Source organism: Pleurodeles waltl, chromosome 3_1 (genome assembly GCF_031143425.1).
Source record: "Pleurodeles waltl isolate 20211129_DDA chromosome 3_1, aPleWal1.hap1.20221129, whole genome shotgun sequence".
NCBI classification, from domain to species: Eukaryota; Metazoa; Chordata; class Amphibia; order Caudata; family Salamandridae; genus Pleurodeles; species Pleurodeles waltl.
In genome coordinates, this window is record NC_090440.1 from 968,162,234 (window position 1) to 968,306,412 (window position 144,179).

The 144,179-nt window shown below is 45.2% G+C and overlaps 1 protein-coding gene across 1 annotated transcript; it reads left to right on the forward strand.

Annotated features, from left to right (window-relative positions):
* Window positions 1-23,750: 23,750 nt before the first annotated feature.
* Window positions 23,751-92,070, forward strand: LOC138284834 (uromodulin-like). The gene is made up of 8 exons (XM_069224022.1): window positions 23,751-23,907; window positions 26,239-26,319; window positions 35,413-35,502; window positions 41,964-42,166; window positions 46,942-47,102; window positions 63,059-63,307; window positions 67,054-67,207; window positions 91,941-92,070. The coding sequence occupies exons 2-8, from the start codon at window positions 26,265-26,267 to the stop codon at window positions 91,950-91,952; spliced, it is 924 nt and encodes a 307-aa protein (XP_069080123.1). The 5' UTR covers window positions 23,751-23,907; window positions 26,239-26,264; the 3' UTR covers window positions 91,953-92,070.
* The last annotated feature ends 52,109 nt before the right edge of the window (window positions 92,071-144,179 follow it).

Here is a 144,179-nt window from a genome sequence, read left to right on the forward strand (position 1 = left end):
GAAATATTAGAATTCATAGATTGGTATAGAAATATTATTGGGTAGAGTATAAACGTACGATTAACTGACCAATAGGAAATTAGAGGATAGATTAGGTGACTTTGATATAACAACTCGAAAGAGGAGAATTATTCAGACTAGAGACTAGAGATTTGAGATTTAGCCAGGAGAGTTACTGTAATTCTGAGAAGAAGAAGAGACTTTTAGAAGAGATTTGAGATTCGTTCTGTCATTGGGCTCATACTCTCTGACTGAGAGCCTGATGCTTTGCTGATCGATGGATGACCTGAGGACGAAGACTGATTCTGCTTGCTGACCCATATCGTGGAAAGGTAGATATGACGAAATGTGACTGTTATGCATTTTATGCCTTTTTCTTTCTAGGTACCAACTGCGCTGTTTTGATAGATCTATAGCTAGATGATTTCCTAAATTTGTGTTCTAAATTTGTTTGCATGAGGCCCAACATGCTGATGCTAATCTGATGTTAGTTGAGGGCACTCAAATTGACTGATGAATTACAGGGACTAATGATTGATGAGTTATCTTGCTGAAATTCTATCTATGTTATAACTTTGTTGCAACTAACTTTGTTATTGATTTGCATTGTAGCACTAGAATGTGTCGTGATTCAAGCTTTGATTAGATTGTGTTTCCTCTGCTGCTTTGGACAACAAGTACTGTTCATACATGTGTTTCATTTGATTTTGAGATTAATCTACATGACTTTAGTATTGTTAACATAAGGGAAATAAATGTACTAAACTTTTACTAAAGGTGTAGTTATTCATGACTGAAAGGTGATGGTGCGTGACATTTACTGACTTCATTATTGATGTTATTGATTACTAATGATTAACGATTTTTGTGCATTGTTTATTGGTTCATGTACTGTAGTTATGGTAATAACTTCTTAATACGAGTCAAAAGGTTCATCACCCTATTCGCGTCCCCTTGTAAGTTTGCTTATCAAGGTCTGATGCGCTAACAGGGTTGCGTCACTTTTTTGGCACCACCCTGACGCAAATTCTCATTTGGTAAGTATTGTAATGTGCTCAAATGTACTCATGTTAGACCTGAAAAACATATGTGTAAGGTCTTAAGATCCGATGTCCCTTCTTGTGATGTCAGTTTTTGTGAGGTCATAGGTTGTGATGCCACTCCATGTGATTCCATGTGCAATGTCACGTGCTGTGATGTCACATGCTGTGGTGTCAGTCACCATGATGTCACTCGCATGCCGCCAAACGTGGTTAGTCCCTCCACTTCTTTTTAGGGTCGAGCCTGTGAGTGCATGCACTAGCGCATGTGTCTTTCATACGAGACACTGTTGTGTTCAGTAAAGGGCTTGGAGCTCGCCTGTCGCTCATCATTTGTTGGATTGCGTGGCACTCTTCTTTACAGCCTTGTAATTCATCAAGGCATGTCTGGCGTCATTTCCATTCCTCTGTATGGAGCAGGGAGCAAGCACTAATTGATTTCAACCTAATTAGCGCCCCTCCTCTTCTCCCCAGCTGATCAAAGTACTATTTTGTTCTAACTTCCAGTTCCCCTTAAACAGAAAGCTTGTGACTGGCAAAAACGTGCCCAGCAGGACAAACAAAATAGCAAAGTTTTATTTTTTAAAGCTAACTTCATTTTATTTTGTTAAGTCGTCTTTTCTCAATTTCCACTCACTTTTTGTATTTATTTTTTTTGCTCTTGGGCGCTGTTGTCAAAAGATGCCAATTAATATGGGAGACCTATTGAATTGCGAATGCTTGTGGAAACTGGCTGAGGAATCCATGTTATTATCCCCCCAGGCCTGACCTCATCCTGTGATACTCAATGATGTACAGGCCTGAAAAACATAAGCAGGAGGTTGGATGACCTTTAGTACATTAACCCTGACAGGCAGCTTGTAAAGCAAGGCTTGTTTAAAAGAGAAAGCTCATGCGACATGCGTTGCTTCATTCGCCCAGCAAAAGATAGACATCTTGATGTCCACATAGGTCTGAGGAGAGGTTATGAGGAAGCTAGATTGGTGACGCCTTGGAAAGTCCCAAACGTCTGAGAAATGTGAAGGTCACGCTTGTGGTCATCTTGTATCACGCTGCCACCATGCAATATTATTCTACTGTGATTGGATAGATGCCTAATATATGTGTTATACCATGTATCTACTGATGAACATCACGCCATGTACTTGATGAAAAAATTATCTTTCAGTAGATGATGTATTTTCACCCTTTTGTGGTTTTCATGCATAAAAGATTGTATTGGAGTTCTGCAATTCAGACTGCTTGGCCTTAGCATTTCAAGCCACAGTCTCCATGTACATATCTTTCTATTTCTAATAAAGTCTTTATGTTTACCCAGAAGAGCTGGCTAACGGTCGTTTGTATCCTGGATGGGTGCTGAATAATTTAACTTCTACATTTGGTGAAGAATTGCAGTCTCCTTCAGGGGATGACTCCCTTCAGCCCAGCTCCTGTTTCGGTTGGGGCGACAGCTGACCCATTGGACAGGGCCCCTCCTGCAGCGGAGGCTGGGGCTGTCGTGAGTATCTATTGCTTCGTGGTCCTGCTCTTGCTGTTTGCTCTACAGTATTTTCGGTGTAAATATTGCGAAACAGGGAGGTAACTGGGGTGTTTCGTTAATATGTTTCCTGCATAGAGTGGTTATGCATTTATGGTTAATATTTCTATTTGCCGTACCCCTTAGCCTGATCTTCTTTATAATAGCATTTTTTCTCTGTCTCCGGTGGCCTGCCAAGGGCATTTCTTCCTCTGTTGCGGGCTCCTCTAATGTACCTCGGGAGAACGTTCCGATGGTTACCTATAGCTGTTCGCCGGCTGCTGGCATTCTGTGTTAATTTAGTCCTCTCCATTGTATTACACCATTTTCTTCCTCCCCGCGCTGCAACTGCATAATTAGATTAGCTTCCTGTGTTTCATGTACCTTGTTATTGCTAAAAACGAAGTACGAGGAATAGAGGCAAATAGCGGTGTTGCTTCAGAACACAGCGCGAGTCGCTGTCTGTAGTCTCCAGCCGGAGGGGCTGGAGCGGATAACTCTGGCCAGAGGGGGTGGTAGGTGTCCACCCCAAGTTAAAGGGCAGGTGATGCCCAGGTGTGGAATGGTAGTGGTCCATTCCAGAAGAACTGGCAGGTGGTGCCAGGGTCCATGTGTATGGGAATGGTAGTGGTCCATTCAAGAAGAACTGGCAGGTGATGCCGAGGTCTATGTGTATGGGAATGGTAGTGGTCCATTCCAGTGGAGCAGGCAGGTGGTGCCAGGCTCTGTTTGTCATATTATCCGTTTGTCATGTGATTTGATTGTCCTGTTATCTGTTTCCGGTGATATTGCAGCTCTGAGAACTATGCCTATTACATATTGAACTATCTGATTTTCCTGTACAAATACTGTAAAAGAGGGTAAAATATAGATGCTGATTGCGTGTGTGTGAAAGTGGTTTTTGATTCCTGAGTGAAGGGTTCACCACAAGGTGGCGTAGTGTGATTTATGTTGACTGCATGTATTTGCGCTTTATAAAGTGAAGCTTTAGAAAATAGAAGACTAGCTGGGTGGATTCCTGGTTGACATTATACCGACACGTATGACAATTGACTGACTTAAACTGCCAACAGACCCAAACTCCGATACCACCCTGCACTCGCCACATATCGACACAAGGGGTGGGAACAAGATGATTCCATAGGGCAAGTTGTACTGTGACCCTTGTCTATGGTTGTACCGTTACATGTGGATGCCTGAGTTGTTCACCGCTATTGCATTATCTGTGTGTCACTGGCCACAGATCTGGTCCAGTTTCCAATATCATACAGCAGCACCCTGCCCCAGGACAGGAAAGCAAGGGTGTGATATTCTTATCTTTCCCTCCTGACTGTTCTGTCATCTCTTGTTTGCCCCACAGGACGCCAGTGTGGACGCCGTCACTAGCACCTGGGGAACTGTCTGTTTTCAAACATTGTCTGCGCTTCAGGTGGTCAGGGCTGGCTGAGTTGTGGTATAATTGCAGACCGGCTTTTTGCTTTTACTAATAACTGATTGCTACAGTCAAAATGGGGAGCACCCTGTCTTCCATTCCAGCATTTGTGACCCCAAGGCATCATGGTAAATGCAGTCATTAGCACAAATTTGAACAGAGTTTTAAAAGTTTTTCACCATAAGTTGGTGCGGCGAGTGCCGTATCTTCGGACACGTGTTTCTGGCTATTTGGCCGTCGTCAGCGAAGAGCAACGTGTAGCTGGCGGGGTTGCTTGAAATGCCGCCTTGAAAGTATTCACAGGTTTAAGTACCACTCAAGAAGGCGCACAGGTGCTTCACCCGAGCTCGTCAGCTCAGAGGCTCACGGGAGCCTTAATTACAACAGTCAAAATGGGGAGCACCCTGTCTTCCATTCCAGCATTTGTGACCCCAAGGCATCATGGTAAATGCAGTCATTAGCACAAATTTGAACAGAGTTTTAAAAGTTTTTCACCATAAGTTGGTGCGGCGAGTGCCGTATCTTCGGACACGTGTTTCTGGCTATTTGGCCGTCGTCAGCGAAGAGCAACGTGTAGCTGGCGGGGTTGCTTGAAATGCCGCCTTGACTGTTGTAATAACTGATTGCTGTTGGCAGTGAGAAGCTGTGTGCATAAATGTTCCCACTGGTTTCCCCTCTGTGTGAAAAGGGTATGAGCGGTGTAAAGAACACACCAACACCCTAGTGTTACAAGAGTGGTTGTAATTGTATTTATATTGCGTCACAAGTCAGAAACAGGGTAAGACAGCCATGGGGAACCCTCTCAGTAAAGACAAACTAGAGAAACATCAACCTAGCTCCCCCTAAGGACTTTCTCTCTTCACTTGTCAATTCCTTACCCCTTTCTTTCTGGGCTAATACTGGTGTTTGTTTCTTCTACTCCGAGGATGCGAGCAGTTGTCATGTTTTTATGAATGTGTGTAGACAGTGGGGCTGCAGTGTGGTTTTCTGGACAGCTCGAGGGCTTGTCCAGGGTCGCAGCCTGAGGGGCTGTAACAGTGGAGCGGTCAGCCGGTGGGGCTGAGGCGCATGTTTTCCGGGACGCCCAGTGGGGTGGTCTCTGGTCACGGCCGGAGGGCTTGTGACTGTTGTGTACCCAGCCGGAGGGGCTGTGGGGGAAACCTTCCCCGGGGGCAGTAGTGGTCTGCCCTGGTACAGCAGGCAGGGAATGTGCTGCTTATTTGTCTGTCACCTCCTCGGTTTGGTTCTTCTGTGAACCACTCTTCTGGATGCCTGGTGCCCGGGGGACCTTCGGATTGTCCCCAGGGACTTTTTTTTTTTGCCCTGGGTACAAGAGGTGGGTGGTGGGAGGGGTATTTAGATAGTTTTATAGTACCCCTGTTTTGCATGTTGCCATTTATCACATTGTAGTATTGTGTTGTTTTCCATACTGTTCAGTTTTGAGCGTCTGCTCTATTGTGGTGAGGGCCTCTTTTTGACTTTGCAAGGAAACTGACAGTATTGTTTCTGTGGCTTTGCGGACATGTGTTGTGCTTTACAATGCCGCCTACATACTAGTAGCATATGGGATGTCCCTTGAATGTGGGGCTGTCCTGTATGTGGAGGATAATCTAAAAATAAAAAATGCCTGAACTGAAGAATGGTTTCCTCCACATGGTGGGGGGCTGACAAGGGCAGGGAAGATTGGAGGACGAAACAATGAGAGATAATAGGGGCTTGCCAAGCTCTCTTCCTGTGGCGAGTGCACAGTCATGGGAACAAAACATTGATTTTGCTTGAGGATATTTAGGACATACACTACAGCCTGAGGCACCACAACAGGGACCATACACTCTGAGCTGCCTCTACAACAACAGGCAGAGACGGAACGTGAAAGCCGCACCCTAGCATGGCGTTTGATGGATGAGGAAGTGAAAAATAAAAGAAAAACGTAAGAGACCTTGTGAAAGAATTAGACAGTTATTCCATAGCCAGGGTAAAGAGGAAGTGGCTAACGCCATTAGAAAACATGAACAGAAGTACGAACAGATATCAAATGAAATGGAAGGGTGTATTGGCAAGGGGAGTGAGGGATCACACAATTTACTATGGGATATGTCCACGTATGCACATCACACAATCCATACCATCAAGATGTGGAAGGAGGTGCTCAGCAATACAAACACACAGCTGGAGCTCACAAGACACAGTCTCTCGACGTACATAAAAATTTACAGAGTTAAACAGAATAATAGCCATGGGAAGGGCTGCTTTGGAAGGATCTGGATACATTGTTTAGCGTTAATGTACCATGAGATTTGTGGGAGGATTGTAAGAAAGCGTGTATCACTGGCCTGAAATATGTGACCACTACTCCAATTACTACACTATCATTTAGCTCTAGACTAAGTATGGGAAAGGTTTGCAAGTAGACAAGGGATGGCTGTAACATGCTTACACACTGTAGAAAATGTAAGTTCAATTGTTAAGTTTTCACACGTAAGAAAACACAAGCTTCTGACTTTATTACTTGTTAGTGGCTTTAGGTTAAGATCCTCAGGGGGGCATTTCACTGTACAGCTGTGGATAGTGTACAACAGTGGTTCCCAACCTATAGTCCGTGGACCCACTGGGGTCCGTGACACATTCCCAGGGGGTCCGCAGGCCTGGCTGGGAGGAAGTCACTTCTCCAGCTGGTGCCTCTACAGAAACATGCGTGTGCATGTTTTTATATTTATTACTTCCTTTCTTCAGCAGATTTAAAAGCAGCGCAAAGCTGCTTGTACAGCGAAAACAAAAGCGTCAAGATAACTATAGTGATTAATGTACCTGCTGGGGAGGAATGAGAGTTTTGGACAGTGGCAGTTTTGACTGAAAAGTAGTGCAGATGGTTAATATGCCGGCTGCAAAGGATGTGTATCATGCAAAGAACAGTATTTTATGTGGGTGGCACAGTGGGTTACTGCTTTTGTCACAGATATTCTTTAGTTACTGTACAGTTCATAATCGTAATCTAGCACAGTGAGCTATGAACTGTAATTAAGGAGCTGCATGCCAACTGCATAGCACAAATTAGAAAGCTGTTTTTTCCCAGTCTTTCATTTTGCTTATGCTGCTCAAAAGAACAAAAAAAACAGGTTTGCCTGTGGAGAAATACATTCTTATTATTAAAGACAACGCTAACGACTGTGTAGTGTTCTGAATGCTGAGTTTGTGCTTCTCCAGACCATGCACTCTTAGCAAAATGCCTACCAGTGTGGATGCCATGTGAATCCTACACCTTGTACTCCCCTGTAACACCTACACTGGTATGAGAGATGCTATAATAAAAAGTAATTACATGTGACAAAGAGGATAGGGAGAGATGAGAGGCACTTATGGTTTACTTCCTTTCCCCACCACATATTTATGTATAAAAGCTTTCTTAGATCTTATGTACCTAAAAATAATAACAGAAATAGCCCCGGAAATAATTAAAGAAATTGCCCGAAGGATTAACCTTTCCTAAATAAAACCAAAAATTTAAAAGTTAGTCGCCGAGATGCAGCAGCAACATTCCCAATAAAATGTTTTGATTTTTGCATATTTTTTCAGTATAAAAGAATTATTTCATGTTTGAAATTTAAATTGTACAAATTGCTTGGGGGTCCCTGGCTTCCAGTAATGTTTCACTGGTGGTCCCCAGGAGTAAAAAGGTTAGGAACCACTAGGTGTACAACAAATAAGAACTTTCTTATGTAGGGATTCCATTTAAAAATATTTGACCCATGCAAAGGTTGCCAAATTTCTTGCAGTGAACAAATTTAGTCTTGGGGGAACAGAGGATTCATTTGCAGCAGTTAACAATATGTTGTCAGGAGTGTGGAATTTTATAAAATGTCTACTTGTCCATGGGACAGTTTGTGTCATCAGTCTACTTGTCCTGTAAAAACACATGCATATTTTCTCCTGCTAAAATGATGTTTACAAATATTGTCTAGGAGTCCGATTTCCTGGTCTGCTTTGTTAAATGCTAGCTCATGCATAAAAGCTGTAAATCTGCACTAATGCAAGAACAGATACTATGGGTGCACTTTGTGATTTTCTTTAAGAATTCTGCCACAAATTGGTTATCACAGACCTTTTGTTATTTGAATTCTGTCTCTCTGTTTATTGACTGGCTTCATTTGTAGTGACATCATTCTGCTCTTCCATACAAAGCATATTGGCACAAAGTAGTTTTGTTCATGCCAGGAACTACTGTGGCAATGTGTAACTTTGCTGAAAAGGTTACATTGATTTTTCCGTTATGAATATAAATTTTGGAAATACCACCATGCATCCGCACATTTTACTAAATGATGCTTCAAAGAAATGACACCTAAAATATCATGGTAGTTTAGCAAAATGTTTCTTTCCTAGTTGCATTGGTTGTGAAGATATTTTGAAAGCAAAGAATAGCAAATTTTGCTTTCTAGCTTCTGCAAATATTTGCATCTGATGAGAGAGCATTCTGGAAGAATTGTGCTGGGCATTTTGTTTACGGCAATTCCATACCCCTGGTTGTGTATTTCTTAACAGCTCTATAGAGTACATACAAATAATTTAGTCATGTTCAATGATGGAAGAGATCTAGACATTAACAGAAGAGTTATTATGTGATAAATTGTAAATAATATAAGGCAATAATAGATATATAAACATTTGGGTTCTTGTTGGGATGAAGAGTGAGTTTGTTATGTGACAACATACTTCTACTAAGGTGTATTGATATTTATAATAAACATATTAGTGCAGTAATAATAATAACACATGACGTGTTAGTGACTGATCGATTTCACTTAATAAGAGGCTAAAAGAAAATAACACAAGTGGATGTTTAAACATCTGCAGTACATGTAGTATGTTGAAGTCATGTGAGTGCAACTAAAGTATCAAAAGGGCAATGAATAAATAAAAATACAACACATTTGCCACAAATGTATTTTATTTTATAGCAGTAATGGCAATACTGCTTATATTGTATCAGGACAGTAGATCTTGTGTAAATATTAATGGATTATTTAATGGATCCACCTAATTAATGTGCATTGCACTTTGTATAATGTCTCTAGCTATAGTAATATGTTTTGAACAAAAAAAGTGAATGTGATGTTTTAGGGTAAAACATTCTGGTTACACATATCTTATGAGATACACAGGGTGAATTCTGCACTCATAGTTAAAAAAAATATGAATATGAAAGGAAAAAAATATCTGGGTGCAGTTATGCAATGTTACAGGTTATGTCTCCTCCACAGGTAAAAGAAGAGTGTATGGTTTTTTTATCCCACATGTATCCACTGACTGGATGGTATCGATCCAATGTTTTTACTGTAATTTTATCTGTGGCATTAACTGATAAGCTCTGGTCCCAAATTTACCATTTATCTGCGAGGTCCCTGCAGTAGTTGTGGCAGTTAAGATTCCCTTCCCCATTTCTGAAAACCACAGACTCTCGGCATGGCTCCAAGGTCAAAGCCACGGATTGTTGCGATATGTCACCATGACGGACAAAGTAGAAGTGTGGTGCACGCGATGATGGGATAGTGTGCTGGATTTAGCATGATTCTTTGAAGTGCGGAATAAAGAATAAATGTACAGCTGAATGTTGATGCCTAATAAATATTTGGATACAGTTCATTTTAAAGTTTATAGGATTTTCTTATACACCCTGGACGCAGGGATGTATCTATTTACGCATATATGTATGTGTAAATATCCATGACATATAATTGGCTGCAGGAAGAGTATTTTTCTATCCATGTTTTTTCCTAGGTTTCAGAACATGGACGAGAAGATGTGGTTTCTGTATCCGTCTGTCTATGTTCCGTTTTATGTTTTCCTAATAAATGGGAGTCTTCCGGGGTACATCTTAATGTGCACAGTGACATGGATTGCCTTCATGTGTTGGTAGATTGCAACTAAATATTCTCTGTACTGGTTTTGGGTACTGAACATACCTATATTAGGATAGAGTTATTACTACCTTAGGATGTGCTATGTAGTACTGCAATACAGCTATTAGTAATATACTTATGATGATGAAGGTGCCAAATATAAATAAATAAAATAAATAAAATGGGGGTCATTACAACATTGGCGGTATAAGGTGCTTACCGCGGTGCAGAAGACCGCCAATACACCGTTGCGGCCGCGGTAGACCGCCACAGTTATTATGACACACATCACGTAATCCGCCGAAATTCAGACACCCACACAATACCGCCACACCAAAGGTCAGCAATAAACTGGCGGAAACACATCCTCCACCTCCACGCCAACAGAAACACGCCCATGCTATTATGACCCACGAATCCATGCGGCGGTCTTTCAACCGCGGTATTCCATTGGCGGTACACACCGCCGCGCTCAAAATACACACACATCTACAAAACATCGCCACATTGGACATTTCAAAATACACACACCTGATACACATACAAACAACACTCCCACACACCCAACACAATATAAAACACACACCCACATCACCCACAAACTCCTACGACCAAACATTATTGACGAAGGCCAGAGAGACAGCACAGCTATTGACAACCACATCACACAGAGGCACACAACACCATCACCCACACTACATCCACGCACTAAACACCACATACCATTACACTCACCACACTCATCACCACATACACCACCCCACACCTCACACACACCACCCCATGTCACGCCAAAGACACCCCCGCTTCTCCGAGGAGGAGCTCAGGGTAATGGTGGAGGAAATCGTACGGGTAGAGCCACAGCTATTTGGCTCACAGGTACAGCACACATCAATAGCCGGGAAGATGGAGCTATGGCGAAGAATAGTGGACAGGGTCAACGCAGTGGGACAGCACCCAAGAAACAGGGAGGACATCAGGAAGAGGTGAAACGACCTATGGGGGAAGGTGCGTTCCACGGTCCCCAGGCACAACATCGCAGTGCAGCGGACTGGCGGCGGACCCCCACCTCCTCCCCCACAACTAACAACATGGGAGGAGCAAGTCCTGACCATCTTGCATCCTGAGGGCCTCGGAGGAGTCGGTGGAGGAACGGACACTGGTAAGTCAAATCTTAACTATCACATCCCCCACCCTACCTGCATGCCATCACACACCCCCACCCTCACACCCTCCCCTATCACCCCAAATCCTCACTAATCTACCCATGACACCAACCACCCATCCCAACACCAAGCCCTGCATGACACAACTAAGCATGGGCACCCCTCACTAAAGCATGCCCACTGCACATACCCAGAACACCCCCCCAACCATCACCACACAAGCCCCCACACAGAAATGCTAGCACTGGGGTACACAAACACCCACACATTGCACACCATGACACAAACACACATGCAATAATCATGTTCTTATACCCATGCAGGAACCCGAAGGAACGTCACCACACCAGAGGGTTCAGACAACACCACTCCACCCCCAGAAGAGGCCTACAGTGATGACAGCAGCTCTGCCCTACTGGATCCTGATGACCAGCCCGGGCCATTGTGGGCCTCAGGACAGTCGGTTCCCCTTGCCCAGCCACAGCCCAACACCGAGCTGCCACCCTCTGGTAACACCAGCACAGCACCCACCCAGCGGGCCCAAACCTCCCTACCCAGGACAGGTCAATCAGCGGTGTGTCCACCACTACAGGGCACCCAGGCTAACCCACCACCCCAACAACAACAGGGACCTGGGGGCAGTGGTATTGGGCACACAGTCCAGGAGACGGAGGCAGAGGAACACCGGGGAACTGGGAGGGCTGCTGTGTGACAGAGGGAGGACAGGCGAAGGGAACCAACTCTCCACGAGGCCCTCTCCTCCATCATGGGAGCATACCACCACTCCCAGGAGACGATGGCCACGGTTCTGGACAAGTTGCAGGAGACCCTGCGTCTGCAGGACGAACTGTATTTGGGGTTCAGGGAGGAGCTCAGGACCATCAGCTCCGCCCTGGGCACCATCGTAGGGGTGCTGACGGACATTCAAAAGACCTTGAGGGCCACCGTGGCACTCCAAGGGGCCCCTGACACTAGCCAGGACGACGAACTGCCCACCACCTCCGCCGGCGCTAGTGGACAGGATGCCCTGCCACAGGACCAACACACCAGCACCCCATCCCCTGCAGACGGACAACCACCACGCAAGCGGGCCCTGAGATCCAGGAACAGGACAGAGCAAGATGGCAAGACCACCGCCAGGAAATAAGACCACCCTGATTGTCCCCCCACTGTCCCACTTTGTCACCCTGTCCAGATTGGAACTGCCCCAGCTCCACTTCCAATGCCCAGATGGGCAGTGCACCTGTGAGACTAATAGACTGGACTCTGCCATGGACATTCCTCCACCATCACCCATCCCCAGTTTACAACCTTCCTTGATTTTTTCATCACTTAAATAAACACCCTTGAAAGCCAAAGAAATCTGGAGTCAGTCTATGATTTGGAACTTTGTATTATCAATTACAGTGTCATAATGGGTTACCCATTGTAAGGCTAACATACCAATGTCACACATCACAAGCCCTTCAAGGATGCAAGCAGTTGACACGTAGGTAACCACACCTGTGAAACCGAAATGGAAGGGTACAACTCAATTAACAAATAGTGAGTGAAATGTAGGTACAGGATAGAGGTAGACGTGTGAAAGTTAATGTAATGTTAAACCAGAAAATTTTCTCACCTGTGTGTCACTGGAAATATTTCTGTATGACTGACTCCCTGTTGTCGTTTTCTTCATCCTCAGCTTCATCCTCATCACTGTCCACTCGCTCCACAGGCTCCACAGCTTCCACAACACCGTCATCTGGATCATCCTCCTGCAGAAAAGGCACCTGGTGTCGCAATGCTAAATTATGGAGCATGGAGCAGGCGATGATGATGTCGCACACCTTCTTCGGTGAGTAGAATAGGGATCCACCTGTCATATGGAGGCACCTGAACCTGGCCTTAAGAAGGCCGAAGGTGCGTTCGATAACCCTCCTAGTCCGCCCATGGGCATCATTGTACCGTTCCTCTGCCCTGGTCCTGGGATTCCTCACTGGGGTCAATAGCCAGGAAAGGTTGGGGTAACAAGAGTCCCCCAATAGCCATACATGGTGCCTCTGGAGTTGACCCATCATATCAGGGATGCTGCTATTCCGCAGGAAGTAGGCGTCATGCACTGAGCCAGGGAACATTGCATTTACCTGCAAGATGTACTGGTCTGCCAAACAGACCATCTGGACATTCATCGAATGATAATTCTTCCGGTTCCTGTACACCTGTTCACTCCTGTGGTGGGGGAACCAGAGCTACATGGGTCCCATCAATAGCACCTATGACGTTCGGGATATGTCCAAGGGCATAGAAGTCACTTTTCACTGTAGGCAAATCCTCCACTTCAGGGAAAATGATGTATCTCCTTACGTGTTTCAGCAGGGCAGGCAACACTCTGTACAACACGTTATAAAACATAGGCTGGGACATCCCTGATGCCATGGCCACTGTTGTCTGAAAAGACCCACTTGCAAGGAAATGGAGCACTGACAGCACCTGCACGTCAGGGGGGATTCCAGTCAGATGGCGGATCGGTGACATCAGGTCAGGCTCCAACTGGGTACATAGTTCCTGGATTGTGGCACGGTCAAACCTGTAGGTGACGATGACATGTCTTCCTTCCATTGTCAACAGGTCCACCAGCGGTCGGTACACTGGAGGATTCCGCCATCTTCTCATATGTCCCAGCTGACGGTGCCTAAGAAGGACAACAGCGAAGAACCAGTCAGTATTCCTCCAGGTATGTACCCACAGTTACACACAAGACTACACCAGACAAAACCCCTTCCTGTATGTGTGTTGAGTATAGGCCTAGCTATGTGTGACGCAGTAGTAAATGAAGCCATGTGGACCCCTGAAATGGCGGCTGCCTGACCTCTAAACTGGGACAATGGGATTGTGGGGTAACTGCGCTGGCGTTGCACACTGTTGCGGTAGGCGGTCGTAGACCGCGGCGCAATGCTGCATTGGTTAACATTGGACCCGTTGGGTCCCAGGAGCCAATGAACAGGTGTGCTGGCGGTGATGATGCGCACCGCCGCGGACGTCACCGCCATTTTCTTTCTCTTCAATCACTAGATACCTGACCTTCGACAGGAGAGGACCCACACTGCTAGTATTGCTGTGAACTCGGTCTGGAAGCGACGATGGCTGCTGCGTCTGGGGAAAGGGCCCCTGCCTTCACTGCACAGGAGTTGGAGAAACTTGTGGATGGGGTCCTCCCCCAGTACACGCTACTCTACGGTCCTCCAGACCAACAGGTTAGTACACAGGGAGCACGTTGTATGGGCTAGGCCTGGGTGGAGACGGCTGGGTGGAAGAGGGAAGGGGGAAGAGTTCATAGAACATTAATGCATGGGAATGAATGGGCCACATGACCAGAGTAGGGAGGGGGCCACTCACATTGACGGTGCAGTTGGTAATGACTGTTCCTCTTTCCTTGTGCATGTCATGTAGGTCAGCGCCCACCAGAAGAGGGACATTTGGCGTGACATCGCCAAGGAAGTCCGGACCCTGGGGGCCCAGCAGAGAAGGGGCACCCACTGCCGTAAGAGATGGGAGGACATTTGCCGCTGCAGCAAGAAGACGGCGGAGGCTCAGCTGGGGATGGCCTCCCAACGTGGGAGGGGTGCCCGTCGCACCATGAGCCCCCTGATGTTCCGGATCCTGGCGGTGGCCTTCCCGGAGTTGGATGGTCGCTTGAGGACATCACAGCAGACACAAGGGGGTGAGTACAACCTCATTCTGCTGACTTTGCGCGCATTAGAGGGATCTGGGTGGGGGAGGAGGCCTGTGGGTATACCTAGGCCAGGGCAAGTTAGGTAGACAAGGCCCCTCCGTAATGTAGGCCATGTGGCACTCAACCCCACCTCAGCAGAGTGCCAAGCTGAGGTATAGTTGCCCCTGTGGCATCCATGTGCGCAGATTTCCACCATTGCCATGTAGGCCATGTCCCAGAAATTGCATGTGCAGAGGTCAGGAGCAAGGCGTAATGCAGGGGGCTGCTGCGTCTGTCTTCTCCGCCAACGGTAGCGGAATGCCATGCACTAAAACTCTCTTTCTTCTGTCTCCCCCCCTTTTCCTGCTCTCCCTGTCCTTTTGTACATCAGCATCATCAGGTGGAGGTACAGAGGCACCGGAGCACGAGGGAGCTGCATCCCACATGGCCATGGAGGGCCACACCACAGACTCTGAATGCACCAGTTGGACGGAGGGCGAGGGGAGCTTCACGTCGGCCACCAGATCAACAACCAGCGACACCGACTCGACCGAGCTCCCATCGGCGGACTCGTCCGCCAATGGGAGCTCCCCTGTGGTAGCGGGACCATCTGTGCGCCCCACTTCTACAGGTACAGCTGCCACCCCCCCTACCAGCACTGCCCTCCCAGCAGCCCCTCAGCGTTCGCCCCGTGCCCGCTCACCCAGGAGGGTGGGCATCACCTTCGCCCCAGGCACCTCAGGCCCTGCCCCAGTCACCCCTGCTGCCCTCAGTGAGGAGCCCATTGACCTCCTCAGGTCACTCACTGTTGGGCAGTCTACCATTGTGAATGCCATCCAGGGTGTAGAAAGGGAGTTGCAACACGGTAATGCATTCCTGGAGAGCATTCATTCTGGTCAGGCTGTCCTTCAGCGAACCCTGCAATCTCTGGCCTCAGCACTGATGGCAGCCATTGTCCCTGTGTCTAGCCTCCCCCCTCCAACTTCCTCCACCCAGACCCAATCTCCTGTACCCCAGCCCATCCCAAGCACACCTACAGACCAGCATACACACAAGTCAACACACACAAGTAGTTCAAGCAAACATAGGCACCACACACACCACAGGCACTCACGCAAGCCTCACCCACATACAGACACAGCAACATCCACTGTCTCCACTGTGTCCCCCTCCTCCTCTTCTCCCTCCTCCCTCCCAGTGTCGTCTACACACACACCTGCATGCACCACATCTACAGGCACTAGGACTCGCACCAGGACACCCAGCACCACAAGCCGCTCACCTGCACTCACCACCTCCACTACCATTTACACGTCCCCTGTGTCCTCTCCCAGTGTGTTTGTAACGCCCCCTCCCAAAGTACACAAACGCCGGCAATCACTCACCCAACATCCATCCACCTCACAACAGCCTCCAGTACCTGCACCTGCACCCAAAACAGCTAAAGTTACACCTCCTACAACCACCTCCTCTTCCTCCACTCCCAGACCCCCTCCAGCTACCCATCCCAGTGCTCGTCAGAAACTGTCCCTCTGTAAAATTGACCTTTTTGCCCCCACCCCCCCCCAATTCATCAGTCCCGTCGTAGCGCCTCAGCCAAAAAGCCTCCAGTACCAGTGGTGCGTGTTCCAGGTTTTTGGAGTGCACCGTCCACCAGGGCAAGCAGTAGGACCCGGAGCCAAGGCACTGGCAGCCCACCCCCTGTAAAGGCTCTTAAAATGGAGAGTGGATGACGGGACCGTCTTAAGACCCCTGGTGGGACAACAAGTGACATGGGATCGAAGGGGATTGGTGAGTCATCTGTAACTCCAACAAAGGTGGGGAAGGTCCAGAGGAAGTCTGCCCAGCCTGTTGTGAGTGTCACGGTGGAGAAGTGCGCCATCATGTCCGGCGGTCCAGACACAACCACCAGCACCGTCGTCAGTGGTCAGGAGACCACCGCCGGAGTCACAGCCCAGGGGGGCCCAAGTATCGTCACTGGTCAGGAGACCACCGCTGGAGTCACAGCCCAGGAGGGCCCAAGTATCGTCACTGGTCCAGAGACCACCGCCGGAGTCACAGCCCAGGACGGCCCAAGTATTGTCACTGGTCCAGAGACCACCGCCGGAGTCACAGCCCAGGAGGGCCCAAGTATCGTCACTGGTCAGGAGACCACCGCCGGAGTCACAGCCCAGGAGGGCACAAGTATCGTCATTGGTCCAGAGACCACCGCCGGAGTCACAGCCCAGGAGGGCCCAAGTATCGTCACTGGTCAGGAGACCACCGCCGGAGTCACAGCACAGGAGGGCACAAGTATCCTCACTGGTCCAGAAACCACCGCAGGAGTCACAGCCCAGGAGGGGCCAGGATGTCACAGCCCCGTTGGGCAATGATGGAACGTCATGCCACACACCAATGCACAGTGTAGAGATCGTCATGCCACCCACCAATGTCCAGTGTCGAGATCGTCATGCCACACACCAATGTCCAGTGTGGAGATTGTCATGAAACACACCAATGTCCAGTGTGGAGATCGTCATGCCACACACCAATGTCCAGTGTGGAGATCGTCATGCCACACCCCAATGTCCGTATCAGAACCGCCATGGCAAAGCACCGCTAAACAGTCCTGAACTGCCATGCCAAAGCACCGCTGAACTGTCCAGAACCGCCATGTCAAAGCACCGCTGAACAGGGCAAAGACCGCCATGTCAAAGCACCGCTGAACAGGGCAAAGACCGCCATGTCAAAGCACCGCTGAGCAGGGCAAAGACCGCCATGTCAAAGCACCGCTGAACTGTCCAGAACCGCCATGTCAAAGCACCGCTGAACAGGGCAAAGACCGCCATGGCAAAGCACCGCTGAACAGGGCAAAGACCGCCATGGCAAAGCACCGCTGAACTGTCCAGAACCGCCATGTCAAAGCACCGCTGAACAGGGCAAAAACCGCCATGGCAAAGCACCGCTGAACAGGGCATGCACCGTGTAGGAATGAAAAGGCAGCCACATCAGGCATCCTTATCCCATGTGCAGCTGGGACAGTGACAGGACAGGTACTTTCACGTGGAGACTCATCCAGTCTGGGCACCAGTCCCCCTCCAGAACCAGTGGAGACCTGCATGTACTTGAGAGACTGTGGCTTTGCACTCCTCAGGATTGAACAGTGGGCAAACCACCCACTGTAGAGACTTGAGAGACTGTGGCTTTGCACTTCCCAGGATGGTACAGTGGGCAACCCACCCACTGTAGAGACTTGAGAGACTGTGGCTTTGCACTCCCCAGGATTGAACAGTGGGCAAGCCACCTACTATAGAGACTTGAGAGACTGTGGCTTTGCACTCCCCAGGATTGAACAGTGGGCAAGCCACCCACTGTAGAAACTTGAGAGACTGTGGCTTTGCACTCCCCAGGATTGAACAGTGGGCAAGCCACCCACTGTAGAGACTTGAGAGACTGTGGCTTTGCACTCCCCAGGATGGAACAGTGGGCAAACCACCCACTGTAGAGACTTGAAAGACTGTGGCTTTGCACTCCCCAGGATACATCAATGGGCATGGAGCCCCGTCGTGGATCTGGCTTCGCATTCATCTGGCTGAGGTGCCCCCCCTTCCCTTCCCCCTGAGGTGCCTGTTTTATTTCCATCTGATGCCACGGCAGTGTTCTCTCCGATTTTGGTCAGGTATCTATTGTGGGCCTCGCCCATGCATTTTTGGACTGTTGGTGCACGGACATTGTTGTGTACATATCTGCACTACTTCTCGGATTGTATGTGTAAATAAGAGTGATTTTGAGATATATTTATCTGTATATTTTTTTATGACATGTATATTGGCACATTACAATGTTTGCCCGAATTTGGCTTTGTGTTTTAATTCTTCCGGGGGGATTGTGGGTTGTTATTGTAATTTTTGATAATGCATTGGTGTGTATGTTGTAACATGCGAGGGTGGGGGTGGGGTTGTTTGGTGGGTGTCCCCCTAACTTTTGCCTCACCCCTCCCCTGTGTCGTAGGTGCAGTACTCACCGGTATCTTCTGCGCCTACGTAGCTGTTGGTCGTAAAGGAGCAGAAAAACTAGTGCAGGGAGTATTTGGAGTTCGGGCTCCATGGTGTCCTCGTTCCTCGTGGGATGTGTTGAGGTGAGCATTTTCCCATTGCAAAAGCTGTTTCCACCGTGTTTTTATCCGCGGTGCTTCCGCCCCGGAAAAGGTGGCGGATTGGCGGGTTGTAATAGTGTGGGCGGTACATTGTCTCCCGCCTGTCTGTTGGCGGTAACCGCCGCGCTGCTTGTCTGTACTGCCGTGGCGGGCGGTGTGTTAAAGTGGCTGTCTTTGTTGGCGGTTTCCGCCAGGGTCATAATTCCCTTTTATTGTCCGCCGGCCTGTTTGCGGTATTACCGCCGCTTTAACACTCTCCACCAGGGTTCTAATGACCCCCAATATCTTAAAGGAACATCTGCATTTCGCAACATCATACTTGTACGAGAAAGGGGAAGTAACTTCTGATGGCGGTGATGCCTGCAAAGTCCCAACCCTTCCAGCATTGATGCAGATATTCTGTGTGTTGAAATAGAATAATAGGATACAATGCTGTGTTCCAAAAATACTGGCTTTATACCAGTGTATCATGTGTTTTCTCCTGACCTTTGGATCACCATTTGTTTGGTGAAATAGTTTGTGTGAATATTTCACTGTTACTGAGTGTAATTGTTATTTATTTTTTTAGTTTTGATTTCCGTTTAAGAGTGTACTGGTATATGTGATTAGAAGGGCTTTCCTATAGCATCTATTTGTTCATACTTATTAAATGTCTCAGAATGGGACTTTAGATACAGGGACAGTAACAAAATATTAATATAATGTTATCAGTAGATCTACAATGTCACTTCCGAATGTATGTCCTGTGTTACACTTACACTATTTGAGAAGGACTTGATGCATTGATTATACACATGACTATAGAATGATGGTTGGCTATTACTATTAACATGTGTTTTCCAAATTTATTACTGCATATTATTTTTGAAAGTATAATTAGAGAAGTTTATGTTGCAAGTGTGATGCAGGGATGAGAGGGAGAGAAATTTTAGTTCTGTGTACCGATTTATGTCATGTTTCAATATACCTTTCTTCTTTCAGAAGCATGCGGTTACACACAGAGTAGAGAGCCTTTCCCCCCACGTACCTCAATTGGGTTTTCCTTTCCTGATTAAAAAAATGTAAACAAGATTAAAAAAAAAATAGATAATAAGGAAACAAAAACATTTTTAGATGCATATTATCCCTAGCTCCACTTTAGCCTCACCTAGTTGAGTTACAGGTTTCCGATGTAGCACATATATGGTTTGCAGTGATAACGATTGTGCCTTTGATATGTGAATATTTCTGTGCTGCCTACATTAGTAGAATGGAATGGTGCTACTAACAGTGATGTTGTATGTTACATGTGTTATGATGATCTAGTTTTTGATATGAGTAACAGCTGACAGGTGGTACAATAGACTGTGGGATTAGGTGTGCGCAAAGAGGAGGGGGTGAAATAATTTATTTAATTTAGTTACCCCATAAACTAGTCAGATATGTCCCTTTATAAGATTTTGTGCATCTGCTGAGCGGTTCTAGATTGATGCACTACCACTTGCTTTATTGGTCAAGAGAGGCACACTTGACAAAGTTGTGAAACTGAGCACCGACTGAAATACTGTTTGACTGGCCTATGAACAAGTCTGGTGCTGAGAAGTTATTATCTGATAAGACATTTTGACAGCAGTTTGCATTGCCTTCAGCTTTAGGTGCTGCAGGCCCTTCCTGGCTAGACAACACTACCTGGACATGATCTCCAATAGGGAGATTGGGCTTGGGTCACCTGTAAAGTAGGAGGGACTGACCTCCTGGATCCACAGCTCTTACACCAAGAAGGTAGCGGAACATGGACATCCGCAGCAGCAGAAACGAGTGGAACAACTGGTGGACCCACCATCACGGTAGAGTCTCCGCTCAACAAGGGCTGCTCGTGCTGCACGCCTCCAAGAGGCCAAGGGTGTAAGCGGGCCCTGTTTGGTTCTAATACAAAGTAATCAAGTTATCCTTTGATGCCACACTGAGGGGGTACCACCGACTGTGGCACAGCTGATTGCCATTCCATGGTACTGTAACTGCAGGCTGTTGGCTCCGGGAATAGGAGCCCTCTACCACTGCAATATTTAAGGATCTCTTCGTCTCCTCCAAAGAGTATAACTGCAAGGACTATGGGCACCGTCAACCTCACCAACTGTTAACTTCAGCATCACAACCTTCAACTCCTGCAGTTCTGGCTGAAAGACCTCAGTAAACCCTCAGTTCTAGACTACCTGGCCTCCATTCTACAATACCTTTTGCCTCAAGTACTGGTGACCTCTGGGGCAAAATATAAGGTGTATGAAATTGATAATTTTGAAATTCTCTTTTGAAATTCAATAAGGCAACAATGTCCGACACCCCTTCAAGGCCCACCAAGAAATAGCCATGGGCACTAGATTTTTTTGTTATTGTTGTGCTACTTCTCATGGAGTCTGCTGATTTCCAACGGATCACCCTTACTTCGAATAGGAGCATCAAATGACAATGAGACTTTGAACATTAAAACTTTGAACTTCTTTCCCAAATTATCAGTAGAAGTAAGCACCACAGAGATGAGCAAAGATGCTTTGAGGGACAAAGAAGAATGTTAGAAGAATGTTAAATTGAAAGTGAAGTATGATGCAAAGCTAAATATATTGTGTCATTTGAAGTTTGCGCACACCTGCTCCAACAGTGCTTAGTAAAAAAAAAAAAAGAATAGAGTAGTACCGTACATCACCTTTACCAACTATAGCTGTGAAAGACATAGAACAGCATCAACATTCCATTTCCTGTCAAATAAGAGTTGTCATTGATAATAATGCAAAATATCAAGTACAGGTGTAGTGATCTTAATAGGAGGAATGGGTTGTTATTAGGTTAAGACTAGATTAGTAAGTAGTGGCCCAACTTTGCTTCCCAGATTCCAGGTAGAGGAAACAAATATTTGTTCCTAATTACACACACACACACATCAGATAACAACTAAGGTTAATGTCCCATGTGCAACATTGCTTACACAAAAAAACACACATATAGTAATATGTCAGGTATCCTCTGAAGTTTGAACAAGAGGTACAAAAGATGTCAAAAGACAGCCATAGTAATGATTCCCAAGATAGCAACAGCATGCACCAGACACAATATCTAGACCTAAACACTGATGGGTGGGAGACAGTTCCAGGAGGATTGGGAAAACCATTCCATCATTGATTATCAGAGGAGGGAATGTGGAAACTGGCTAAGGAATCCATGTTATTATCCCCCCAGGCCTGACCTCATCCTGTGATACTCAATGATGTACAGGCCTGAAAAACATAAGCAGAAGGTTGGATGACCTTTAGTACATTAACCCTGACACGCAGCTTGTAAAGCAAGGCTTGCTTAAAAGAGAAAGCTCATGCGACATGCATTGCTTCATTCGCCCAGCAAAATACAGACATCTCGATGTCCACATAGGTCGGAGGAGAGGTTATGAGGAATCAGGATTGGTGACGCCTTGGAAAGTCCCAAACGTCTGAGAAATGTGAAGGTCACGCTTGTGCTCATCTTGTATCACGCTGCCACCATGAAATGTTGTTCTACTGTGATTGGATAGTGCCTAATATATGTGTAATACCATGCATCTCCTGATCAATATCACGCCATGTACTTGATGAAGAAATTATCTTTCAGTTGTTCTGATTGGATGATGTATTTTCACCCTTTTGTAGTTTTCATGCATAAAAGATTGTATTGGAGTTCTGCAATTCAGACTGCTTGGCATTAGCATTTCAAGCCACAGTCTCCATGTACATGTCTTTCTATTTCTAATAAATTCTTTATGTTTACCCAGAAGAGCTGGCTAACGGTCGTTTGTATCCTGGATGGGTGCTGAATAATTTAGCTTCTACAGTTAGTCCCTCCACTTCTTTTTAGGGTCGAGCCTGTGAATGCATGCACTAGCGCATGTGTCTTTCATACGAGACACTTGTGTTCAGTAAAGGGCTTGGAGCCTGCCTGTCGCTCACCATTTGTTGGATTGCGTGGAACTCTTCTTTACAGCCTTGTAATTCATCAAGGCATGTCTGGCGTCATTTCCATTCCTCTGTATGGAGCAGGGAGCAAGCAATAATTGATTTCAACCTAATTAGCGCCCCTCCGCTACTCCCCAGCTGATCAAAGTACTATTTTGTTCTAACTTCCAGTTCCCCTTAAACAGAAAGCTTGTGACTGGCAAAAACGTGCCCAGCAGGACAAACAAAATTGCAAAGTTTTATTTTTTAAAGCTAACTTTATTTTATTTTATTTTGTTAAGTAGTCTTTTCTCAGTTTCCACTCACTTTTTTTTTTTTTTTTTCGTGGGCGCCGTTGTCAAAAGATGCCAATTAATATGGGAGACCTCTTGCATTGCGAATGCTTGTTTTAGGACTTGTGCCCTGGTCACATTCCTCCACGCCTTTGATCATGTTCATAAAAATAATGATACTAGCTACTACCTCCATTTTGTGCAGTGGTACGTCATTTCCCCCTGCCCAACAGTTTGTGTTTTCTCTTCCTAAAATAATATTACTGCCAAAAGCTGAAAGAAAACATAAAGTAGAGGGAGAGTAAAGTGATAACGACAAAACCTTATTTCTGCGAGTAGAAACATTCGTGGACTTGTTCAGTAGTTATAGTAAAATGGAGGGTGACCAACGCTGGTCACGGTCGGGCATTGTCAGGCGTTTTCACGTTGCAGGACAGAAGTTATGCTCTACCATTCACGCATCAATGCTGACCACCACCCGCTGAGTAACTGCCACCTCATGCACTTGTGCTCGCTGCAGCTCCTATGACCAACTACGACGGACGCCACCAGTGCGTTACCTATAGGCCTGGGGGGATTTACGTCAAGTTCCGAAGAAATTCCTCTGCGACTTCCTAAAGCCTGTAATTAGACACACGCCCTCAAATACTTAAACATCTTCTACTCCTTCTTCGAGCTCACAACAGGTCTTTCTAGAGCACTCTGTAAAGTTAGAGTTTCCTGGGCAACTCCGAAGAAAGAGTCCCGCTGAGACAGCACCAGAAATCACTAGACGACGACGACTGGGGTGTATTGTTCGGTGGGTAGCAACTCTCTTTATTTCCTCTAATACATTATTAGATAGGTTGCATTATCCGATAGGCTGCATTAGCTGCCAAATTATCTGATAGGATTAGGATACATTATTTTTAAAATGGCTAATCTGGTGGTAAAATACGTTATCGGATGAAATGTTCTGGGTTGGAAGGGGTTTTTCCTGTTTAATGATTTGTCTGTTTAAATTGCGATGTGACGAAATAGGTATCCAAATATCCTTGTTGATCTCAGGGCGTACATTGGTTAGTAAAATTGGGGAGGTGTGAGCTTCAGGACTTCTAACAATCACGCTGGGCACACAACGCTGAAATGCATAACACGACAAGCGGGATAGGTGAGAGGGCTTAAGGGGCAGTGGAAAGGGAGAGGAATGCGATTGATAGGGGCACTGACAGAGAAAACACATTATTTTGTGAAATAACCAACAATTTTGAAGTCTTTCCAAACAGAGAGAGGGAGAGTGTGTGTGTGCGTTTTCTGTCTGTGTGGTAAAAATTCATGGTGAAATCCAACAGGAACCGCACCATACCCGAGTAACCCGACTGAAAACGCCTGTACCCAATTATGTATCACAAAATACATTAGGGAAGTGTAGCACCCCTAACCCCCCTGAAGCTACGCCCCTGGGTAATCTGGTACTTATGATCTCATGCCCTCCCACTCGTGTGTATGTGATAGCAAAATGCTGCACTTATGTGTGCCTCACAGTTTTGTCATAAGGTTTGATGCACATCCCCTGGTGCAATTTGCAGAAAGATAACAGGTAGAGCAGGGACATTTATACTGCACGTACTTCCATTGTAAAGGGGCACTCCATTAGTGCTTCATTGTGGTCGTCCTACATAGGATTTATGATGTACACAAGTTGCGGCAAACCGACCCGTAAGAGACGAATTTACGTGCACAGTGCAGTTCCCTGATACGCGCGTGCACTCGATACGGACGTGTGCACGGTGTTATTTCTTAGCTTTTGAGCCTTGATATTGAGCCACAACCTCAGCCTGTCTTTCTCAGAGAAAGAAGCACTTCTCCCATAAGAAATGCATGGACCACCGAGAAGAGCTATGTAAATCACATTTAAAAATAAGCAGAGAAGAAAGTCTGTCTGCTGTCAAATGCTAAACGTTTGTAGTCTTGTTGGGTAAGATCCTAGCACCACATGGATTTCCCAGAATAGTTTGTGTCGGTAGCAACCTATGAGCCGCTGGGCCTCAAACAAGGCCATTATTTCATCTAATAATGTATTTATTTGTTTGTGTTTGAACCTATTATTTACGTATTTTTATATGCATTCAATCATATATTTACATAATCTTTATTTGTGTATTTACTTGTTTTATTTATTCATGCATGTTTACTGATTTCATTTGTCGATGTATATATTTATCAATGCTTTTTTGTGCATTTTAATTTGTATTTTATTTACTTATTTATACATTTTCACTCATATATTTATTAATGTAATATTTTTATTTTAGCACTTATTTTTTACGATTTATATTTGTGGGGTTGTGCTTAGTTTACCCATCGTCTTGCACCCATGTTACTGCACTAGGTGGTTGAGAAGGACACAGATATACAACTGTGTCACAGTTTGACATGTTCCTCCATGGTGAGTTCAATCTTTTCAAAGTACACCCCTGTAGAGCTTGAAAAGGTTACGCGTGAAATTTGTGAATTACAGGGGGAAATAGTTCGTCTTGAAAGGGAAAAATGCCACAGTCTTGGTTTGAGGAGTGTTGAGTTCTGAGGCAAGTTCCATTCCAGAGCCCCAAGGCTTCAGTGTGTAAGTTCTAACATATATTCCTAAATCCTCATTGAAGAGGGTCGTTTTCAATACATTTCAGACCCTGTGTAAAGTTGTCAGATCTCATTGCTGGGCACAATTTGTTCCATGGCTAGTAATCCTTGAGGGTTTGTCATGTAGGCTTCTCCTGCTTCGACTTGCCATGGTGCATTTGACCACTGTATTTGGATCTGATGATCTTGGCGGGCACTCAGGGAGATGACAAATTATGAAAGAATAAGGGGGCTTTATCCCACAAAGCCTTGCTCTTCAAGTAGAGAAGAACTGGGTCTTAGTGCATAGTATGCACCAATCACGTGACTGCAGAGTCAGGTCCACTGCTGCTTAGAAAATTCAGTAATATTAGCAGATTAGGTCCCCAGCTTTTAGAAATGACTCAATTTTGTGTCCCCAGATTCCAATAATGATTCAGTGGGGGTCCCCAGGTTTCAGTATTGATAGAGGGAGGGTCCACAGAAGTCAAACGGTTGGGAACCACTGCCCTAACACAAAACTGTTATCTTTTAGAGGCTGCAACAACAGAAGATTGGAAGATGATGATATGGATTGGATTAGGATTGGCCCTCAGCCTCTGTCTCTTACCCACAGGTGAGGATTTCGTATACTCTGACTTTGCATAGCTTCTCTTTCTCCATCTATGTGTCCTCCTTCTGCGATCCCCTACAACCTTTGGGTGGAGGGGACATGTCTTTCCTAATATGCTCACACTTTCTCCTTGGTCCAAAGGAAAACTGTTTGTTCTGCTTTTTTGATCCAGTCTACCACTAGACCTTCCTTTAATACAATATTTATCATGCAGTATTTGATGTCTCTTCCCACCAGAACATAAAGCTTTAATACCTTTAATGCTCTGGGCCAAGTATTTTAAATCAATGAAATAACCTGTGTATACGGCCCTAATAGTAGCACAGAAGTATGTGGTAAGAGCTCCCTATTTAAAAAGGTGATTCACTGTTCTTTAGGCAGCGTACACATATTTCTGAACGTGTTTCTCATTTGCCCACACTAAAAGCGTCATCATTCTAACTTAAGTATACAGGTAAATAAAATTATTCCTCTTTGAACTGCAAAATCTTCATTTTCAGTTTCAGCAGAGGCTGGCATGTTTACCTCCTAAGGGCTTCAACGCCTAGTCAGGGATAGAAGAGTAGTAAGCGCTCTGTACATACAGTTACAATATTACACGACGCAATATCCTCATGTACAGGAGTACCTAAGGTATGTACACCTAATCACTCCATTCCACAACAGTAATACCTAAAGGCTGCGATTCATGCTTCTTGAAAGCACGGAATAAATTAAATATTACACCCTTGTTTTGAATTGTAGTTGCAATAACACCGGTTATGCCCCGGCACTTATTCTTCTGCAAATTAAGCTCTGTAGGAGAAGCAATGTTTTTATGGAGGGGTTAGAGTTAATGGTATCCAGCAGTCTAAATGTTTAAGGGTTTGCTGTGATGACAAAGGCGGTTGCGGGAATATAACACGTCTTATTTGTCTCAATGAATGAGTACAGACCCGACCTGTTGTTGGTGAGGAGGGTGATAAAGAAACAAGCATTTGCAAATGCCATAGGTTTCATCGTTGTGATTGATTATTTTTTTGGTGAGTTTTAGCCTGGTGACCAGTTGTGCAATATAAGTTAAAGAATCTCCGTAAAAGTGTTATGACTTTTTTTTCTGAGAAAAACAATATATTGTGCAGTGACTGGTGGTAATATAAAGTGCTCCTGTACCTTTGGGATGTTGGCGCTATATAAAACTGGCCCTAATACAAAATTGTGAAGAACAGCTTTGAATGTGGAGGAGATTTGCGGGGTGTAGGGGATCTATGCAACAGTGTAAGTGATTTTCTCTTCCGTGTTCTGTTTGAGCAAGGCAAATGATAAGTAGATTTTGAAAGGTGGTGTGTAAAAAGTATTTTTGGGTGGAAGGTACTTTTTAGAAGCTGATTATGAAAATGTGTTGGATATGTGATGCGAGGACTGTCTGTCGTACACTACCGGGGTGAGTGGTGGATTTAGGTGATGTTTTAGAACACATAGTCCATTGTAAGGCAAATTATATGTGTCTGGATCACTGGGCAGGTAGGTATTTGTATGTTTATGAGTGAGTGTGAGTGATATCTTCTATTTTATAATGTCACAAACTGTACTAAAATCAGAATAAATTGTTACGCAGTTTTCCGCGCCCTTTATTTTCTGATTATATGCGGAGGAGGACGCACAGCGTGATGTCATCTGGGGCAGCGCAGTTGGAGACGAGGTTATTACTGCAACTCTCAAAGGCTAATAATGACTATACAGAAACGTAGTGCACCACAATCAAAGCAATCATCTTTTCGCTGTTCCCTGAAGCGCCCCTTTCCCTACAGCTGTGGTGGTGTTGTTGCGGAAGAATGTCTGGCCCCAGCCACGAAGTTCTATTTTTTGCTTGTGTGCCATGAATTTAAGCTTTATTTTGCCATCCCGTGGTTGAAATCTTCGTTTGCTCACAAACTGCATATTAATATTTAAAAAAAAACAGTGTCGGTATTATTAAATGCATGTTTAGGTCCTTTTTTGTTTGGCAGACATTCACTCACATTTTGGCAAGCGTGCATGGTGCTCTTGTGGTCACAATAGCCCATGCTATTTCCAATCTCACTTAGAACCTAAGGTATTGCTAGGGCCACTCGAATTATGCTGCAGGAGTGGGACAAATTATGAGGCAAGGTTGAGTAAAATATGTTGTGAGAAAAGGCAAATTATGCATCATAATGAAGCACATCTTGTAATAATATTACTTCAATATTTTGTCGTTTTTAAACTTGATAATACTGTCTGGGCATTGGTTGCACCTCATTAGCACCAGTTTAATACCTAAATATAGCAATAAGCAACAGAAAGAAAACCAGTCCAGCTTAACAAAGGGCATTCTCTGCAGGGCAACACGTCACTGCATCACTGCATTTGTGGTAACTTTTGAACCATTTGGGCTAGAAACATTTTTTTTTTTTTAAATATGCAGATCGCCTATATCAAATCTATGTGCCTTTGACAATGTTTTTATCCATGGTGGACAGTAATATATAAACTGAATTAGTTACTCAAGTGTTTGTGATTATGGCCTGACTTGAAGATACTTTCCCTCATTTGGAGCCAGGGGTTTCAGATATTTGTGTATTAGGAATAGAGTAGTTTAAACACCCATCCATTAAACATGCAATCAACATAGATTCAGTCAACCCACCCGCATTCAACACAGGTATCCATCATCTATCCATTTACCATCTACTCATAACACAGTAGGTAAAGCTTCTTGCTGTTCAAGTAGCCTCGCAGTGAGAGAAAGCACAACATGGGTATTTCACAAAATCTCTGTAGTGTTCCATATATTGCAGTTATGGATGCCTGTAATGTTAATGATAACCCATCTATTTGTGCAATAGTTTATAGACAAATTCTACATCCGAGCCTAAGGTCCATAATAGTCACAAATTGAAGCACTACCACAATCCTACATCACAAGGACCAATTACAAAGAAAAATGAAGCGGTGAGATGGGCATTATTCACTTGCACTCACTTGTTCGAGAACAAACGTTGCCCCTCACATTTACATAATGTAAATTTGTTATCAGATGTAGCTCATGTCAAAAGGAGAATGGCATATTGCATATTAGATCATACAACAAAAATAGGAATATTATTCCCTGTTTGCTTGCCAAATGACCGGAGGGAAAGCTAATAAGATGTGCCTCTGTTCTCGCCTGGCAGGGGGATTCGTGTAAAAATTCCATGATCTAATTCGGTAGTGCCCAAAGCATCTTATGGCTGTAAGATACAAGAATATACACAGGCAGTGATCTGTTTTTTTTTGTAAATGAAGATATATTTTACAGCATTGCCAATGTGTCCTCGGTGAGATAATTCAACATTTTTCAACTCCTGAAGAATACTTATTATGTACAGATTAAGCTCAGTAGCAGATGGTAACATTCTGTCTGTGCAGCAGCTTCACAAATCCTAATTATTAATGCCGGGACAACCTCGCATTATTTACTTTCGGCTGAACCCCACTGCTTTGGTGATATCTATAGAGATAATAGGGAGCAGAATGTGCCGAATAGAGCTCTTTAGACACAAGTGGAGAGCCTGTGAAAACATACTAATAATCCAAGCACTAGGTTTTGAATTTCTGTTTTTTTCCCAAAAATACATCATTGTGTAAATCTCATGTGCAGACATAAAAATACATGTTTTGTCTGACAACTAGTTAGTCCATATTTTGAAAATGCGGTCCAAAAATGTCAAGCATATTTAACAACATACTGCTATCTGTGGCAAAGGTGTATTTCCAAATGGATCAACAGTTTATAGTTTATAGGTCTTTTTGGGTTTTGGCACAGTCACAGCCCTTCTGGAAATTCCTGGTGACAAGAGATCTGGTGGAAACAATGGAGGAAGGATGATTCAATCTCCATTGAAGCAAATGGAAGAGAGGTGAGACTGGGACAGGGGAAAGACAACGTTGTAACCAGGATTTAAAGTTGCTGGCACTTCTAAGAAGTGCTTGATGTGACTAACAAGTCATCAGAGATAGAATCGAATATTATTGAAAATGTGTTGGAGAATCCCCGAAAATCAGACAGCTGTTAAGGACTTTGGAAATGCGTGCTGACACAAATTGATAAAGCAACAACATGTAGCCAACAAACATCATAAAATGTGTGCTGCCATAGAATTCTTATCAAACACATATTTAATGCTTGCAGCCAGGGGAAGATAGGTAAAGGTAAACCGTAAATGCTGTCCAACCTTTCCCTCATAAAATAAATTCCACCGATTGAGGTGGATGAGAATGAGTACTTGGGCCGCGGTACCTGATAAGAGAAACAACAAGGGAGACAAGCTTTGGTAAAATGCAGGAAATATGCTGCAACCAATAGAAACAGAGGAGACCTAAGTGACAAGCTCAGGAACCAATAAATAGCAAGGGGCACGACCCTTTTTATGGGCGAGCGCAAAGCGCTCTGTACATTCTGTAATCTCTCTTTGGGCTTCAAACCACACCCATGTCACCTCAGTCACTTACATTGGTTTGTGGGCTTGCCTTTTCAAATGCGCTTGCTTTCAATTGTGAAAGGCATGCACACGTCATGCCTTTTCCGGTGTTTAGCCCACCTACACAGCACCTGTAAACTACTAAAAACATGCAAGGCTCGATGTTTTCAGTCTGAGGTCGGACTACTTTATCTGTTTATCTTCCATGCTGCGTGATCGTGCTGTATTTTACATAGCGCGATCCCGCTGCGTTTTTTTTCTTTACAATGCTAAAAGCTCTAACTCGAGCAAATGCAAGACCCGTTGCATTGAAAATTCTTGTTAATATATATATTACCAATAGAGTTCACAAGCTCAGCACAAACGCTGTGCAGGCGAAACCTAAAAAGACACTTTTTGCATTTTGTGTAAATCAGAAGGCAAGCATGGTGGAACTTCTGTATATTTTTTCGTGTCTGTCTGCACTCTTTAGGAAGGGCAGTATGGATTTTAGGATCAAGAGTTAACAGGGTTAGTTAAAAGATGGAGCTAGTGATTCAAAGGCATTTCATTTACCGACCCTAGAAAGATTAAGGCCCGCATTTATACTTTTTCAGCACCGCATTTGCGCCGCTTTTTGACGCAAAAACAGCGCAAACTTACAAAATACAATTGTATTTTGTAAGTTTGCGCCGATTGTGCGTCAAAAAAAACGACGCAAATGCGGCGCTAAAAAAGTATAAATATGGGCCTAAATGCTCAGTTAATTCTGCTGGGATTTCAAAATAAGATCTGTATTGCAGTAGTTACACACGATGTGTGTAGCAGAGGCTCAACCCTTTGAGCTAACTTAAGACATTGGATATTGTGATACAAGCCTCAGAAAGGAATAAAACATCCACATTCAAGCTCCTTTCAGACAATCCTCGATGTTTCACGGGGACTATGTTTTTAAAGTCCACTGTATGTGGTGCTGTATATAAGCACTTGGAGTATGTAGATAACATATCGTGGAGTACATTTAAAGTGATTTATTCAGAGGTGTTTAATGAGAGAGACTCTCATTTCTCAAGCTAGTGTCACTAAGTTTACGATCCCCAGAATGGTGTGGTGGGTTGACCCGTTCAGAGGGCAAACTTGTAGGTGATGCAGGTCTCGGCATTAGCTGTGCTCATTCTTAAATTGTTTGACTAGAAAGAATGAAGGGTTTCTGGTTTCCTGTGTCAGGTCGATTGTGTTCAGCTAAATGTCTGTTTACGTGCTGGGAGTGTCTCGGCGCTAGGATACCAGAGCACGTTATAGTTTAGAATAGAGGAGCCTGAAATTCTAGTGCTTGTTAGGAGCAGCAAGGTCAGAGCCTTGTGATAGTCATGAAGTTTCTGGAAAGACTTTAAAATGCACTCTTCGTAGCTTTTTTGTAAATGTGAAATAGATATTTTGTGATTCGCTTTTCTGTTACATGTGAAATAGATATTTTGTGATTCGCAAAAGCCCCATGTTCTGTTACTGCCCCATTGCTACCTAGTTCAGGCACCGGTTATATGACATCTTCGTCACATTGCAATGTGCTGTGTTTTTCTACATTATCTGTGGTAAATCTCCTTAAGTTTTGTTATGCCATTGATGCTTAGGAGCCTATCTCAGGGGTGTGGTGTGAAAATACTTCTGCCATGAGACCAGGGCAGTATCTATAAACCACAGACATAAACTGCTACATTACAAGTTTGTCTGCCGAGCTTACCACACACCAACTAAACAGCACAGCAGGGCTGGCTCTAGGATGGTGCGACCGGTGCCATTGCACCGGGTGCTGACTTCGGTGGTGGTGATGTGCTTGCAAGCGTATTATGATTTTAAAAGCAGCTGCTGCTGGCATTCCAAGCTTCCAGCTATTTTCAGCCAACTATAAAAATGTCGAGGTAAAACTGTAATAATGTTCTTTCTGGAGATAGATCGGAGTTCTGTCTAGTGGAAGTTTTGACTCATCTTAAGGTAATGCCAAGGCTTACTATGTCTGCTGCTAAGAAAGTGCACTATGCAGATCACAAAGTGAATATAATGTAAAAAAGGTCAGTGTGTTATTGCTTTTATCACAGATATCCTCTTGTTACGTGCAGTTTATACGTTAAAATCCTAACATAGAACAGTAAGCTATTAACTGTCATCAAAGAGCTGCATGCAAACAGCAAGGTATAGATTAGAGCGTTATGATTTTGTCCCCAATTCTTCTTATTAAAGAGAACCCTCAACCATGGTGTTACATTTTAAATTTTGAGGTTGTGCTTCTCTAGAGAAAGCACTCAAACTATACTGCCTACCAATATACATGCTGTGACTCCTATACCTTGTACTCATCTGTCTTATATAACATTTCCTATATGCTGATATACAAATGTAAGATTGATTGTCTGTGTGCTCTGACACCGTACCCTAAACTGGTATGAGTGATGTTATAAAACGAATTAAATGCATCTGAGAGAGAGTGGTTTTGGGGGCTTAGGTGGCTCTGTTTAAGGGTGGTAGTGAGGGAATCCATGGCAGAGTTGATCACTGGGGGCTGCCAACGAACACTGTCGCACCGGGGACAACCAATACTAAAGCCAGCCCTGCAGCACAGAATAGGCCCAAGTTGCTGCATCAATGTCCACTCTGTTGCGCAGACAATGCAGGCATGGTCCACATGGCCTGGTTTTATGCACCTGTATTCCAATTTTGGGGAAAGGTTTTCGATCATAAACCCCAAATGACACAGGATAACTCTGCATGCACTACCTGCACTGCTTCGTCTTATCAGAATAATTCCGGCAACCACGAGGAGATTCACGGCACTGGTCGTATTGCTCACCAAACATAGAACAGCTCTACATTGGCATGGAGACACAATACAGATGATAACAAACTGGCTGTGAACACATCACAGTAAGCAACACAATAGCAGAGGACTATGCTGCTCTATAGCCCCAGACATAGAGACAAATAGAGTCCACTCTGATTTTTCCGGAGAAGCCCTACTGGATATAAAACTAAACCAAGACACATATTAGAGTTAGGCCCACCCACTTAAAGGAGACAGAGTGACCACACAGAAGTTACTGGCCTTTATGCAGAGCATTATAGGATATTTGTTGATAAGTATTGTGTATGACAAGATTTAATTGATGTGCGCAGTGTTACAAGGTGCCATTCCATCACAAACGTATCCCTCTAAAAAAATCACTGCCTTTAGATGTTATAATTGTGTCGTGTTCTATGAGCGGTTACCAGCATGGTGCTGAATGAATGTGGATATCATGCTCTATGTCCTGCACTGTAATAACATCTTGACAATTTTAAATTGACTCGTTGTATTGTTTTTTTCCTTAAAATAAAACAAAAGAATTAAAAAGAGTATGAGCGAGAATGACAGTGAGTGAGTGTATTAGTGAGTCAGAGTGAATGAGAATATGTGAGAATGAGAGAGTCTAAGAGTCACTGGGAGCGAGAAAGTGAGAGTGAGTGGGAATAAGTGAGTCAGAGTAAGAGTGTGCGTGAGTTAAAATAAATGTGTGCAAGTGAGAGAACGAACGAGCGAGAGTATGAGTGTAAGTGAATGTAAATGACGTGAGTGAGAATGTATTATTATGCTTGCAAGTTTACCGTTGGATCTGACATACTTCTTGGCTTATAGAGGCATCTATAACAAACTGGTTTACTGTGGTCAGTAGCTGCTTATTGGCGACCCACAGCAAAGTGATGGTGCTGGCACATCGCAGCTAAATGCTGGCATGGGGTGCCTGGCACCGGCTATTGGAGGAAATTCTCTGCATAAGGGAGGACGACCATGTCATATGTCAGCGACATCCATAACTAAATTACCCACAGTGCATGCACGACCAGTAACTGCAAAATAATGGTACTGGTATATTGTAGGTAATGAATGAGCTAAACGGACATCCATGACAAAATTGTGATGCTGTCAATAAAGGTAATCTTTTTAGACATGGAGGCATTTAAAAAAGGGTGGTCAATTAATTGAGACTGTTAGAGTGCATTGGCTTGACACATCATAGAAGGACTTGAATATTTAATGAGTGTCTTTTCAGAGCGTATGGCCCTTTTTTGTAACTTTATCGGAAAAGTGTTTTTTAAAATGCTCTATTAGAGCACATTTTTTCCCAAAATGTTTTCAAAGGGAAGAACCCTTCACCCCGTCCCATTTCCTGATATCCTCTAGAAGAGGTCAGACTCGCATGCTTTGCTCACTCAATACAGTTTAAGTAAATGTTCCCTTGGCATATCGTGTTGGCACCTTAAAATACATGATATCTATAGCAGACATTTTTCTGTGTTGAGTTGTTTTTATTAATCAGGCAGTTTTTTGTGTGGAATTTTAGCAATGTTAATTATTGTGATGTCTTCGGGATTAAGGTCACATGACAGCACTTCATGGAATGATTAAGGGTCAAAGATCATATGATGCCACTTCCTGTGCAGTAATTAAGGCCAAAGCATGTGTGATGCCACCACCTCTGGCACTTTGGTGATTCCACATCCATGTTGTATGCCACCACGCTTGCGTGCTTGTGTGTGCCACACCTCCTACTGTCAAGGCTAAACACTAGGTCATTGTGGGGTCTGCCTACCTGAATTAACTCACACTTTTTCTCTGTCTCTGCAGCCTCTGCCCAGAATATTTGCTCCTCAGATGAGATATACGATGAAGCCAATGACACCTGCAACTGCAACCTGACCATGTACAATTCAACAGGTAACACGAAAAGCTGAATCAAACTCCCATGAGCACCTGCTGCTAACACCAGTTGGGCCTTCGGTTTTGTACACGTTTGCCAGAGCTGTAACTTCACTCTCCTTTCGTTGTTTTCATCACCTCAAGATGAATTCACCCAATGTGATCATGAGGTCATGCACACTTCTGTGGTTATGTGCAGCGCGGTGGGTGAAACGCTACAGAAATTCCAATTAGCTCGCTGCATCCCACCCTCTCCATCCATGCTCACACAGAGAGATGTGCGACCGTGTTTGAATCAAATCTTTATGACTCATCGAGGATTCATCATATCTGACACATACTATTAGTCACACGCGGGCAAGGTAGAGTCTGTCTCCAGTCCCGCACATCTCGCATCTGGCATTCCGCGGAATCCTGAAAGTTTTATTCCAAGGCATACTTAAAAAAGTACCGTCCAAGGAATTGCAACCGAGGCATTCCCACGCTGCGCACATATGTTGTTTATCGAATTACCGTCGATCCTTAATTTGACATATAAAGGCATCCTGAACACGACATTCCAACTTCATAATAGTGACATTCCGAGAAGTACGATAGAAGCAATGCTAATATTTCTATGTTGTACGGCCCTCAAATTACTGCCTGTGTTGCGAGTTTTGAAGTAGAATTTAAGTGGTTCAGGACATTAAATATGTTCCTGCTTGATCTCTTTCTAGCATTCTCGAGGATCCGAGCACCTAGCACAATCCCAAAAACCCCTAATTTGTTTGCTCATTTTGGAACCGTGCCTTTAAATACATACATTGTGACATAAAGAATAATTTGCCATGGTGCACTCATAATACCTAGACAATTGAAAGCAGACTGCTTTCTCCCACCTACCTGGGATTTTCTCTTTGTCCTGTCTGGCCAGGCCAGCTCTGAAAGAGGCTAATTTCTGGTTTACTATAATCACAAAGACTTAAGTTGCTGTGCCTTTTTAAATTTACATTGACTAGAAATGCTGTTGAATAACATTCTGCTGATTTAAGAGAGTGTCACGAAATGTAAAAAAGTTACTTTAAGACTGCAGTTTTTAAGCTTATTTTACTGCTTACCTTTGCACTTATTTACATAGTTTCTTCAGTATAGTTGAATTATGATGTTCCTTCAGTTTAAACCTTATCCGAATTGCTAAAATATGAGAAATTATCGAACATCAAGAAAAAAATGGAGGTGAGGAATAAGCACTTAGCAACAATCACTGACGCTGTCAGAAAGAAGGTAGTCAAACTTCACTTTCTGCCTGCAAGTATCTTCACTAGACCCATCTCTTTGCAGGTTGCCGAATTTCTAAGGCCACCTTGAATTTGGCCTTAAAAATTTCAATGTAAAATGCAAATACAACTTCTAAAGGGAGTAATCTGTATAGTGTCAATATTAACAATATGAAATATACATTTCTGCAGAAGTGGTCAAAATTGTTCACTTTTTGCACTGGTGTGTGAGAAAATGTGTTCCTCCGGCTGTTCTGTGATTTGAAGAGATTTCTGGGTAATTTCTGACATAGCCAAACGCTGGAAAGTATAGAGGACCTTATGTAAGCGAGAAATTAAGGTATGTAGCTGTCAAGTGGCTTTTACGGTGTTTCCTCAAAGCCACCAAGGGTTGAAATGGTGTGTCTTCATTTGACGGAATGGATTTAGGCAAATTCAGAAAACTGAGGGGCATATTTACAAGAAAGTGGCGCAGCGCAGCACTGTGGCAAAATTGATAGTGCCACGCTGTTTCACTTCAGAAACGCAGGGATGCGCCATATTTACAAACACATGACACACCCCTGTGCTGGTGCTAAAATTAGCTGCCTAGTGCCAACTCCGGCACCTTTGCACCACAGGGCAAGAGTGCCTGCACTGCAGGGAGTGATTGTTTAGGTGTCCCTTCCTGCACATAAACAATCGTTCATGGCATTTTGCTCTTCCTATGTGTGCTGCAGAATTCTGCACACATAGGAAAGGAAAAAGAAAAAACAAGGAGAAATAAAGTATTTCTCCTCGTTGCGCAACTCTTATGCCACCCCGGAGGTGGTGGTAGTTTTTGACGCTGACTCAGATTTATGTTTCGTTGTAAATCTGGGGCAGTGTCAAAAAGCAATGGGTGTTGTGGTGGAGCACCCACAGCAACACCGATTGCATGCCCCTGTCTCCAGATATCTGCATGGAGGGCCCATATTTAAGGCGGCTTTAAGCCACAAAAAATGGCTTAACGCTGCCTTGTAAATATGACGCAGGGCACAGCACCACGGGAGCATCACAAAAAGTGGCACTCCGGTGGCACTAGGGGCTTGAAAATATGATTGTGTGTATCTGCAACATTTCCCTTTCACCCTCCCATTTGCAGAAAGAGCCTCATTTTCCATGTCCCTTCTTATTGGGATTTCTGAACTCCACATAACAACACTGTTTACAAATCATCACCTGCGACCAAAACGTCATACAATAGAATTGTTATAACTTTTTCCAACAAAAAAATTGTAACAGGATACAACCCCTAAAAGTGGTAGCTGTTTCCCGCAAAACCGATTTTTCCAGAATTTTCTTGCAGCTACATTTTTCTTGAAATTTCTCAACCTTCGTGAGAACAAAATGGAAAAAAGTTTTCAAAGAGCTAGTGGCGCAATAACCTCATAACTTGGTACATTCCTAAGTTAAACCTTTCTGATACCCCTGAATAAGAGCCAAACAATAGAAATCAAGCAGGGCAGTAAAATGTGACACTCGGAATGCTGATGGTTGTCAAGAACCTGTGGTATTTGCTCGTACTGCAAGGTATTCCTCAAACACACCTGAACTCAAGAATGAGGATCATTCTGTCAGTCGACCTGTTCAAAAAAGTGGCCCAACTGGAAGATACTAATCCCGAGGCAGAAACATAATTATTTTTCAGCCTGGTAAAAAGCTATCTGACATACCACTATCTAAAAAGCATCTGTCTTCACTGTGGTTTCTTTCCGTGAAACTAACCTGGCCACGATTCTAGGAAGGCTGCCCCACCAGAAAGCCAAAGGCAAGAAGAACATTTGTAAAATGGAAGAACCAAGACGACAGCGCCCTCTGAATTCTTGTACGCCTTGACGTCAGTTGATAATAACCAGCTACCCTGCCTTTATCCTTGGTAACCAGGGCTCTGCCTTTGTTGTCCCTCCTCTCAGGGCTCATGGAAATAGCAACAGTAAGAGAATGTAAACACAGCTATATAAGTTATGTTTACTTTTGGGAATTTCGATTCCTTCCTTTCTCCTAGCTGCTCTTTAGCATACAAGAGGCTCTTGAAGGGTTACAGGTGGAAAAATGCGTAAACCTTATTGTTAGACCTGGCATCCTTGGAGTGGTCTCCTCTGACTTTTTTGCATTCTGACCACCTGTTTGCAGACTTAATTTTTGTTGGCTTTAGGTCTCTGGGCACTTTACCACTTCCAACCAATGCGTAAGTGCCTGTGCTCTCTGCTTAAAACATGGTAACATTGGTTACCCACAATTGGTATATTTAATTTACTTATAAAGTGCACTACCTGTGCCCAAGGCCTGTAAATTAAATGCTACTGGTAGGCCTACAGCACTGATTGTGCCACCCACTTCAGTAGCCCTTTACACAGAACTCAGACCTGCCATTGCAGAACCTGTGGATGTGTTTTAAACTGCCATGTCGACCTTGCAAGGCAACCCACTTGCCAGGCCCAATCCTTCCTTATTAATACGTATAAGTCAGCCTAAGGTAGGCCTTGGACAGCCCCAAGGGCAGGATGTAGTGTATTTAAAAAGTTGGATATCTACTTTTTAGTTTTACATGTTCAGGTAGTGAAAAATTCTCAGATTCGTTTTTCACTGCTGCAAGGCCTATCTAGCCCACAGGTTAACATTGGGGGGAGTGCCTTATTACATTTTATAAGTTCAATTTACAATTGGAAAGGGATGGGAATCCCCATGTTTTTTGTCTATGGAATCACAATTTAAAATAACAACTTAAGGTGAAGACGGATTTTAAATTGTAATTCTGGAAATGCCACTTTCAGAAAGTTGCCATTTCTTACTTTAACCATCTAGTGCCTTTTGCCTGTTTCCGAATACACATCTTGATGGGTGACAACTGGGCACTTCTGGCCATCTGCATGTTGATGAGCCATCCTCAGCAGGATGGGAGGGAGGAGCTGACACACCTGAATGGGCTGTATCTGGATTCCACACAAACAGCTGCAAAAACTTCTGTAGTGAGCCAGGGCAAGAAGGGCAAGGACTCTGTGCATTTTAAAGGACCCTCTTTAAAGTCTGCCCCCACTTCAAAGGCACCCCTGGGTATAGAAACTGGTCTTCTGACCCCACCAAATCAGTACTCTTCTGGACCTGAGGACATTTTACCAGGAAGAAGGACTGCTGCTCACAGTCACTCTGCTGGATTCTGCTGGACTTTGCTGGATTCCTGCTCTGTTGTGCCTGCCCTACAGCCTTCTGGCCTCCTTGCCCGGGAGTAAGAAGGACTGGACCTGCATCTCTACATCCCCAGAACCAAAGTGACTCTGAGGGCTTGCTGGCTTGTGTTCTGTTCTGAAGTCTAAGGGACATCAAAGACTTCACCTCATCCTGCAACAGCACCTGAACTTTATCTGCTGCAAGTCTTGCCCTGCTAAGTCATGCCAATCCAGTCCTGGGACCTTAGAAGTGGGTATAAAGTGCTGCAACTACAAAATCCATGCATCGCTGTTGATACGCTGGTCAGAACAACCACATCTTTCCTTGATGCTGATGCATGGCTGCTGAGGACAAAAACATTACATCACTGGCTGCATTGCTCGATGATGATGTGTCCCCTACATAGCTAAAGAACAGCCAATGACGCATGTCAGTTTACACGGCTCAAAACCAACACATTGCCTCCATCCAGCCGGGTTGGTGCCGATGCATCACCTTCGCTGCTCCGCGCATTGGGCTCTGTCAACGACGCAACAAGGTACTATTTCAGCTGGATAAGGTTGGTCCCTGTATCCGACCCACGCTTCATCCCGGTCAGTCTGACTTTTTAGATCACACCCAGCCTAGCACGACCAGATAGCTCCATTTGGCACTTCATGCTTTTAAGCATTATATGTGCAAATTTTTTTAAAAGTCATCGCTCGACTTCTACTTATTGATGTTTGTCATTTTGGTCTTCGGTCTTTTTCTGTTCATTAAATTAAGCTCTATTTTTCTAACCAGGTGTGGTATCTTTTTGTGCGGTATTTTCACTGTTTTGTTGTTTTACATGTTGCACAAATATTTTACACATTGCCTCCTAAGTTGCGCCTGCCTGCTCTGTGCCAAGCTGCCAGAGGGTGAGCACAGGTTAATTTATGGTGTGTAATTGATTTACCCTCTCTAGGATTTTGGTTCATGCTTGGACAGGGTGCATACTTCTTCCAACCAGGAACCCAATTCCTAACACTGGTAATATCATTGGGGTCAAAGGAGACTTAGGCCCTCATTATGAACTTGGCGGGCAAGACTGCCATGTTGATGGCGGCAGAATTTACTTCTAGAATCTACCACCGACAGGAAGCCTGGCGATGGCGCAATTCTTCATCCGACAGATAAAGAACCCTTGTTCCGCCAGCCATTCCCTGGTGGGTTAACCAACCAGGGAAAGGCTGGTGGAAGAGGTGCTCCGGGGCCCTCCTGGGGGCCCCTGCACTGCCCATGCACTTGCATGGGCAGTGCAGGAGCCCCCGTGCAGTGCCCCGTCGAGCAGTGATCTGCGCGACGGGTGCTGCTGCACCCACCGCACATCGGGTTTGATGGCGGCTCCACGTGGAGCCATCGGCAATGTCCCGCCCAGCAGAATGTAAACTATTCAGCCGGCGGCGTCTCAAGGGGGCTGGCAGTCTGAGATAAGACCGCTAGCATGAACACGACGGGGATTCCTGCCATGTTCATAATAACCCCCTTAATGTCACATCTGCTCCTCCTATGCTTGCATAGTTTTATGTGTTGTCATTCTCTGCTCTTTTCTCAATGTCTCTGGGTTGAGATTGTGCTCTACCAATATTTTGTAGTTGAAATATCTACTACAAATTTTTGTAGCCAATATATTGCCCTTCCCACACCATCACCCATTAAGTCCATCCATTATGTTGACCTTTCTACAACATTGCAAAGCAATTCCATCCACTACAATGACATTTTCACAGCATCGCAAAGTATAGCAACTTTATCGACCTTAACACAACATCATGCAGCAAGTTGATCCACTATATCAACTTCACCATAACATCGCACGGTATAACTAGATAAGTAGATGTGGAGTTAAGAATAGGGCATATATACTAACCCCATATTGTTAGGTGATGCAATGGATATATTATTTTGGTAGTTTTGTTATTTCAACTGTGATACAGTTGCATGTAACCTCAGAGATGTTCTGGCTGATGTTTCTTCTAGTGATTCTGACATGCTGCCCTTGTCTCCCTATAGGTATGCCTCCTACCCCGAGTCTGCAGTGCTTGTCAGGCCAGATAAAGATCAGCGTGAGCAAATGCCAACTAGAGAGGAGTGGGTATGACTCATCTAACCTGCACCTTTTAGACCCAAGCTGTGTCGGGGTCCGGATGAATGAAAGCATATCTCAGATTGTTCTCATCTTCAACACATCAGTATCCTGTGGAACCACCATGATGGTGAGAGTGGACTCTGCGGGTAACCTGTTCTGACTATAGCAGGATATACAAATAGGACCCAGGATGGGTGATAGAAAGTGTAATTCCAGCGGTTGTAATGGCTACCATCATTAATCACTGCAGGACAAAAAAATGAAAGGAGTAGGAGTGTGCAAAGTTGGCTATGTTTCCTTCCACCCACCTCGTGAAGTGTTTCTTTTAAAACTTTGCCAAAGTCATAGATTTATAGGAGAAAAATCTTATAAATCCTAAATTCAACCTATGGTGTTCTTAAACATGACACCAGCCTTTCATAGCAGGCCTGTATGTGCACACTTGCAACTATGGTGTTCTTAAGCATGTGTCTAGCCTGCCATTGCAGGTGTGTAGGTGTGCAAGGGCACGTATGCCCAGGGAGTGAAGAAAGCCTATGTGTGTTTTCACTACCCATGAGAGCCGCTCTGCCCATAGGTTAACATGTGGGAAGTTTACATTACTCCTAGCTGCAATAGTGGATTGCAGTGGAGCAGCATTATATTGTTTCATATCATTTGATTCACCTTGACAAACACCTTCCTATGGTAAAGGTGATTTTGTCAAAAATAACTTAGAAACGGCACTTCTAGTGTGTGCCTTTTAATTTGACTTTAGTCCACACTGGAGGCTGGGGGAGAACATCGGTGCATTCCCCAGTGACAGCTATAAACCTTGGGCACACAACCAAAATGACAGACCTCTGCCATTTGAGGGCCTGGCTTGATAGAGTGGAGGGAGAGGTTTTGGTACTTGGCCTCTCAAAGGCAGATCATGTCCCTAACTAAAGATTAAGATTAGCATTCCAAGGCCTCATGGCAGACAGGACTGAAATTTAGGGGACACTTCTGTGGTTCAAAGTGAGACCCTTTGAACCTCAAAGGCACAGTTCAGTATAACTACTGGTGCCATACTGCAGCAAACTAGAGATACACATGTGAATGTGAGGATGAATGACAGGAGTTACTGTATTGCGTGGTGCACACTGCCAGAGGAATCTGCTGTGCATGAGGAGGAATTACTGCCATTGAAAACGACTGCTCACCTTCCCTGAATAGTGGCAGGCCCAGCTGACTGCCTGCTGCTGTGTGGCCCCTGAAGTGTGCTCTCCAAGGGCTTGTTGTCTTGCCCCTTATTCTTTTGTTCTTGTTGTCTGTGCTTGTGAATTGTCTGGTGTGACTCAAGTCATTCCAGACCAGACATTGTGCCTCATTTCAGGTAGGTACAGAATTGGTAACTCTTCTTGTATGGCCAGAATTGTCTGTTCGACTCAAGTCATTGCACACCAGACGTGCCTCATTCCACGGAGGTACGGAGTAGAAAACTGGAAAATTAGAGTCACAATTGGATGACTAATTGGAACTGTATTCATGTGAAGTTCCTGCATTGATCAGTTTCAAATTCCACATAATCCCCTTCTCAATTTGTGTATGTTCGGAAGTGTCTGGTGCAACTCAAATCATTGCACACCAGATGTTATACCCCATTTATAGGGGGACGTGGAGTAGCAGATTTGTATACGGGGTGGCCAGCACTATTGTGAATGGCGTGTGTCTTACGGTGACCCTCTGCCTGTACTTTGCAGAACCGGGCCTGTGCAGAAGGCACAGTGTGGAGACCTTTGAGTGAACTTCTAGAATGGTGGCCACACTTCCATTTTTCGACTGCTGCCTGGTCAGCCTGTTATCTATTTTATCCTCCCCGATCCTTCAGCCAGGACCCAGAATAACTCTGACTCTGGCCGTGATAGGTTTAGCAGCCGGGGGAAATTCTCTTTTATCTCTGGCCCCTGGGGGCAGGGTAGAAGGGGATGGTTGAAGGGTGGAGGAGGGTTTGGGTCCACTGGGTCTGCAAGTACAGCAAAAAAATGACCTGCTGGATACAAGTGCACCACATTAGGGTGTTGGGAGAGAGTGTGAGCGAGTGTGTGCTATACGACCCTGCCTGATATCTGTGGCACCACATAGCGATGTGGAGTGAGTGTGTGGGAGAGACTGCCTGTGAGTTACTGCACCGCACGGTGGTGTGGCCCTACACATTGTTTCCTTGCCAAAACATTATCACGTTTGACATTGTTTTTTACCTGTGCAGCCAAGGCCTCTGGGCTATTTAAAAGTGAAGTAATTATCTTTGTGTACACATTGCTGTTATCATTGTGAACTGGGGTGCATCCTATAACTGTGTGGTATTGAAAGGGAATCACTGCTACGGTGGGTCACGTGCGGACAATGTTTTGCATCTCATGAGGGTGTTTGAAGGGAAGGGAGGATTTTTCCCAAGTCTACATATTGCTGATGTCATTTTAACATGGTTGGGCCCTGTACAGCTAGTGATAAATCCTAATGTAATTTATGCCCAGAATTACATGATGTACATGTTGTGTTAGCTAATGTATGTGTTGAATACAAATCTTCTTTACATACACATGTGAAGTCTCTTTTGTGATGCTGAGTGTAATTGTTGTGTAAGAGTGCTGTGCCAATGCTTTACACATTGTCCCAGTGATAAGCCTGACTACTCAGTGCCGAGCTACTCAAGGGTGAGAGCAGGTTTTACAGTTAGTGTTATCACCCACTCCTGACGGGAGTGGTAGGTTCTGCCTGGCGAGGGCCTCGCCTCAGTTAAACTTGCCATTTCCAACACCACTTAAATGGATTGTGTCTCATTGAGCAACGTCAGTCTTGTAACGATCCTTGGGAATAGGATTAGGTCTAGGTGCCTGGCTAGAAAATTGGAAAATTAGAGTCACAATTGGATCACTAATTGGAACTGTGTTCATGTGAAGTAAACTGATCCTGCATTGATCAGTTTCGAGTTCCACATAATCCCCTTCTCAATTTTCGAGCAATCCCACAACTACAGTGGAATTGGGTGGAGTGGAGTTTGATGGCCACATACTCTGCATTCCCCTCCTTCATTAGAAAATTCTGCCAGGTGCCTTTGAACTTTAGGAAAAGGCAAAGTGAAAAGTATTTTGACTAAGCTCCATCCATGGGCTGTGTAGTTGGTGTTTGTTGCCATATGCACCTGGAGGTGGATCTGTCATAAAGGTGTAAAGACCGATTTTATTTTTGAAAATTTAAAAAAAGATGACCCACCCCTCAACATGGGGGTCATTTTACAGTTTTCACTGTCCCTTACTGCTAAGGTTTACCAGGCGATGATGGACAGTGGAAACAGGCCATTTGTCAGCCCACTCTACATAGCGAATAAATAGCCAACCCTCTGACGGCCCTTATTCTGTCAGGCCGCTGGAAGTGTATGTCAGCGGCAGAGACCAAGTGGTCTATGTCATCGACATACTGAAGATCTGCCTGACATTAAAAAGTGCAGACAAACCTTCAGTTTGGCGAAGAGGGTACTCCGTCGCCATTATTGTGACAGAATACCTTCTCTTCCAAACTATAAATTGGACCCTAAATCCAGAAAAATGAGTTAATTTTGATTTGTTGGCTTCACTTTAAAGAGCTTTGCCAATGTTACTCTATCTCTAACCAAATCAATGAAATATTGAGGTTTATGGATTCACCCCACTTATCCCTGATAGCATATACTGAACTCACAACCAAGAAAGTTAAAACCATGAAAAATTAAATGTGTGTTGATTCAAATGGATTTCACAATGTAGTACAATTTGTTCCAACATCTCTTGACCATGAGAACCTTGTTCTGGCAAGATACTTCCAAACCCACTACCTCCTTTAAAAGCAATCCTCCATTTGATAGTGCTATTCTCAACAGGGGCACCAGAAAATATGACTATTCAATACCTGTCCTTAAAAGTTTGCTCCCTATCAGTCAGGATAAAATTTAGTTTGGCCTGCCTCACGTACAAAGTAGTTCACTTATAACAATAGGATGAGCTCAGATGCCATTCAGACCCCATGTTAAAATGTAAAACTAAGGAGTCTTGGAAATTTCGAGCATGACACTAAAATATTCAGAACAAGTAAAGCTGCATCTAGCTTTCTTTAGGGCAGCTCCCAAGAATGCTTGAGTCACAGCTTTACTTTAAACTCTTTGACACCCTTTGCCTGTCCTTCTGCAAAATTCTTAACACCTGATGAGCTTCCAAAAGAGTCTCAAAACCCACTGAACCAAATCAACGTATCAACTAATCGAATCTCTTAATCCAGTAAAAAAAAGTGTTTTTCTGCTTTTTCCTAATCTTAATTATAGCTATATATATCCCTTTTCCCGATTTAATTTTTTCTGTCCTTTCATTGCTCTCTTCTCAATCTATCATCCCTGATGCCTTACCACATCTTATGAGATACTCACTTCTCTTAGTTTTTATATCTGTACCTTGTTCCCCTACAGATCCTTAGCTTTCCTACAACATCTTCCACCCACCTTGTGAATGTTCTCTTGGATCCTCCTGTACCTATTGTTACCTTGTGTTCTATTCTCATTGATCAGCTGTGCTCTTCTTCTTTCTATTGTTTATTGTTCTACACTGTTTGTAATTCCTGTGATTTAAATAAGTGTTCCATATAAATGTGGTTGCTTGTGCAGTATGCTGTTGCCCTCGGGTCTGTTTGCTATGTGAAAATGAAATAAATGTCTTGGACCATATTTGTTATATTCAAGGAAGGGAACTAATGAGATTTTCCAGGGTTATAGTTAGTGAAGGCTCACGATAGGTCTCTATCAAACACTCACTTATATGCTGAGTACAAATAGGGTACAAGGCAGTGCAAATTCTCACTGAAAGCATTATGTTTGATGTCTGATGCATGCTGTTTCGTTTTCTTCCCTTACAGATGAATGATTCCTTTCTGATATATACCAATAATGTCACCATCCCGGGGAGGATTTATTCCAATGGAATTCTTGCAAGGAATGATGTCAGCTTTAATTTTTCCTGCTCTTATCATCTTCAAAGGAAGGCTGCTTTAGAATTAGGAATATATACATTTCTGAAGTGAGTACCAGTCTGGATTTGTCAGAGTGATCACTCAGTGAAGTGAATGTAATTTTGAGAATATATCTCTAGGTGGTCACTGAATGGGTCTGAAAGAGTGAGTTACTTTCGAAATATCAATTAGCGCATATGATAAGGTGAGTACTCCTCTGTGCAGCCACTCAGTGAGTGTGATATCTTGAGTAACTCTCTTGTTGGTAGCTTGAGCCAATCCCTTGAATGTCTCTCTGGCCAGCCACTCCATAAATGTAAGACTGAGGACCACACTTGGTGGCCAAGAGAATCGAGTAGTCACTCAGTGCATGCAATGGAGTGCCTCACAAAAAAGTTCTCAGTAATATGTCTGATATAAGTGATCATTGTTGGCTTTATTGATAGCCTTGGCCTTTGTACTAGCTTGTGCTCAAAGTGATAGCCATAACTTTAGTTACAGCCCTGAAAACAGCAATAGATAATGTTGTTAGTCATATTCCTTGTCTTGCAAATTAACCTGGACTTAGTAATAGCTGCGGGTTCAGTGACAGTTTCCGATTTGTACTAATTTCCTGGGTCTCACGAATGCTGGAGTTCTTAATATTTGCTGGTCTCTGTGATAGTCTCAGTGAGCATTCCTTTGTCTAACCCATAACTATGATCTCATCGATAATCTATGCCTTGGTGAGGGTCGGAGACTCAATGATAACTCTAGTCACTGTGTTGTACATGGCCTGAGTGATAGATTCAGTGAGAGTCATGTTCTCTTTATGGCAAGATTTTGTCACAGCATAGCCCTGTTTGTGACGCAGAGATGCTGTAGCACATTATTAAGCAACATGACAATTCAACAGTGTTGATTAGCATTTTCGTGTAATCATGTGTTTCTTCTGCAAATGTTGTTCTTGAACATTCTGTATCTTTTTCAACTATGGTAGAGAAAAAAGGGAGATATATAGATTCTGATTGTGATGCACATTGAAACAGCAAAGTGGATTTATGTCATGTGAAAAAAGAAATTAAATGTAGACAAACTTTGTAGTTGTGATATGGGTAGATCCATTTTCAGATTAACTGTTGGTGGAAGAACTGGAATATGGTTCCACTGCTAAAATTTGAATTCCTAACAACTGATTTAAAAGGTTCCTGAATTAGGCAGTAAATTAAGACCCTTAGTCTGTTTTGATCTTAATATTTAACGGTGATATTGCTACAGTACTATGTGTGGGCTGTTAATGTTGCAGCAAAAAGGCCTTCAGTCTGACTATAATGTGCTATCTTTTTGTATAATCCACAACACGTGATCATCATATAGCAAAGGAATTTAAATAATGAAGGTTGTTAGCCTCTATCGCAACTGCAATGGTGTACCCTCTCTGTGAAACTCTGGGACTGCCTGCTTTACAGGCAGTTGGACTGTCAGCATCACAAAGACGGAGCCTGCACCGGCTCAGTTTTCACTTAGTGCTCCTACAGCCCAAAGGAGTACGAGACGCCAGAGTTTTGGCAGTCAGACATCTCGTTTGATTTAGAGTCAGTGGTTGATTGGCCAGTTTCACTGAATGTTATCACCAGGTAAAACCCAGCAGTAGGGGACAGTCAAAAATTTTTAATGACCCCCACACCATGGAAGGCAACTCCCATGATGTGGGGAGGGGTCATTCATTTTTAGTTTTCCTCTTCGGAAGTTTGTTTTTGCAAAACAAAAAACATGTTAAAAGTCTGACAAAAATCTGTCATTTTGACAGCTTCGTCAGTCAAACTTTTAACACATTGACAGCAACAGCAACCATTGTGGAGGTTGTTCCTGCCAGTGACTAAAGATGTACTCACGGCCGGCTGACATCCCTAAATAGGACTCTGTCAAAGGTAACAGAGTATTTTACGTCATCACTGGGATGGAGGACAAACCATACACTGCACGGCAAAACAGGCCCTTAGGGGCATATTTATGCTCTGTTTGCACCAAATTAGTGTCATTTATTTTTACTCTCATTCAGTGCAAAACTAACTCCATATTTATACTTTGGTCCTAGACCCCTCTAGTGCCAAATTTATGGAGATAAAGTAATTTTTTTAAAGTGGAGACCTACCTTGCCTTAACGAGATGCAAGCTAGGCGTTCCCGTGCAAAAAATGGCTCTATGGCCTAAACGCCATATTTAGGGGCATATTTATACTCTGCGGCATATTTATACTCTGTTTGCACCGAAGTAGTGTCATTTCTTTAACTCTAATTCAGTGCAAATCTAATTCCATATTTATACTTTGGTGCTAGAGGCCCTGATTTATACTTTTTTTGCGCCGCATTAACATAATTATTTGACACAAAAATGGCACAAATGTACAAAATATTGGCCCTTATTTATAGTTTTTGCTAAAAAATGCACTAACTCAGTTTTGCACCAAAAAGTTTAGCACCGGCTTGCACCATTTCTCTGCACCAGCCGGGCACCATATTTATGGAATGGTAGAACTCAGCAGCATCACTCTGAGTTTTTATGTAGCTCCACATAATTCCACAGAACGAAATTGAACGAGTTCCGCCCAGACCTACTGGGCATATTTCAAACAGGAGGAAACTAATAGAGTGATTAGTGCCTTTTCCCTGGGATCTAGCAAAGTTACTGCATTAAATACTACTGAAGTGCTATCACAACACCAACACAATAAACTTCCTACTTGTGTATTCAGGACAACATTCCTTTGTTGGTCTAAAAAATATGCAATCTTGAGCTTCAGTACATATGGGATCTATTCTCATTTATGCTGGTAAGCAAAGATTTTTCTATAGGTTCTCCTTTAACGTTTTAGAGTTAATAGAAGAATAGAGGGAGACACAATTGCACTTTACCCAGGAGTAGAGAATTAGATGGTGCCATTATGCTGTGGATAGTGGAACTATTCAGCAATCTAGAAGGGGTGTCTGTCCAAGTATTCATTTTGCCTCATTAAAAGTAAATCCCAAAACAATAAAATGCTTCAATTTCTTATGATCATCTAGGAGTTGTTTGTGCTTGTTAGATTCTTCCAAAAGTTGCCTCTGGTCACAAAAGGAAATTGTAATAAGGAGTAATTATTTTTTAGATTCTTGTTAGACCTGACGGCCTTAGGGTAGTCATCCCCCAACATTTTGCCTGGCTCCCTCCATTTTTCCGTCACTGTTTTTTCTGGTTTTTGGACTCTGTGCACTTTACCACTGCTGACCAGTGCTAAAGTGCATGTGCTGTCTCCCCTAAACATGGTAACATTGGCTCCTACCCAATTAGCATATTTAATTTTCCTGTATGTCCCTAGTAAAGTGCACTACATGTGTCCAGGGCCTGTAAATGAAATGCTACTAGTGGGCCTGCAGCACTGATTGTGTCAACCACATACGTAGCCCCTTAACCATGTCTTAACCATGTCTTAGGCCAGCCATTGCAAGGCCTTTGTGTGCAGTTTCAATGCCACCTTGACTTGGCATTTAAAACTACTTGCCAAGCCTTAAACTCCCGTTTTTCTACATATGTCACCCCTAAGGTATGCCCTAGGTAACTCATAGAGCAGGGTGATCTGTAAATAAAGGGCAGGACAGGTGCTTATGTGTTAGTGAAAAACTCACAAATTAGTTTTACACTACTGTGAGGACTGCTCCTCTCATAGACTAGAATTAGAACTGCCCTCATATACTTTTAAGTGGAAGATTCTGATCTGGAAGGAGCAGCCGTGTCATATTTAGTATGGCCTGAATGGTAATAGCATATCCTGCTTACTGATGAAGATGATTTTAATATTACTAATTTATAAATGCCACTTTTAGAAAGTGGGCATTCCTCTGCACTTACTGCCATCCGTGCCGTACATCCCGTCTCCAATCCATGTCTAGTGACAGCTCCCCTTGTGCATTCCACCTAGACAACCATAAACATAGGACACTCAGTCACATCTGCATTCATCTGCATAATGAATGGGTCTCCCTGTACAGGAAGAGGGGAGGGTCTCTCTCTTACACTTCAAAAGACTGATACCACCCCTAGGGATCCTGGCAGACAGAACAGGGCTGAAAGGGGAACTTGTGTACTTTAAAACCACTCTTTGAGGTTTCCACCACTTCAAATACATTTTGGGTATATATACTCAGTCTCTGATCCCACCAAATCAGACACTTCTGGATCTACACCTGGACTGCCTGGCTGTCCAAATAACTCATCTGGACTGCTTTGCTGAGAAGGACTGCTGCCCTGATTGTTGTCTTGCTGCCTGCTGGCCTCTGACTATGCTGGAAGGACTCTGCCTTCTCCACAAGTGCTCTCCAAGGGCTTGGATTGAGCTTGCCTCCTATTCGGAAGTCTCAGGGCCACAAAGACTTCACCCAAGAGAAAATAAATCCCTGTGCATCAGAAAATCAACGCAAAGCCTGCTCCTTCTTACCACTGTATCACAGATTTTCAATGCGTTGTCCCTGGGCATCAAAATATCCCTGCATCGCAGTGAGTAACCAAGGCTGCATTCCTGGATATCGAGACATCAAAATGGGATCCATACCACCCCATTTTGATCCATTTCCAAGTTCCTCGTGAACAAGGAAGGGAGTTCTCGTCTTTGTATAAAATGGAACATTGTATTGCTAGGGCTGCTGTTGCCCTGACAGCTAGACCTCTAGAAGTGAGCTTACATTACCTGATAGCCTAACAATTTTCCAGTGTGGCAATAGCCATGGGAGAGCTTGGGACTGCCAGCAAGTGAGCTAAAAGCATGTGGAAGGGGTTCTAGGGTCTCCTTATACAGTTCTCATTTTGAACCGCACCAAGCCTCTACAAAAATTAAACATTGCCATGTGGCAGGAAGTAATGCCAATGCTCTTCTACCACTCTCCATGAAACATGAAGAGTAGGGAGAAGATTAAGAATTTCCAACCTACTAATTCACAAAAGTGAAAAATGGAAATTGGGAAAGACTGAAAAAAACACGTTGGAGTAGATTTCATGTCTCCCACTAGTTTTAAATGTTTTAAAACTCGGACTTGCACGCTGTCTCTGGGAAGTCTTAAAGGAGGCACGCATTTTACTCTCACAGCAAGTCTGATGATGACAACAAAGGCAAATGGCAATAAATAGTAGTGGTCCCAATATACTAAAATGTAACAATCCCCAACTAATTTTCTCTTACCTGATCACCATGAGGGAAAACCGATAACAAACCCAGGAAGCACTGAGTTACCTTCCCAGTGCTTGAGAGCTCTAGGAGATGCTAAGAGATGGTAGTAATGTTGACTATTACACAGCTTGTATAAGGTAATGGGTGTAGGTTTTCGGAGGCATACAAAGGAACAATAAAAGGAAATATGAGGGAAAAAGGTAAAACTCTGACTGAAGTAAGCAAGCAGGATCAATGCAACTAAGAAGTGACAAGGTAAATTGCTACTACCACCCACCTACTCAAGTTACCAGGGATGTGGTCCTACTGCAGTCTAATTGACCTGGAAAACCCGACTATTGTCCCTCAGCCCCATTCTCTTAAGAACAGGTCTCTGCAATCTCAGCCCCAATCTCCAATGAGCAGGTCTCTACAAATCTCCATGTTTTCAGAGTTCACCTTTTGCCCTCTTACCCAATTCTAAGCCTTTGGGTAAGCAAGGGGTCAGCCTGTGTTTCTTCCCACAGCATCTACAAGATCTAGTGTCTGCATATCCAATTGCAACTGGTGGAATTTCACTTGGAGTAAGTACGTCAAATGAAATTCCGCCATTTGTAATGAGAACCCAATGATAGCTCTGGTTTTATCAATAGCAGATATTTTAGTCTTTTAAATTTATTTTAGTTGTTAGTCTTGCTTCAGAAATTCTTTTATATCTCTAGTTGTTTTAAGTCATTGTTTTTTAGGTTGAGGTTAGACAGCGCTTGCGCTGTCAGGATGATCTGTTGTATCTACTTAGTGGGCTTTCACTCCTCCCATTGCTTTTAATTTCTCTAGTAGGTTGTCTTGTAAAATGTCCGGCTTCCCAGTGGGTAATTTGTCTTTCTGGTCCCTCGTTTTTGCAAATTGCTCACTCCCCTGGAGTCTCGCCCCAGGACTTGTCGACTTCTGCTATTTTCTATTTTACTTTCTGCTTATGAACTAATGTTTTAATTCTGAACAGCACTTCACACAGCATGATGGTCGATTCACCAGCCGCCCCAGTTCCTCTGCCCTGTTCTGGAACTGCTTGCTCTCCTTTCTCTGCTCTCCCTGGCACCCCTGGTACTGCTGTTCGCTCCCTCTCCATGGATTGTAGCTGCCTCTTCCTCTCTCCGGCTTTAAATCCTGTTTTTTATCAGATCTGCCCTATCATTGCCTAAAATTGCTTGACAAAAAGCCAGCAGCCCTCAATGCATGTGCAGTTTGAGCTAACTTAAAACACACATACACAGAGTGCTTGGAATGGATGACTCCTTTGTTTGGGGGCAGGGCTTTTGTTTCGTAGATGTTTATTAATGGACGTAGGCTGCGGGGTGTAACCATTAGCATGATTCTGTGTCACCTGGAGGTAGGTGTGCATTTTTACTCATAGGACCTTAGGATCGGAGCTTCCACTTTGTAAAAGCAAAGGAGTAAAGCAATTGACAGACATGGGTAAAGCCATTTTAATCTGTGCCCGCACAACTTGCCCTTGGCTGTGATTGTTCACCCATTACTGAGGTCGGAGGGGTTCCAGTCTTGGTGTAGGCTTGTTTATCTTTTTAGTGTCCCATTTCTTCCTGTTGTACTGCATATTTCCCCTTTTGCCCAATTGCTTTTTTTGCCTGTGCTGTGTGCACAGTCTGTGAGGCTGCAACTTGGACCATGAACTGCAGACCGGGGCTCTGCCTGCTGCTGCTCTCTACCTGCCACATAGGGACCGCAGCTGGGCTGCTTTTGCCTTCCATGTCCTCCAAAGGACCCCAGCAGCTCCAGTGTGTTGCTCCACCTCTGCATGCATAGAGTGCAATCCCCGGCAGTGCTGTGTGCTGCCCGCACCGCTGACCCCGTTAGCCTCTTTCTGGTGCCCCCAGTAGTGACACAGGCAGCCTCACACACCAAACAGGGGCAGCCACTGTGTGGTGTCCCTAGCACTGACAGAGGCAGCCACTGTGTGCTGCTCCGTGACACATGCAGGCCCTGTGTACTGCCCTACACCTCTCTTCGAGGCAGCCACTGTTTGCTATCCCCCAAGACATGCAGGCCCCAGGTGCTGTCCTACACCACTCCTGGAGGCAGCCACTGCTTGCTACCCCACATCTGGGACAAGAAGCCCGTGCCTGAACAGAGCCCAAGCTCCAGTTCCTCCTGTGTACTGCTCCACATCTTTTACCCCAGCATCCCCTGTTTTCTGCCCCACAATTCTAAAACAGGCAGTCGGTGTGTTCCAGTCTCTGACAAGACAGCCCCCGTTTGTTCCCCCCATGGAACTGATCTTGCCATCCACTGTATTCCAACCCCCCCCCCAACAGGTATCTATTTTATCCTGCCCCATACTCTGTATTCTATTTTACCTACACTGATAACTCACTGGGAGCCATGTCTGCACAGAGCTCAGACAGACCGCAGGAACCCCCGTGTGTGCTCCTTCGCACTCTCAGGCCCGTATTTATACTATAGTTTTTTGACGCAAAAACGGTGCAAACTTTCAAAATGCCATTGTATTTTGTAGGTTTGCGCCGTTTTGCGTCAAAAAGCGGCACAAATGCGGCGCTAAAAAAAGTATAAATACGGGCCTCAGTGTTTACAGTCCCCAGACATCGGTATTCCCTGCGTGCTGGCCTCTGGCGTGAAGCTGCATGCTGCCCCATGTGTACTGCTCTCCCCTTGCAATCAGTGGCAATAGCACCCCCCTAATCCCCCCCCACCTCCACTCCGAGGAAGGCATCACAAGGCCTCAAGAGTTGGGCTTCTAGGTCAAAACCTACCAGCAAGAGTCCCATATGTACCACAAACCAAATGTTAAGGACACCTTTAATGCACGCCTCCAAGTGCATTTACCCACCGAACGCCTGCAAGTACTCCACCGCTAGTTATGTCTGCATACACTTATTTCACAGTGAACAGCACTTTTATCGTACTTGCAGATTCAATTACTCATGTCCCAGACTTCGTTCAGTTCACTTCTGTGTGACAACTCACTGTATTACAGCACTAAAGTCAGTGTGAGTATCCACAGATCAGCTTTGAATAACCTACATTGACCACAAATCTCCATGTCTCACACGGTCACTATGAGACCTCATTGACCCCTGTATTACATTGTCACTGAGCAGCAATCTCAGATCACAGCCTCTGTATGCTGCTTTAAATTACCATCACACAGTCTCTTGTGCATCCACACAGTGACTGTACATAGTCATTGCAGCAGCCTCAGGTTCACTATGCATCACAAAGCCACTGTGCAGCAGCTTTAGATTACCCCTTCATGACACAGTCACTGTGCAGCAGCCTCCGATTCACCAAGCATCACTGTCACTGTGCAGCAGTCTTAGAAGTGTTCCTTGGCATACACTCCACACCTGCTTATGCAGGATGTGTGGACACTATTTTAGCTGACCTACTCTAGTTGGTAGTAGCGACTTAATTTCTAGCGGCATGAACTTTCTGGAGACCTGAAATTGGTCGGGTCCCTTTTTTTATCTAACTTATCCCTATCCCCCCCCCCTTCCAGTTTGTTTTCATCCTGTCCCTCGTTCTTCTTCCCCTTATGCCCCATCTTTTCAATCTCAACCTAAAAAGTGCTATAAAGTGCCCAGCGCTCCGCTCACCACTTTATAGCGTTTTTCAAATCATCCCATTATCCACGTAGCCCCGCCCCCCCAACACACCCCCACCAGATTGACAAAGGCAATAGCTCACACATGGGCGAGGCAGATTGGCTTTGCCAATGTTTGTCTTTATTCTTGTTTTTCATTTATAAGTTTATCACATTTGAAAATAACCTTTAAATAAACTCGTTTGTTAACTTCTCAGGAACAGGATAAAGAGCAACACAGATAGTACTATTGAAGATATAATAGACCCCGCCTGATGGAGAATACATGTCTTATAGTATCCAAAGAATGATTCCTTGTTTTTCCCAAATCGTTTCCATTAATGCAATGATGTGTCAAAGGCACCAGTCACTATTAAATTTGGTTTTCCTTCTTTACATTTTTGGGAAGCTTACTAAATGACTGGGAAATTCCTCTGTCAGCTATTTGAACAGTTTCAAATTTTAACACGTGTGTGGTTAGTAAAACATCTTTTGATGTCTAGTGATACTGTATGCAGCACCTTATCCTCCCATTCTTAGTGAAAAAGATATGAGAAATTGGTTAAAAAAATGAATGCAAAATAAACATACGCTGTCACTCAAAACGATATTCATAAAGAAAAAAAAAGTGGAAATAATACCTCAAAATCCAAAACAATTATATAAATCGAATGTGGAATAAAAAAATCACAACTGCCCCTTCACTCCAAGTTGCCCATTTTCATTGAGTAGTAATCAAACACTTCGTTGCACCATTTGATTAAGCTGAGCACAATAAAATCAATCTATTGTCTAGCAATGATGAATTTGCCTATAACTAGGTATTTAAATGAGTAGTAATACCTGATGATACCCTAGAGTCTGTACGAAAGATGATTCAGTTAAGTGACTTTTTAAAATCATAGGAAAATACTTCTGATAAGTTAGAAAAAATTAAGTTCAATGAACCTTCTAGGCATGGATAAGGACAAAGGACATGGACAAAAGACAGATTTGTGACCACATGTCTTAACTTGGTGTAAGCTGAACACTCCCTCATGTTCCCATTGAAAGACTTGACAGACTTTGGGTAGCGACAACAGATAGCACCGTAAGGTTTAAGTCTTAAGTTAGTGTTGATATAACTACTAAGGCCCTCATTACTAGCTAAGGACTAAATTTCGATCCATGTGCAAACACGTTTGAAGAGGGATGAGAATTAGAGTTGTGAGATAATTATCACAATCTCACAGTTTTCTCCTGATAAATCACAGCAGCTCAACCATGCGGAAATTTACAGTGGTAAAAAGGCCCTGAAAAAGCTAAACATGGGGAATATATGTGATAAACAAGAATCAGCATATTATATCCCATTTTCTTTTAAAACTCGGGACAGGATGTATTTACCACACGTAGTCCATACTTCACCCTGGGGTTAGTGGTGTTTACCATGTATGGTTAATACTGCATCCTATTCCGACAAACTGGTAATGAAGGCCCTTGTGATCAGTAGACCAGTCCAAAACAAATAGCAAAACCTAGGTTTTATCTCCATTTTCTGAAATTTTGTTGACATCACTCTTAAAGAGATTAATCACGTAGCTGTAATAGCTTGTTAATTTTGTCTTCCCAAATACCACTTCTATTCATTCAGTGTGGTGGAAGAGGGTATAAATGAATGAGTTCCTATATTATGAAGCGAGTTGTAAATATGTAAACGTGCTTATTAGTATATCATCTATATATGAAATGCAGAGAACCTGCTTTAGGATGGTGCGACCAGTGCCACTGCACCGGGCGCTAACTTCTGGGGGAGGGGCACCGTGTTTGCAAGTACATTATGGTTTTAATAGCACCTGCTGCCTCGTTCCTTGCCCCCAGCAATTATCAGGAAACAATTCAAATGTAATGGTAACTTGATGATCAGTGTTCTTCCTGGAGAGATCAGAGTTTTGTCTAGTGGAAGTTTTGACTCATCATTAAGTAGCACAGAGGGCAGTCCCGGCTCGCAGCGCACCCAAGGGGTGGGGCGGGCGGGTGCGGCACACAGGGGGTGGAGGGGTACATTAAATACATAGAAAATAAATAAAAACATACGTGATCTGCCGTCCTGCACCGACCTGCTCTGTTCCTCTTTCCATCATTGCTGCAGGCACAGGCTCCTAGCCTGCCCTGCGGCCAATCCTGACACTGCTCAGAGCAGCATCAGGATTGGCTGGGAGCACCCAGCCAGGGCACTCACAGGCAGACTGGGAGCCTGTGCATGCTCTCTAGCACACTGCACATGTGTGTTTGGCTGCCCCCAAGCCGGCTGGCCAAACACACGTGCTCTGAGTGGGAGTGCACAACTGTGCACTCCCTCTCACTGCTTGTCACCTCCATGGCCCGCCCCTTTCACAACTAAAAGGATAATAATCATTGTTTATTATCCTTTCATTCTGAAATATTTGCAGTTTCTGCTACTGGCGGGGTGGTAACGCAGAGGGTTAATATGCCTGCTACAAAGAACGTGTATGTGCATATCACAAAGTGCAAATAATGTAAATAGGTCAGTGGGTTACTGCTTTAATTAGAGAGTTCTTTTGTTACCTGCAGTTTCTAAGTTAAAATCCTAATATAGAACAGTAAGCTATTAACTGTCATCACAAAGCTGCATTCAAACTGCAGGGTATAGATTAGAGCATTATGATTTTTCCCCGTCTTTCTTTTTCCTAATGCTGCCAAAAGGGTTCATTTGGGTAAGAAATCCATAAATCCATTCTTATTATGAAAGAGAACCCCTAACAATAGTGTCAGGTTTTAACTTCTGAGTTTGCTTTTCCAAACCAAGCACTCTTAATTTATACTACCTACAAGTATGGATGACAAGTGACTGCTACACCTTGTAGGCCTCTGTGTTATGTAACATTTACTATACACTGATTTACACACATATGATTGATTGTGGTTGTGTAATGTGTGTGTGATGTAAAGTGCTCTGACACCTTACACTGGTATGAGTGACTCTATAAAACTCAATAAATGTATCTGAGAGAGAGTAGCTATGAGGACTTGGGCACTGTTAAAGAGTGCTATGGAGGGAATCCTGGCAAGGGTTTTCATTAGGAGGCGCCAACAAACATTATCTCACCAGGCACCACCAGCACTAAAGCCAGCCCTGAAAATGCACCTCATGTTAAAATATTCTTGCCACTCAGGTCAGTTTCTCAATGCCGAATCATATGGATGGCAGTTTTTTTTAAGCCTAAGTCTTTTTTAAATTTATTGTGTCTAGTCGCTTCTCCCTCTGAACCCGCAAAAAGGTCTTCATCTGGATTTGTATGGCCCTACTGTTAGATGCAGTGTACAGTTTTCTGCGCTTTTCATTGATTTTTTTTTCTTTTATGACTTTTCCCTCAAAGGCTTGCTGGAAACTCAGTGCTTATTTAGTAAAAAAAAAAAAGTGCCAAGGCCCTTATCAGGAGGCCACTACTGCTTGCACCACGCATTGCCAGTGCCAGAGCTGCAAATGACAGTACCAACACCACTAACCATCACACTGCTACCAGTATGACAGTTCAGACTATTTGAGGCCCCCAAAGCTATTAGAACATCTTGGGTGTCAGGGCTTAGCTGGTTTTAATGTATATTGAAGTAATAATTAACTGTTGTTCTTCTCATCCTAAAACTACACAAACAGCGTCACCATGTGGCAGTTGTCATGAGTGCTAGTGTTGATTGGAAACTGCAGACTCATGTTAGGCACTGTGGAACATGAATTATTGAGTAGAGAGTGACATTACAAGAATCTAAGAAAGGGAGAGATTTCAATTTAAGGTCAAATACAATTAGTGTTTAAACAATGTTTTTAAACACAGGCCACCCCCATTTGATGGGGCCAAAAGCATGAACTCTGAATGGTGCATTTCGTCTACAAGAACGATAAACAAGTCTTAACAAGCATTTACAATGCAATGGGTCTCACATTTGCTTGAGTTAGAGCTATTGGTGATGTAAATTCAAAACTGGACTTTTCATGCCACATAAATTGGTCAACCCTGCTGCATAATCTCGTCCTCTCTGCCACATAATTCCATTGGCCCTGCATATAACTAAAGCAATTCCATTTACCTTCTCCCTCTATCTGCAGCAAAGACTTGCACTCACTACTGCCAGTTCCACAACAAATACTGGACAAAGGGACGGAAAGCTGACTGGTTAACAAAGGGCCTTCCATGTGTGCGAACCCACTTTGCTGCGTTTTTAGTAACTTTGATCTGTTTGAGTGAGAAACAATTGTTTTTGTAAAAATCTACAGATTATTGAGCAGATGATTGATTATGTGGCAGATCTGTAACTATGAGGAAAAAAGTCCGCTGAATCGCATAAATGCAGTGACTTCTAGTATGACATTGATTTGTGGTTTCAGCAATTACTCAGCCTTTAGGAATGGACAGAACGTAATGGACAATACTTAAACGAAATCAGGTTTGACGTTTCGCTCAAATATTTTGCCCACCAAGCATTTGTAAGGTTCATTGCCAACGTGGGATGTCTTCCTGCTCCTCAATATAGGCTATTGGCAGTTTTGTGTATCTTTCCGCTTCCATTGCAGTGCATTAGGGACTACCTTACATCTAAAAGTACCCAAAATCACCGCACTTTAATGTATCAACCTCACATATTCATTGTATACAGAAAACAGCAGCTGTTGTTTTGTTTTTACACTCTTGTAGCTTTTTTTAATGTTTTACCCAGGGCTCAAAACGTCAGCCGCCTCTATTGGCTTTGCCAAAGCTTGATATTACATTGTTACTGCAGTTCGCTGAAGTTGGGTGCTGTGCATAGGAACTTGGGGCCCGATCGATAGGAAAATGGCAATTTTTTAAAGCAGAGGCATACATGCCTGCCATGAAGCTGGAAGCAGTCAGCCAGTCAGGATGTCTCTCAGGACCCGTTTTAACCATCAGAGGCGCCAGAGCCACTCATTGGCCTGGAAAGGTAGCTCAGCGAGATGTGCACCTGCTGCAGAGATCCGCGAGCAGCCTGAAGAGCAGCAGGGTCTACTCAGCCTTTCATCTCTCGGAGGCCGATTAAATCAGTGTGACTGACTCGCCTGATAGTAAATGTATACATTTTTGCAATTGGGGAAATACAAAAAGCTGTGGTAACACCAGACCTAAAAAAAATCAACTGCCTCAACATTTTTGTAAAGGAAGTTATAAAATGAATGCAGCAGATCCAATAAATGGATGAGACAGCCACACAGAAACCCAATCATTTGACACTGCAGTTCACCCAAACTGCTCCATCCTCCCTGCACTGCGGTAATGCACGGATTCGGGGCAGCGGCTGCTCGGCTTTATACTTACGGGGGATATCAGAATATTTCTCTTTCTCTTCCAAGCTCAGAAGCTTTGAATACGAGTCACATTCCCAGTTGTTTTCCTTTCTACACAAGAACAAGAGCACTCCAAGAACACAATTCACCCTCGATGTTATTCAGTACCAAGCACATGACAGACACACTTTCAGGGTTCCTTCTCCCAACTATCTGAGCTTGGTTTGCACCAATAGATCATTTAATGCATTGTCCTTAGTTAAAAAAGCTAAAATAAGCATTTTCAGTGCAACGGTTTTTGCATTTGCTCGAGTTAAAGCTGTTAGCGTTGTAAACTCCTAACCGGACTTTTCATGCCACACAAATTAAAAGAAAAAAAAAACGCAGCGCAATCGAGCTGCTGGAAAATAAACAGATAAAGTAGTCCGGACACCATGCTGAAAATATCGATCCTCACATGTTTTTAGCAATTTACGGTGCTGTGTAGGTGGGCTTCACATCATTCCTTTCACAAATGAAAGCAAGCCCAGGAGCCAATGTAAGTGACTGACCTGACATGGGCGTGGTTTGAAGCCCAAACAGAGGTTACAGAATGTACAGAGCGCTTTGTGCTCCCCATAAAAAGGACCCTTTATGGGCATATGGGCTGACACACACAGACATGATGCTTGAAAAATAATCATTGAATTGCTTAGGAGACGAGAAACTTAGAAGCAGATTAAAATGAATACCTCCTTTGAAAGGAGAACACTTACTTCTGGATTTTATGAAATGATTTGCAAGATTAGCTATGTCAACAATATACATGCTAAAAACTATACACAGCAAGAACTACCCAAACAGGGGTAATGTAGTAGTTTTCTAAAAAAAAAAAAAAAAGAAAATGAATGGTCATTTAGATTATTTATGTCCCTGTTTGTATCCACTCTATTAAGGTTTGTGAAATATGCTATCATACATCAGATCACTATAGATCACACAATGTTTCACCTCTACACAGTGGGGTAACAAAGGCTCCCGCACCCGCCGCTGTGGAGTGGGGGGGGGGGGGGCGCCAGAGCTCCAGGGGGGCCACCTCAGCGCAGCACACGGTGAACGAGCAGCAGGACCCTGACTGTGTTCCGGGGGATGCCCCTCCCCCCCATACAGGTCCTTTGCATGGGAGCACCTCTAAGTTTCGTTATGCCATTCCCTCCACATTGAAATATATTTTAAAAGCTGTCACTGTTGACATTGCTATGTATTTCTATAACTTTATATTAAGCTTTCCAAAAATCGGAAAAGAAAGAAAGGCAAATTAAATAGTTATTGCTGCCTTGGAACTGTCAGTGCCTCTATGCAAACAGCATGGAAAATGTAAGCGATCATCAATATCGTTTGAAGGTTTGTTTCCCGCCAGAGTGGATTTTTTTTATTCTTCTCGTTAACATAATGTATTATTTATACAAAAGTGTCTTTCCTCAAAGGAATGTCTACTCTAGATATCTTTCCAACGGATTCTATTTATGAGGGCACTAGCCCTTGGAGCATCTATCAGCTCTCATCTGGGTAAAGATGCAAATGCCCTTCCAGACCACACAATCACTATGGTGGAGTTGCTTATGAAATTGACAACAATGCACCACCTAGCGATGAAAAGTGCCCTCGTGTCCTTGCCTGCCCCCCTGACAGAAAGCTTTCATACTTGGCAAATAGCATTAGATGTCGATGTCCCAAGGTTACTGGTCCGTCTGTTTCCCGAGTAGTGACACGTATATAGTGTAGAGTTTGACTACTTTACTGGGTGTAGCACGTGGGTTGTTATGTTAGACCCTTTAAGTTCAATCTAAAGCTGACACTACCGTTTTAGACAAATACCATGACTTTGGGGGTGGGAGGGGGCTGATCTATGGGAATCAGGGGACAGAGAAAAAAGTAAACCTAATTCTTGTTTTTTTTTCACTTTCAGGCCCATTGATACTAATATTGGAGATGTTGTTGGCACCATGACTGTGGAAATGGCTGCATACACAGATTTCGACTTCACAGTGGCTTACACCGAGTCCACACCATTTTTGAACATTGACGATCCCCTGTATATTTCTGTGAAATATCCTGACCTTGATGCAACAGCACTGTCAGCAAAAGTGACACACCTATATGCCACTACAGTGAATGACCCCTACTATTCTCAGCAATACCATATTATATTTAATGGGTAAGTAAGAGAGGTTGTCCCCGAAGGCTCCTAAAAGAAAACAAATACCGATCCATTGCGGGTAAGAGATGACCATTAACACAAATACTATCCAGATGTCTTTAGAAAGGTCTTCTTTTTTAAATGTTAAACTATCTCAATGCATCATAATAATTGGATACAAATATATTATGTTCTTGACGAAACAGGGTTGACAAATTAAGGCAAACGTTCCAATGCTCAAACCCCTTTCTTCGAATGCTGATCTTTTTTTTCTTGCATCTTCTCCTACTGTGTACTTGTGATTAAGGGAAAATACTATTGGTCAAATAAGAACAAATTAGTGTTTTGTGGGCTGCAAATATTTGGTCTGACAACGGCCCTGATTACAAGATCCCCCTGTCACATTAGCTAATTATCACTCCAACAACACTGAGGTGTTTGGAATTTATCGGATGCGACGATAATCACCTACGTCGACTTTTTGGGGCACAACATGCTGATTTCGGTGCTTTCTGAATAAAAAACACACATGTCCCTCTAGAACTGGGCATGTCCCAATGTTCAATTTAGGGAAGTTTGAACTGCCGAAATTAAAAGAATGGGGTGAACTTTATTGCACCCGCTAATTAACGGGTGCAATAGACATCACACCATTTATCACTCAGAGACATTTGCAAATAGGTGCGTTTACAGTGATCTCTGTCAGACAGAAGAAAGAGTGAAAACTGCGTGCTTCATCCATGAGCTAGAACGGAAGTAAGGCCCTCCCCCGAGATGAAATATGGGTATGGCTGGCCTTTTTTTGTTTCTACTGCATAATTGTCAGTGATATGGACCGGTTGTGTTGGTGCGTTTGGCATTCGTATGTTGTTTCTAGTCTCTGGTGTATAACCTCGTGCCCCTTCACTAGGTCGCTCATTTGGTGTGATGGTCTGGGTGGGGGTAGGCTGGGCACGAGTGTGTATTTATTTTCCTGCGGGAGCAGTGGTATAGCCTGGGTGTCATGGGCTCTGATGTAAGCAAGGAAAACAGGAGTACACATATAAAATGCAGAATTAATTGGGATGCAGAAGGCCCCTCCCACCCCTGTGCCGGGTCCCACTGCACCTGCTGTACTACTGATAGTTGAGCTCTTGCGTATGACAGAGGATAGATGAGGAGGCGTTCCACTTAAGTTTAACTGGATATTTTTGTCTTGAATGGAGCAGAGAGTGAAGGTTTTGGTTTCTTTCCACACCATATCGGTCTAAAAAACGCTTGACGTTATCTAACAGTAAAAAGACATATGTTGACTACAGGAAATGTTCTTAAGATCAGTGTTTCAAAGAGACTATGGGTAGGTTAAAAAACATTTTAATCCGTACAGCCCTATTTCAACTGTTAGTAGATATGTGTAGACTGTTACATTCTTAATAATTCAAAGGGACAGTGTGTATCTCACTTAGCAATTAGGTAACAGAGGCTATTGCTACTTCCTGTGCCAGAGAACCGAGTGCCAACCTGAAGAAAAGATGATGAGTTAGAGTTGCTAATTGCCTACAATACCTAGACCCAGGGTCCGAATGGCCTGTAGGTCAACCAGGCAGTGCCCGGGGGGCTGGTCTCACAGGTCAGTGTGTGGGCCGGTTTTGTGGCTGTTTGTGGGCTTGCTTTCTGGTCTGCTGGAAAAGTTATTACTGTTGATTTCCTTGATTCTGATACATAAATTGCCTGCAGCAAACTCAAAACAAATCCATGCAGTCTTACATGCTTGTACACTTATAGAGTGGCTTTACAAGTTCCAAACTGTTCCAGTTTGCAAACATAGGTTTTTAGACATCTATTTTACTACTGGTGCCTATAGTCTATTTTACTGATTCCATCACCTGCAGTTGTTCTAGGCACTCTATGTTCAATGCGCTATAAAGCAGCTTCTGTCATTCAAAAAATTCCTGTTTGGTGCCCAAGAAGCTGTGATCACTTAAAATTGTTAGGCTGAACCTAAGAGATTTGTGAGACTGAAAAGTTTACTAGATTCGCCATCTCCTGGTTCTAGATTATTCATGATATAACTTCGATGGTACACAGTTACACCCACTCCCAGAATCCCCCACAGGTCTCTTAGAAAACCTAGGACACAGTAAGTGGTTGAGTTTACATTGTGATAAATTAGGGTACTCATCTTCTGCGGCTCAACTTGCTGTCATCAAATGCCAACATAGATTATAGGAATACCATCCGTTGCAGTTATGCTTTGGTGTCTTTTTTTTCAACAGAAATTGAATCATTATACCACACTATAGAATTGTTAAGCTAAATTATCTTCAAAGTATTGGGATCTGATAGAACTACAAAGCCACAAATGTACCCTATATGGAAAATAAAATCAACACAGAAGTTTGCCTATGCCGCAGTAAATAATGTTTTTTAATAAGAAAAAGTGCTAAAATGTACTAATATCATTTCTCTTAGCTAGATGCCACAGAGGCTGTCTCACCAGCTAATTCTCTTAGAATGCACTAGCTAATTCAACCAATAGGATATTACCACGTATGCTATACAAATAAAGAAATACTAAATCCAAGCAGTACTTTTCCCTAGACAATATTTTTCAAATTAATTTTGAAATATTGGCAAGAGTATACATATATTTTTCTGTATTTTAAATCTATTCGTACAAATGAGCATTAAGAATATTATGGCATAGTTTAAACAGTGTACCCCCTATCTGAGCCCAAAAACCACCCTTGAGTGCCACTAACATCATGCTCAGGAAATCCCATTCGCACAAATTGCAGAAACCCGAAAATAAGGGGAAACTATTACCAACATAGATGAAAGCATAATTTATTTTACCCTCACTTCTTTTATACATTTCTGTGACCAGCTGCTATACTATGAAAGGCAATGCTGTCAGCAATATTCTTGTTGATAACTAGAAACATTTTCACCGATCCACTTTTTTGTGGGCTCAAGTCTTCTTTAAGTCAGAAATATTTGCATTAAAATATAAAACAGTGTACACTCTTTGCACACAATATTTGATATGTTAAGTTGTCTGGGCTATTCATGTATGCCCTTAGACCAACCTTCCCAGCTGTAAGATTCGAAACTGACAACTGTACTGCAGATCTCGGGGGGAGTCGAAATCCACTTGAAGACAAAAATATGAGATTGCAGAGCTAGAATAGTGTGCAGTGACCTTACAAATTTTGACTGCGGAAACATGATTTAATACTAGCTGATTACAGAGTCACAATTCTTGGCGCAGAGTGCAGCAGTTGCGAACCTTGCACTCTTTTGACTTTAGATTGAATTTACTTTAAATAGTCTTTAGGATAGGCTTCTCACACAAAACATATTCAGTAAAATGTATGTTTTGCAATCCATTTCTCATAAGGAACCTTTTAATGTAGTTGTATTACACACTCACTTCATTTAAAAGTTTAAAATTTCTTTACGTTTCTGATCTTTACAAAGTTTCAATGTTCACAGACTTTTCTAAAGTTCAGTTACACAGTGTTTGCACAACTCTAATAAAATGTAGCCATGGAACAAATTTGAAATGCTAGCCATATAAGCTAGTGCCTGGAACAGGGTGGTAAATGAAGTTCTTTTTTATGCATTTCTGAGACAGAGGAATAATACCACAGCGAACGTTATGGCCTCAAAGGGTTTGATACAACGTAAAGCCACCAATGATTCCTCACTACCTGTTGCTGATCAAACGATTGTTGGATTCTTAGTAATTCACTGTTGAGATGTGTCACCCTTCTCCCATACAGGTGCCCCTCGGTAGACTTCAAGGACTTAATGATCGTTAAAAATAATGGGAACACAACTGAGGCTCAATTTGTTCTCCAAGTTTTCCATATTAATGGTACAGACACCCTCTTCCTGTTCGCTGATGTTGAGATCTGCACGGGCACCTGCATTCAGGTAAGGAAGAGTAACGTTGTCTGATAAGTAGCCTAGTACTCGTATGTTGCTTTTTTCTTCTAATTCGTCAGTTCCAAATACTCTGCACATCCAATTGCAAATAAGTTGTGTATTCAATTTTTTTAACATGCTGATTTTGGAGACCTTCAAAACGTCACGTCCTTCATTCCTCATGCAGTGTCACTTGTATTGTAAATAATCACTTTAATAACCACATATCCCTTCTAGCCAGGCCTTGACAAGCAATAACCTCTGTTGTGTATAGGCTGTGAAGACACAGATATTCCCTATCTCCGCACTTCTAATATGAGTTGTTACTATTAGCCAAGTCAGCTGTAACATTTGTAATTGACTTTAGAAGCATGCAGGGCTTAACCAGACGTACTGGGATTTGAACCGGTGCAGAGAAGTTTTAAGACATGGGCAAAGTGGGCTTTGGCCCAAGGCCCCAGCCTTTCAGTGAACTCAGCGACAGATCTTTTCTGCAGAGAGTCTTGCCCTGATGACCTTGAATATTTCTTAAAAATACAATTTCCCTTAAATTTATTTTCAATGTGGGTGATGTGTGAGAGTCTATTACAGGCATTTTACAGAGAAATGTTGTGTTTATGTTTCATATAACATCCATAAAAACGTTTCTTTTAGATTACAATAGGACCTCACATGTGAGAATTGGGAGGATGCAATGGAGATTATTTGCAGTAATATTAGTGAGCTGCTCGCTGTTTCCCTATTGAAAACACACTTTGCTATCCCTGAATGTTAGATACAAACACTTTTAAAATTTGGACCCGTCCTGGTCAAAGAGGGCATGAAAGAGCTGAAACTGAATCATAAATTCAAAGCTGTTCTGAACAGGGGCACCCTAAATACATTTAGCCCAGGGCCCCCAAAAGTCTTAAGATGTCCCTGAAACTGTGATCGGTACGCTACACACAGACCAATGGAACTGGGAAGATTAATCGACAAAGTCATTGTACTAGCTCCAAAATTAAAAGGCTGAATAAATATTGGATTTCTACATTGACTTCCTCCAACCATAACCACTCACCTCCACCATCAGGCAGCAAGCTTTACAAAGCGGAGCCCTTTCTAGGTGAAGCTTTTATTTAGGCATTTCTGTTCATAGCTGTCGGAAGCTGGAATGTAATGGAGGACAGAGGTTCACAAAGCCAAATCATTCAAACTCCTAATAACACTTTTCTATGAGGAATCCCAGCCTTACCCTTGAAAGATTGGCATAAGCAGCAAGGCCTTGCTTAGAGAAATGGGCATACAAAATGTAATATCAAAACAATATTTCAGTCAGGAAAATACATTCATTCTGATGTAGGGATCAGAAGCTATAAGACATTGAAATAGTGTTCCATACAAAGCAAAAGGGACATAGTTTTGGGGAGTGGGGAGTAGTTATAAACAGCTTAGAAGCTATATGAAATTCCAACCGTTTTAAAAATAGCTAAAGGGCATTAATTAAAAAGAGTGTAAGGGCTGTAAACAGGGTTAAGCATAGAGGTAGATGAAGAAGCAATGGTGATGATAGATGTAGGTTTAGAGGTAGGTGTACAAATAACAGTAGATGAATTTGTAAAGATGGGTGTAGCTGTAGTGACAGAGGTACTGCTAGAGGTAGGTGTAAATATAGTAGTAGAGGGCTTTATAGAAGTAGACAGAGAGGTAGCGGCAAGTAAAAAGGAAGTTGTAGGTGTATATCAGAGGGAGAGGGAGATGTAAAAGAGATCAATGTGTGGATAAATATAAGTGCAATTATAGAGGCGGAGGTATCCAAATACAAATAAATGTATTTGTAGAGAATGACCTAGAATAAGAAGTTGAGCTAGTTATAGAGTTAGAGGGAAAGATCTGTCGAAAGGAGGGGACAAATGTGTAACGTGTAGGGAAAGGATAGGGATCCAGATAGCTCTAATTAGGGTCAAGGTAAATGCCATATTTTCCCATTTACAGCATTTTTATTACCGGTTTTACTTTTATGTCAACTGGACATAAAATGACAAATTTATCATTGGGAATTGTTTGCTTGTTATTCCTCGCTTTCCCTTTTTCATTACAACGTTGTTAATTTTGGTATATTTATACTTGTTTAATCAATGCCTTTTTTACCATAAAGAAAAGGAGCTTAAACCTTATACATTCGTAGTGTTAATAATGTCAGCTGCTGACCAATCCTTCAAGGGACTGATTTTGGCTTATCACATGAATCAGTGAGCCTTCAAATACGCCACTGGGCCTGTAATCCAGCAGTCAGTCAATTGAGGGGCCAATCAGATTGGCAGTGATAACTATGTTAGTGGACAATGGTCCAAGGCGTATGAAGCTTTAGGTAATTTCATCTGCAGAAGCTGGAATAGCATTATTAGGTCTGGAGGTGAGACAACGGTTGCCGTTATTGCAGTCTGATGTAATCAGAAATATTCCAAAATAATAAATAATATCTCTTTATTGATTTTAGAAGGAAAGGGTGGAGAACGCCCCCCCACCACAACAAATACAACTTTAAAACTTAGAGGCAAATTTACGATACAGCATAATTTCCTCACCCACATAACACCACTCCAGTTGCTATAAATCCCTTGGAGGGAGCTGGCCTATATACTAGAGTTAAAAACATAGTAGTAAGTGTATCGTGTCATTGCATCCCAGGCAACCCCTTGTTCCCTGGCTATACCTCCCTGTCAGGGAATGTCCTCCACAACTTGTTTCCATGGTCCCACACCATATAAAATTTCTTGAGGCAACTATGCGCTTTATACACCATCTTTTCTTATCACATGCACCAGTCTACGTTGGCCTCCCAGTATCTCTGTTTCGGAACCTCACAACTTCCCCACAATTGGATAATTGTGCATTTGTCATGAGAGCTGCGTTGCAAAGGAGTAGAGCATCTTTGCTTAAAAACTGGTCGCTCCATATGCCCAGAGTATTAAACTTGAGGGTCAGGAGAATCATGCACTCTAGTACCTCTGAATGTGGCCTTTCCACCCCACCTCCTGAAATTCCGGAGGAATGGACATTTGCATACCAAATGAAGAAGGGAACCTCTCTGTGGAAACCTCTCATGCAGCTGGCTGAGTCTTTGTTCCCCAATTGGAATAATCTCTACCTAGTGTAGTAGGCTCTATGGAGCAGTTTCAGCTGTATTAGTTGAAAGCCAACCCGGATGGCTGCCTTGCGGGGGAACCTGCATGCCGCTACTCAGTCGTCGTCCTCTAGTCTACCCAAGTCTCCCTCCCCCTTCAACCAGAGACAGTCTATAAGGGGGCTGCTATTTAATAAGAGGATCAAATATAGGCGGGACACTGAATGTCTGTTGAGGAGAGCCCCAGCATTCTACATTCCAGAAGAGATTTTTTAAGGAAATTCCACAGGGCCTCCACACATGTTGTAATTGTTGGGACCTGAGGTTATGTCCCCAGGAAGGCTCGTATTGGTCTTGGAGCTTTTGTAAATGAATCATCTCTTGTCTTCTCTAGATGTCCCCTACTTTGGAAATCCCAATCATGTCTGACTTGGCATACTTGTTCATTGCCTAATGTCCTGTCGGATTGTCAGAGTCCCACAGAGGCACTTCCAGCGTCAACCTACCCCTCCATCCCACAGCCATAGTAGCTTTTGTCCACATCTCCACTACTATCTCTGTAGGTACCGGTGGAGGAGGTAGTTCCTTGCCGTCATAAAACCTCTGAAAATACCTCTCCGGGCCCAGTGATCTCCTGTCTGCCAACACTGATAGCTCCTGTTGTGGTGTAAATGACCAGTCATTGATTATTTGTAATTGGGTCATCCAGTAGTATAGGCGGAGATCAGGGAAGGCTCTGCAACCGTCACATGATTTCCTCATGATGGAAGTCCATACTGCTCTTGGGGACCCACTCCCCCAGAGTAGACTGCTCCTGATTGCGTTCACTGACCTGTTTAATTCCTCTGGCACTGGGAGAGGATTGTTCTGTAGTACATGTAGACATTTGGGAATGCTACTCTGTCCAGAAGAGCGAGGGGAAGTTTCTTCCAGCGGTCTGCAACCAGTCTGTAGGAATCCATAATTTTGTCTAGGTTTTTCTCCAGGAAGGAGTCCCAATCCTTTGTAATGAATATGCCCAAATATGTTAATCCTTAGGGTTGCCATTTCAGGGATCTCCGCCCCTCCGCCTCTTTCAGGTCCCCAGATAGCGAGAATGCAATAGATTTATTCCAACTGATGTATAGCACAGAAAGGAGCTAAATGCCCCTTGTACCTTCAACACCCTCAGGACCGAGTGGTCCTGGTTAGCCAAGTAGAGCAGGATGTCATCCACATACTCCACATCTTCCAAGTTGGGGTCCCACCGCAGCCCGTGCAGCAATGCGCCTGTTCGCAACCAGCATGGAAAGGGCTTGAATACCAGAGCGAACAGCAGAGGGGTGAGGGGGCAATCCTGTCTTGTACAGCTGCCCAGAGAAAATTTCCATAGGAAGGCTCCATTCAGTTTGACCCTGACTAGTGGATTACTATAAAGCAGCCTCCTGCATGCCAGGAACCTACTCCTGACCCCCATTTTGTGAAGGATAGCCAATCAGTATGGCGACTCCATGGAATATTGGCGTCAAGGGGTAAGAAAAGCGCTGGTTCCGTTATGTGACTGCACCGTGCCAGACATTCTGCAAGCCTCTGCAGGTTGTGCCTTTTGGGTATTAATCCTGATTGGTCTGGGGTCAATAAGTTATCAATCACCTTCAGGAGGTGGTTAGCCAGGGCCTTTGCCAAGGTCTTTGTCTCAACATTAAAGAGAGATATTGAGCAGTAGGCGAGCACTCATCTTTAGGCTTTCCCTGTTTATAGATGAGTACTATGGTGGCTTTGCTGACATCCCTAGGCAAGTCCCCATCTCACAAAGTTCGGGTATACATTGCATTAAGCAAGCCAATTATGTCAGTTTTTATGCATTTGAAGAATTCTGGTGGAAAACAATTTGGTTACAGGTCCTTCTACATTTTAAATGACTGAATGCTTAATCTACCTTGCTATCAGAGAATTCTGCGCCTAGGGGTTCAATCAAATACCCCAGAGTACAGGTTTCCTGACATCATTCATGATGACCCGCAGTACCTCCCAGTCACCCCCCCGAGCCTGGTAGAGGACTTCCAGTTGTGCCGCAAAGGTCTCTGCAGTGTCCCTGGTGTTAATCCCCGGGTCACCTGTTCTACTCCGATCTCCTCTATCCATCTCTGGTTTTCCTCTTTTCTGGTCAGCCATGCCAACAGCCTGCCTGTCTTATTGACAACGTTGTATAATTTACCCTGCTTTGTCTGATATCTCACTCAAGCCTCCTGGTGGAGTGGGTACCTCCGTTATTTCTTCCCTGTCTCAGTCAGGCACCCAATGCTCAGAGTGGGGTCCCAGACTCAGGGCCTGATTCAGATCTTGGTGGACGAGTTAATCAATCACAACAGTGGCAGATATCCCATGTGCCGAAATATAAATCCCATTATATCCTATAGGATTTACATTTCAGCTTACGGGATAAGTATCACTGTTGTGACTGAATAACTAATTCGCCAACATCTAAATCAAGCCCGTAGTCTGCCTCAGGCTGAACCAATTTTGCTTCTAGAGCTGCCACCTCCCTGTCCTTGTCTTTCCTCTTGCCTTTTTGTGAGCTATAAGGCAGCTCCTTAGGATAGTTCCCAAAGAGTAATTTCCGATTCTAACTGACCCTGAGATTTCTATAAAGTACTAGGTCATGGTCTCCATCACTATTTTTCTGGTCTCTCAAACCATCAAGTTCCATGGGTCCAGTTTCCCTCCCCCCAGTATGTGGTATTGTCTGCAGAAAATGATTGGAAATTCCCCTTGCTAGTATCTCTGAATGCCAAAAGCGACCCACTTGGTGTTTAGGGCACAGAAGGTAGTCCAGTCTGGATAAAGAATGCAGCTGATTGGAGGAGTATGTCAAATCAAATCAAGAAGTCTTTGCTTTGGCCAAGTGCCATAAGAGAACAAAAAAAAAAACCTCAAATATGCTTCATACAATAAATAAAAATTCCATATAACAGTATAAAATGAGTATAAGAAAAAGTGTAAAAACAATTCAAGTCATCCAGAAGCCACCTTTCCCTACTAACCTCCACATGCACAACAAAAACCTAGAAACAGCAAATACAATACACCTCCTGGTGTCGCTCCTGAGAATTCTAAAAGCAATTTTGTGTTCACTAGGCCCCAAATTGCAGCACAGTGGTAAAATTCACGTCTTCCTGGACTCATGGTATGCTGGGCAGAATAATAAAACATGCTCAACCATTTCCACCTCATCTGGGAAGAAGGGGTAAGTTCTTACTGTAGCAGGATTAAGGCGCTCCCAGGCGCCAGTGAAGAAACGCAGGGGTAAAATCCCAAGTCACAACTTAATGTACAGCTCCTAGCTTTAGGGGGCTCGGCCTCATACAGAAAGGGTTCCACTGAATATCCCATTTTAAAGTGCAGAAAGGATGCTGTAATGGACCCCACACTAGAAAGTATCAAATCACGTTGTTCTACAAACTGCCAGTAGGCTCTTTATAGTGGCAACTTAGAGATGGGATTGGGATCTTCAGGAGCAAATGAGAGACACCAAGCCCTATCTGACTTAGGCACAGCCTTAGCCAGGGAAACCTATTGGCCCCAGCTGCCCCCATCTACTCAATAAAAGCCCTTCAAAGTGAAATAAGCTTGGGAGCTGCCCACAGTCTCCACCAAAACAGCAAGGGTTCCAATCTCACCACGTCGCTGATTTTCCTCATGGAATAGTCAAGCCATAGTGGAAGCAGAGTTGTGCAAGTTTAGGCTTCTTGAAAACGGTTTTCAACTAAATCAAGTGACTTGACATCTAAATGACCCCATTGTTCACCACCATACAGAGAAGCTCCCAGCGCCTAGCACATATACATCTCAAGGGCTGGAGAGATGATGCGAAAGGCAGAAGATCTCTGAACTCTTGAAATTCCTCCACAGTACTGTTTTAGCCTAAGTTTGCATCCCTGGACCTGAGGTATCCAGTTGAAATGCTCTGTCAGTGTGATCCCCAAATAATCAAACACTCGAAAGCGTTCTAGCCTTTCCCCATTGAGGGTCAGATTAGAGCATGAAGTAGAACAAAGATTAAGGACCATATACTTAGTTTTACTGAGATTGATCTCAAGTCCCCACTGTCTACAGAAAACCCCAAATCCATCTAGAAGTTTCTGGAGGCCGCAGGGTGATCTGGACAATAACAGGGCGTTGTCCCCAAACAGGAGTGCGGGAATTGAATCCCTGCAAGGGATGGAACATCGCCCTCACACTTTACCAGATGGGAGACTAAGTCATCCATATAAAGTAGGAAAAGAGTACGGGCCGGCGCACAACCCTGCCTTATAGCCCGATTAACCGGAATGGGCTCTGTTAACTCACCCTAAGGGCCACACTTGACCTGCACATAAGTGTTCAAATGTAATCCAACAATCATATCTAATAGAAAAGCAGGGATCCCGATCTCCGCCAAGATCTTTTATAAGGACTCTTTGGGTACGAGGTCAAAGGTGGCTCTAAGAGCAATAAATATTACAAAGAGACAGCTGCCCCTCATTGTCACATACTTCCAGTGTAGCATTTGAAATCTGAACACCTGATCGATCCGCCTAATGCCATCACAGAACCTTGCCTGCAGCGGGGTGAGGCTAATTGGTCTGTAATTGGCTGGAGAGGACCTGCAACCCTTTTTAAAAATCGGTATCAATTCAACCCCAGCCCATGTAGGTGGGATGGGAGCACCATCCAGTAGATCATTAAAAAAATACAAAATAGGGGCACCACATATCCTTAAACATTTTAAACAAATCTCCAGGCACTTTATCTCATCCAGGGGCTTTGTTAGGGGTGATCATGTACAGACCAGAAAGGACATCAATGTCAGGCAGATGGTGGACAAGGGCGGGGGACAACATTTTGTTTATGCCTCCTCATCAGATGCAGCAGCCCTACACTCCACGTCCTGGGCAGGCGGGCTCATAACTAGAATCAACGGTTCTACTGTGTTAGAAATGGGGTCTTTGTTTGGCAGTCAGGTTACCCCCTGTCCAAGCAAGGACCCTCACTCTAGTCAGGGTAAGCCACACACAATTCAAATTATTCTGTGCCCAACCTCTGGTAGCTTGGCACTGGGCAGTCAGGTTCAACTTAGAAGGCAATGTGTAAAGTATTTGTGCAATATATCATACAATAACACAATATAGCACCACAAAAATACACCACAGTGTTTAGAAAAATATATAATATTTATCTGGATATTTGCAGGTCAAAACGATAAAAGATGCAATAAGAAAATGTAAAGATATCACTGAAAAGTGATATAAAGGTGGTCATTATGACCCTGGCGGTATTACAAACGCAGGGCCAAAACGACGGGAGCACCGCCAACAGGCTGGCGGTGCCTCCTGGCGTATTATGACCGCAGCGGTAGCGCCGCGGTCGCACCGCGGTCGCACCGCCCGCCGGCCCCGGCGGATGTAATCCGCCTGGGCAGCGCTGCTTGCAGCGCTGCCCAGGGGATTACGAGTCCCCGACCGCCAGCCTTTTTCTGGCCGTCTGTACCGACAGGAAAAGGCTGGCAGTACGGGGAGTCGTGGGGCCCCTGCACTGCCCATGCCACTGGCATGGGCAGTGCAGGGGCCCCCTGACAGGGCCCCATGCGGCTTTTCACTGTCTGCTGTGCAGACAGTGAAAAGCACGACGGGTGCAACTGCACCCGTTGCACGGCCGCAACACCGCCGGCTCCATTTGGAGCCGGCTCCCATGTTGCGGCCCACATCCACACGGAACTTGGTTTCCGCCCGCCGGCCCAGCGGGGATGTCCAAATGGGCACCGCAGAAGTGCGCCCGCATTGGCGGCCGCACGGCGGTTACAGGTTGGCGGGCGGCGGTAGCCGCCCACCAATGTTGTAATGAGGCCCAAAGTGTCTTAAGTCTTTTAAAAGCAAACAAAGTGTCTTTCAAGCACAAAGTACCTGGTTCGCATGAAAAATCTCTGCAAAGGGCCGCAGAGGAGGAGAAGTGGGGAAACAAAGGGGGTGTGCGTCGATTTCTCGGCCGCACACGGTTGATGTGTTGTTTAGTTTCCAGGCAGGGACGGCTGTGCACTGATTTCCGGTGCTCGGTCGTGGATCCTCTTCGGGTTGCGGGGTTTTCAGACACCCAGGGTCTGTGCGTGGAATCCTGGGCTTGTGACACACTCTACGTCATTCCGGTGGGCGGCGCAGGGAAACTTTTGTCGCACGGCAGGGGCCGTGTCGATTTCTCCTCTGGAGGTCGGGCTGCGTCGTCCCAGGTTGGCTGTGCGTCGATCTGGTGGGCCTTGCGTCGAAGTTCCGGTCACGCCACAGGCGCTGCGTCAATCTTTTCCTTGTGAAGTCGAGCGGCGTCGTTCCGGTTTGGCGTGCAGTGAATTTGTCACTGCAGGACAGTCTGTGCATCGTTTTTGGCAAGCTGTGCGTTGAATTTTCGCTGCACAAGGAGTCCAGTTACAAAAGAGAAGTCTTTTTGGTCCTGAGACTTCAGGGAACAGGAGGCAAGCTCTATCCAAGCCCTTGGAGAGCACTTCTTCACCACAGCCAGGGAGCAGCAAGGCAGCAGGGCAACAGCAAGGCAGCAGTCCTTCAGGGAAAGCAGTCAGGTGAGTCCTTTGGGCAGCCAGGCAGTTCTTCTTGGCAGGATGCAGGTTCTGGTTACAAGCTTCTTCTCCAGGAAGTGTCTGAGGTGGTAGGGCAGAGGCCCTGATTTTATACCCAAATGTGCCTTTGAAGTGGGGGAGACTTTAAAGAGTGGCTAAGAAGTGCACCAGGTCCCCTTTCAGTTCAATCATGTCTGCCAGGGTCCCAGTAGGGGGTGTGGCAGTCCTTTGTGTGAGAGCAGGCCCTCCACCCTCACAGCCCAGGAAGACCCATTCAAAATGCAGATGTATGCAAGTGAGGCTGAGTATCCTGTGTTTGGGGTGTGTCTGAGTGAATGCACAAGGATCTGTGAACTAAACCCAGCCAGGCGTGGATTGCAAGGCACAGAAAGATTTAAGTGCAGAGAAATGCTCACTTTCTAAAAGTGGCATTTCTAAAATAGTAATATTAAATCCAACTTCACCAGTCAGCAGGGTTTTGTATTACCATTCTGGCCATACTAAATATGACCTTCCTACTCCTTTCAGATCAGCATCTACCACTCCAACAATGTATGAGGACAGCCCCAATGTTAGCCTATGAAGGGAGCAGGCCTCACAGTAATGTAAAAACAAATTTAGTAGTTTTACACTACCAGGACATGTAAACTACCAGGTACGTGTCCTGCCTTTTACCCACACAGCACCCTGCCCTAGGGGTTACCTAGGGCACACCTTAGGGGTGACCTATATGTAGAAAAAGGGGAGTCTTAGGCTTGGCAAGTACTTTTAACAGCCAAGTCGAAGTGGCAGTGAAACTGCACACACAGGCCTTGCAATGGCAGGCCTGAGACAAGGTTAAGGGGCTACGTAAGTGGGTGGCACAATCAGTGCTGCAGGCCCACTAGTAGCATTTAATCTACAAGCCCTGGGCACACATAGTGCCTTCTACTAAGGACTTATAAGAAAATTAAATAGTCCAATTGGGTATGATCCAATGTTACCATGTTTAAAGGGAGAGAGCATATGCACTTTAGCACTGGTTAGCAGTGGTAAAGTGTGCAGAGTCTTAAAACCAGCAAAAACAATGTCCAAAAAGTGGAGGGAGGCAGGCAAAAAGTTAGGGGTGACCACCCTAAGGCTGTCAGGTCTAACATAATGCATCTGTCTCAGCATACAAACAGGAGAAATGATCAACCCATGCCTCACCAGCAATATTTGAATCAAGAGTGGTCTGGGGACCGTCATCATATTAGTGAGTTTCTGGGTGCTCCACCCACCATAGCTCCACCAACCCCATTGTATCTAGGAAGGAATTTAGATGCAGCTCTCTTTTTGGTCTGTACCCAGACTTTGTTGCTCTGTCTCAGTCTCGGTGTTGTCTTAAGTTAAGTTTTCCCCTAATCAACAGGAGTAAGTCTGGCACTTCACCTAGCCAAGCACCCATTTTTTCCCAGGCCTAGTGTCTGTAGCCCTGGGGAGAAGTACCAAGAGGCTAATGTCAGGGACTGCCCATTCCACTGTCCGCTCACTGCAGCCTGGCATCCTATCTCATCTGTTCATTTGTGTATCACCCTAGGGGGAAGTGAGCCTTGAGCTAGAATGCCCACCCCACTTGACCCATTGAGTAGCCTGCATGTAGATGTGTTACCTGTGAGGTGTCTTTCTTCGAACAGGATGATATCAGGGTTCAACCTCGTCAGCCACTTTGACATTACCCTCTTCAGTTTGCATCCTAGCCTGTTACTGTTCTGGGGCAATACTTAAGGGTAGGACCTGATTCGGTTAGGAGGTATACGGCCATTGTTCATGGAGACTTGACTATGCCTGTGGTGGGTCATCCTGTGGGTTACTCGCTGTGTGTCCAGTTGTGTCCTAAACTCCCCCCAAGCCCCACCTAACCTCCTTGTGCTCCATATTCGAAACTACGCGCACCCCCAAAGCCCAAGGTGTCCGTAGCCCCTAGCAACAACCACACAAACATTTTACAAATATCTTAGAGTTTCAAGCTCCAAAAAATTGAGACCAAAACAGAAAAAGTGGGCAGGCAAGAGTGGCTCCATAGTATGGTTACTTTTCACTGTCTTACCAGTCCCCATGTAGGTAGGTACAGAGGGCATTCTGCGATCCTCCCTTTGGTGTCTTCAACCTTCAATTGTCTTATATGATTATTTCTGCCTCCATTGGAGTGACCACTGGGCCATCTGCTGACACTGATCCATTTTGGTTACCCCTGAGTCACTAGCATTTTCCTGAGAGTCCTTGGATAAGGCCTTCCATTTGTTGCCTGTTCCCCAAGGTCCGGCTTTTTGGATTTCTGCTACCACCTTAACACGTTCAATCACCACTTGGAATTCCAAATGAGTCATTGTCACGCCCCCTTGCCTTCTCTGCCTCTGTTTCTGCTTTCCCCATTCATGCTCAGTGGGTTGTGTATCCTGATTTGGCAGGGAATGGCCTTCCCATTCCAGTCACTCTCATGCCTAACCAACCGTATGAATGAAATGTAATTTTCGCTCAGTGCGCACCCTCAGGATTGACGGAAAGAACAACGTATTTATAAGGATCAAAGTGCAAAGGTGTTATTTTACCTTCTAAAAAGTTTCCCTTTGTTTTTGTCCAGCATTGGTGTAGCCCGGGTATATGTTCACCATGGCGTCGCCCATTCACCAGGGCCCGTGGGTACTCGCCACTTGAATTATGTGATCCCAGTCTCAGTAATTAAACAGTCATGCCTCTATTGGATGGGGCATTGCCCAGGTGTCGGGGCGCTCGGTGCTCAGTGTGATCGTTTGATCATAAACATTTTGGACACTTTGCCCTTGAGTACCTATCCAAGAAGCCAGTCCTCCAGGAATAGTTCTATGCTTGGGCCTTCCGTCAACTCTGCAATGTCCACAATGCGTATGTTGGTCTGCCTTGAGTGCCCCTCTGCACGGAAACTGATTCACAAAACATTGTACAACCAGATAGCCATCTTTCAAGCCCAGCCATCTGGTTGCTCTTAGCCCGGTCCTCTGGTATGCATGTCACAGAATGAATGGCCAGGTTGCCCTAGCAGTCCTGATGAAGGCTTATTCGACTCTTTGAGCCCAGCCAGGGCTCTAGGAGATTGGACACATTTTCTCAAATGTTCCCTTCTGTCACTCTTTGTACACGGAGTACAAGAAAGGCTGGTAGCTTTCCTCTGTATTAATAGGGACTAGGTTTTAGGGGTTCCCTTGTCATTTGGATGCTCTCCTGGGGTGCTGCAAGGGCCCAGGTACCACAAAGGCCTGGGATGGCCTGTCCAAGGGTCTGGTCCACGGCTGTTTTTCAGACTTTCACGATGGGCCTTTTCTTCTTATCATGCCTTCACAAAGGGCAGGCAGGGATGCAAAGCTGACATCTCTGCGCAGGTTGGGCTGCTTGAGGACAGTTTAGCCAGCACTCTACTCTGATCAATTGGGTACACTTGGGCTGTTTAGGGATTTACAGCTTGGCCAGCCTTGGTTATTATTTTAAGAAAAGATCTTACATCCTGCCTCACTGTCTATCTTGAGGCTCTGCCTTTCTGAGGGGCACCCAGCAGAGCAAAGGCCAAGCAGCCTGCCAGCCTTTGTACACACAGGGGTCTGACCAGAGTGGATGGGGTCAGATGTCCCTAGTTCTGGATCCTGCCTAGAGATCTGGTACTCACATGCCTGTCCATTGACATTTCTGCAGCAGCTCAGAAAGACTGTTGTGAGGGATGTCCTGGCATCCCAGGCTAGCACGCCTGTGTTCTGCACAGGCTGCACCTTGTCCCGACCTTCTCTTTCATTGTTGTGCAGGAGGCTGGACTCGCCGATGCCCATGTGACTGTCCTGTCCCCCACACCCTGGCAGGCAAGCAGGGTCTCTCAAAGCAGACTCCAGAGGGGGTATTAGGGTTGGTTTGGGATGGGCACACAGCTCCTTCTGCTGTCCAGCAGGTTTGGCTACCTGGTTGATACCGCTGGTAGCATACCTTTGTCTCAAAGGTTAAGCTGGACACATAAAAGTACACCTCACCAGTTCAGTAAAACTGTGAATGGCTCATTAAATCAGTTATGTTTCCTTTGATTTCTTCATCTGTTACTTAATTACCTGTGGTAATTCTAGAGCTAATTCATCCCAATAAGAGCTGACCTCCCTGGATGCCTGCATTTTTCAGACCAAGACCAATTCAGGCTCGTCTGGCTGCTTTGATGACTCAAGAAAACCTTGGCCAGATTTCAAGTGCCCATGATACATGTGGATGTCCTATCAACTTTCAGTGGTGCTCGATCCCACACCATGTGCCAACCGGCCATCTAGCAGAGCCTCACCTATGCCCATGAGAAGGGGTGATTTGTGGCAGCCAGGCGCATGACATTGTGACCTCTCAGGGAAATCGTGGTGGGTCAGATCTTATCCCTTTTTCCAGTAACATTCATCTCACACATTCAAAGACAAACAGAAGGAGAAAATAGTTCAATAAATGTTATTGAATCAGCTGTGTTCTATATAAAAAGACATGAACTGCAATAATTAGGATGATAAAACATACTAAAAACAGAATGGTGACAAGAAAAGTAAAACACAAGAAAAGTCCCACTATACTGTCACTATGCGAGGTGTATGATTCCTACCTACACCACTAGTGTTCTGTATTACAGCTCAGCAGGGTAAGCCCTAATCCACCCTTCAGGATCCCTCTGGGAAGACATCACCCTCATACGTGGTGAAAAACCTGTTGTCTATTGAGACATCTTCCCCGTATAGGCCAGGGGGGCCGCAGTCTCAGCAAGCAGCATGCAGTATCCGTCATCTGTCTGGAACCTTCCTCTAACATACCAGGGGCAGAGAGATGTTTTATAATGAAACAGTTAGTCTTCTGAGAAAAGTGTCCCAATGTAAAAATACATATGTTTCGGTGAAATATTACAGACACGATGTACCAATTTGTGCCGGCAACCCTATCTTGTCTCAGCCTTGAACTAACTACAGAGTGAAAGAATGTCAGGTTAAGAAATGCAAATGCATTCCTAAGCAAAAGAACAACAAGATAGAGGAAAATAAAACATCACCACAGATGTGATTGTTTCTAAAAGAATGAAAATTGAATAAAATGAAATGTAACTAGGCTAAAAGGCACGGGCAGCAGGCCTATTTGCTAAAATAATGTGCCCAAAAACACAACTAAAATGACTTCACTGCAGCACATGACTGGCCACACAGGACCAGACCACCAGGCACCTGGAAACAAGGCAGGGTTGGACCACCTTGATATCAGCCATCTGCCAACCATCAGGCTGGCGTCCCCTTGCCCTGGTGGGAGGCACTGAGGGGAAAAGAACCAGGTTCCCCCAGAATGTCAAAGTGACTCACCTGCTTCTTGCACACTTGTAGATGCTTGAGCGGCCTAGTGTGGCTTCTCCTCTCTCCCCTCAAAGCAGTTCACACTGGCTTCGAGGGGCACACATCTCCACCAAGGGGAATTCCCTCATGACCCCGGCTCTTTATCATTCAGGCCCCCCCACCCAAAACAGGCCACTCTTCCATCACTCAATACTTAGGCAGGCTGGGCTCAGGTACCTACAGGCTCAGATGGCAGGGCCTTCAGGGATTCCCAGCCCAGGGAGGAACTGCAATTTGGTTATCCCCACGTGCATGCTGGGTAATCATATGTTCTATTTCAAAGGGCTGTCTCTTGCATTGTGCCCCTTCCAGAAGAGGGATCCCATCCCAGTTCCTCATGTGTTGGTTGGGTCCTCCAGGGTGGAGCCCCAGCGGTTGTGGACCATTCTGGTGACAGGACGCACAAGGGGAGAGCCAAGCCCTGCGTCATGGGTTCCATCTGGTTGGTGGCCGAGGGATTATACTTGCAACATTAGTTGCTCGGGCCGTACACTGTTAATGATCCTTCTACAGGTCCACCTATGGAAACTTTGCTCAACTTTTACGTCTTCTAGTTTCACCATCTTCTCCGTGCTCCACCAGAGCCTTTGCAATCCTCAGCGAGGTTGATCTGTAGATTTCACAAAATCATCCAATTGGTAGTTGGAACTGCCGGGTGTACAGAGGGCAGGGACATAATCATCACAAGTTTATGACCCACATTTACTGGGAATTCCTCATTCATAGGAAATAATTGAAATGCGCAATCCCTATCATGAATGGGGTTCATTGGGTTAACTGCACCTCTCAACAAAGGGTAGATATGCTTATACATGCAGTGTAGTGTGAGTGCCGCCCCGGACATCTTAAGGCATCACATGCCAGTTATTGATTGTTCTCATATGTCTGAATGCCATTTGTTTCTCTAGAACGTTAAACACCCACCACTGGATGTCACATTACTAGTTAACATGGAGGAGTCTTATTCGTTATTGGAATCAACCAGACAAATCACTCCACCTTTTAACCTTCTAAAAACCATCCACAGGATCTGTCAATCCTTTCTCTCTTCAGGCTGGATGAGGTTTCCAGTATTGAGTCAAATTGAGCCACAGGCTTCACGTTGGTGGTGCTCATCTATAAGATCCTTTAACTTTCAGAATCTCATTTACAAGCCCCTTACCCCACGGCTGTGTCAATTATTTTTGACGCAGTGGCAGCGTTGGCGGTGTGATACACTGCTCCATATTTACAAACTGACGCATTGGGCCCAATGCATCTGTTTGCAAAGCCCTGCATCACATTATACCTGTGCCACATATAATGTATGCAGGGTAGGTGTTCCCATGGAAAAAGCCACATAGATCTGACGCAGAGAAATGTAGAACTTTTCGCTTCGTCACTCTATGACTTCACTGTGTCCAAATTTTACCGCCTGATCAGACCAGGTGTAAAATTGATGCAGGGCTTCTTCCAATGGGATTTTCCTCGCATTGCTGGAGTTGCGTTAGTTTAGCAAGTCACTTTAGGACCAACAGATACATCAGAATTTTTTGATGCATCTGTGAAAACATGCACAATGGAGCTCTTTATTGTAAATATAGTGCACACATGGCTTCGTTAGGGGATGTGCGGCAGACACAAGAAATCTGATGCAACGATGATGATGCATCAGTTTCTTGTAAATTAGGACCTCAGTTTTGCAGCCAAACTCTGCCGGATCCCAAAGACTTTTTCTTTCCAGAAGCTTCTCTGTGGCTCATGGAATTAACACATCTGGATAGCTAGTCAGCACTCTTCCTAGTCGTAACTACGAAGGTATCTTATCATATTGAATAATGAAACATTCTTGGCAAATACTTTCCCTTTGGTTTGTTTTGTGTTGGTCCAAGAGGTAGCTTGCGTCAGACCACCAGCTTGATCCCATGATCCAAGTATGAGCTTTCTCGCTACAGCAATTTTAAAGTACCCTATTGGAGCTGGAATTCCCACAGCTGCTGGCACCATACTTTCCCTCCAATGGTACCTTGTTAAAGGATTTAAAGTGTACTCATTCTAATTACAGGGCCTTAAAAGAGTCCTGTACTAGTATCCTTTGCCACTACCTCCACAAGTTGGGAGTGAGTAATTTGTGCACATGCAGCCTTCCTTGAATGTGGTACAATTTTTTCAGCTTTTCTCCCTGTAATTGAACTCTGATTTGTGCGTCTGCAGCATTCCTTGAATGTGGTACCATTTTTTCAGTTTCCCCCGTAATTGAACTCTGATTCTTAGTTACCTTTGGTCATCATGTTATGAAACCATAGCCTCACTGTTACAATGAGAGCCAACACGACAGTGTGGTCCTGTCCGGGCCTAGGAACACTCTTTAAATTGTGGAGGCTGACTTCCAGAGAGGAAGTCTGATGGGATGCTGTTCTGCCTCACTTTGTGGGCAATGAAAGGCAGGCACTGACTTCCTTCGGCCTCTCCTGCACCTGTAGGTGGTCGAACCTTGAGTAACTTGCCTGTGACTCTTGGCAATAAATCATCTGTCTTGTGAATTGATGAAGAAAGCAGCTAGCTGGGATAATCACATTGTATTGCAGGAAACATTGATCATCAACACTTTGAACATACCTTGCAGCCCCAGGTTCCTCCTGGGGCTGTGTCTGTCTGAGGGTTGCTTGAACATCAATTGCCTTGGGGCTGTTGCAGTGGGATCTGTACCCCTTCGTTTCCCCAAAGTCAGACCCTTTATTACCGATCACATGCGCTCCCGTTTCCCAGTCTCACTGTGGAGGTCCATCACCAGCACACCAGGCCTTCCCCACCTTGTTGGAGCAGGCGGGTGCCTCGACTGTCACAGGCCTGAAAAACTCAAGCTGCATGGCTTTGTGCTGTACATGGCTTTCTGTGGTGTTCGATGGCTGGCCACATGGACTGCCTCATGTGCCCACTTCCTCCTGCCTGCCCATAGGTGCTAGTTTCAATGCTGCCCCGATGGGCTTCAGTTTATGATCTGGGAAATTACACACTGCTGTGACCGACTGTGTGAAGGATGCCACCCTTCCTTGGCCCAGAGAATTGGCCTAGCTCACATGCTTCACCATCCGACTAAGAACTCTGGTTAGATGTGGAGGCCAGGGCCAGGGCCATGGGCAGTGTTCAGATCCTTGTCCTTTCATGCAGAGGTGGATCCACTCACAGTTGGTGGCATGGTCCTTCTTTGGCAATAGCCCACTAGGACTTAGTCATGTTTCCTGGTGTACTAGAGTCTGACTGCGGATTAGCCTATGAATCAGGGAACAGTTACCAGAGACAACCATTATTGTTGACTCTCCAGTTCACTCGGCAAAGGTTGTAGACTCTCAGTCAATCTCCCAAGCAATGACAGCTGACCTGCTTGCAGACCAGAAGGGAAGATTCCAATCTAATATGGCACTTTTTCTTCCTGATACTTTTCTTCTCCTAGGTTTTATATTTCTTATTTATATCCAATGAAAGGGAGGTTAGCCCTTCTTATCCTTTGCATCAGAACACAACCATGTATTATGTTTAGGCAGGTCTGTCACCCTTTTCCCCTGAAATTGTTGTCCTGTAGTTTTTCTCTTAGTCTTGGATATCCCCTTTTGCAGACTAATCTCCTGGTCCCATTCCACTCTGTCTGAGGTATCCTATGCCTGGTCTTTCTACATATACCTTTCTTGGCAAACCAAATTGGATTTCATGTTGCAGGCCTTGCCAGGAACTTTTAAAATTTTGACTTTTCCCTCCGGTTGGTGATTCTCTCACAGAAACACCAGCTTTCTCCATGTTCCTCCTTCTGTGGAGGGGCAATGTGGCTATTGAGAGGAGTTGCCCTTACTTTCGACAAACTAAACCACAATAACTAGAGCATCTCTGGGTCCTGCTGGTGATAATCTTTTCATCTCAGGCAGTCTACTTCCTGGTGCCTTCAGTAGCACAGGGAGACAGCTGAAGGTTCCCTTCCTGGCTTTGCCTCCTTTTACACTAGTATGAAAAGCTCCTGCAGTAAGAAAGTGAACAAAGGATATGCCCGTGAAGTGAACTCATACCAACCCCTACTGAAGCTGACTTTCCAATTGTCACATCAAGTTCAGGAAAAAAGTCAAGTATCTCATTACAATAATCAGCTGTCACAAAATACCATCTCATAAACAAGTGATGGAGATGGTAGCCATCCATCCTAAGAGGAACACCATTTTGAGAGGTTCAGAGAGTTTAGCTCTCTTGTTGTGAACAACACACCATATTCACATATAGCACTCATTAAGAGGTTCGTAGTATAGGTCTCTTAATCCCCAAAAAATACTGAGTATATGTGAATGCTACAATGAGGAGCTGATTGTCATCTGGATTTTTGATCATACAGTCAGTCAGAGCCACTGCTTAATCCACTTGTCCATCTGTCCCTTAGCCAGCCAACCAGCTACTAACTTACTATCAGGCGTGTCTCAAAGGTTGACAAATCCCCACCCACTATGCTTGCAAGGCACCATATATACATTGCTAAAGTTTCTATTAACAAATCATTTACATTTTTGCTATCCATTTAATTCAATGGAACATAACAATTAAGTTAAGTTTTCAAATTAAAGTCCAGGACAAGGAATTGCCAGATAACATGGAGAAATGCTGCAACCATATTTGACTACTAGATGAATCACAATCCCAGACAGAGAGATAAACACAAACACAGTGCACAGATCTCAAAGGATCATTATTTGTCTCCTCCCGGCAGGGCCTCCTACTGTCCTATTTTCTCCATTTGGTCTTAGGCTGCACTTATACCTGCTACATTGGCATAAGAGGATGTCTGATACTGTCAATGATTTGCCAGGTGTCTTCCATGCGAGCCATGGTGAACCTGAGCACGGAAAAGTTTGCATTGTCTTTGTGTCCATCGCTGGATACTGGATTGTTTGAATCCAATGCACAGGAGAAACCTTCATTGGGCATCTTTCTGCTCAGTTGTAGGACTGTCATACTTCAGAGGTACAGTGTAGCATGGCCTCGGGTTGATGCTCTACACTCCTAGAGGTTTTTCCTATTGAGTCCTTGTAAGAAATTCTGTTATTGGCTAATGTGGTGGAAGTCGCCCACAATCCTTGTCAGTGTAAACCACAAAAGCCACTAAATTAAGCTGTGCTTAACCCTTTGATGACTTGGCACCAAAGCATTCAAGCATATATTAGAAGCACTGTATAAACCATTTATTCAGCACACAAACAACAATAAAGTGACAGCACAACACAAAAAGAATCCCAAACCAATCTAGAAAAATGTAATAAATAAAATGGTATGAGAACTACATAAATCCAATCACTAGACGCAGATATATGAACTACCAAGTTTCTAGATAGATATAGCATTTATAAGCACAAAGTGATACTCATGGTCATGTGGTCCTAATAGCCCAGGGGAAAGCCACAAGTTCAGGCTGACTGCGATAGAGTGCCTGCCGGATACACAGACTACGTTACTCCAGATGAAAAGGTCACCTTATCAAAGTCTGGCATGAAGAGTCCACCTTGCGGTGGAGGAGGATGTGAGGAGCAGGAAGAGTGGCGGCTTTGCTTTAGCTTATAGTGCAGATCTTGGGTTGCTGGTCACTGCTGGCTGTCCCTGTGGCACAAAGAGTTGGGTTCACCAGATCTTTGTGTTGGCAGTCGTTATAGGCGGCACATTCTCTGCACAAACAGGTCCATTTGTGGGTCAAGAAGCCCAAAATTGCAGGAGTTTTCCTTTTCTTGCAGAGGAGTGCACTCTGATGCCTGCCAAGGGTCCAGATCCTGAGGCGGCACATTTTGGGGATGTAGGACTCATTCTTGCAGACGTCAGCAGAGCTCAGACAGGGCCAGTTGCAACAGGTCAGCTGGGCACTTGCAGGGAGGCCTCTGGAGCTTCTTGTGTCCTTATAGCTCAGTGTAAGAGATTAGCCAACTGACCCTTGGAGTCACCCAGTTAGCCTGGGATAAAGGGAGCAAGTCCAGTCTTTCACTTAAGAACGCGTCCAACTTTTTACATATAATGCACTGTGCCCTATAGGCTTTTTATGACTTACCCTAGGGGTGACTTAAATGAATTAAAACAGAAGGTTTAGGCCTTACAAAAGGTTCATTTTGCCAGGTCCTGTCTGTAGTTTAAAACTACACTACAGGCTGCCATGGCAGGTGTGGGCCATGTTTTAAAGAGCTACTTTAGTGAGGGGTACTACATGTGCTGCAGGCCCACTAGTAGCATTTAATGTATGGGCCCTGGGTATATGTAGTACCATAGACTAGGGACATACATGTGAATTAAATGGCCAATATATATAGACAAATCTTACACTATTTTAGGGAGAGAGCTCAAGTACTTAAGCACTGGTTAGTAGTGGTATTGCACAGAGTCCCCATGCCAACAAAAACACATAAGAAATACAGGAGGGGTGAAATCAAAGTGTTTGAGGGTCATCCTGCAGAAAGGACCAAGTCCAACAGTATTCTACTACATTTTCTTGATGTTGGTTTGGAGTGTTTGTTTTCATCTCTTCTTTTTCTTCCTGGATGATACAAACTGTTTCCCTCTTTGCCCTCTCACTCATTGGTGATAGGTCATTGTTCTAAGTTAAACCTTCCAGATTCATGTCTTCTTGCTCCTCTTGGTTCTCTTTTTTTGCTTTCCAGTATACAGACATGTCACCTATTTTGTTTTTTGTCTAAGCAGATGTTCAGTGGGTATCTCTTGTTACACCCTGTGCAACTGTGATACTTCCCTGTCTTTATAGAATTGTCTGGTTACAGTAGCTCTCAGAAACAACAAGGTGATGTATGGAATACTTGCATTAATCTCATCCACTGGTAATCACTTGGGGTCGCATCCCAATACAACACACTTCAGTTTGGACCCAGCCATGTGCAAATCAGTTTTGGCCCTTTAGAGTAGCACTCAGGCCTCTATATCTGAGGTGGGGATTTGTGTCAGATATTTAGACTGCTTTTTTTACTCAGTGCCCCAGGTCCAAGGTATTACATTCTTCAGTGATCGATGCAAAATCTGGCCTCTGGCTGTGGTGTAGGTCAAGTTTTGTTCCCCTCCATTTGCACCTTTGGATGTGCTGCAAAGGATATTGATGGGGGATTGGCATTTTTGGTGTTCTTCCCCAATAGCGCACACTTTGGGCTAGAGATTGGTAGTGTGAATTGCTTGTCTTGAGAATCCTCCCATTCATAAAGTGTTCCTGTCATACTGGATTTCTGATTGCATTAGTCTTTTTTACCAGGGGGACGTCGACTTTCTTACTTACTCTGACTGATTTTTCATGTCCTCTCGTTTTCATGGTGTCCTTGCTGTGCTCTCTTATTGTGCAGAGTGTGCTGCTGGTTTATGTATTGTAGGTGGTTGATAGTGCCATTCTGGCTCAAGAGGGCTTTTGTCTTTTACTGCAGTTTGGGTTAGGAGGTTAGATTCTTCTTTCAGCAGTTCCTTCCATGTGAGAGCACAAAGAAAGTCCTATTTGGACATTTCCGGTTCTTGTGTGAAGGCCGGGAGCTCTTCTGGGTAGGTGCTGATGAGACTACTGTATCGACGGTTCTACCACATTGGTCAGATTTCTTATCCAGAGTTCGAGGGGGTAGCAACGAGAGGTTTTACACACGTAGCACGTTTCAACATGTCTATTGTGCAACTGCTTTTCTGCTGCACTGTTGTGCTGCATTGTAGGTATTGCTCAACTGTAAAGATCATTTGACCTTTGCATGCATTTGTGTAGCATGAGTTATTTCTGCTCACTCCTTCTCAGCAGTTGTTCTGCTATTTCTCAGAGTTGTAATCATTGAAACATGAGAGTGAATGGGAAGGGAATGTTTCATTCAGTTACCAGTAATCCCACTACTCTGAGATCAGTATTCCTCATTACAGTGATTACGACCGTTCAACACTGCTGTTCGGTCTCTGAAGCTGGTCATCCTGGGAGTTTGGGGGCAGTAAAGAGCATCTTCTTGCAGGGAGGTCCTTGTGTTTTCCTACTGGAGGATTTAGGCAAAGCCAATGTTCATTCGGAAATGTAAATAGGGAAATAAAGTGCCAGTAGATTCAGAGTCCTGTAACATCTGTAATGAGAGGAATGTGGAAGAATGGACTCAGAGAACTGGACCTACAGATAAGCAAGTGAAACATAATACCAAAGCGGAAATCTCTCTGTACGTTACTCTGTTTTTGAAGGTGGTTCACTTTAAATGCAAATAATATTTTACAACTGTAAGAAAGTGGATTATTCATTGGGTAGTTTGCTAACCAGCTCAAGGAATAATCAAAACTCTTGTCGGGGTGAATCTTTGAAGTCAGTAAATTAACTTGAGTTCAACACCCTGGCACAAAGCAGACAGGCTTAACTGAGAGGAAATGGGTAAATAATTCATGCAGTACATAAAGAGTAAAAAAATTGTCAAAATTAAGAACAATAAAAATCCTAAACCTTTATTTTTGGCTGAATTGTGAAAATTAGTTCCTTTTAACTAGTAGCAGATGCTTAGTGATCCTTAATTGATAGCTGTTTGATAGACATGCCTCTATCCACTGAAATCTGAAAGAAAGAGAGACGTGTTACACTCCTTTAATGGCTGATTGACAGAACTTCAGTCCTACAATGATGACCCAATGTTAGTCATGCTGTTTACCATTAGTGTGTAGTCTTCCATTGGTGGTTCATTGATATGCATCCTTGGTACCCCAAGAGGCTTAGGTGTGATACAAAAAAGCAAATACATAAATGTACGCTTCTCCATGGATGATTGATGTGTTGTTCTTTATTGATAGCTGATTGAAAGACGTATTTTCCATTACAGATGTCTCACCTACATGCATTTGCTTCCTTTCATTGATGGTTGGTTGATGGTCGGTGATTGCTTTAATAAAACTGATGTTCTTTTTTCACAATTATCTGATAGGTATATGTCTACTATTGATGCCTTAATAATATGCACTAGTTTTCCTCATTTGATGCGGTGACACCTGATTGATATATGTGTGTTGTTCAACCATTGCTGCCTTGATGACTGAGAAATCAATGTGTGCTGTTCTCCATTGATGTAGTGACAGCTGATTGATAACTGTGTGCTCTTCTCCATTAGTGCATTGATAGGTGATTGATAGATGTGTGCTGTTCTCTACAAATGCAGTGAAGACTGACTGATAAAATTATGCTGCCTTCATTGATGCATTGATGATTTATTTATCGGTGGCTGCTGTTCTTCGCTGATGGTTGATAAGTGTGTTCTCTTCAACATTGTTGTTCGATTGATAGGCATATACTCTTCTTCATAGATGCAGTGATGGTTGATTGATATATCCATATTGTTGTCAATTGATGAACTGATGGATGATTGATAGGCATTCGCTGTTACCCATTGATGTCCTGACTGGCGAGTGATAGACAAGTGCTGCTCCCCCCTCGATGCACTCATAGGTGATTGATAAGCCTCTGCTATTCTCTATTGATGGTTGATTGGAATGTGTGAATTGTTCTTCATTGATGCACTGATGGTTGATTAAAAGGAGTGTGCTGTTCTCCAATGGTGATTGAAAAACTATCCGCCAATGGTAGTGAATAATACATTTGCTGTCCTCCATCAATAGGTCATTGATAGGCATGTTGTTTTGCATAAATGTTTCCAACTTGGGCATTGTTTAACCATTTCTTTTATTTTCCAGGTTTGCACTTAGGCGGGCCATAGAAAAGAAGCAACCTGTCCACATCCTGGTTCCTACGACAGTTTGACTTGGTTTTGTGTGCAATTTATTTGTATGCATTAAACAATACCTAATAAAATGTTGCTCCTCACATATCTTGCGACGGGGAATTTATAGTGTATGTGTATTTTTCCCACTAATGGATCAATTCCAAATTACGGACAGAAAAGCAACAGACACAATTCCTGCCTTTTGCTTTATACGTGGCAATCTGCAGTTAAATAACCTAAAATGGTGCTCATTTATTTCCATTCGGTCCTTCAAGATGCACACATTGGGTCAGATCAGCAAACAGGTGAACAAACAATTTGGTAATGTAGGAGGCCGGAAATTGTTATGCAGTACTGCGTATTCCAGAGTCTATTGCTTTGCCCTCATATTCCTGAATACACCAGTAGACCAGGTAATGTCCAGTCCGTATTTGTTTTCCTTACCGCAAGTTTACTAACAGCGTTTAGATCGATTCTAAATGCTTTCGATCTTGTACCAAATAGATCAGAGGAATAAGTTCAAAAAGCGATTGCTCAAGAGTACACAGTTTAACGAAATGTGAAGGCTGAGTGTAAACCCCATGCCTCTTGGTGCCACACTTCCCAGCAAGACCACAACTAGGGTGCCAGTGATAACATGGAAAGGTCAATGAACTGCGCTCCTAGAAAAATGTCCTTGTGTTGAGGGCCCTGCCCCTATTTCTAATTCAGTGTTTATTTAGTTAGATATGGAGCATAGCAATGGTGTATGTTCATCTTTCTCAACTCTACAACTTGTTTGCCTTCCTGTCAAGGAGTTTTTTTCTAGCGCTTGTATCCTGCCTATTTCTGAGTACCACTCCTCGAAAGTATAATATAATAAAAGAAAACCGGCAGAAGTAGAGTGTGAGACTCTTCTGTTAGGTTCTGGGGCAGTAGGTAGTTACTGGGCAGCGTCCATTGTGGATACTGATGTTTTCCGTTAATGTTTCAGGTCTTGATACTATTTCATTCTATTTAGACAATGGAGTTACTCATTTTTAAAACTTGCCTCTTAAAATGTGCCAATAGTGAGTTGTCAAGGTTTATTCCAGGAGGTGGTAAAGAAAGGTGACACCGTAATCAGACACAAAAAGCTCAAGGTTCAGCCAAGCCTTATATCTTTGAAAATGTCCGGCTCTGGAGGGAGGGATTGTTGAATTAAATCCCATAGCTGCTCTTTGTGTTTCATAATCCCTCCTACTCTCCACAAATGTCTTCTGGTGTGTTCGTGCATGCCAAGGGCTCCATGCACGTACGATGTTTCTGCTCCTGTTCCCTCTGGGATGCTCATTTGAAGCACCTTTTCACCCTCTCTCTTAAAAACTTTTTAATCATCATTTTGAAATGTGAATTTCAATCTGTATACTTCTTCATTAGCCATTCTTTGTATTACACATTTTTTCTGTTAATGTTTCAGATTAATTTATTGATTAGTGCATTAAAAAACTTTAAAAATAAATATTTTGCTCATTTGCCATTACTTTGAGTTGAACGATTTTTTAAATCCTTTTTAATAGCAGTATTGTCGGAAGTGTTTGAGAGTTTATTTAGTACATGACATATAACATCATGAATGTAATATTGATTTTCGTTCAGAGACCCCTCACAATAGTTTCTACTGGAAGAATAGTTTTTTCACAAGGAGTGTTTTTAGTGACAGAGTTTTAGGACGTTTTTCATAATGCTTTGAGCTTAGAGCAATGTTGGTCAACGATAAAGCTGGCAAATTGGTCCTTGTTTCCACAACATGAATTATCTAAAACCCATGCGGCCTCAAAGTGCTGCCACATGTTTGAATTATGATTTAAATCACTGGTTCAGCGCTACCTGTGATTCAACGCTTGTTTTACCACCTCATCAATTCCCTTTAGGCAATATCTGCCATAATATTTGTGGCCAGGCTAATGTGGTTAGTGTAATGTCGTGCTGTACATTCGGGCCGAGAGACCATTATGAACGGTGCCATTATTAAGTTATACAACCATTAGAGTAAAATTCAGTACCTAGGGCCAGTGCTTATCATACATGTAGCCCTTTCACTACTTTGGTGCACATAATTGATCTTGACACAGTTCCAGTAAACCTCAACATTAAGAGCAAAGGTCATTTTGCACAAACGGAGGTCTACCTTTTATTAATCGGCCTTGTTAGAAGCACCAGAAGAGATGTTTTTTCTCTTTTTTTTCATAGTTATCTTTGTTGGCATTCTTCACCTTCCTAAGTACAATGTCTGCTTCAATTCCTCTCCCATACCAACACCTCTACAAAGTGGTAGCAACACATTCGTGAAGTGGTTCATGGCAACATACTCTCAATTCTAAATGATAAATGTGTGCGCAATTCTGCACACAGTGGATACATGTGTGCGCAATTCTTCACACCGTGGATAAATGTGTGTGCAATTTTGCACACAGTGAATAAATGTGTGCACAATTCTGCACGCACGCAGTCGATAAAAGTGTGCGCAATTCTGCACGCACGCAGTCGATAAAAGTGTGCGCAATTCTGCACGCACACAGTCGATAAATGTGTGGACCCTACATGGGGAAAAATAATTAGAAGGAACACTTGTGCCCAGTGTGCAAATTGCCTCCGTGCGCACAGAGTCCTGCGAAGTGATAATGGAAAGTTCGCCACATTATGTAAAATCACAGAGCAACGCCCCTCAGTGTCTCTGAGAGGAAGGGGATCTCACAGCGCGATCCTGAGCTTATCTCAAAGAGTATTCTGCATGTCTAACTCACCACCACAGGGTAATTTTCAATGTAAAACCTTAGTGTGTACAATTAAAATCGTGAATCACTTTGTAAACCTTCACTTGGAACCTTAGGTTTGAGGCACTGCCCAGTCCAACATATAAGCTCACACTGTAACTGACCATATAAGGCAGCGGTGTCACCCGCCTGAGAAGGCTCTATGAGCATGCAAACAATGTGTTACTCAAAGTGTAACTGTCACTGGAATCACTGTGTAGCTTTGATAGTGTATCTGTTTAGTTGTTGTACTTGTATTGGTTACTGAACAAGAGGATGAGGCAAGGCATGCGATGAATGAGATAGTAAGAGGACATCCCAATATTATCATGTTCCAAGGAGATGTGAACTACTTTTACAGGATTATGTACTATTTATGGCGTATAATGATGTAACAGTCCTAATATGTCATGTCCCTTATCTGAAGCACACCACTTTCCATTTATGGGTTTCCCCAGAAAGTCTAAAAATGCTTCAAAATATCCACTGAGTTTATGCCTTTGATCACGTTGTGGATGTGACATTAGAAGCAATAGGGCCTGTATTTATACTTTTTTAGCACCGCATTTGTGCCGCTTTTTGACGCAAAAGTGGCTCAAACTTACAAAATACAATTGTGTCAAAAAATGACCGTAAAAAGTGTAATTATGGGCCTATGTTTTCTGCCCACCTTGTTCCACTGAATGCTCCTGTAGACACAGTTGTAATCATGACCCCTGAAGCAATCATTAATTCAAATACAATACAATCTTTGATGTTGAAGGTTGCAATATCCTGAATCCTTCAATCATTTCAGTCCATCCACCAGTCCTTCTTCCTTCGCTTCACTCAACACGCAAATGTTAATTCTCTTTGACTTGTTTTTGCTTACTCTTGCAGTATGGCAGTTGCTGCTGGCTAAAACAAAACATGTAACTCGCAGGGTGTTCTATGCAATCAAATTCTAACATTGATACTAATGGCATTGCCTGCCCTCTGGTCCCCTGACCTGTTTACATTTCTTCTCCACATTTCTGTCCAATATATTCACAGCATACACTTACTCCCCATCACCTGCTTTTACCTAGTTTGTTTCTCCTTATGTATTTTGGATACTGAAGGGGAGGGGGGACATCCCGGCACTCAGTTTGCCCGAATGCATCATGGTAAATTCAGTGCATGATAACACTTACTTCAGTCATAGTCCTTAATTTTTCACCCATGTTGGTGCAGCCTGTGCATTCAGTTGCATTTATTCCTTTATCTGTAGAGAGCAACACTTTGGGGGTGCTGGAAAAGCTGCCCAAAGTCTTCCCAGGTCTCTTTACCACTCACTGGCACAGCTGCATCAACACAAGCTTGACAGCTCGGTAGCTCAAGGGAGCCTTTTCAAACAGAAGAGCTGAGAGCTGGGCACACTGCCTCACATCACAGCACTCAATTTTCCCCAATGCATCATGGTTAATGCAGTGCCTGGTAACACTTACTTTAATAGTAGTCCTTAATTTTTAACCCTTGTTGGTACAGCCTGTGCACTAAATCTAAAACCTTACATCTTAATTGTCACTTAGAAAGAGCTAAAGGGGTCTGTGAAGATTACATTTGAACAGGGTGCCTGCAGAGAAAGCTTTACCAAGAAATGTAAATACATGTTCTGCTGATAAATCAACTTTATAAGAGTGTCGTCTTTATTAATGGAAGTATGAGTTTAAAAGCACTGAGCAAAAATAATGAAGAGACTGCAATGACCCATTAAGGTTTGAATGCCAGGGAAATTAGCAGAACTTGGATGTTGAACTAATCAGCTACAGTGAATAAGGACTCTGAAAGGAGGCACTTTGTACTTTAACTTCCAGAATGCCACAGGGATGATAAAATGCAGGTTAATGAGAGCTATTTGTGCCTACAAACTGAAATCGCCTGAGGAAAACAGAATGTTGAATCGCGTCATGGTGTTTGATGTACTGCTCTGTGAATAAATGGAATCTGCTAAATCCAAACTTCTGGGAGTGCAGCAATTCTTGTTTGGCAATATATATAAATATATATATTTTTTTCACGTAAAAAAACAAAGGGTTCAGGGACGTTATAGTCAGGTTCTGAATTTACTCATACAAAACCACAGAAATTCAGCAGTTAAGTTAGTTATTTCAAGTAACTATAACTCACGCCCTAAGGTAACTATAACTCATACCCTCACCATGCACTGCTAATTACCCCAGATATTACAGCACTCATGACAACTTCTATAACATCATTAAAAATATAAATGAAACAATAGCAGTCAAATTATTGTATAAAAACTGTGCATGGCGGAGGCGTAAGTTATAGTTACCTTAGGGTGCAAGTTGGGGGTCGAGAAAGGAGTTTTGTTTGAGGTAGTCAGTGAGCTGTTGGTTGATGGCTTTCTCGAGCACTTTGTCAGGGAAGGGGAGCAGGGAGATGAGTCTGTAGTTTTTTAGGTTACTGGGGTCGGCGGAGTGTTTCTGTAGGAGGGGTCTGACCTTTGTGTGCTTCCGTTCATCCGGGAAGGTTGCCATGGAGGTGTTGAGGATGTGGGTTAGTTCCATGCTAGTAGTGTTGGCTCTGAGGTAAAAAAAAAGCCGGTGGGGGCCGCCACAGTAGATACCACAACCTGCAGTGTACACGCTACAGGAGACACAGATTTAGTGTTGAGTGAATAGGTTGGATTAGTTGAAATGGTAACTAGGAATTTACTTGGATTTTGGATTGCAGATGAGGATTTATGTATGTAACTGGTGTTTTTACAGATTGGCTGTAACGGTGAATATATACAGATACACTGTGATTTATGAGATTTGAGTAGATCTATTTGGACAATTCAGTGGTGAGCGGGGATTTTATTAACAACTTTGGAATGGATAAGGAGTTAGAGTTAGTGATAATTGAAGTTGAATGCTTTACTGTTTTTTTTTTAACAGAGTTTAAATAGATATGAACCAGAAATATTGGTTTGTTTGGTTGGAAGATTAGAATTTGAATATATACTGGATTACATTATTATTTTCTTTTTTTATGGTAACAGGTATACACTTGCCCACGGCATGAGATAGGAACAAGGGAAGTGATATTACACAGATATGTATTTTATGCGTGGTTTGATGGAGCATGTTTTTGGGATTGAGTAGGATTGACTAACATTGACTTTCATCTCTGGAGGAGGGACAATTAATGCATGACCCATGATTTATAAGGATCAAGTTGAGTTTATTTATGTGTTTCCCACCAAGCTGTTATTAACAATTGGCATGTTATAAATGTGCTTGACACTGAGTGATTTTTATCAACCTGAAGAGAAAGTGTAATTCATTTTAGATAAGAATCATTTGTGTTTATCCCTAGCCCTGATGAAGTTGTAGAGGCTCCATGCCATAAATGACAAAACAAGTATTGGCAGAGAGCGAAGGATATTAATAAAGAGTGGATCTGAGAATTGGAGTGGACATTTTTGTGTTTGGTACCAGGAAGACGTTATCATTGGACTTTACTTTAGTGTGTGCTTGAGGCATTGAAAGTTGGTTCAACCATTGGATTTGGGGATGCGGGGTGAACGTCCTCCCTCAGAGCACTGTATTTGATATTGCATTAGAAAACAAGTGTGTAATATATAAGTGCGCACTGGCTCTCCAATTTTCACCCCATACTCGGTTATAATTTTAATTACTATACATTAATCCAACTACTGCCGTGCACAGCCCCCGGAAGTGTGCAGCCAACCCCCTATAACCACCCAATCCCGCAGCACGCACGGCCGAAGTGTCTGTCTTTTTGGGTGTGAGAATAGGTGTGAGATAATGTCCCTGGGTGTGAGTGTCTGTCTGGTGTGAGAGTGGTGCTGTGATGGTCTGAGTGGTTCTGTGAGTGGATGTTTGATGGTCTGAGTGGGTCTTTGACTAGTTGTGTCAGTGTCTCAGTGGGTCTGTGAGTGGTTGTATGAAGGTCTGAGTGGGTCTGTGAGTGGGTCTGTGAGTGGGTGTGTGAGGGTCTGAGTGGGTCTGTGGGTGGATGTGTGATAGTCTGAGTGGGTCTGTGGGTGGGAGCATCAGTGTCTGAGTGGGTCTGTGAGTGGGTGAGTCAGTGTCTGGGTGGGTCTGTGAGTGGGTGCATCAGTGTCTGATTGGGTCTGTGAGCGGGTGCATGAGTGTCTGAATGGGTTTGATGTGGGTGTATGTCTCTCTGAGTGGGTCTGTGATGGGTGCATGAGTGTCTGAGTGCTTCTGTGAGTGAATTATTACGGTTTTTAAAAGATATTTGTGAATTGGTTGTGACGTTACAAAGGGGGTCACGCTGAGCATTGCAATGTATTGGCGAATAAAGCGTAGTATTGAAAAAAATGTAAGCCCATAATTTGAGCCTTACAGATCTCTACAGTATATCACATCCCATTGAGTCAGGGTTCCTCCACCCTCACCCCTTATGTCACTTTTAATTTTACTTTCCAGCCCCGGGGACCATGCCTTGTTATCTAAAATGGCAGCTACAACTTTCTGGTCCGGTTGGGGCCATCTAATCACAGCATTTCTGGTGTCACCAGCATTTGTGTATACTCCACGATCGCCGAAAAAACATCACGGTGGATCAGCTGCCCTATATATGCAAATGTATTTTCCCTTTAATATCTAAAAAACTAGTTGACGGATTTACATCAAATAACAAAAAACACAGTCTGCAGGAAGAAATCTAGCTTTCTGCTAAATGTGGTGTAATACCATCCAGCTGTTCGGGCTGTAGTTGTGTTCAAAACTCCTTCAGGCATTAACATGGGAGATGCACGTTTTTTGACCGCCCCATTTTTCTCAGACCCTTCTTCATGGATCACCCCAAAATTTCCATGCAAGATAAAAAACACCCACACATACATATATATAGATATAGATATGTAGATAGAATGCATCCCACTGAATAGATGCAGGTAGGTCTACCGTTCCCTAGGAAATGGCTTTTTTGCTCTGCTAATAACTTTGGTGCTAATTCAAGAATCCTCACAAAACTTTCCAAAAAAGTGTTCTTTTTTCTTTTTTTGCTTACTTTCCTCATCAAAAGTTTTGGGGTGATCTGTCAAGTGAGGATTGAAAAACAAGGGGGGGTTTGGGCAACACGCAAAATCCCCATGCAATTTCCATAGGGACTTCTGAAAAGGACTACAACTAAAATGGCTGAACAGAATTACATCAAGTTTGGCAACAAGCTGGATCTTGGTCCCAAAAGTGTGCTTTCTGTGGTTTGGTGTAAATCTGTTTTTGAGAAATTAAGCCTAAAAAATATTTGTATATATGGACGCTTCGATTCAAAGGTCTCTATCAAAAGTCAAGCGAGCTCACTTAAAAAAAAATAGTGTGTTCCAATTGGCTGAAGGGACATTTTTCCCTTGGGCAATCTCACGCTGAGGAAGTGTGACTCCTGCGGGAGATAGTGCTCTGATTAGCTGGCTTAGTCCAAGAAATGATTTTAAAAGTTATAAGGGGGCAGGGTAGGCCTACGGTGTCCCCCTAGCCATAGATCCACACCCGGGGCCAAAAATATTTTTTTACTGTGATTCCACTGTGTTCCTGCAAGATAGCTGTAAAAACAAAATGTTAATTCCCATTGGCTCCCTCCCAGAGGTTGCAGGGCTGGAGACCCAACCCTGTGGCAAACCCTACGCTGGCCGTGCAAGGTGGGGGTTATATTGCAGACTGGAGATTGGATGCAGGCTGTGAACAGGGGGCTGGCATGCCCACAGGGGTTAGTCACCGGGCCTATCCGCAGGGGTAGCTTTATGTCTGGTAACAAAATATTACTTTTTGTTAAAAAAAACACATAAATTCACTGAAAAAAACATTGACCTTAAGTTAGAAATTGTAATTACATCTCACTTTCCAATAAAACAAAAAACCTCACACAAAATACACTGGGCCTGATTTATAGTTTGGCAGATGGATTACTCTGTCACAAATTTGATAGATATCCTGCCTGCTGTATTACAATTCCCATAGGATTTAATGGGATCATAATACGGCAGACGGGATACCCGCCACGTTTGTGACACGGTAACTCCATCCGCCAAACTATATATCAGGCCTACAGTTAGGAAAATAGCAATAGTGCTGTGGTCCTTTGGTGTTGTTTATTGTGTCTTACCAAAACTTTCCAAAATAATGTTCATCCACCTCTCTCTGCTCATTCCTGGAAATTTGTGGGGTGATCCACCAAGCAGAGACCATGAAAAATGAGGGTCACAAAATTTATTTTCCCCACGCACTTTTTGTTGGGATTTGTTAACAGACCTACATCAAAAAAGGCTCAAGGAATTATACCAAATTTAGCAGAAAGCTAGATTTTACACTGAAAGTGTGCTTTTTGAAAATTGGTGTAAATCTGTTAAGAAGTTTTTGCCTGGCTCCTTGTACAGAAAAGATGCCAATTCAAGATGGTGACCCACGCACATAAGGCCCTGCACAACCAAGGTCCCACCTACATCAACCATCAATTAAACTTCCATCAGCTGTCAAGAAATCTGCAATCTGCTTTCCTTGCACTTAGCCGCATGCCTCGCATCCACCAAACCAGAAGCGGAGGTTGCTTTTTCTCTTACATCGCAGCAAAGACCTGGAACAGCCTCCCCACACAGCTCCGTATTATCTCCTTTCTCCTTGACTTCCGAAGAGTAATCAAGATCTGGCAGCTCAAATTAAACACTGGAGACTTGCAAGCACCTGGCTACCCTATCAGGTGATTAAAAGTGATATATAAAGCTTGATTGATTGAAAATTTATAAATATTTGGACAGTTGGGTACACAGAAGTTCTGTGGGTATGCAACTCCAAATAATAGAACAAGCTGATTGGTGAAAGGAGCTTTTTTTATGTGTTAGCCACTCTACTTATGCAGGGATAAAAAGCTCCAGTGAGTCCCACAAGAGCGCATGCTGTGACTAGCCGACCCCAACATGTAGAAAAATGTTGGTGCCACCACAATTCAAGGATATATCCCAATGTCCTGAAAAACAATTATAAGAATGTAGGGTAGGGCTACTTTCCCTCTCCCCAAGACAAAAAAAAATTGGTTGCTACAATCCAGAGGGACTCTTGAGGGAGCAGAGGGACCCGCTTATTTCCCTGAGTCCCATGGGACCACATAGGCCCGCACTGGCTCCCCTGCAGCTAATCAAGATGAGCATGGGCCAAGACTGTGCGTAGCAGGGTGTTGGTTAGGAGCAGGTCCTGGCTGCAGTCTAGCTACTGTGGCTAACCCCACACTGAGCCTTTAGCCATGCACAGTAGGGGTTGTTGTCTGTGGGGGTTGCGAGCAGGGCCTCATCATGGGCCAGTCCCTCGGGTCAACACCCACCATGCATGGCCTACAGCAGGGGATTTAGTATACTTATGTATAGTAATAGAATATTACCTTATGTTTAATAAAACCCTAGAAATTCACTGAAAAAACAAACATTACAGTGACGTTAGAGTTCGGTAAAAATATCATTTTTTAATTTAACACTTAATTTTTTTTTTAAACTGTATTTCACCAGCTTATGGGTAACCGAAGTAACCATAACTCATGCCGTCACAATGCACTGCTTATGGCCTCACAAATTACATCACTCATTACATGTCCTATGACATCACTGATAACATCACTGATGCCATCATTGATGACAACACAGTGTATAGCACGAGGGTACTTCTTTTAACCATAACTGGTAAATGTCAGTGTTTTGTAGTTTAAAATATTACATTAACATTGACATTTTCACCTAACTATAACAACACTTTAACCTTCGTGTTTTGTCAGTGAACATATGTGTGTGTATTATTGCACAAGAAAAAGCAGGTCTCCATTCAAAAGGAATTGCATGCCAGCCTGACCCTTAAATAGAAAGTGTTTTGACCAGGATGTTGGCCAGATATGTAGTCCATCATCTTCCTTAAGCGAGCCAAATTCAGCATATCTTTCTGCTCACATTGATTTTTAGCGCCGGGAGCTTGTTATGCACTATGAAATCAGTGCAAATGTCACCATGCAGCGTGCCAGAGGGTGTTCCTTCTTTCTACTGCTTGAGTGTATTTTCTACTTGAATGGAAGCTTTCTCAGTGTGAATGGTTGCGACCTGCTGCAACAGCCCATGTTTCAAAATCTCACTGTGAAGCATTCTAGGGCCCAAAAACCGTGTTAAGGGGTGCAGAGTCTTGCTCACTCTCGCCAACTTCACATTGGCAAGCTGCCTGGGGCGTAGCTCCAGGTGGTTGTTTGAGGTGTTACTGTAGGAAAGTACCATCTTGCCTGGCATGTTACCCCCATTTTTACTTGTGTGTGTGTTTGTTTTTGCCTGTGTCACTGGGATCCTGCTAGCCAGAACCCCAGTGCTCATAAGTTGTGCCCTGTATGTGTTCCCTGTGTGGTGCCTAACTGTATCACTGAGGCTCTGCTAGCCAGAACCTCAGTGTTTATGCTCTCTCTGCTTTTAAAATAGTCACTGCAGGCTAGTGACTAATTTTACCAATTCTGACTGGCACACTGGAACACCCTTATAATTTCCTAGTAGATGGTACCTAGGCACCCAGGGTATTGGGGTTCCAGGAGATCCCTATGGGCTGCAGGATTTCTTTTGCCACCCATACGGAGCTCAGACAATTCTTACACAGGACTGCCACTGCAGCCTGAGTGAAATAACATCCACGTTATTTCACAGCCATTTTCACTGCACATAATTAATTTATAAGCCACGTATATGTCTAACCCTCACTTGGTGAAGGTTAGGTGCCAAGTTACTTAGTGTGTGGGCACCCTGGCACTAACCAAGGTGCCACCACATTGTTCAGGGCAATTTTCCCAGACTTTGTGAGTGCGAGGACACCATTACACGCGTGAACTACATGTAGGTCAATACCTATGTGTAGCGTCACAATGGTAACTCCGAACATGGCCAAGTAACATGTCTAGGATCATGGAATTGTCCCCCAATACCATTGTGGTATTGGGGGGACAATCCCATGCGTCCCCGGGGCTCCAGCATGGACCCCGGGTACTGCCAAACTAGCTTTCTGGGGTTTTCACTGCAGCTACCGCTGCTGCCAACCCACAGACAGGCTTCTGCCCTCCTGGGGTCTGGGCAGCCCAGTCCCAAGAAGACAGAACAAAGGATTTCCTCTGAGAGAGGGTGTTACACCCTCTCCCTTTGGAAATAGGTGTTAAGAGCCTGAGAGGAATAGCCTCTCCTGGCCTCTGGAAATGCTTTGAAGGGCACAGATGGTGCTCTCCTTGCATAAACCAGTCTACACCAGTTCAGGGATCCCCCAGCCCCTGCTCTGGCGTGAAACTGGACAAAGGAAATGGGAGTGACCACTCCCCTGTCCATCACCACCCCAGGGGTGGTGCCCAGAGCTCCTCCAGTGTGTCCCAGACCTCTGCCATCCTGAATGCAGAGGTGTGAGGGCACAATGGAGACCTCTGAGTGGCCAGTGCCAGCAGGTGACGTCAGAGACCCCTCCTGATAGGCTCTTACCTGGTTAGGTAGCCAATCCTCCTCTGACGGCTATTTAGAGTCTCTCCTGTGGGTTTATCTTCAGATAACGAATGCAAGAGCTCACCAGGGTTCCTCTGCACTTCTCTCTTCAACTTCTGCCAAGGATCGACCGCTGATTGCTCCAGGACGCCTGCAAAACTGCAACAAAGTAGCAAGAAGACTACCAGCAACATTGTAGCGCCTAATCCTGCTGGTTTTCTTGACTGTTTCCTGGTGGTGCATGCTCTGAGGGTTGTCTGCCTTCACCCTGCACTGGAAGCCAAGAAGAAATCTCCAGTGGGTCGACGGAATCTTCCCCCTGCTAACGCAAGCACCAAACTTCTGCATCACCAGTCCTCTGGGTCCCCTCTCATCTTGACAAGCGTGGTCCCTGGAACACAGGAGCTAGATCCAAGTGACCCTGACAGTCCAGTAGTCCTTCTGTCCAAATTTGGTGGAGGTAAGTCCTCGCCTCCCCACGTCAGACAGTAAACCTGTGTACTGCATGATCTGCAGCTGCTAGGGCTTCTGTGCACTTTTGCAAGACTTTCTTCGTGCACAGCACAGCCCAGGTCCCCAGCACCCCGTCCTGTATTGCCCAACTCACTGAGTTGACCTCCGGCTTCGTGGGACCCTCTTTTGTTGTGTTGAGACGACCGCTGTGCTCAGATTTCCTGAACACCTGTTCAGGTGCTTCTGTGGGTGCTGCCTGCTTCCATCTGGGCTCTCTGTATTGCTGAGTGCCCCCTCTGTCTCCTCCTCCAAGGGGCGACCTTCTGGTCCTTTCTGGGCCCTGGCAGCACCAAAAATCTTCAACTGTGACTCTTGCAGCTAGCAAGGCTTGTTTATGGTCTTTCTGCATGGAAACAACTCTGCATCCTCCAGCATGCCGTGGGACATCTTTTCTGTAAAGGAGAAGTTCCTGGCACCTTCCGTTGTTGCAGAATCTTTGGCTTCTTCCACCCAGAGGCAGCCCTTTTGCACCTTCATCCGGGGTTTAGTGGGCTCCTGCCCTCCCTGGACACTTGCGTGACTCTTGGACTTGGTCCCCTTCCTTTGCAGGTCCTCAGGTCCAGGAATCCATCTTCAGTGCTTTGCAGTCAGTTGTTGCCTTTGCAGAATCCCCTATCTCGACTTTACTGTCTTTCTGGGGTAGTACGGTAACTTTACTCCTACTTTTCAGGGTCTTTGGGTGGGGTATCTTGGACACCCTTAGTGTTTTCTTACACTTCCAGCGACCCTCTACACACTACACTAGGCCTGGGATCCATTCGTGGTTCGCATTCCACTTTTGGTGTATATAGTTTGTGTTGCTCCTAGTCCTACTGTCTCCTATTGCATTCTATTGTGTTCTACAATTTTTGCACTACTTTTCTAAGTGTTTTACTTACCTGATTTTGGTTTGTGTGTATATTTTGTGTATTTTACTCCTAAGGTAGTATAACCTCTGAGTTACATTTGGCATATTGTCACTAAAATAAAGTACCTTTATTTTTAGTAACTCAGAGTATTGTGTTTTCTTGTGATATAGTGCTATATGATATAAGTGGTATAGTAGGAGCTTTGCATGTCTCCTAGTTCAGCCTTAGCTGCTCTGCTATAGCTACCTCTATCAGCCTAAGCTGCTAGAACACTACTAATCTACTAATAAGGGATAACTGGCACAAGGTGTAAGTACCATCAGGTACCCACTATAAGCCAAGCCAGCCTCCTACAGTTACACCCCCTAAAAAATGTATTCTGTAGTAAGTGGTTGGGCACAAGTGCTTTCAGTCGGGTAACATGGAGTGTCTGTCGGATTTCACCCAGGATATTTACATGCCAACGCTGACAAAAAATCACACACATTCTCTCTCATCTATGTTTTAAATGGCCTTATGAAATGTTGATTAGCTTGAAACATATTGCGTTTTAACTATCCCTAAACTTCTGCACTTCTCTTTCTTTCAACTGCCCCTTAAGACCCCTCATGTCCTACTTCTCATATAATGTGTTTTAACAAGATGTCCCAGCGTGATTATTGGGAAATCAGAAGTCCACACCCCTTCCAATCATATTGACCAAGCTAAGCCCCTGTAAGTCAAACATGAGAAAAAACCCAGTTGCACAGAGGTTTGCAGACTTTAGCTAGAAGTCTGTGCTTCAAGCGGAATACCGAGTGGGAAAAACTCTACGAACGCTGCCGGCGCAGCAGAATTTATCACCTACCCCTGTTGTACACCCAATGCCTTGAATTATGTGACATGTAGTTCAAGTTAATAAAATGACCCTAAAATATTTTAATCCATCGGGCATGTTGGTATAAGTTCCAATATTCACTCAACCTCATTCACAAATAGCGAACAGACATGCAGGACCAATCTTTCTACTTATGTTCTATGAAGATTTCTACATAATTTGAGTGTCTGTGTTGTGTCTTTCAGTCACCACTTTTGAACTTTGAACATCCTCTAGTAGGCTGTACATCAATAGTTTAATACCTCATATATTGCCTCTGCACAACTGTACTAGCTACAGCTGTGCTCCTGCTCATGCTTACCACTGTTCCAATAAATTATTGAATAGCTTGCTTAGTGCTGAAAGTTTATATTTTTATCAGTTTAAAGGTTTATACATATGACATGACTTCAGATCTATCACCATTGTATCATCATTGTCTCAGTTTTGATACATGGTTTTCATTTGAGCCCTGTGTATGGAAACATATAAATGGGTGTTCTGTCTTGATTTGTATAGATTGTATGCTTATGAGGTGCTAGGGGATCTTCTTGTTGCCAGGCCCTGTGATTCACAGAAATGTTTTACTATTGTCAATAAACACTTGCAGACATCGAATTGGCATGTGTGCAACTTTCTTTAACAATCACATGTAAATATTCTGTAATTTGGGCACACAATGAGAGTGAAGCTATAGTTGTGCATGATGTCACGTGGAACACCGAGATTTTAAAAATCCTGTTAATGACACTAACCTGATCTCCAATGTAATGCTGTTGATATCCTTTCATGAACAACCCTCTCAAAGTAGCTAATCACATGGATCAGCTGTGCTATGTGCAAAGGTTTATGCTAGAGCCTTGCCACTTCAGTCACTTCACTTGGGCTCTCTACCACCCCCAACCTTCTGGCCTTCCAAACTCCATTCCTTTAAAATGCTTAAAATGTAAATCCTGGCATCCTGACACCTACCTCAATTACTCCCACAGTTTGTCCCAACCCATTTCCAATAACATTTTTGTACTTGACATGTTGCCATCTCATTCCCTTCTCTCTGTCCTGCCCTCTCATAATTCCTTGATAGACATGCCCTCAAATATTTGAAAGGCAGCAGCCTCTGATGAACATGGTGGATAGAGATCAGAAGCTGTAGGAAGAAGAGGAGAGGGTAGATTATGTTAGAGATTCTAGTAAAAAATAAAGTCCATTTAATTAAATAACATGTATGAGTGACAACTTGACCTGACCAAAAGCTGCAATTAAATGTGCACTTTCGTTTCTAAACTTTGCTTGACCTGTATTGGCTTGACTCACTTGATTTGCTAACTCTGATAAATTCCAACAAACTTAATTCAGCAGAAATGTTTCTATTGTAACTTTTAATTCCCTGTGCATGACACAAAATATAACAAAGAAAGTTATATTATTTTATTCTTTCTAACCACCTTACGTGCCTTGGAATTCCAAAACTGGTAAACTAATCCGAAACTTGCTTCCTTATGAATATGTCTTACTTAAAGTACAAAGGTATGGGAAAGTCATGATCTAAATACATTTGTACAATACATTACATGAGTGTCTTTTCTTTCAGAGACCAAGATAACTGAGAAATTAGTCGCTCATAACAACTTGTGTAGAAACGTTATTAATTGTATCTTGTAGTAGGACTGTCTTTGTTAAAAATTGCCATCCCAACAGAAGCTGACCTCATTATCTGAAATTCAGTGCTTTTATACTGGTTGTCAAATATCTGAGATGAAACTATGTAATGAATTGTGTTTCTTTTGTATTCATGTATAAAAGTGTCTAAGGAAAATAACAGATGGAGACTTGGAGAACATAGCTTTTGCTTCTGTTTCTTTTTGAGTAAACTCGCACACTTTCTCTCAGACGCAGACTTTCTCACTCTGAGCTTTTGACACAGACAGATTTGCTTTCTAACTAGACTATTCTCTACCAGAAGTCTGTTGCAGTATTCTCTATGAGTACTGATAGCTTCATAAACCAGACTGTTTCTTAAAATCTGTTCTTTTGGCTATTCATTGACTATATGTTTTACTTTTACTGATTTAGAATACCAGAATAGGGATAGATTGCAAGACATGCTTTATGCAATGTTCTGTAAATTGTAATATTCGAATAAAGAAAGTCGTATGATAAAAATAAAACTTTGAAAAATTAAATTAAAACTCTATTATTGACTCTTGAAAGAATTGTATTTATTTATGGAATTGTTAATGAAAATTGCAGTTTGCACCTACAACTCATAGCCAAGATCCCCTCCTTGGTATCTAAGAAGTGCAAAGTATTTATAATTTTAGTATTCTCCGCTCTCCCAAAAAGTTGGTACCACAGGTAATGTTAGTGCAGTTAGGGAAACAAGCTGCAATAATTAAAATGTGCCAAAATTTTAGAGGGAAACAGAAGTGCCCCGGACCTGACTGCAGAGACTGATGAGGTGCAGTTTCTGAAGTGATTGCAGATTGCGGTTGAAGGGTTAGTGAAACTTACAGGTGTGAGTATCAATAGAGTTGATGAGTCAAAATTGTGCATACAATGATTTGTGATATGCATGGATGATATTTGGATTTGCAGTTGCTGTGGTTTTTGTCTTATGTGCGCTTATGTGCTTTGTCAAAGAGATAAAGATGTTATCATACTAAGAAGTAGTCTAAGATCCCGGTATAGAGATAAAGATATGTAGAGAAATATAAGGTCTTCTTGTCTGTTAGGAGAAATGTAAGTCATGATACATTGTCAACTTTGCACACAGATATAAATGTAATAATCTGCTGTGATTGTACTAATCAATTGGTGCTTATGAAACTTGATGCACAAACGAGGCACAACACTGATTAGGTTATTTCCCTCAGGCCGAGAACTCATCATTGTGAGTGCGAATTTGTTTTTGCTTGGGAAGCAGAAGGTGTAACACCTAATACGATTGTTGATTTATACTACTGTTTTTTCTTTAGAAGAAGAAGACAAAGATTGATGCCTTTTTTACGTTCCTTAGTTATTAGATTTGTCTTTCGTTCGTTGTGGGAGAAAATTGTAAAGGAGGTTGAACCGTTGCAAGGAGTGAGTTGTTGTATTATATTGTGCTGTGCTGGTATTGGTTGGTTGATGTAACACCACACTCTGATTGGTTGAATCTCAGCAAATGTTGTGAAGTCATCAGTTGCCAAAATTACTAAGCTACATTGTGAGTTGATAAAAAGGGTTCTTTGTGTGACATATATGTAAAAATTGTAAAGCATATGAAATGCTGAAATTCCAATTATTGAATCGCTGATTTCAAATGTTAAATTATGGAGTTTTTCAAAACTTTGAGGAATCTAATAAGAAGTGATGTAATGGTTCCAGGTAGGGAGGGTGAGGAATCACCTCCTGAAGATACAACTGCATATCATATGATGATTGAAGAAGGGTCTCATACATGTGTTTGGCTTTGTCAATGGTGCATGATCACTGAAAAAAAGGGTCTTTGAGTTTTTCTAAATGGGGGACATTCAATTTAGGGATTATTGGTAGATTACGAAAAGTATTAGATGAAATGTAGCCACCTTCTAGACCTACACAATTTGAATTGCGTGGGAGAAGATGGCACTAATTAAGGACAACAGAAGATTTTGAAAATGAACTAAGAGTGAAATAAAAAAATATGCAGATGCAGTTTGGGGTAAACAAGCACAGGTATGGAGGAATAGTATAGTGGAAGGTACTAGATTATATCCCATACATACAAAAAAAATAAAGCACAAAAACTAAAGATTCTGAAAAGTATGAAAGGAAAAAGATTAAAGGAGATAAAGAAGTGAAAACTGAAATGAAATTTGATTTAGATTCTGATTCAGGTGATGATATATTAGATGAGCTCTTGGCTACACATCCTCCACCATAAGTGGGTCCTATGTCAAATGATGGAGCCCAGTTAGTAAATATAGTGACCATAGCTACAGCTCCAACAGATCCAGATGTTTTGCCTATTACTAGTCCATGTAACCCGTACAGCTTGCAAATATGCAACCTGTCTTGACTCAGCCAATTTCACCACAGCCAGTAAAAACTCAATTAATTGTTGTGTAGCCTGTTATTACACAGACTGCAACTGAACAAGCAGTTGCAAGTACTTCAGTCCCAATGACTACAGCTTAGACTGTAACATGAATAGATGCTCCAGTTACTGTGGTTACAACTCCAGCACAGGTTGCTGAAACAATCACACCACAAACAGTGCCTACACAGATTATTCAGACTTCAACTACAGTGCTGCAGCAACCAAATGGGGGTGCACCAGTAAATGGGTTTATCACAACATCACATAATTCACTGACACCACGACAGACCATTCAAGCACTAAGAGAGGGAAGGAGATATGTTTTTGCGACACAAATACCAGGTGAATTTAATTTAGAAGGTGGTTTATTTCCTCTTTGGTTTGAAGAAGCTGTCAGAAATTGAGTGAACGTTGAGGATGCAGTAAGGCCGAATACTAGTTCACGTTCAGAAACCAGCCCAGCTCCTGAAAAGGAGACACTTTTACATGTGCCCAAATTGAAAGTCGAACTAAAAGTAACTAATAGGGGATGTTTAGATATTGATCATATACATCAATATCAAGAAAAATAATTGATTTATTTGTGCAAAGAAGTAATGAGAAAAGGTGCATCTGTTCATGACAGATTAATTGAATTGACAAAGAAATGTAAGGTTGATATTTCTAAACGTGCACAATTACAGAGAGGTTTCAGGGTACAATTAGATGATCAATCAATTGAAAACATGTGTTCTTCAGGAATGCAAATTCATCTCAATGAATTAATAAAATGTATATGCAAATTGAGTGAATTCAGCAAATTTGAAAATAAATGGCCACAAAAACATGAAAAGAAAAAGAAGCAGGTAAAGGAGGTTTTGGAGAAAAGAAAGAAGCAGGAGACAACTGCACCATATACTTCAAGGGAGATACCAGGTAGTGGGTATGTACATGTACCTTTAAGTAGGGGAGACTTTGCATCATTTACAAACATTTTTCCAAAGTTGAGAGAAAGTCGAATGTAGTGGTATACACAAGTTGAGAGATTTGTTAAGCTCTCAAAGGTGTTATGGGTTGACTGAAATACATTCTTTGTTTTTGGGGTTCAGAGTGATTTGTGGGCATAATGTAAGATTGCTATTCAGTGGCCAGATGAAGTACCAGCGAGAGATCCACTTACAAATGCACCTTCGCTTATGGTGATGTCTAAGTATAATGAGGTGATTAGATTTTTGAAAGGCAAAGTTCCACCTAAGAATTTGAATTATTAAAAATGGAACCCCATGCAACAGGGAGTTAAGGAAACAGTGCATGAATATTATGCAAGGTTAATGAATGCATTTCAGCAACATACAGGACAGATACATTTCGATCCAACACACATGGGATTTTTCATTACACACTTTGTGCTTGATTTGAGACCTGATATGTGTGACAGAACATATAACAGAATGTGGTTTGTTGGCAGACAGTCTTTGGATGACATTTTGAAATATACACAGTATTACAGTGATGATCAGGGGATCAAACATCGTAAGATTAAGGAAATGTTTCTGTTGGCACAGACTAAGGGCCTGATTATGATCTTGGCGGACTGGGTTACTCTGTCGGAAACGTAACAGATATCCCGTCTGCTGTATTACGATCCTATTATATCTTATGGAGATCGTAATACGGTGGAATATCGGGCACATTTCTGATGGAGTATTCCATCAGCCAAGATCCTAATTAGGCCCTAAATGTGTGCAACACGGTTTTCAGAACTAACCGTTTGTTGGGAATGGTGGTGCAGTTCAAGATGTGAGTGGAATGCAAGAAGGTGGTTTTCAAACAGGAATGCAAGGTGTGCAGGGCGGAATGATGGTGTCTCAAGGAAGAGGGAGAGGTGCTCTGATTGATCCGAACACAGGTGTTGATGTTGCGACGCTGAAGAAGATGACACATTGTCACCTGTGTAACAGGGTGGGGCCTTGGAAGTGTGAGTGTAGGCTCAATCCAGATAGAACTCTCAATAATCAAATGCAGGGAGTAAATCAAGTGCAGGTGCCAAAGCCCCATGAGACAAATACAAGTGCAAGGGAAAATCAAATTCAAATGGTAACCATGCCACAAGCACCTATGGTACAGCCAAATATAAATAATACAAGATTAAATTCGAACCAGTAACCTAAAATCAAAAGAAATGTGATGCAAGTTCAAAATCAAAATGTAGTACAGCAGTTCCCATGTTTGATAACATTGAGATGTTAGTGTCAGGCATTTCACTATGACGGTGCCTGAAAGGAGAGGTAGATTGCATGCTTGGTAAAGTCTTAGAGATAGACCAGAGTGGACCAATTGTAGAAGGTGAGGTAATTGGGCGGCAAGTGTAATTTCTGATTGACACAGAGCTACCCATTCCACTGTGAGGACAGGGAAAATACCAGACCTACCCCTCTCAGGAAAAAAAGATCCAAGATGCAGGAGTTACAAATAGACAAATTACTAACCCGATTTCAAAAGGAGTACTTGTAAAAATAGGATCTTTTGAAGAAAATCATCAGTTTGTAGTGTGCGATTTGAGTCCTACTAACCAGCTAGGGAGCGATTTATTGCGCAAGTTAAATTGTGCGATCTATTGTACACTACAGGTAGTAGAAGTTCACACTCATGATGAGGACATAGATTTCAAAATTGTTCAGTAGGAGACGGGAGGGATCTATCCAGTGTTAAAGACAAAAGATTTACCTGAAGAACACAACCTTATCACTTCACACCTAAAGTGAAGGAATAACACCCTTGATAAATGATATATTGAAAAAGGGCATTTTGAGGAAAATAATTGGGAGTCCATGTAACTCACCATTTATAGGATCGTGAAAGCCCAGTGGAAAATTCCGTATAGGGCAGAATTCAAGAAATGTAAATGACCTTGTAATCCTGTGTTGTTCTGTGGTGCCTAGTCCAGCCACCATATTTAATCAAATTTCGTGCACAGCTGAATCGTTTTCTGTGATTGATCTCTGCCAAGCTTTCTTCTAGATTGCAGTGCACAAAGACAGCCTGTTCTTGTTCCCAGAGAAAGTTTTAGCATGGTGTCACGTCCCACAAAGGTACACTGAGGGTCCCTCAATTTTCAATCAAATCTTGAAAAAGAATCTAGAAACATTGAGTCTGCCCCGAAGCTCAGTCTTGGTGTAATACATGGACAATTTACTCATCGCATCAAGGACAAAAGAATCTTGCAAAGTTGACACCAGTTCATTGTTGAATCATTTGGCAGAGAATGGACATAAGGTGTCACCAAACAAACTGCAGTACTGTCAAAAAGAAGTCTAGGATTTGGGGCACACCATTGAAAAAGGAATGAGAAAAATTACAAAAGAAGAAGTCAAAGCTATATTAAAAATGAGTCCACTTAAAACGAGAAAGAAGTCAGTATGTTTTTGGGAATGGTTGGCTACTGTAGAAAGCAGACACCCAACGTTTGCTCTGTGGCAAAATCTTTTTTGAGGTTGGTACATAAAGATGTACCAGATCTGATTTTAAGGGACAACAAATGCATGAAAACATTCCTAAAGTTGAGAGAAAGTTTCTATCTAACCCTGGCACTGGGATTGCCAGATTATATAAAAATGTTATAATGTTCTGCAATGAGAAAGAGGGCTGCGCTTCCTCAGTGCTAACCCAAATTCATGAAATATCAAAAAGCCTGTGGAATATTTCTCTGTAAATCTTGATCCTGTAGCTGCTGCTTTGCTTGATTGCCTCAAAGTGGTAAATGCAGTGAGTGTAAGCCTCGAAAGATGTAAGATCATGGTGAGGGGCTATCCTTTAATTGTCATGGTTTGCTACCCAGTCGAGGTATTGCTTACTAGAACCAAGACACAGCACCTTACTTACTCAAGACTAGCCATTTATGCGCAGCAGATGCTGACAGGAAGCAATGTTGTGGTAAGAATTGTTGAGTACTGAATCCTAGCACGCTGTTGCCCATTCCCGAAGAATAATCTGATTATTTTGAGCATGATCACTCAATCAATCAAAACATTTATTAAGCGCGCTACTCACCTGGGAGGGTCTCAAGGCGCTGTGGGTGGGGGTGGAGTGGGGATGCCGTATTACTGCTCAAAAGGCCATGTTTTTAGGAGCTTTCTGAAGGTCAGGAGGTCCTGGGTCTTGCGTAGGTTGGTGGGGAGGGAGTTCCAGGTCTTGGAGGCGAGGTAGGAGAAGGATCTGCCTCCAGAGGTGGTACGTTGGATGCGTGGGACTGTGGCGAGGTCAGCAGAACGGAGGAGACGATTGGGTGTGTGGAAGTTCACTTGTTCATTGAGGTAGGCTGGTCCAGTGTTGTGGAGGGATTTATGAGCGTGGATGAGGACTTTGAAGACAATCCTTTTTCTGATGGGCAGCCAGTGAAGGGATCTGAGGTGAGCGTAGATGTGTGAGTGGCGTGGGAGGGTGAGGATGAGACGTGCGGCTGCGTTCTGGATACACTGGAGTTTCTGCTGAAGCTTGGCTGTGGTACCAGCGTACAGGGCGTTTCCGTAGTCTATTCTGATGCTGATGAGTGCCTGGGTGACGGTTTTTCTGGTTTCTATGGGAATCCATTTGAAGGTCTTCCGTAGCATGTGAAGGGTGTTGAAACAGGCAGATGATATTGTGTTGATTTGCTGGGCCATGGAGAGAGATGAGTCTAGGATGATGGCGAGTTGCGTGCGTGAGTGGAGGGTGTTGGGGGTGATCCGAGGACGGTGGGCCACCAGGAGTTGTCTCATACCGTCTTGTTGGGGCCGAAGATGATGATCTCTGTTTTGTTGGAGTTGAGTTTGAGGTGGCTTGCTGTCATCCTTTTGGCGGTGTCGAGGAGTACGGCGTGGAGGTTTGTCTTGGTGGTGGAAGGGTTCCTGGTGAGGGAGATAACGAGCTGGGTGTCCTCTGCGTACTAGATGATGGTGATTCCGTGGGGGCGGAGGATGTTGGCTAGTGGGGCCATTTAAATGTTGAAGATAGTAGGGCTGAGGGAGGACCCTTGGGGGACCTCGCAGATGGTCTTGGTTGCTGGAGACTGGAAGGGTGGGAGGCGGACTTTCAGGGTTCTTTTGGCGAGGAAGGAGGTGAGCCAGTCTAGGGCCTTGTGCCGGATTCCTCTGTCGGAACAGTGTTGAAGGCTGCAGAGAGGTCCAGGAGGATGAGAGCGATGGTCTCGCCCTTGCCGACTTTGGTTCTGATGTCGTCGGTACAGGCGATGAGGGCGGGCTCAGTGCTATGGTTCTTGCGAAATCCAGACTGGGAGGCGTTGAGTGTGTTGTTTTCCTCTAGGAAGTGAGACAGTTGGGCGTTCACTATCTTCTCAGCAACCTTGGTGGGGAAGGGGAGAAGAGAGATGGGGCGGTAGTTGGTGAGGTCTTCCGGGTCTGCTTTGGGTTTTTTGAGGAGTGCGGTGACTTCGGCGTGCTTCCAGGTGTCTGGGAAGGTTGCGGTGTTGAAGGAGCTGTTGATTACGGCGCAGAGCTGGGGAGCGATGATTGGGCTGGCTTTGTTGAAGATGTGGTGGGGGCAGGGGTCTGTGGGGGAGACTGAGTGGGTGGAGTTCATGTTTGTTTCGGTTTCCTCGTCGTTGGTAGGGGTCCAGGTGAGGATTAGGGTGGGGTGGGGGGGTGTTGTGCTGTCGGTCATGTCTGTGGTAGTGATGGTGGGAGCGGATGGTATGAAACTGTTGTGTATGTCTAAGATTTTGTGGTGGAAGTAGTTGGAGAGGGAGTTGCAGAGGTTTTGTGTGTGTGGGGGGTCGATGGTGCAGGATTTGGGTTTGGTGAGCTCTTTGATGATGGTAAAGAGTTCCGTGCTGTTATGTGAGTTACTATCTATGCGTTCTTTGTAGTAAGCCCTTTTGGTGGTCCGGATGAGTTGATGGTGTTCGCATATGGCAGTGTTGAGGGTGGAGAAGTTGTTCGTGGAGGGCTCTTGGTGCCATGCTTTCTCAGTTTTGCAGCATTCATACTTTGAGGCTTGGAGTTCAGTGGTGAACCAGGGGGCGGTCTTGATGTTGCGGTGTTGTTGTTACTTTTCAGTGGGGCGAGGGATTCTGCGCAGGTTGTTAACCAGTGCGAGAGGTTGTGAGCAGCGATGTTGGGGTCGTTTGTGAAGGGGGGTGGGTTTCGTGTGAGCTTAGCGTTCAGGTGTTCTATGGGGATCTTGTCCCACATTCGGTAGGGGGTGGTGTGTTGCCAGTAGTGGGGGTGGGTTTCGTGAAGGAAAAGTGGATGCAGTGGTGGTCGGTCCAGTGGAGTTCGGTGGTGTGTGTGACTGTGATAGGGTTGCTGGAGGTGAAGATTGCATCCAGCGTGCGTCCTGCTGAGTGGGTGGGTGAGGTGACCAGTTGTTTGAGTCCTAGGTTTGTGAGGTTGTCTAGCAGGGCTGTGGAGTTGTGGTCGTGGGTGTTTTCCAGGTGAAAGTTGAAGTCACCAAGGAGAATATAGTCTGTGGAGGTGAGGGCATGGGAGCTGATGGTATCAGTGATGGCGTCACAGAAAGGGGGGCGGGGACCTGCTGGTCTGTAAATGAGGGTTCCTCTGAGGGTGGTGTTGGCGTTTATGTGAATTAAGAAGTGTAGGTGTTCTGTGTTGTCTAGGGTGTCGAGGGTGTTGGTGGTGATCTTGATCGTGCTCTTGTGTATGATGGCGATGCCTCCTCCTGGTTCGTTTATGCGGTCTCTGTGGGAGATTTTGTAGCCTTCTGGGATGGCTATGGCTATGTCAGGTTCTGATGAGGGGTTTATCAAAGTTTCCGTGAGGAAGGTGATGTCAGGGGAGTGTGTTGTGATCAAGTCCCAGAGCTCGATGGCATGTTTGTGGACGGAGCGGGTGTTAAGGAGGATTGTCTTGATCTCACAGACTTATGCACCAAACCCAGACCAAACATAAAAGACGAGCCTTTAATGAGTCCAGAATATATTCTATTTGTGGTGGCTCATCTCCACAATCCTGACTTCAAGGAGTTTCTTCAACTCAAGTTGCAGAACTAATTGCCCTTACCACAGCTTGCAGCTTGACACCACAAATGAGGGAACTATATTTACAGATAGTCAGTTCGGATTTGGAGTTGTCAATTATTATGGGCAAGAGAGGGTTTAGGACTTCTTCTTGTTCACCCATTAGAAATGGGGAACAGGTCAGAAACTTATTGAAAGCTCTACAACTACCAACTGAAATTGTGCTTGTGAAGTGTGCAGCACACAGGAGTGACAATGGTTATGTCACAGTCAGCAACAGGAATGCTGATGAAGCAGCACATTATTATGCAATTGTGACCTGCATATTTAACGGTTCATTTACAGATGAAAATGCAGGAGAATATTTTTTTCAATGATGTTGAGAATGGCTGGCAATTGGGATGAATTGAGACGAATGCAAGAAAATGCACCAGTGCTGGAAAACAGGGTTCGATCATAGCAGGGTGCCGAACAGATGAGTACAATGGTTGGGTTTCAGTGGATGGAAGACCAGCATTGCCAGACAGTCTGCTATCTCTTGTGACAAGACATTTCCACGGCCCAACTCACTTAGGTGGGGAAGAAGAAGAATTATTTCATTAATGTGTGACATGTCAGCAAATGAATGTCAGCAAATGAACACACGTTACATTGAGTCATGTAGGAAGATCAGGAGGTCCTTTCAACAGTATGCAAATGGATTTCACAGATATGCCCATTTGTAATGGATTCAGCTATGTTTTGGTGATTGTCTGCATCTTTTCCAAAAGGGTGGAGGCTTATCCAACAAGAAGAAATGGTCGTTTTACTGTGGCAAATTTACTGTTGAGGGAGTTCATAGCAAGGTATGGCATCCCTGTTGCTCTAGAATCAGTCGAAGATACTCACGTTAACAGTGAGATTATACAAATGGTGTGTGCAGCATTTCAAATTAAACAGAAGCTCCATTTCAGTTATCATCTAGAAGCTTCAGGCATTGTGGAGCAACTTAATCAGATGATTAAATCAAGATTGCCAAAGGTTTGTGCTTCCACTTCTCTGTAATGGCCTGATTCTTTGCCTCCAGTGTTGATGAGTCTATGAAGTAAACCTGACAGAAAAACTGGTTTATCACTTAATACGATTCTTATGGGCAGATCAATCAGATTACCTGCAGTTCCAGCAAATGCACTTGTCAATATTACAAATGACATGTTACTCAGTTACTGTAAGGGATTGCCTGGAATGGTACGTTCTGAAGCATGTGAGAAAGCCCTGTCTAGAGCCACATTGGAAAGGTCCCTGTCAAGTGATTCTGATCACAAATACAGCAGTTAAATGTGCTGGAATTCCATAATGGGTGCATGCATCACATATGCATAGAACAAGGGATCCTTATGAAGAAATAGTGTTCTATGAGCCATAACCAAGAGCACTGGTGTACGTACCACTGTAAGTTGCACATGTACAAACTCAACAGAAAAACGACTGTGATCAGAGACAGCAAGAAGGAGTAAGAGGTGATGAATCTCTGACAGGAGAAGAAGTCCAAGTGCAGGACCTCTCACAGCGTGGCATTAGAAAAGAACCAATAACACAAATTGATGAGGTGACTTCTGGAACTGTTCTGGAACAAGCCAAAAATGTTGATGATCCAGGAGAAGGAACAAGTTCTGGTTTACAGACAAGAAATGATCCACATAATGAAAGATGGCCAAAAACTTACAGAAGAAAGAAATCAAGATTGAGTGTGTCAGCTGAATGAATACCACCAACAATCAGAGAAGAGGCAGAGTCAAGTGGTATAAGTGACACAGAAGAAGAACGAAACACACTCAGAAGATCAAAAAGATCTAGAGTACCTTGTTGAAGATATTCATCAACTGAATGGATATATTATGTGAGCCAAGTTTTAAACGTTCCAATTTTTGAATTTCTAATCTACTTGATAGGAGCAAAAAACTGACAGAGCCTCCCTGAAAGCCCTTGATTACAAAGAAACAATTGACATACAAATTTGAGAAGTGAAAAATGAACAACTGAAGATATTATTGAACTATTTATGAATACAAAGACTAATAAAACTGATTGTAAAGGGAAGATAAGAGTACCGAGGGCCAAGGAAGCAGCTAAAGAGTTGGCATAATATTTTAGTACATGGAGTAGGGTTAAAGATTGTCTGTACAAAGATATTATCCTAAACAAGACTGAAAGAAAAGAATAGAGAAAAAGACTACTCAAAAAGAAAAACTAGCCCGGAGAAGCTATTGTTCAAATTCAGCAAGATAATTTGCTGTCACAAATGACTTATTGGTAGTAGATCTGATTGTAGAGACAACACATGTAATGCTAATAGAACTAGGTGCAAAGTATTTTAGATACTTTGTTGACGCTTGTAATTTTGGTGTGAATAGCAACAGTATTAGTTACACACTTCACACCTGACACAGAAAAGGCTATAGTAGAATAAGTGATTGCAACATTTAAACCAAGTGTAAATGAAGATAAGTTGAAGGCATTATTTGTCAATCACATTGAATTAAAACTGTTTGATGAATCTTTATTCTATATTAATTCAAGAACGCACTAAAACTATTGAAGTTAAGAACTGCTATCTTTGTAAGCACACAGCATCCTCTGCAGATGAACAGGTTTCCTACCATCATATTCCACTTTCATATGCTCTTTCCTGTAGTATATTTCTTAGTCTAGTATATAGGTAACAACATGCTTAATAAACTTGCAGGGGAAAACTTAATTTTAATGCTAGAAGAACGAAATAAGCAATTTGCAAACAGTGCGCAACAGAGAGAGGATGTTCAGAAGAATGTGTGGAGAAAACAAGTGGATGAATTTAGAAAGACAATGTCTGTACCTCAGTTTAAACTCGATAAAAGGCACACATTGAAAATATGTGCTTAAGAGAAGAATTAGTGGAAGAAAGACACCAGTGTGAAAATGTAATTGCAAGCCTGTGTTTGAAAACAGCAAATTCTGCAAGAAGATAACCCTACAATACCTTGGGTATACTTCATATGTGGAGAGAATGCATACTTTAGATTGCCTGCTTATTGGGAGGGTATTTGTTCTTTAGGTTTACTTTTTTCAAAGAGGTATCATGTACAGAGCTTAGACACATTAACAATGATGCCAGCACACAAAAGATATACATGCAGTGTGAATGAAAGGATACAGTTAGTGGGATACTTATTTGGAGAAATCATACCTGCTGTAAGAGTAGTACCTCTGAGCTTTATCAGTAGAAAAGACTGAGCTCATAGCAGTTAGATCTAGACAGATTTGCTTTCTGCCTAGGCTATTCTCTACCAGATGTCTGTTATGGTATTCTGTATGAGTACTGATAGGTTCACAGACCAGATCACTTCTAAAAATTTGTGCTTTTAACTATTCATTGGCCAAAATGTTTTACTGTTACTGATTTAGAATAGATAGGATAGATTGTGGGACAAGCTTAATGCAATGTTCTGTCAATTTTAATAGCCTAATAAAGACAACCTCAAAACATGTGATAAAAATAAAATGTATAAAATTCAATTAAACGTCTCCTTATTGAGAAAAATATTAAGGTGGTCATTACAACCCTGGTGGACGGTCATAAAGCGGCGGTAAGACCGCCAACAGGCCGGCGGATTTTTTTTTGCCATTATGACCGTGGCGGAAACCGCCAACAAAGACAGCCACTTTAACACTCCGACCGCCACGGCAGTACAAACAAACAGCATGGCGGTCACCGCCATCAGACAGGCGGAGGACAATGTACCGCCCACACTATTATGACAGGCCAATCTGCCACCTTTTCTGGGGCGGATTCACCGGGGATAAAAACACGGTGGAAGCAGGAATTCCAAAGGAAAAACGCTCACCTCTACACACCCCACGAGGAACGAGGACACCATGGACCCGGAACTCGAAATTCTACCTGCAATAGTCTTCCTGCCCCCTCTACCAGGAGCACGATCGCTGGCGGCGAAGACCACAATACTGCACCTACAACACAGGGGAAGGGGAGTCAAAAAACAGGGACACACACATGCAACACCCCCACCCACTACAACACACACACTAATGCATATCAATACATCACAGTTACACCCCGACACAGGGGAGGGGGGGAGTCAAAAAACAGGGACACACACATGCAACACCCCCACCCCCACCCACTACAACACACACACACTTGCATATCAATACATCACAGTTACACCCCCCAAGCTCCCCGGAAGATGCAAAGACAATAGAAAATGAGTATAACCATTGTAATATATTAAAAGCAAGTAGGCAGAAATATATATATACACCGTGTATAAAATATATACCAAGCATAGTAGTCCAGGTAGTGCTCTAATTGAGTCCGTGGAACACTAGGACCACACGGTATGGGCGAGGCCACACAAGAACCCCGACCATGACGGAGAGAACACTGCAGGGGCATCAGAGAGAAACTTAACAGGCACCTCAGGGGGAGGGAAAGGGGGGGGCACCTCAGCCGCTTGAGTGCACAACGGCAAATCCACGAGGGGGCCACATGCCCACTGTTCCATCCTGGGGAGTGCAAAGCCACAGTCTATCAAGTCTCCACAGTGGGTGGGTTGCCCACTGTTACATTCTGGGGAGTGCAAAGCCACAGTCTCTCAAGTCTCTACGGTGGGTGGTTTGCCCACTGATCCATCCTGGGGAGTGCAAAGCCACAGTCTCTCAAGTCTATACAGTGGGTGGTTTGCCCACTGTTCCATCCTGGGGAGTGCAAAGCCACAGTCTCTCAAGTCTCTACAGTGGGTGGCTTGCCCACTGTTCCATCCTGGGGAGTGCAAAGCTACAGTCTCTCAAGTGGATGACAGTCTCCACTGGTTCTGGAGGGGTCCTTGTGCCCAGAGTGCTTCATCCTGCTAAGGACAGAGGTAGTGGATGACATTCTCCTCTGGTTCTGGAGGGGGCATGGTGCCCAGAGTGCTTCATCCTGCTAAGGACAGAGGTAGTGGATGGATCTCTCCACTGGTTCTGGAGGGGGCATGGTTTCCAGAGTGCTTCATCCTGCTAAGGACAGAGGTAGTGGATGACATTCTCCACTGGTTCTGGAGGGGGCATGGTGCCCAGAGTGCTTCATCCTGCTAAGGACAGAGGTAGTGGATGACATTCTCTACTGGTTCTGGAGGGGGCATGGTGCCCAGAGTGCTTCATCCTGATAAGGACATAGGTAGTGGATGGATCTCTCCACTGGTTCTGGAGGGGGCATGGTGCCCCGAGTGCTTCATCCTGCTAAGGACAGAGGTAGTGGATGGATCTCTCCGCTGGTTTTGGAGGGGGCATGGTGCCCAGAGTGCTTCATCCTGCTAAGGACAGAGGCAGTGGATGGATCTCTCCACTGGTTCTGGAGGGGGCCTGGTGCCCAGAGTGCTTCATCCTGCTAAGGACAGAGGTAGTGGATGACATTCTCCACTGGTTCTGGAGGGGGCATGGTGCCCAGAGTGCTTCATCCTGCTAAGGACAGAGGCAGTGGATGACATTCTCTACTGGTTCTGGAGGGGGCATGGTGCCCAGAGTGCTTCATCCTGCTAAGGACAGAGGTAGTGGATGGATCTCTCCACTGGTTCTGGAGGGGGCATGGTGGCCTGAGTGATTCATTCACCCTGTGACAGACTCAGTGGCGTCAGTGTCCTTGCCGCTCATGGGCCAGCTGTGCTTGAGACAGCGGTGCCCTGTTCAGCGGTGCTTGAGACAGCGGTGCCCTGTTCAGCGGTGCTTGAGACGGCGGTGCCCTGTTCAGCGGTGCTTGAGACGGCAGTGCCCTGTTCAGCGGTGCTTGAGGCGGTGGTCTCCATTGCAGGGACTCAGCTGCTGGCGGTCTTTCATGGCCCAGCGGGGCTTTTGCTGGCGGTCCTTCATGGCCCAGCTGGGCTTTTGCTGGCAGTCCTTCAGGGCCCAGCGGGGCTTTTGCTGGCGGTCCTTCATGGCCCAGCGGGCTGGTGCTGGCGGTGGCCTCCTGGGCAGCTGGGCTGGTGCTGGCGGTGGCCTCCTGGGCAGCTGGGCTGGTGCTGGTGGTGGCCTCCTGGGCAGCTGGGCTTGTGCTGGCGGTCCTGTCCTGGGCAGCTGGGCTTGTGCTGGCGGTCCTGTCCTGGGCAGCTGCGCTGGTTCTGGCGGTCCTGTCCTGGGCAGCGGGGCTGGTGCTGGCAGTCCTGTCCTGGGCAGCGGGGCTGGTGCAGGCGGTCCTGTCCTGGGCAGCTGGGCTGGTGCAGGAGGTGGCCTCCTGGGCAGCTGGGATTATGGCAGTGGCCTCCTGGGCAGCGGGGATGATGGCGGTCTTCTCCGCCATGCTGCTCTTCCCAGACTTGCCGGGTTTCTTGTGGCCCTTCCCCACCTTGGAAGGTGTCACAGCTGACTCCACACTCCCACCGGTACCCCTGGGAGCGGCTTAGGAGGCTGGAGTTGTCCCCCTTTCCCGCCGGGCACTGTGGTTCCGTGCCACACTGGCTGCCCTGGTGGCCGGTGCACTCCAGATTCCGGTGACTACAGGCACCACTGCTCCCGGACATGTTGTGGCTGAGGTGCTTGTTCGGGCCCTAGGAGACGGACGGGGTGGGGGAGGTGTGGGAAAGAGGTCAAGGTTGGACAGGAAAAGTTTTTTGGACACACTGGGACGGGTAGATGGAGGGGGTTTTGGAGTGGAGGAAGAGGTGGTGGTTGTAGGAGGTGTTCATTTGCTGACTTTGGGTGAAGGTGCATGCGCTGGATGCTGTTGTGAGGTGGATGGCTGTTGGGTGGGTGCGTGCCTGCGTTTGTGTATCTTGGGAGGGGGCGTCACAGACACACTGGGAGAGGACACAGGGGACGTGTGAATGGTAGTGGGGGTGGTGACTGCACGTGAGCGGGGTGTGGTGGTGGGTATGCTGGGAGGGACGTAGTGGCAGTAGAGGTAGTGCATGCAGGTGTGAGTGTAGACGAGACAGGGAGGGAGGAAGGAGACGAGCAGGAGGGGGACACAGTGGAGGCAGTGGATGTTGGTGTGTCTGCATGTGTGTGATGCTTGCGTGAGTGCCTCTGGGATGTGTGGTGCTTATGTTTGCCTGAGCTTCCCTTGTGTGTTGACGTGTGTACATGCTGGTCTGTAGGTGTGCTTGGGATAGGCTGAGGTAGAGGGGATTGGGTCTGGGTGGAGGAAGTTGGAGGGGGGAGGCTAGACACAGGGACAATGGCTGCCATCAGTGCTGAGGCCAGAGTCTGAAAAGCTCGCTGAAGGGCCGCCTGACCAGAATGAATGCCCTCCAGGAATGCATTTGCTTGTTGCAACTGCCTTTCTACACCCTGGATGGCATTCAAAATGGTAGACTGCCCAACAGTGAGGGACCTGAGGAGGTCAATGGCCTCCTCACTGAGGGCAGCAGGGGTGACTGGGACAGGGTCTGAGGTGCATGGGGCGAATGTGATGCCCACCCTCCCGGGTGAGCGGGCACGGGGCGAAGGCTGAGGGCCTGCTGGGAGGGCGGTGCTGGAAAGGGGGGTGGCGTCTGTACCTGTAGATGGGGGTGGCACAGGGAGCTCCCATCAGAGGACGAGTCCGTGTCACTGGTGTCAGCTCCTGTCCCCGCCGTGGAGCTCCCCTCGCCCTCCGTCCCACAGGTGAAGTCCGAGTCCGTAATGTGGCCCCCCACGGCCATGTGGGATGCAGCCCCCTGGTGCTCTGGTGCCACTGCTCCTCCGCCTGATGATGCCAATGCACACAAGAACAGGGAGACCACAAAAAGGGGGGGGGACGACAGAAGAAAGACATGTTGAGTGCATGCATTACCGCTACCGTTGGCGGACACAACAGACACAGAAGCCCCCTGCACTACGCCACGCTCTTGGGCTCCACTGTTCAATTCCTGGGAAATGGCCTACAAGGCTATGGATGACATCTGCACACATAGATGACACAGGGGCATGACTAGGTGTACTTGGCACTCTACAGAGGTGGGGTGCCACATGGCCTCCCTTACGGAGGGACCTTGCCTACGGAACTCGCCCTGGCCTATGGAAACCCTCAGCTCACCTCCCCCACCCAGACACAACCACTGCGCACAAAGTCAGCAGAATGAGAGTGTACTCACCCCCTTGTAGTTGCGGTGATGCCCTCAAGCGCCCATCCAACTCCGGGTAGGCCACCGCCAGGATCCTGAACATCAGGGGGGTCATGGTGCGACGGGCACCCATCCCACGTTGGGAGTCCATCCCCAGCTGAGCCTCCGCCGTCTTCTTGCTCCAGCTGCGAATGTCCTCCCATCTTTTCCGGCAGTGGGTGCTCTGTCAGTGGTAGACCCCAAGGGTCCGGACGTCCTTGGCGATGGCACGCCAAATATGTTTTTTCTGGTGGGCGCTGACCTACATGAATTGTACAGGGGAAGAGAAAGTTATAACCAACTGCACCGTCAAAGTGATTGGCCCCCATCCCTACCCTTGCCATGTGGCACATGCATTCACCGTTATTTCATGCACGCCGCACTCTCCCCCCTTCCTTCTTACATCCAGCCCTCTCCACACAGGCATAGCCCATACATCATGCTCCCAGTGTACTTACCTGTTTGTCTGGAGGACCGTAGAGTAGCGTGTACTGGGGGAGGACCCCATCCACCAGTTTCTCCAACTCCTCCGATGTGAAGGCAGGGGCCCATTCCCCAGACACTCAAGCCATTGTCTCTTCCAGACCGAGGTCACAGCAGCACTTGCAGTGTAGGTCCTCTCCTGTCGAAGATCAGGTATCGAGTGATTGAAGAGATATAAAATGGCGGTCACGTCCGCGGCGGTGCTTACAGTCACCGACGACGTACATCGTCATTGGCTCCTGGGACCGATAGAGTCCAATGTTAACCAAGGCAGCATAGCGCCGCGGTCTTCGGCCACCTACCGCGACGGTGTACAACGCCAGCGCAGTTACCTCACATCCCATTGTCCCACTTTAGAGGTCAGGCAGGCGCCATTTCAGGGGCCCACATGGCTTCATTTTCAACTGCGTCACACATACCTAGGCCTAGACTCAATACACATACAGGCCACTTTTTGAGCATGAATGGTGTTCTGGGTAAACTGTGGGTACGTACCTCTGAGTTGTTTGACTCTGTGCTCGCTGTTGTCCTTCATAGGCACCGTCTGCTGGGACATGTGAGGAGATGGCAGCATCCTCCGGTGTACCGACCGTTGGTGGACCTGTCGACAATGGAGGAAAGACATGTGATTATTACATACAGGCTTGACCGTGCCACAATCCAGGAACTGTGTACCCAGTTGGAGCCAGACCTGATGTCAGCTATCCGCCATCACACAGGAATCCCCCCTCAAGTGCAGGTGCTGTCAGTGCTCCATTTCCTTGCAAGTGGGTCATTTCAAACAACAGTGGCCATAGCATTAGGGATGTCCCAGCCTATGTTTTCCAACGTGTTGTTCAGAGTGTTGTCTGCCCTGCTGAAACACATGCGGAGCTACATCGTTTTCCCTCAGGTGGAGGAATTGCCTACAGTGAATGGTGATTTCTATGCCCTGGGACATATCCCCAACATCATAGGTGCCATTGATGGGACACATGTGGCTTTGGTCCCCCCCCCACAAGAGTGAACAGGTGTACAGAAACCAGAAGAGTTATCATTCGATGAATGTACAGATAGTATGTTTGGCAGACCAGTACATCTCCCATGTGAATGCCATGTTCCCTGGCTCAGTGCATGACGCTTACATTCTGAGGAATAGCAGCATCCCTTATGTGATGGGTCAACTCCAGAGGCACCGTGTGTGGCTATTAGTTACAGTTGTCCCTCGCCATTTGCAGGTGACTCTGGTTACCCCAACCTTTCATGGCTACTGACCCCAGTGAGGAATCCCGGGACAAGGGCAGAGGAACGCTACAATGAGCCCCATGGGCGAACTAGGAGGGTGATCGAGCGGACCTTCGGCCTCCTGAAGGCCAGGTTCCGGTGCCTCCATATGACAGGTGGATCCCTATTCTACTCACCAAAGAAGGTGTGCCAGATCATCGTGGCCTGCTGTATGCTTCACAACTTGGCTTTGCTACGACAGGTGCCTTTTCTGCAGGAGGATGGTCCAGATGGCAGTGTTGTGGCAGCTGTGGAGCCTGTGGACAGTGAAGACGAGGAAGCAGAGGAAGAAGACACGAACAACAGGGAGTCAGTGATCCAGCAATATTTCCAGTGAGACACAGGTAAGAGTATAGACCTGCCTCCTACATGTACTTAAACACTACTGCCTCTCTACTGTCTGTCATTTTCACCCAGTGTATGGTCACTGAGTTGTCACTTTCCCTTACGATTTCACAGATGTGGGTCCCACTGTGTGACATCTGCTTTGATTTCTCATGGACTAGAGCTGTGTGACATAGGTATGTTGACATTACATTTGAATGAACATTTTGCCACTGTAATTGCTAATACACTATTTCGAAATCACAGAGAGACTCCAGATTGTTTTGTGCTTTAAGTGTGTTTATTTAACTGCTCAATATTGGAGGGGGTAGTGAAATGGTGAGGAGTGATGGTGGAGGAATGTCCATGGCAGAGTCCAGTCTATTAGTGTTAGAAATGGGGTTTTTGGTTGGCAGTCAGGTTACCGTCTGTCGAAGCAAGAACCCTCACTCTAGTCAGGGTAAGTCACACACAATCCAAAATTAGCCTATGCCCACCCTCTGGTAGCTTGGCACAAGCAGTCAGGCTTAACTTAGAAGGCAATTTGTAAAGTATTTGTGCAATAAATCATACAATACCACCATATAGCACCATAAAAATACACCACACAGTGTTTAGAAAAATATATAATATTTATCAGGATAATTGTAGGTCAAAACGAATAAAGTTGCAATGTGAATTTGTAGAGATATCACTGAAAAGTGATATAAAGGGGGTCATTCCAACCCTGGCGGTCGGTGATAAAGCGGCGGCCAACCCGCCAACAGGCAGGCGGTCCAAAAAATGGAATTTTGACCCTGGCGGGAACCGCCAACACAGCCCGCCACTTTAACACTCCGACCGCCACGGCGGGACACACAAACAGCGCGGCGGTCACCGCCAACAGGCAGGCGGCAGACAATGTACCGCCCACACTATCACAACTCACCAATCCGCCACCTTTTCCGGGGCGGGAGCCCCGCCGATAAAAACACGGCGGAAACAGACTACGAACGGGAAAACGCTCACATATACACACTCCACGAGGACGGAGAACAGCATGGAACCCGAATTAAACATCCTACCAGCTATTGTCTACCTGCTCATCTACCACGAGTACGAACGCCGGCGCAGACGACAACGGTGAGTACTGCACCTACGACACAGGGGAGGGGGGAGGACGAAAGCTTACGGGCACACACATATGCGACCCCCCCCCCCCAACTATCTACACACCAATGCAGAGCACCAAGTCACAGTGACACCACCCAAACCCCCCGGAATAATGCAAAGACATAACTAAAGTGAGAAACAAAAATTATGTATAAAATAGGTTCTTTGAAGTCATGGTAAAATAGCAATATGAATTGTAAAAAATCAAGTAAGAACATTGCGAAACCGATAAACATAGGCAATAAGTCCTGCACAGTCACTTAAATTTCCACTTTCCGTGGGCCAAAGTGTATCAACACATGGGGAAAGCCCACACAGGAGACCTGAGTCGGTTGGAGAGAACACTGCTGGGGCATCAGATGACAAAAATACAGGCACCTCAGGGGGAAGGGAAGGGGGGGCACCTCAGCCACAGGAGTCCACGACGCCAGATCCACGAAGGGTCCGCCATGCCCACTGTGCCATCCTGGGGAGTGCAAAGCCACAGTCTCACAAGTCTCTACAGTGGGTGGGTTGCCCACTGTGCCATCCTGGGGAGTGCAAAGCCACAGTCTCACAAGTCTCTACAGTGGGTGGTCTGCCCACTGTGCCATCCTGGGGAGTGCAAAGCCACAGTCTCACAAGTCTCTTCAGTGGGTGGGTTGCCCACTGTGCCATCCTGGGGAGTGCAGAGACACAGGCCATCAGGTGGATTACAGACTCCACAGGTAATGGAGGAGGCAGGGTGCCCCGAGTGCAGCGTGAACACTAGCTCGACACAGAACCGGCACTGTCAATGGGCCAGTGGTGCTTGACAGGAAGGGCCCAGCGGAGCGGTGCTTGACAGGAAGGGCCCAGCGGAGCGGTGCTTGAGACGGCGGGGCCCAGCGGAGCGGTGCTTGACAGGAAGGGCCCAGCGGAGCGGTGCTTGAGACGGCGGGGCCCAGCGGAGCGGTGCTTGACAGGAAGGGCCCAGCGGAGCGGTGCTTGAGACGGCGGGGCCCAGCGGAGCGGTGCTTGACAGGAAGGGCCCAGCGGAGCGGTGCTTGAGACGGCGGGGCCCAGCGGAGCGGTGCTTGACAGGAAGGGCCCAGCGGAGCGGGGCTTGAGACGGCGGGGCCCAGCGGTGCGGTGCTTGACAGGAAGGGCCCAGCGGAGCGGTGCTTGAGACGGCGGGGCCCAGCGGAGCGGTGCTTGACAGGAAGGGCCCAGCGGAGCGGTGCTTGAGACGGCGGGGCCCTCTTCAGCGGTGCCTGTCTTCACGGCGGGGCCCTCTTCAGCGGTGCCTGTCTTCACGGCGGGACCCTCTTCAGCGGTGCCTGTCTTCACGGCGGGGCCCTCTTCAGCGGTGCCTGTCTTCACGGCGGGGCCCTCTTCAGTGGTGCCTGTCTTCACGGCGGGGCCCTCTTCAGCGGTGCCTGTCTTCACGGCGGGGTCCTCTTCAGCGGTGCCTGTTTTCACGGCGGGCCCTCTTCAGCGGTGCCTGTCTTCACGGCGGGGCCCTCTTCAGAGGTGCCTGTCTGCACGGCGGGGCCCTGTTCAGCGGTGCTTGTCCAGTCATTCAAGGGAGTCAGACCTGGCCAGGACTCCCTGCTTAGTCGCCCTCCGACCGTGCAGTTGCTGGACCCTTCTGTGACGGAGTCCTGGGCCCGTGGGTGTCCTCCCTCACACCCGGGATGGGGCTTGTGGGGCCCTCCTGGCCCGCGCCCCTGCTGGCTGACTTCTCCGCCCTGCTGCCCTTGCCCTCCTTCAATGAGGCTCTCTGGCCCTTGCCTCCCCTGGATGTTGTGGCAGGTGACGGCCCAGGACTTTGCTCCTTGGGGGCAGCCGTGTCAGTCTTCTCGCGGCGGCCCTTGATTTTACGGGTCCTCTTTCCAGGGGGGGGGGCTGGCTGTCCCCTTGCTGCTGGTCGATGTATCAGTGCTGGGAAAGGGTGGACTCCAAAACCCGTGCACAATGCTGACACTTGAAGCAGGGCTGGTGGTGGCTGAGGTGTTCTTGGGACTCTCAGCAGATGGAGGGGGTGGGTCAGGTGGGGCAAAGAGGTTAAGTTTGGAGAGGTAAACTTTTTTATGACCAATGTAAAGGGTAGGTGTAGTGGGTAGGGGAGTGGAGGAAGAGGATGTGGTTGTAGGAGAGTCAGGTGTGCTGTCTTTGGGTGCAGGTGCTTGTGACGTAGGCTGTGGTGAGGTGGTTGGCTGTTGGGTGGGTGGCTGCCTGCGTTTGTGTGTCTTGGAAGAGGGGGTGACAGACACAGTGGGAGAGGACACAGGGGACGTGTAAATGGCAGTGGGGGTGGTGACTGCACGTGTGCAGACTGTACTGGAGGGTGTGCTGGTGATGGAAGTACTGGCTGATGGTGGTGTACATGCAGATGTGAGTGGAGACGTCACAGGGAGGGAGGAGGGAGACGAGGAGGAGGGGGACACAGAGGTGGTAGTGACTGTTGGCATGTCTGCATCTGGGTGTTGCTTGGGTGAATGCTTGTGTGATCTGTGGTGCTTATGTCTGGATGAGCTGCCCTTGGGTGTTGAGGTGTGTGCAGGCTGGTCTGATGGTGTGGATGGGATAGGCTGAGGAACAGGAGACAGGGTGGAGGCAGTTAGAGGAGGGAGGCTGGAAACAGGGACAATGGCTGCCGTCAGTGCTGAGGCCAGAGCATTGAACGATCGTTGATGGGCAGCCTGACCCGAATGAATGCCCTCCAGGTATGCATTGCTCCGATGCACCTCCCTCTCTACCCCCTGGATGGCATTCAAAAGGGTAGACTGCCCAACAATGATGGTCTGTAGGAGGTCAATGACCTCCTCACTGAGGGCAGCAGGGGTAACAGGGGCAGGGCCTGAGGTGCCTGGGGCGAAGGAGATGCCCGCCTTCTTGGGCGAGCGGGCACGGAGCGAAGGCTGAGGGGCTGCTGGGAGGGCAGAGCTGGTGCGCTAGGGAGCTCCCTTCCGCTGGTGTCACCACGGGTCCCCGTTGTGGTGCTCCCCTCGCCCTCCGTATCACTGGTAACCTCGGTGTCCGTACCATGGCCCACCGGGGCCTTGTGAGTTGCAGCTCCCTCGTGCTCCGATGCCAATTCTCCTCCGCCTGATGATGCTAATGCACACATGCACAAGAAGATGAAGAAAAAGGGGGGGGAAATAAAAACAGGTTGAGTGCATGCATTGTCAACACCGTTGGCGGAGAGGACAGACACAGGAGCCTCATGCACTACGCCGCGCAATCGGGGTACATTACTCAGTACTTGTGACTAGGCCAACAGGTCTATGGACAACAAGTGCGCACATGGGTGATGCTGGACCATCGATTGCTGTACTTGGCACCCTACAGAGGTGGGGGGCGGGGGCACAGGGACATGCCTAAAGGAGGGGACTACACTACAGAAAGCGCCCTGGCCTAATGTCACCCACAGCCCTCCTCCCCCACCCAGACGCCTCCACTGCGCGTAAAGATAGCAGAATGTGCTGGTACTCACCCCCTTGTGTCTGCTGTGATGTCCTCACGCGCCCATCCAAATCGGGGTAGGCCACCGCCAGGATCCGGGACATCAGGGGGGTCAGGGTACGACTGGCACCCCTCCTAGGTTGGGAGGCCATCCCCAGCAGTGACTCGGCGGTCTTCCTGGTCCCGCGGCGGATGTCCTCCCACCTCTTTCGGCAGTGGGTGCCCCGTCTGTTGTGGACCCCCAGGCCCCGGACTTCCTTGGCGATGGCACGCCAAATGTCGACTTTCTGATGGGCGCTGACCTATTTGACATGTACAGGGTGGAATGGGAAATATCATCATTTTTTCTGCATGTTAGGTGTGATTGACCCCCCCCCCCAACCTTGCCATGTGGCACATGCTCTCATCTGTCGTGCCTTGCACTACTCATTCTCTCCCCACCCCAACATCTTACATCCACCATACACAACCCAGGCATAGCCCATTCAACGTGCACCCAGTGTACTTACCTGTTGGTCTGGAGGACCGTAGAGTAGCGCATACTGGGGGAGGACCCCATCCACAAGTTTCTCCAACTCTTCAGAAGTGAAGGCAGGGGCCCTTTCCCCAGTCGCAGCAGCCATTGTCTCTTTCAGACCGAGGTCACAGCAGCACTTGCAGTATAGGTCCTCTCCTGTGGATGATCAGGTCTCGAATGATTAAGCAGATAGAAAATGGCGGTCACGCCCGCGGCGGTGTGTACCGCGCCCGCCGGCGCACATCGTCATTGGCTCCTGAAACCCATAGGGTTCAATGTTAACCAATGCGGCTTCGCACAGCGGTCTTCGACCGCCTACCGCCACGGTGTGCCACGCCAGCGCATTGACCTCACATCCCACTGTCACACTTCTCAGGTCAGGCAGCCGCCATTTCAAGGGCCCACATGGCTTAATTTCTACTGCGTCACACAGGCCTAGGCCTTGCATTGCCGCTCATACAAGCCATTCAATGCATAGCGATTTGTGTACTGTGCAACCTGTGGTTACGTACCTGTGGGTTGCTTGACTCTGTACTCCATGTTGTCCTTCCTAGGCACCGTCCGCTGGGACTTGCGAGGAGAAGGAGGAATCCTCCCGTGTACCGACCGCTGGTGGACCTGTCGACAATGGAAGAACGACATATTATACTTCGATACCGACTTGACCGAGCCACTGTACATGAACTGTGTGCCCACAGGAATTCCCCCTCTGGTGCAGGTTCTGTCAGTACTCCATGTTTTGGCAAGTGGGTCTTTTCAGACAACAGTGGCCATGTCATCAGGGATGTCTCAGCCTATGTTTTCTAAGATTTTGTCCAGAGTGTTGTCTGCCCTCATGAAATACATGCTTAGCTACATTGTTTTCCCTGAGGAGGGTGATTTGGCCACTGTGAAGGGTGATTTCTATGCCCTTGGACATATCCCCAACATCATTGGTGCCATTGATGGGACCCATGTGGCTTTAGTACCCCCAAAAGACGATGAGCAGGTGTACAGAAACAAAAAAATTACCATTCGATGAATGTCCAGGTGGTCTGTTTGGCTGACCAGTACATCTCGCATCTAAATGCCAAGTTCCCTGGGTCAGTGCATGATGCGTATGTTATGCGAAATAGCAGCGACCCTTATGTGATGGAACAGCTACAGAGACACCGTGTGTGGCTAATAGGTGACTCTGGTTACCCCAAACTGCCTTGGCTATTGACCCCAGTGAGGAATCCCCGGACCAGGGCAGAGGAACGGTACAATGAGGCCCATGGGCGAACTAGGAGGATTATAGAACGGACCTTCGGCCTCCTGAAGGCCAGGTTTAGGTGCCTGCATATGACAGGTGGATCCCTAATGTACTCACCAAAGAAGGTATGTCATATCATCGTGGCCTGCTGTATGCTTCACAATCGTGCATTGCGACGCCAGGTGCCTTTCCTGCAGGAGGATGGTCCAGATGGTGGTGTTGTAGCAGCTGTGGAGCCTGTGGAGAGTGAAGAGGAGGAAGACGACGGGGACGACACGGACAACAGGGACACAGTTATACAACAGTACTTTCAGTAGCACACAGGTAAGAATCACCCACGCCATTTTACATTTACTTCTGGCCTCCTGCATCTCTACTTTCTGTGTTTCCCCCCAGTTCCTTTTCACAGATTTTTGACTTTCCCTTCCCTTTTCAGAGCTGTATGTCCCACAGCGTGACTTCTGCTTTGTTTGCCCATGGACTAATGCTTATTGACAGTGGTATGTTGTCATCACAATGTAAATGAACATTATTGCACCGTTATGTGTAATACATTTGTAAAGAATACAAGCAGACTCCTGACATTTGAAGTGCAATTGGTGATTTATTTTAAGTGCTGCGTATAGGTCCATGATAGTAAAACAGTGATGGGTGGGGGTGGAGTAATGTCCATGGCAGAGTCAAGTTCTCAGTAGCACAGGTGCATTGCCCATATGCCTGTGGAAGGATGGAGCAGGGGCAGTTCAAGGTTGGACAGGGTGACAATGTGGGACAGTGGGATGACATCAGGGGGTATCGTTTGCTGGCGGGGGTCTTGGCATCCTACTCTGTCTTCTTGTGTGATCTCAGGTTCCGCTTGCGGGGTGGTTGATCTTCAGCAGGAGGTGGGGTTCTGGTGGCCTGTCGGGGTGTGGGGGCCTCCTGTCCACTAGCGCCGGCGGAGGTAGTAGGCTGTTCGTCGTCCGGGCTGGTGACAGGGGCCCTTTGGGGTGCCACATGGTCCCGCAATGTGGTGATTATCTGGTTGAGGGCCAGGACGATGGTCCCCATTGCGGTACCGATGTTCCTGAGTTCGTCTCTGAACCCCATGTACCGTTCCTCCTGCTGTGCCTGGATCTCCTGGAACCTGGCCAGTACCGTTGCCATCGTCTCCTGGGAGTGGTGGTATGCTCCCATGATGGTGGTGAGGGCCTCTTGGAGAGTGGGTTCCCTGGGCCGGTCAACCCCCTCTCGCACGGCAGCCCTCCCAGTTGCCCTGTTTCCCCGGGCCTCTGTCCCCTGGACGGTGTGCCCACTACCACTGCCCCCAGGTCCCTGTTGTTGTTGGGGTGGTGGGTCAGCCTGGGTGCCCTGTAGTGGCGGACACACCGCTGATTGACGCGTCCTGGAGACAGAGGCATGGGCCCGCTGGGTGGGAGCTGTGCTGGTATTCCCAGAGGGGGTTGGGTCTGCTGTGGCCTGTGTCTGTGTGTGGGGAACCGACTGTCAAGAGGTCCCCGATGGTCCGGGCTGGTCATCAGGTTCTAGGTCGACAGAGCTGCTGTCATCACTGGGGGCCTGTTCTGGGGGCGGGATGGACAAATCTGGACCCTCCTGGCCGGTGTGTTGGCGTTCGGGCCCTGCAGGGGTAAAAGAGTATGGTTATTGCTTCTGTGTGTGCCATGACGTGCGATTTGTGGGTGCCCTTGTCCCCCAGTGCTGGCATTCCCTTGTGGGAGGAGTTGTGAGGGTGGTTTGTGGTGGGGGATGGGTATGTGCAGTGGTCATGCTTGGGTGATGGGTGTCCATGGTTTGTGTTGGCATTCAGGGATTGGTGTTGTGTTGGGTGGGTTGTGCTGGTGAGACATTGGCAGGGAGGATGTGTGCTGGGGGGTTGGGGGTGAGGGTGGGGGTGACGGGTTGGCATGCTGGTGGTTGGGGGGGTGAAGTAGTTGGGATTAGACTTACCAGAGTCCATTCCTCCGCCTACTCCAGCGAGGCCCTCAGGATGCAGGATGTTCAAGACCTCTTGCTCCCATGCTGTGAATTCGGGTGGAGTGGGTGGGGGTCCGCCGCCAGTCTTCTGCACAGCGATGTTGTGTCTTGACACCATCGACCGCACCTTCCCCCGTAGGTCATTCCAGCGCTTTCGGATGTCTTCCCGGTTTCTGGGATGCTGTCCCACAGCGTTGACCCTGTCGACGATCCTTTGCCATAGCTCCGCCTTCCTGGCTATTGTGGTGTGCTGCACCTGTGTGCCGAATAGCTGGGGCTATACCCTAATTATTTCCTCCACCATGACCCTGAGTTCTTGGTCCGAGAACCTGGGGTGTCTTTGGGGTGCCATGGGGTGGTGTGGGGTGGTGTTTGTGGTGATGAGTGTGGTGTGTGTGGTGGTGTGTGGTGTTTTGTGCGTGGATGTAGTGTGGGTGATGATGTTGTGTTCCTCTGTGTGTTGTGGTTTTCCTTCGCTGTGCTCTCTCTCTCTCTCTCTCTCGCCTTCTCTCCGAATTTCTAGTAGTGGGGGTTTGTGGGTGATGTGGGTGTGTGTTTTATAGTTGATTGGATGTGTGGGTGTGGTGTGTGTATGTGTATCAGGTGTGTGTCTTTCGAATTGTCCAATGTGGCTGTGTTTTGTAAAGGTGTGTGTATTTTGACCGCAGCGGTGTGTACCGCCAATGGAATACCGCGGTTGAAAGACCGCCGCGTGGATTCGTGGGTCGTAATGGCATGGGCGTGTTTGTGTTGGTGTGACGGTGGAGGTTTGGCCATCTCCAGTTTATCGCTGCCCGCTGATGAGGCGGCCTTCCGTGGATGTCGGGTTTTTGGCGGTTTGCCAGTTGGAGGTCAGAATGACCGTGGCGGTTTACCGCGGCCGCGGCGGTAGAATGGCGGACTTCTGACCGGCGGTAAGGGCCTTTTACCGCCGAGGTCAGAATGACCCCCAAAGTGTCTTAAGTCTTTAAAAAGCAAACAAAGGCCCTCATTCGGACCTTGGCGGGCGGCGGAGGCCGCCCGCCAAAGTCCCGCCGTCAGGTTACCGTTCCGCGGTCAAAAGACTGCAGCGGTAATTCTGACTTTCCCGCTGGGCTGGCGGGCGGCCGCCTTCAGGCCGCCCGCCAGCCCAGCGGTAAAGAGGCTTCCACGATGAAGCCGGCTCGGAATCGAGCCGGCGGAGTGGAAGCTGTGCGACGGGTGCAGTTGCACCCGTCGCGTATTTCACTGTCTGCGCAGCAGACAGTGAAATACATTTAGGGGCCCTCTTACGGGGGCCCCTGCAGTGCCCATGGTTGTGGCATGGGCACTGCAGGGGCCCCCAGGGGCCCCGCGACCCCCCCTACCGCCATCCGGTTCCCGGCGGGAGAACCGCCGGGAACTGGATGGCGGTAGGGGGGGTCGGAATCCCCTCGGCGGCGCAGCTAGCTGCGCCGCCTTGGAGGATTCCAATGGGCGGCGGTACACTGGCGGGAGCCCGCCAGTGTTGCCGGTCCGACCGCGGCTTTACCACCGCGGTCGGAATGCCCATTGGAGCACCGCCGGCCTGTCGGCGGTGCTCCCGCGGTCCTCCAACCCGGCGGTCATGGACCGCCAGGGTTGGAATGACCACCAAAGTCTCTTTCAAGCACAAAGTACCTGGTTTGGAGTGGAAAATCTCCTCAGAGGGCCACAGAAGAAGAGATACGTGGAAAAATGGTGTGTGCGTCGATTTGTCCCCAGCACACACCAACTTGCGTCGTTATTTTTCACGTGGGGAAGTCACGCGTTGTTTTCCGGTGCGCGAACAGTCTCTTTCTGTGGATCGCGGGAATTACCAGATGTCCCGGGTCTGAGCGTGGATTCTCCTGCTTGTTTTCCGGCTGCGCGTCGTTCTGCGGGGCTGCGCGTCAAAGTTTCGCTCTCACGGCAGGCGTCGCGTCGATTTCTCCTCTGGAGGTCGGGCGGCGTTGTCCTTGCGAGGCCAGTACCGTTGCCATCGTCTCCTGGGAGTGGTGGTAGGCTCACATGATGGAGGAGAGGGCCTCATGGAGAGTGGGTTCCCTTGGCCTGTCCGCCCCCTGTCGCACAGCAGCCCTCCCAGTTCCCCTGTGTTCCTGGGCCTCCGTCCCCTGGACCGTGTGCCGACTACCACTGCCCCAGGTCCCTGTTGTTGTTGGGGTGGTGGGTTAGCCTGGGATCCCTTGTAGTGGTGGACACACAGCTGATTGACGTGTCCTGGGGACGGAGGTATGGGCCCGCTGGGTGGGTGCTGTGCTGGTATTTCCAGAGGGGTGAAGCTCTGTAGTGGCCTGTGACTGTGTCAGGGAAACCGACTGTCCAGAGGTCCCCAATGGGCCGGGCTGGTCATCTAGATCCAGTTGGACAGAGGTGCTGTCATCACTGTGGGCCTCTTCTGTTGGTGGTGTGGACATGTGTGGACCCTCCTGTCCGGTGACGTTGGGTAGGGGTCCTGCATGGGTATAAAAGGATGTTTATTACATCTGTGTGTGTCATGGTGTGCAATGGGTGGGTGACCGTGTACCCCAGTGCTTGCATTCCTGTGTGGGACATTGTGTGATGATGGTTTAGGGAGGTGTATGGGTATGTGCAGTGGGCATGCTTTAGTGATGGGTGTCCATGCTTTGTTGTTGCATGCAGGGCTTGGTGTTGGGATGTGTGGTTTGTGATGTTGGGACATTTGTGAGGAGCTGGAGTGTTGGTGGTGAGGGTGAGGGTGGGGGTGTGTGCTGGCAAGCAGGTAGGGTGGGGGATGTAATAGTTAAGATTTGTCTTACCAGAGTCCATTCCTCCACCTAGTCCTGCAAGGCCCTCAGGATGCAGAATTGCCAAGTCCTGCTCCTCCCATGTTGTTAGTTGTGGGGGAGGAGGTGGGAGTCCGCCGCCAGTCCGCTGAACCGCCAGGTGGTGTCTTGAGACCACGGAACGCACCTTCCCCCGTAGGTCGTTCCATCTCTTCCTGATGTCCTCCTGATTTCTTGGGTGTTGCCCATTGCGTTGACCCTGTCCACTATTCTTCGCTATAGCTCCATCTTCCTTGCAATGGAGGTGTGCTGCACCTGTGATCCGAATAGCTGTGGCTCTACCCGGACGATTTCCTCCGCCATGACTCTGAGCTCCTCCTCCGAGAACCTGGGGTGTCTTTGTTTGGGGTGATATGTGTGCTGATATGTGGTGGGGTGTTGTGTGAGGTGTGTGGTGCTGTCTCTCTCTGGCTTTCGTTCGTGAATTGTTGTCGTAAGGCTATGTGGGTGATGTGGGTGTGTGTTTTATATTGTATTGGGTGTGTAGGAGTGGTATGTGTATGTGTATCAGGTGTGTGTATTTTGAATAGTCCAATGTGGTTGTGTTTTGTAAATGTGTGTGTATTTTGAGCGCGGCGGTGTGTACCGCCAATGGAATACCGCGGTTGAAAGACCGCCGCGTGGATTCGTGGGTCATGATAGTGTGGGCGTATTTCTGTTTGTGTGACGGTGGAGGTTTTGTTTTCGCCAGTTTATCACTGACCTTTGGTGTGGCGGACTTGTGTGGGTGTCTAGATTTTGGCGGATTCAGAACTGTGGGTCATAATAGCTGTGGCGGAATTCCGCGGCCGCGGCGGTGTATTGGCGGTCTTCTGCACGGCAGTAAGTGGGATTTACCGCCAATGTTGTAATGAGGGCCTAAATGTATTGTTCATGAAAATTGCAGTTTGTATCTATGACCCATTCTCAAAATGCCCTCTTGGGTATCTAAGCGGTGTGGAGCATTTTATAATTTAGAGATTCTCTGCACTCCCAATTGCAATTGTGGGCATGAGCCACCATTCCCAAAGGGAGGCAAGGAAAGGCAAGTAAGAGGTGCATTGTCTCCCACCAGTTCGCTTCTTCTTTTTATGTGCCATAAAGCTGGCAATAAAAAACATTATGATAGAGTCAGGATTTATTCAAATATCTTCCTTTGAGAGTCATTCTATGATTGGCTGTTCTGATGGCACCTCTATACCTTTGACTTATATTTAACTGACTCATTTGAGCAATATTTATTTTTCTAGTACAATCTAAAATGTAGATGGAAAACACAAAAGACCTATTTTTTCAGCAAATACAGACAACACTGTCATAAATTAAAAAGATGTATATACAAACCCTATAAAATAATCAACATATAAAAAAAAGGTATGTCATGGAGAGCCTTTTGTGACTTAAAAAACAAATAAGAAAATAAGACATGATTATAAACACCAGTCCAAGACAAAAGGATGATCAAACCAGATTTCAAAGGCTGAAAAAAGGGAATTTTCCCATGCTTGATTTGTTCTAATTACTCAAATGCCATAAAGGGAGAAATCTTGCATCACCCCATGACTGGACTATAACTTAAATCACAAGACTATGCAACATGCAAAACAAAAAAAACGGTACATACCTCATCAAAAGCAAATATGGCAAAAATTATCTGTACAAAATTAGCAAAAATATTAGAGTCAGAATGATGGAGCACAAAAGTAACACAGTAATGGTAAACATTAAACTAGCCCTATTAGCTCCTAATAGCTCCTTGGTTGGAAATTCAACATGAAATAAACTAACCCAAGTCTTGCAGATTATAAAACAGTTTAAAGACCTGAAAGAGAAGGTGACCTGGCCACAAAGCTGGCACAATACGTATATGCATGGAATCAAAACCTACAGGCATTAAAAACACGTCTAGTTCATTGAAAGTATTAAAATGAGAGGCTTTCTCTGAATCCTGCCACAAACAGATGACCATAATAAGGTAGGAATATTAGGATATATTTCGGTTCGCAAAGAAGAAACCAGGACATGGTCTTATCAATTTACAATTTCTTGACAGATAAAGACTGATTCATCATTGGCGTCCTTAAGCCATCCTAGTAGGTAAATACTACCAGGCTGGACTTGATTGACTGGATAGATGTTTTAAGATGAATTAAGAACTCCCTCAACATTGAGGTCGAGTCCATCCTAGTGATATTTATCTAAAAGGATGGGATAATCATACCAATGATGAAACAAAAGAGTGGTTTCCTTATCTCAATTATTTTAAATGTTTGAGTTATTAATGACGATATATCCCCAGTACATCCAAGACGGCCATGAATATGACATGGTATGAACCCATTTTCTATTTCTCATTAGACAAAGGTATAAAGTAGTGACCACTGCTGAGTTTGCTGGTTAACCATGAAAGCAGCCACACACTGAATCAACTGTATCCCTATGCCAGAGTACTGTTCTTTGTATTAGACCTCATACATAGAACTTTGGGTTTGCACCCCTTTTCTATACAATCCACTAGTAGCAATATGTTGTATTTTACTGCTTCTAGGTCCCTATTTAACATAAGGACACATCACCAATATGAATGTGCAATACCTAGGAAACTGCAAGCAATTTTCTGGAATCACTATGACTATAACTGGCTTTTCCCATACACATGTATTACATTCACCTTAGACATTTTGGTAAACATGTACGCATATCTCCCTGGAAGCTCACTAACCCTATACAAGTGAATATAAACAAGCACGGTCAATAAACAATCATTACCCAAAAGTGTACCTGTTTTGTGTCATCCTAGTCTAATGAGGTAATACCTAGTTTAGTGAGTACCCAGTCTGAAACAGCCTCCACTGAGATGCTGGCTTGTAATTGCTATGAAGGCATTTTAATCCAAATCATTGAATAAATGAACAGTCTAAAACTATGTCACATTTATTCAGTTTTTGAGCTACATGAAGTTCTTGAATTATCCGAACATGTGCTGCATGGTTCTTTACTTCTTCCTGTCCATTTACAAGATGACAAAATAAAAAAATTGCAACTGTCCTGAGGAAGAGCAACAGCACAAAATACATCCTGCCATTGAATAATGCATTTAATCTTTTGATATTACTTAAAGAATGTTATTCAGAAGTAAACTTAAGATGGTTGTCAAAAGAAGTTTACGTACCAGTGCCTCATTTGTGAAAGCAAGAATGCCGCTGCCTAAAACTGCTATGAAGCCCGCAGCAGGTGAAGTTAAATGTTGATGTCCAGAATACCAATGCTGGCATTGGTGTAACAAAGGCCCCCGAAGATCCCGCGGTGCTGGGTGGGGGTCCCTTGAGCTGAGGGGGGCAGCATAGCACCGAGCCTCAGTGAGCCCGGAGAAGGTCCCCCACTATGTCTTTTGCAGGGGGGGGGCTCCAACTTTGTTACACCACAGAATGCTAGTAGTTTTCAAACAACCTCATGCCACTTTAATCCACTACAAGACACTCCCTCACCTTTTATCTGACTCCAGCGGGTTCCTGCTTTCTCCTTTTGTGACAGTTTTTCCATCTTTCCCTTCCTCCTTCTCATCTGTGTAACTCACTTTTGCCCAAAATTAAATCATGCCTTAAAACAAGTGCTGATCCCCTCCACAAAAGTGCCAGTGCCACCAACTGCCAATCACCACTCTAACTTAAGCACTGTTAAGTATTGAAAACTTTTATTAATGGAAATAAGTGCCATATTTTTCAATCAAATATTTTGTGATTATCTAAATGTAAAGTAAATATGAATTTCACATGAACTGGGGTCGGTTGTATGACACAACCACACATGCAAAAACAACCCATGCCTGAACAACGCGGTCAGAACCACGACTGCGTCTTTACCATGCACACCTTTACAACAAATTTTGTTGAAAAAGCATATGTGGGAAAGAAGTATTTGAGGTAAATTCCCCCATGCACCCTAACATGCCCCTGTACTTAAAACTACACCCACCCCCTGCCCTGAGCCCTAAACCTAAAATACTACCCCAATCCCCTGACTTACCCTGCTTTTAAAACTAGCCCAAGGCCTAAATCTACAAATCTACCCCGATCCCCCGGCCCTCCTACTGTTAAAATCTACTCGCCCCTCCACGCCTTGAGCCCTAAAACACATCAGCCATCCACTCTGCCCCTGCCTGTAAAACTACCCGGTCCCCTGCCCTGAGGCCCAAATCCACAAAACTACCCCTACTCCCTACCTCCAAATTTACCCTGCCCCCCAGCCCTGAGCACTACATTTTAAAAACTACCCCACCCCGCCACCCTGATCCCTAAAACCCCTCATTCACCTCTCAATACCTTCCCAAACTGCCCCAACCCCCCCAAACCCGCCTTGAAGCCCAAATTAAAAAAACTACCCCACCCTGATCCTTAACACCCCCATGCACCCCGAAATCCACCTCTCCCCAAACTACCGTGACTCCCATCCCCTGAGGCCTAAATCTACAAAACTACCCTGAACCCCCTGGCCCTGAGCCCTAAACCCCCCCACACACTCCTAAAATAAAACAAGTCTCCCACCCGATCCTTCTTCCTGCTTGCCTGCCCATCCTCCCCCACCTTGAGCCCTAAACCACCCAGGCATACCCTTAAAACCTCCCTGAGCCCCCTGTGCTTTAATCTACCCCAACACCCCCCGCACTGACATCCACCAAACTACCCCAACCCCCTTTTCTTTAATCTAACCGACCGCTCCACCCAGACATCGACAAAAATACCCCGACCCCCTGCCCTTTTTTCTACCCTGACCCCCGAGCCCTAAACCCCCACATGCAACCCTAAAATAAAAAAACTCCTCCAGCCACACTCACCTCGTTCGATCCGTCTTCCTGCTCCTTCCTGTTTGCCCCCCATCCACACAGCGAGACCGCTGCCTGAACAGCACATATACGGCCTTCCTTAACCACTCAAATGCGTAGTTAAGACATATTCATTGTTCAGGCAAGAGCTGTTTAGCTTGCGGCCTTCCGCTACACGTGGCTGTGCCCGCGTAGTTTAGGTTGTTTTCCACAGGCGTCTACCCACCTAAAAGTGTGCCTATCTGGGACTGGGTTTGTGGTCTACCATTCCAGCAGACCCCATGAATTTATCTGGCCCCCAGGAGTTTAAATTCTGATCATCATCTTCATCATCAATTTTTTTTATTTGGTTAAACAAACTTATCCATCAAGATACCTACTAAGTTTAACTGTTGTGATTAAAAAACAAGTAATTGGATGGCATATACATTCATTTTGCAGTAGTTGTAAGGACATTAATGGAGGCCATACCTAAGTAAAATTCCTTCCATTCAAACGGGAAAGGATAAAATCCTTCTAATGCTTCACCGAGTTCCTATAAAACATGTGGGAAATTAAGGGTACCTTATGGAGGCAAAAACTTGCAGCGACAAGGACCATACATACGTACGTTGAGATGGGAAACCAGCCACCAATGCACTAAATGTAACCT

Excerpts from the sequence above, each read along its gene's own strand:
- LOC138284834 (XM_069224022.1), top strand. The coding sequence starts at position 26,265 with ATGATGATATGGATTGGATTAGGATTGGCCCTCAGCCTCTGTCTCTTA. Across the intron at positions 35,503-41,963 it reads GACCATGTACAATTCAACAG|GTATGCCTCCTACCCCGAGT; the intron begins GTAACACGAAAA and ends GTCTCCCTATAG. Across the intron at positions 47,103-63,058 it reads GGAATATATACATTTCTGAA|GCCCATTGATACTAATATTG; the intron begins GTGAGTACCAGT and ends TTTCACTTTCAG.